General features: G+C 39.4%; 1 protein-coding gene across 2 annotated transcripts; it reads right to left on the bottom strand.

Moving 5' to 3' along the window:
* Positions 1 to 31,784: 31,784 nt before the first annotated feature.
* On the bottom strand, positions 31,785 to 138,326 carry LOC122180449 (bifunctional heparan sulfate N-deacetylase/N-sulfotransferase 4). 2 transcript variants are annotated; one of them, XM_042872111.1, is made up of 15 exons: positions 137,772 to 138,326; positions 119,404 to 120,647; positions 91,686 to 91,773; positions 86,679 to 86,833; positions 78,661 to 78,846; positions 76,572 to 76,700; positions 52,243 to 52,425; positions 49,870 to 49,966; positions 48,048 to 48,171; positions 45,930 to 46,104; positions 44,671 to 44,841; positions 41,401 to 41,510; positions 37,326 to 37,428; positions 36,455 to 36,994; positions 31,785 to 32,207 (listed from the first exon to the last, which is right to left on the bottom strand). In XM_042872111.1, exons 2-14 carry the CDS (start codon positions 120,382 to 120,384, stop codon positions 36,875 to 36,877), a joined length of 2,622 nt encoding a protein of 873 aa, XP_042728045.1. In that variant the 5' UTR covers positions 120,385 to 120,647; positions 137,772 to 138,326; the 3' UTR covers positions 31,785 to 32,207; positions 36,455 to 36,874. The 2 variants fall into 2 exon arrangements, with proteins under 2 accessions (XP_042728045.1, XP_042728046.1); XM_042872112.1 differs by having other exon boundaries at positions 119,404 to 120,577.
* Between the last annotated feature and the right edge of the window lie 5,853 nt (positions 138,327 to 144,179).

Genomic DNA, 144,179 nt, shown 5'->3' with positions numbered 1-144,179 from the left:
GCAAATAATGTTTTGCTCCTGATAAATTAATACCCTAACCTCCTCAGGGTGGTTTTGAAGGTTGTTCAAAGCACTGCTGGCATTGTTGAATTGCTTTTCTGTGACATTAATCTCCAATCCTAAAAGATTCTGAGTTTAAAAAAGAAAAAAGTGAGCAGTACTTTAAAGGCTCAAGAAGAAATCTGTTTAGCTGGACCTTGCTCATGGTAAAGTCTTCAATCATAGAATGGCGTGGGTTGGAGGGGACTTTACAGACTGCCTAGTCCCAACACTCTGCTATGGGTTTGTTGTCCCCCCACCAGCTCAGGCTGCCCAAGACCATCCAGCCTGGTCCTGAATACCCGCAGGGATGGGGCAGCCATATCCCCTCTGGGCAGCTGTGCCAGGACCTCACCACCTTCTGAGTAAAACAAATCTTCATAACACTTAACCTAAATCTCCCCTCTTGTAGTTTAAAGTCATTCACCCTTGTCCTATCTCTGTCACACCATGTGAATGTTGATCCCAGTCCTTGTAAGCTCCCTTCGAGCACTGGAAGGCCACAGTGATATCTCCTCAGAGCCTTCTCTTCTCCAAGCTGAACAAGCCCACCTCCCTCAACCCGAGTACCTGTGAACACTTTATTTCTTAGACACACCTCATCAAGAGCTATTATTTTGCACCAAAACATAGCTGCTCCAGTGTAGGGAATCAGCTGTGGGTGCTGACATGGACACAGCTTGCTCCATCTCTGCAGACTGAGCAACATGGGGTGACTGCTGCTCTGCACATCTGGCAGGGCCAGACTGGGGCTGCCACACCTGGTGGCTCAGTTAGTTTCAGGCAGAAGCCGTGCTCCGTGCCTGGATCACAGCAGCCAGGATTTAGAGAGACCCTGTTTCTGAGGTGAAATGGAGAGAATCTGCCATGAATAATCATTCTTCTGAGATTTCAGATGCATGTAAAGCCACAAAGCAGGGGCACAGTACTGCAGGTTTTATAGCTTAAACAGCACCTCAGGTCTCTTAACAGCAGAAATGAATCAGACGGTCACAGAAGTGAGGGATTTTAGTTCTGTGTTCTTATTTTGATTTAACCCATGTACAAACCATCCCGCCATATCAGTGCGGTTTGTTTTGCGACAATTCCTGTGGCAGATGAGATTCCCCCAGGACACATTTCCTCCTAGTTTTGTTTGCAAATGCATACTTTTGCTCTAGCATCGCTTTTTGTTTCAAACTTCATTAATACTGTGAGGTGCTAACCCATACCAGACTGTACTACTTGACTGTAAAAGGAAAAATTATTGCAGAGAAGATTAAAACACATCCTAGGTACAGCCTGAGGTAGCTGGGGCTAGTTTCTATTCAGAAGAGTAGACAGCATAGAGGAGGAAAAGCTTTGAGAAAATGCAGGCCCTAATTCTCCTGTGCAGCACTGTCCTGATGGCCTTGCTGGAGATATTCCTGCATTATAGCAGAGAAATCTGGGACTTTCTGAAGCAAAGTTGAGCTTCAAAAGTGTTTAGGTGTGGATGCTGTCTGTGCTTAGTAAGTCTCAGCTCCTGAACTTTGTTACCTGCAGTGAAGATGCACAATGCCAGGCAACTGGTGACTAAGTTTTTAAAAACTTTTAATAAATTTTGCATCGTCAGTTGGCATTTTAATAGGCTTTGGGCTGAAAGCTTGGACTGTAAAAGTGTACGTCGAGGGGCTGATGGGTATAAATTGCAGAACAAAAGGCCTGTGAGGCTGGAGGATGCAGGAGAGACATTTCCATCGTCTATTCTGAGGAACTGGACTGTGAAATTAAGCATATGTTTTTGCAGCCCTGTTATTTTGCCTTTCGTTTCTTGGAGCTCCATTGCTGTGGACATATTCAATTTATGAAGACACTCAAATAAATACAAAATCCTCAGTGACAAAGACAAAAAGCCAACAAGCAAACAAAAATGCTATAGGAAGGAGGTTAGAGAGCACAAAAGTCTGGTATCGCTTTAGAAAAGCCCCCTCAAGAAATACAGATGTTATCCAAATGACATATGGAGTACTGCATCCTTTTCATCTTCAGGAAGGATAAATGTATGAAATATCCTCTTCTTAAATACAAGGCAGGAAATGTTCCTCAACACATGTCAAATCTCATAGCTCAGTGTAATCCTACATGTACGGTGTTAGATTGAGTTGTGCCCCATTTTCTCAAGTTGTTCTGAGATACTGGCTTAAAGATTCTCTCCTTGGCTCTCTGTGGAGCTCTTTATCTCCTTTCTTGGCCTCAGACTTTCATTGTTGCATGATGTAGGATCTGACAAAATTTTCCACGTGGGAAAAAGCATTGCTTTCACTGCACTCTGCGAGCAGTGGAAGAGCTGGAAATGCAGCAGTGTGTTACCATTCCAGCCCCACTGCAAGGATGCTTATTGGGCTGCAGCACTGCCTGCCTCCCATCCTTCCCATCTGCAGCCTTCCTGCCCCTCCACCTGCAGGTTGTCCCTAGGGTCCCTTCCAGGGTGATCCACAGGGTTGAGTGAGGAATAATAGGCTTAATTTGCTGCAGGAGAGTCTGGCTAGGATACTGCATATTGACAAGGACATCAAGGCACTGCAGAGTCTTGCAGGGCTCTGGTGTCAGCAATTGCCTTCAGTTATTCAAGACAAATGGGTCAGGCACCTTTCTGTAGTGCCATGGTTGCAGCTGAACTTGGTCTGGGTCAAGAGGATGGACTAGGTGAACTTTTGCACTCCTTTTAAGCTTTCTTTCTTTTTCTCTATTTCCTTGATGATGAGAGGAGGGATTCTATCTTCATGAAGTTCCTGCTAGAAGCTACTGTGCATCCCAATATCAAAGTTACTACATCTTCTGTAATAAGGTACATGTCTGTAGCTTTCCCCTGCACACGTGAGTTTCAAGTCTTTTCATTATTATCTCACTATATTAATGAGGAAACAATCTACTGTGTTTTTCTAATTATTCTATAAGCAAACAAAGCAAAAATAATCTTGTTCTACATTGCTTGTGACCCTTAGTTTTGATAACAGATAATCAAGATCCACAGTTCTAAGTGAAGGAAGGCAAGGGGATAGCATGGGCAGAAGATAAGTGGATAGAGATCAATAAGATACATCGCAGTTTGAAGAAGTCAGTCACGTATATTGAAGTAATGTAATTGTGGTGTTTTGTGGCTGTTGGTGTCCACAGAAAGCTAAACATTATCAGGATGGCCAAATTTCTGCCTTGCCCTGCCAAGGTTATACTGTACCTTCTCAAATACTTCAGATGAGCAAAATTTGCTATCCTCTCTAGGAAAATGTGCCCTGTACAGGCTCTGAACTTTGGTTTAGTATTAACGTTGTGTCAAAGTAAATGAGGTGTATAATAAACAGTGATGCGTGGAGGCTTTTCTGGTCATTACTCTCAGCTAGGAGAACAGTCTGCCTTACGCTACCTGACTGAAACCCTGATGGCTTACATAAACTTCCTGGCTGAAGGATGTGAAAAGAAAAAAAGTCAAATTTCTGATTATAGCAAAGAGGTAAAATAGTCAGCACTTACACATTACAGGAGTAATTTCAATCACTCTTCTTCTACAAAATGAGCAGTCAAAAAGACAGTTGATGTATAATTAAATTAAAAAAATCCACAAAACCTCAGATTTCATGTTTCTTGTGAAACAGAACCTTGTGGCACTCACAGCAGAGGCACATGGGGGGGAATAAAGAAATTTTGACTTTTTTTTAATAATATCCCAATGCACAAGATGTTCTGCCCCATCTTGGAGATGAACCAAGTAGATTATAAAGAAAAGGTTCATTTACTCTGGATGGATGGCACTTTCTAAAATAAAATGTCATCAAATAGATTTTCTCTGACACAGAAGCTGCCTTGTAGACAAGGTCTTCAGGATGGATGAATCTGGAGCTCTAAGCCCGAGCAATTTGGCAGGTCTCCCAAGATGACTGGAATTGCGCACACTGTGGCTGTTTTCTCTGTGTTTTGTGTGTAGTGCAGCTGTGCTGCATGAGCATGTATGCAACATGAGTTTGCTCCTGGGGCCTGGTGGTCTTGGGGTCTGTTTGGGGCAATTTGCTGAAGATGTGGTCTTGTAGAGATAATGCTAAACTTCCAAACTCTGTGGAAGTTTGGGTAGTATTCTTGCAGCTGACCGTGAAGGGGGAATGGGGACTTAGGGGGAAGGGGCTATTCCGTTGGTACTTCCTTAATAATCCCATCCTCAGTTATGCACTGAATGAAAACCCCAAGAAAGTGCAGAAGATATGTTCACTTGTGAATCTGTAAGACATTTAAAGACTAAATGATGAAGGAAGATAAGGTGGAAATAGAGTGGGAATAGAGCACAACTGACGAAGAATGAACTTGACCAAAATCATAGACTCATTTGAGCCGGAAGGGCCCTGTAAAGGTCATCCAGTCCCACTCCCTTGCAACAAACAGGGACCCTTACAGCTCCATCAGGTACTCAGAACCCCTCTAGCCTGACCTCGAGTGTCTCCAGGGATGGGGCATCCACCACCTCTCTGGGCAATTGAAACCATTTCCCCTTGTCCTGTCACAGCAGACCCTGCTAAAGAATCTGTCTCCTTCTTTCTTATTGCCTGCCTTCATATCCTGAAAGGAAAATGTCTTTTCAGGAGCAAAACTTCTAAGCTTGTTTAAGATTTATGTGAGTTCTGAGTTGTTGTTGTTTTAAAAAAGGAATTGCACACTGCTGGGATTTAAACTGACTGTCTGATTGACAATAGGGAGTGACATCTGGTGAGTGAGTTTAGTCAGTGGCTTTATTCATAGAGAAATTAAGCTCTCAGAAACATGAGTCAAAATTCATATGTGTAAATGAGGATGCACGTGCTCAGTGCACCGACCACCTCACAGTTCATTCCCCAGCTTGCCACTGTCTGCTGGAGTGCCATCAGATGCATCCTGCTCTCCTGAATCATTGCCCACAGAATGGAGACACTTCTGATATGGATAATAAACCCATATGGAAGATCTGGGGATTTGCTGTCAGACAAAAATAGGCCGATGCCAATAGTGGGGAGTGAAAGCTGTACTTTTCATCTGATTCTTGATTCCACAGAGACAGCTGACAGAATGGTGATAGAAAGATGACAGTTTTTGTTATTGCAAGGGGCTACTGCTCTGCAGCAAGCCAGAAAAATGAAAAATGCAAAGTGAGCAAGAGATTGTCTGCAGGACGTTTCCTACTGTTTTCACTTTATGGCATGTTTACTTGTCAAGAGCCCCACAGGTGGTATAATGAAACCTTGTCAAATTATTCTTCTGTAGTAGCTGGGGACATGGAAGCAAGAATGCCCTAATTGCAGAAATCACTTCTCATGGCAGAAGCCTGGCTAATACCTGTGAAAGTGCTCCCACAGCTCTAGGAACAGCAAGCACCCACCAGGCCACCCTGGTACAAATCTGACGAGAGCTGACAGATTTGTTATGCTTGTTAACCTGAAGCTGGTCATCTGAACTGCTAAGGACACTTGCAACCAGATCGTGACCCAAATTCTTAACATCCTTCTTGGAGCTAACAGAAGAGGACATTATGGCTCCAAAGAGCAAATAGGTTGTTCAGTCATGCATTATGAAGATAAATGGGGCCGGAGGGGTGAACCTATGAAATCACCAACCAGAGGATGCTGTTTCATATATACTGAGCACATGGGATTGCTCTGGCCAGACCTGGTGCCTGATTCCCAGTAGAAGAGTTGAAGTATCTTCTTTCACTATTCCAGCTCTGAAGAGAGATACAAATTTGATTTTTTTTTTTTTTAACTGTGTCTGCACAGGTAGAAAAATCAACAATTTATTTTTCTGGTGGATCACCAAATCACTATTTGCACAAATAAATATTTACAGAAATTATCTAACAGATAATTACAAAACACATGCTAAATGTAAAATAAAATGTATAAATATTTGCAAAACGAATTCCTGTGGATTGCCAGTGTAGCAGATGCAAAAATTTCTGTTAATATGTTTTTTTTTTCATTTCTCTCTCTCTATATATATAATGAAGATATTGAAATGCTTAACTTAGGTTACTTTTTCTTTCTTTTCTTTGCCTGTGCGTCTTAAGATTTAAATCAGAATCAATCTTTGTATTTGAATGCAATCCCAAAGAAGCATAATACTAAGTAGGCTTGGATCTGCATTATGGAAAACATGTTTAAAGTCACATATTATGAAAAGAATGAATAACCTTGTTTATTCATTGTCTGAAGCATACTATAGCGACAGAGAGATTTATGATAAAGTACACAGGCAGCTATACAGCATTACACTCTCAGTCCAATTTAAATATGAAGCTACGTTAGTTTGCTTTGTTGATCTTTGAACTGCACTGTAGAAAACTAGGCAGGTGGGAAGGAAACATTGCATGATCTGTGATGGCCAGAAGAACTTGTGGCATCTGCAGTGAGTTCATAGCCACTTGACAATGGATGCAAAGAGAAACAAATCCGCTTGTCATCAAGTAGTTTATGGGAATTAGGGAACAAAACCCATTTTTGCAGATTAGTCATGTGGGGAAGAAATAACCTGAAATAAGATTAAGGAGTCAATTGCCAAAAACCCAATTCATCCAGCTGTGGCCGAGAGATGCACTTGCCACCAGAGGACTGTCCTCTGAGTTTGCAGAGAGTTCAGCCTGGCCTAGCAATTGATAGAAGGCATCTAACTTCACAAGGGCAATCTGCAGTGCTATGGTGAAGTAAGGTCCCTCTGCTTCTTCTGCCTTTTTGTACTGGAAGAGGCAAAGTGGGCACCCATGAATGAAACCCTGGCATTTATTATTCTCCAGAGGTTATGGGACTTCTTTGATCTTTACATACCTCTGGGTTCCTCACCCTGAGCTGGTCTGGGTCCCAGGAGCTGTCTCACATATCCATCCTGGGTGCTGTAGAGCCCACAGTGAGTGATGGGGACACATAAGCAGGATGGAGAGCTCAACTCTTTCAAAAACTAAATTCCTCTCCAAAATACAGATGGAAACTGGATGTTGTATGGGGTTTGCATTCCTGTTCTCTGCAGACCGTGTGACACACACTGTACATGTCTATGAGCAGTGGCTGGCTGGGCAACTCACTAATATTATGACTTTGAAGCTATCATTTTGTTTTCCACTGCTGATGTTCTCTTGCTCTGAGGAAGTCCCATGGTGGCAGAATCAGAGCTGATCAGATGCTGTTGAAGCTTTGTTAGGTTTAACCCATGTTCTTCTGTGCTACTGAGATCTCACTGGATTTCTTTTCAAGGTTTAGTTTATCATTCTGTAGAAAATGCACAGATGTCCTTTCTTAAGAGTTTCTGGGTAATGATCTGCTGTATAGATTTAATACTCTTAACAGTTAGATGAAGACTACAAAAAAGGGAAAAAAAAATATGTCTTGCCTAAACCTAGGAAGATTTCCTATGATGCTTTACAGGCAGTGTATTAGTCCATTTCTGATACTAAAGCCTTGCAAAAAACAAAAAAAACAAAACAAAAAAAAGCAACCAGTATTTCTCCTGGGTGGCCGTGAATGGCAGTAAAGGGAACAACCCTCACTCACATCTTGTGATGTGGCTCAGAGACCGCATGTCAGCTGTATTCTCATCCCCACACAGTCCTAAGCATTTCTTCCCTTTCTGGAGCAGGACCTACGTTCCTATGGACACTAGAGAGCCCTACCTTTCAGAAGCAATAGGATTGAAATAGAGTTTGTGCCAATCACCCAATGGAGTACTGTTTTTGCCCTGCTCAGGGGACTCTCCTACTTAGTTCTGGCTGAACCTCATAAACTCTGGAAGATGACTGGAAACTGGCATGGCTGTGGGTTTTGTACCTTCTGTAAATGCAGTGAAGGAACGAAGTGTGTTAAATCCATGGGGCTGTAATTCTGAGCATCTGTTGCTGATCTCCTTGTGATTTCACAGCTCTGTAAAGCCTTCAGTTAGCCTCTAAATAGCCTCACTTTGGTTTAGGCTGATCCTTTACTATGAATCATTCTAAAAAAGATGGAAAACAAAAGCCAGAGGAAAAAAAGAGGCAAAGAACAATGTGATTCTCCTTGAGAAGAACTTAAAAATGTATCTTAAATTAATGGAGGAATTCCAGCAAGGATCGACACCTCATCTGATTACACAACCTGCACTGATGCCATTTATCTGCCTCAGTATGAGAACTCTTTATGTTAGAAGAGTAATTTTGCCAGTGCAGTCACTAAAATCTCTTACATAAAATGACAAATACTTTTATATCTCTCATGCCTGTACCTCTGCTGTAGAAGTCTTCATTTCACCACACAAACTGAAATTAGGAAAAGCCATGGCTTTACCTGATAAGTGAAGCTTTTGAGTTTGTGTCCCTCTCTGCTTTTTATTTCCACATCCTCCTGGAGGGGCTGTTCTATCTATAAAAGGAAATTGCTCAATGTGTTTCAAATAATCTCCAAATTAGAAGCTGAGTGGGAAATGTTCCTGCAAATGTTCCTTGGAATTCGTGAAATCTGGACATCAAAAATTATGAAATTATTTGAGGTTTTTGTCTCTGCAGCTAGAACAACACAAGATAAACCAGAGAAAACAACATAATGTCTTCCAAGTGTTTGGATCCAAAGCTTTTGCGATTCTATTTGCATCTGTATACCAGAGACCATCTCTACTTCCCTTTCATTCATATGCAGATTTTTCTCTCAGTACGCTGAGAAACTAACACATCTGATATTTAGCGGGTAAACATTTACAGAACAAAGAAACATAGTTCCCAAAATAATTCAAAAATTGGCCTGGCTGCAAATTACTTTGAGTGATGATCATCTGCCATCCCGACTGGATGCAATCAATGTACCCCTAAGTCAGTGGTGCAGTGAGCAGCAGGGCTGGGCAAGGAGCTGATCCCTTGCAAGCAGCATCCATTAGAGAGCATTGCCCCTTTTGGAAGCAGAGCCCATTGGGGAGTGGCATCCACTTGGGATGGTGGTGGCTGGCTAGATTTGTCGCTCAGGAAGCAGCTGCTTGATAAGCTGGAAACAACATAGATAAGAGACAAAGCGTTTGTCATTGGAAGAGGTGATATCAGTTCTGTTTGGAGTTATTCAAGAGACAGTGTGCCCTTCCATCTTAATAGCTACCCACCCAGACAGCTATGATGTGAGGATGTGAGAGTCTGCTCCCATTAACTCCAAACAGCAATGGCCAGTTTTTGCCAATCACAAAGCAAGGTAACTTTATTTTTGAGTAATTTAGGCTTTTGTTTCTGAAACACAGTTCAGTTATTTTCAGACTTTCGTAACTTTTCCTTGCTGGAATGTTACTGGAATGAAACGATAAGGTTGGCTATTCAGTGTTCTCTGCTGATGGAGACTTTGGCAAAAATTAGCTTTCAGTAGTTTATATCAGGGTTCTGAAATCCCCCAGATTAAGGAAGCCCAATTAGAAATTAAGAAGCCTCTTTTTAAGGGAGGGTTTTATGAGGTGGCAGGATATTTATGAGTATAGTGGATGCTAAGCTGTTCTCCTAAGCCATGGCAAAGGCAGATGGTGTTTGGATCAGGATGGAAGCCGGGAGCCCTGGGGCTGTGTGGACGGTTCTGTTTTGGCTGTAAATCTCTCAGTGCTTGTCTTCATGCTATCACTCCTATAATTCACACGTACTGCTAGGCTGTCAGTACATTTCTTCTTGTTAATAATAAGTCTAAAAGGGGTTTTATTTTTCATTTCTCAGAGTGGAAGATTGCAGATGATGATAAAAAAACAGGTCGTGACATTTTCCTCACAGGACACCAGACATTGTAATTTTGTATTACAGAGACACATAAGGGGAGAGAGAGAATAAATTACAAGGAAATTAACTGTGAAAACACGTATCTTTTTCAGAAAGTCATATTTATTTTCCATATGAGACCAAGATTCAGGTAGGCATTTAACCATCTGTCCAAAATTTAAGGTCAGGAACATTCCCGTGTCACATATTCTCTCTTGCTGTAAGCTACACATGTCCTTCTATGTGCCTTGTTTTGCAAAAATGGAGCTAAAACTTATATGGCTGACTGTGCACAGACAAAAAGGTCAGGTTGAAGATGTAAGGCCAAAGCCAAGCTACTCTGGCTTAGGACTCACTGATCTCAAGAGAAAATGTACCCCCCTGTAATGGTGAACAGCTGGGCTCTTTCTAGAAAAGCCATCTTCAACAAGAGAAAAGAGTAGTAGTGTGCCCAGGTTTCTTGCAAACTACCATCCCAAACTGAAGGCAAAATCCTGTTTTTTAAATGGACCCTTCATGGGGTTCACTTTCTTTTAAGAGAGCAATGCCCATTCAGCAGTACAAACGCATTCCTGAAAATTGCTTGGACTGGGCTGTATGGCCGCAGCTGCTTGGGACAGAGAAGTCGTGACACCCACCAGCACACTGCTGTGTGCTCTGAGAACTGCTGCCACCTGTGGGAATTGGTACAGGGAACTGCGAGGGGTGTGAAGCTCATAACTCACAGAAGAAAGGAAGGAAAAGAAAAAAAAAAAAAAAGGAGCAGTAGAGTTCTTTGCTCACGGCAATTTTGTTGACCACTTATTAAGTTACATCCATTGTATGATTTGAAAGGATTCCTCCTTTTATCTGGACAGCCATCAGGATCGAAACAGTAATAAAACTCTGCTGACAAGTGACACAAAGGTGACTTTGTTTCCACAGCCTCTCTTAAATTTTGGCTTGAGCAGAGAACAATTAAACCCCATGAGGTTCTCACTGAGCAATTTTAGGAAAAGAAGGAGTGTTCATTTTAGTTTTGGCTGAAACTCTGCTGGAAGACAAAGGTGGTGCTTTAATAGCAGATTATGTGTATATGTTAAGTCTGTGAGAGACAGAAGTTGAGGCGGAGAGGGTGATGTACTGGTGACAACTTCATGCAGATGACTCACAGGCTCAGGCTGTTCAGCTGGTGCTGTTGAACTCTGCTGTTATTTATGCTTCCTTGGGCAAACAACATCAAATTCCTAGTGGGGCATGTGGGTGTGGGAGTGCTGCCTGAAGCCAAGTGAATGCCAAGCAGAGAAGAGGAACAGCCCTGTTCACTCCCTGCCCAGCCCTGATGGCAGAAGGCACTGTGATTGCACTAGGAAATGCAGTCTTCATGGGCGTTTTTGGGTAAGCATAACAGGACTTCAGGAGGCTGTGCATGAGAGTGTACTTCTTCTCCAATCTCTGTGGGGAGGGAAGATGGTCTTATTCCAGAGCCTGAGGCTCAGCCCACTGTGGTGGCTGCAGTGCCACAAAAACACATAGAATCATACAATCCTTAGAATTGGTAGGGTCCCTTAAAAAGACACCTAGTCCAACTTCCCTGCAATGAACGGGGACACCTACTGCACCACCAGGTGCTCAGAGCCCCTCCAGCCCGACCTTGAATGTCTCCAGGGATAGGGCAACCACCACCTCTCTGGGCAATCTGTTCCAGTGCCTCGCCACCCTTATTGTAAAACAACTTCTCCCTGATACCCAGCCTAAATCTTCTCTCTTTTAGTTTGAAACCATTTCCCCTTGTCCTATCACAACAGACACAACAGAGTAAAGAATCTGTCCTGTTCTTTCTTACAGTCCCTCTTTAGATACTGATAAATGCCCTCTCTATGGCTGGATGAAGTCATTGGATAGTTCATCACATTTTTGGACTCAGTACAAAATATTGTATAACCAGACTGGTAGGTGGCTCTACAAGAGCAAACCCTCCCACCTGGCAGCTTGTAATTAATACATAAAAAATAAAGCCAAGTTCTCTCTATGGCAGCTTGTAAGTATTCTAGGCATCACAGTGTTAAATGCTTTATGACAGCTTTGATCTTAAGGAATAAAAAAATCCATGTTCAAGAATTTAATTTGAAGCATTTAGAGATCATAAACATCCAGAGTGGTGTTTTCTGCTTTCTTGTGCAGTGTCTGCGAGAAGCAGATCTCTGTCCCTGCCTGCCCTCAATGCATGGGGATGAATGCCCACCCCCAAATCAGGGCCTGAATTCAGATTAATTAGTGTAAATGTAGAATAAGTACAGACACACCAGGAGAAGAGCAGGACAACCAAGCTCTGCAGCTTTATGCAACACAATGGGAAAGGTCTGTCAGGCACCGGGAGAAGGGTCCTGACTGTGATGATTGCAGCACCAGAAGATTTCCTAGGTCAGTGGCTTCCTGAACTGCCTTTGAAAACTTCCCACTGGAAGGCCCAGTGTGACCTTTTGTGACAGTTTTGCAGGGAGGAAGTTCTATCATCCCACTGTTGGTCACCAGCCAGGGATCCAGGCCTGTGCACGCAGGAGGTTGCTGTGAGTCAGTAGGTGCTAACAACAGAAATTTCACTTGGATTTATGCCTTAACACTGAATGATTGTTTTTTCTCCTTTTTAATGCTGACTCCTACATATTTGGAGCAGAGATTTGGCTGAAGATTTGGAGTGGTCACAGATGGCCCTGTCTCCCCTACTCTTGACACAGATCTGTGTAAAGGGTGTTTTAATGGCTGGGCTTTGGTAGGGCTCTACGTGGCTCTCCAAACCAACCTAACTACTAACCTGTGGTAGCTCCACACCAAGACATAAGGAGATGCTCTACTGTACTGCACTGGCTTGCTGGAAAAGATTGAGAATTTTCAGACACAAAGCTTTAGAAATTGAACACATTGGACTGAAGACGTGTGATTCCCTGTGCAGATCAGAGCTAGCTCTTACCCTTGTAAGCTCTGTGAGTTATATGTTTTTTTGTTAACCACAAACCACCAGTAAAACAAGGCAAAATTTTATTGCTCAATTTGTGGGTAGATAATGAGTACATAGATACATTTGTAGTCCTCAGGACATGTACTAAGAGCTCTTAACTATCCTGAAGTTCACAAATTTAACACCATATTAAATTTATTAAATAAGTTTCAAGATTTTATGACCTTCCGACTTGTGGAATTTTTTTAAAGGGCATAAAAAAGATAGCAATCTTCTCTAGCATTGCCCCAGAGGGCTGACCTTCCTGTAAAGAGAGCAGTCTTTCAGAGGGAAATGTTTGGGCATGTTTCTCCTGCCCTTCAAATTGATTCTGTTCAGCACATCCTTGCAGTCTCAAAGCAAGAACAGATTGTTGCTATTAACCTCATGATGAAACTTGATATTAACACATATATAAGTAGTTTATAAATGATTAACAGATGTTAGAAGTCTGTAGTGCCTACAGAGTCTGGAATATATGCACACTGTGGCATATATTTGGAAATTGATTTGGCTGGCCAGCCTGCTAAAAGGACCAGGCACAGCACTGTGCTGGTATTACGAGTCAGCCATCCTTACTACTGGGAGCTCCCGATCCTGTTACTTATCCTGAAACCATCCCCCTGTGCATTGGTGAGACTTTTTATTTAGCTCAGCATGCATTTCCTGGCCCGGGGGAATTGTATTTATCAAGGCCTTTACTTCATCATGCCATACATGCTAGTTTGTTGTTTTGCACCTGCTCACAATTTGTCAAAGTCCCTTTTAAATGAATTGGAAGGTGTGAAAGGCAGAAGCTGTTTAGCACCTTCTGGATAATCGGAGGTATGTCAGGCACCTAATAATAATGTATGCACCACATTCCTCAGTGTGATTTGCAATGCAAACTGCAAGTGTAAGGGCAATTTTCCAGAGTGATTCAAAAATTTATGAATTCGTTCAGTGCTTTTGTCAGCCTGAGCAGCCAGTACAATGGCTGTACACACATTGAGTGTGAGGAGTAACAGCACTGCTGCCCCCATGCTCCTGTGTTTCCCCAAATCCAGGTTGGTGATGTTTATGTTTTCCTATCCTATTCTTCCACTGGGAGCTTCCTGCGGGATGTGCCACAATAAGCTCTGCCACTGACACAAACAGGACAGGTAGAAAATGGCAGCCCTCTCTACCAGTAAACCAGAAATGCATTGCAGAAGTTACAGAAACTTTAGTTATCAGTGCACTGACCATTTGATTCATATGTGTATTTATTCTACATGGATGCAACATATGTTAAAAAACAGTGGAGATTAACAAGTCCTGCGCTGGAAACCTTATCTGGAATACTGCGTCCAGATGTGGAGTCCTCAGTACAAAAGAGACATGGACCTGTTGGAGCGTGTCCAGAGAAGGGCTACAAAAACAGGGAGAGCCAAGGGATTAAACACCTCTATGAGGATAGGCTGAGAGAGCTGGGGCTCTTCTGCTTGAAGAAGGCTCCGAGGAGACCTGAGAGCAGCCTTTCAGTATCTAAAGGGGGGCTGTAAGAAAGAACGGGACAGATTCTTTAGCAGGGTCTGTTGTGACAGGACAAGAGAAAATGGTTTCAAACTAAAAGAAAGAAGATTTAGGCTGGGTATCAGGGAGAGGTTGTTCTACAATAAGGGTGGCGAGGCACTGGAACAGATTGCCCGGAGAGGTGGTGGATGCCCTATCCCTGGAGACATTCAAGGTCGGGCTGGAGGGGCTCTGAGCACCTGGTGGTGCAGTAGGTGTCCCCGTTCATTGCAGGGAAGTTGGACTAGGTGTCTTTTTAAGGGCCCTTCCAACTCTAAGGATTGTATGATTCTAAGTCAAAAAAGAGAACTGAGGAAGTTTGGGATCAAAAGTTACTGACCAATGTGTGGTGGTTTCCTTACTGATGTGCATGGTGTTCAGTGAAGATTTCACTGTAGGGATTGGATCCTGACATCTCCAGTGCCCTGAAGGAACAGGGCCCCTCACCTGGGTGCCTGTGTCCATTTGCTGGAAACAGAATTATTTCCCTGGAGGCTTCCCTGTGCTGTATGTACTCCGATGTGCAACACTGCACTATGCTAACTTAAGTGCCACAGAAGTATGCGAGTTCTCTCACAAGTAACTTGTGCTTTATATACTAACAACTTCTATTTTACAAAAGCTATTATTATTTCCTACAAATGGGTAAGAAATCAAGTCAGAATGGGCTGATTCATTCTGAATACCAAGCAGGGATTTCGTTTTCTAGAGTATTTTCCTTCATGCATCTCCCTCCATAATTCACAAAGATCTGCAGGTGCTCATGCTGCAGGAAAGGCTCAGAGGTGGGCCACTGGGCTAGGAGAGAAGACAGGGAGAAGACAGCTCAGAGCAAGGTGCTCTAAAGCTGCAATAGGGACATCAACCCTTCCATCTGAACAAAGATGCAAATTGCAATGGTAATTCACAGTTTTTGTGTTAGAATGACTACAGCATTTATTTCAAACATCTCTCCTCCCACTGCAAATGAGTTTTGGATAAAAGCCTGCTGGGGAAAATTTCTATGCTAATGCAAAAGCCTGGTGACCTCCTCTATATGCCACCCCTCTAGCCCTACCTGTAATAAAGAATATAACCAATGCTGTTGCTCTTCTGGATGGATTAGGAAGGATATTCCAACTTGAGATATTCTGTGATTCTATGAGTCTATAATATCATCACAGGAATAATAACTAAGACAATGGACATTTCTGCTTTGATTACAACCCCTTTCTAAAGCTGCTATTCACGTTGTCAGAAATAGCATAAGATTTTACTTCCAAAGCCCTGCATACTTCATGTTGTAGTTTTTAGTAAAAGCTTTTGTAGAAGCTATATATATATTTCTGTTCATTATTTTGATTTGGAATTAGTTGACTCCAGATCTGAAGGTATATTGCTGGGTATCTCAAATTTGCAATTAGAAATGTTGAGTTAAGAAGACATGTTTATTTTTTACTGAAAGTGTTGTAGTTTGGAGTTCAAGTTCAGAATCTGCTTTTAAGATATAAAGAGTGGTGTATGGATGTGATCACACATGTATAGGTGCAAGAAATTTTATTACAGAATTTACCTTTCAGCTTCAGGGGGTTTTTTGGTAATGATAAAGGTTTTATAAGGGTTGAGGGTTCTTTTTCTTCCTGAGGTGTAACAGAGTCAGGCAAACATGGAAAATTTTGCTGATACTTGAAATGAAACTGCAAAGTGACACCAACAGCTTCAGAGAAAGCTGGTGGATAAATACCACATGGAAAGCAAGTTGTTACCCCACAGAGCGACAGTGCTATGTTGATCTCTTTTGTATTAAGGATTGAATACCCAAATTAGGGTGTGAGGTTTTGTTCACCATTCAGATTGCTCTAATGCATAGATGATACTGACAACATTATTTTTCCCCCTTTCTATCTGCTGAAATGCTGCATATGTGATATTTAAAATTAATAAGGCTGGAAATTCTGAATACCAGACAAGACATATGCAAGTGCTATGACCGCTGCTTCTTTCATAGCCATGAAAACAATACCCTGACCTTACAATTGCTGTGTATTTTCTTGTGCCTTGAAATAATGAGCAAAGAGGTCAACAGTGGTGTTGTGCATGATTTCATGTGCCAGATTATATGCTGTGGTGAAGGTTTAACCAAAGTCTGGAGGTCCATGCAAAGGTGATGGCTTTGCTTGTGTGACTGGTGGAGAAATTTGGAAAATAAGCATGCATTCCTGCTATGCATCACTGCAGTGCTTGGTGCAGGCAGAAAAAGCATTTCACTGGAGGCTGACAAAGTTAACTTTGGACACTGTCACCATCCCCTTCTACCCTCCAAAGCCTTATCCAATCCCATGTGATTATTTGAACCCAAAATAGTGGTTTTTTCTTTCTTACCATTTCCCATGATGGGATTGACGTGAAGGGGGATGCTGTCCTGCTGGCAGCCATACTGCCCATCTCCATCACTGATCTGAGGCCAGAGAGCCATTGCATTAAACAAATGGAAAAAAAAAGAAAATCCATGTAATTGCAACTTTAAATTACAAGTCTGAATCAGTAGATCTTGCCCACTCTTCTTAAGCTTGAGGTTACCCTTATTTGAAACCTGGCATAGACTCTACCCTGAGTAGATGACCCTGCTGCTTCATGCCCTACAAAACACATAGCAGACATAGATCTCATCCCCAGAAATTCTAGATAGTGAAAGAGGTGCAAAACACCAAGGGTCTTATTTGGCCAGTGAGGAAGTTGATGACTGGGCTAGTTTTCTTTTTGTCTTTGCAACCCCAGCTTAATTTATATCTGAAGATAAACCCTTTGCCCCTCTGCAGCTTTAATTCTGGCTGCCTGCTGTTCCTGAATCACATCAAGAATGGCTATGGACAGCATGGGATGTCAGTTAAAACTTGAGGTATGCCAGGACCAGTGACAACAAATGTATGAAGGCAATAGCATGGAGAGTGCACTCTTGAAACTTAAAGCTTAAATTGGTTGTCCTGTTGGTTTTCCTCAGTGTGGCTGGGATATCAAGATTAGAAAGATTTAGAAATGATTGAGAGGGAAAAGTTGGAGAAAACGAATTGATTTTGTCAGGCAAGGGGCAAAGAGCTGTGTGAAAGGAGAAAGCTGGAAGGGGTAACACTATGCAAAAAACTACAATAAAATGGGAAAGAAATCAGCTGTTTTCCACAGATGCTAGAGATCACTAAGATGTCATGAGCTCATTTACTGAGAAATGAACTGGTGGTGCAGGGCTAACAGGCCAGGTCAGAGCCATGGAGCACCAAGAGCAATAAGGCAGGGAGAGGGCTGCTGAGCTTCCTTGCAGGAGGCTTAAAAGAGAGGGATTGGACTGACTTCCGCTAGTATAAACCTGTGTGGTCCTGCTGCTGCTTCTCTGATCACATGTGTGAAGGCTCAGTGACATTTTAATAGTTTTTTTTTTGTTCTGCAGTGCATACTGCTCCCCCATTAAGCTATTTGTAATATCTGTATTATTGTTTTCCATGGCCCCGCTCTAAAAGTGAGTGGTGTTGTCTCTCACGTCTCTGTATTGCTGAAAATCCATGCTAGGCAATTCTGGATATGTTAATATGTAAGAGCTGAAATGAAATTGTTACTAGGAGTCCCATATAAAACCGGGGAATTCAATGAATATAATAAATGCTGCACTCAATAAATCCAGTAAGCTCCACTGTGCTGTTTCTGCTCATAAATGCCATACTGAATAGGTATTTGGAGCGCTGCTGAATTATACATCACTGCTTCATCATCCTGCACAGAGCTCTGATGCAGCTCCTCGTGGGCATGGCTTTGTGTTTCTGTGCAAACTGGACCTAAATCCTGCACCACTCTCCTGTGACACCTTGGAAATTTGTCTTTTTCCGTATTCTTTATGAGAATGAATAACACAGCTTGACTTGTAATTACTTCAGTGTCCTGTTTTACTTTGCTGGGTTTCAATGTTAAATTAGTTGCTGTTTCCACTTCCCAGGTTTTCATGCAGCTTATGGCTGCAGGTAGAGACAGTCGGAGCAAAGGAAGCTTTGCAGACTGTGGGGAGGTGGGCTGTGTAACACAAGTCCATGAACCACCACATCTCACACCTAGAAAGGACACGGAGCCTACCCAAAAAGATTTTAGGTCACAAACTGTGCTGCTCTCCCCTGTTCCTTCAATGGATAGAAACACCATACTTTGCAGGTCTTGGAAGATTCTCCTTTGTATTTCTTCCCCCTCTTCTCACAGGTCAACACAGCTGAAAAAAATATGTGTGCCTGTAAAAAAGGACATAATTAGCTGATTGTAGCATGTGAAGAAGAATTTGTAATACTGGGACAGCTCCTAGTTTGTTCCTAATTCGTTCCCTGATTTGGAGATTGTGGTCTGCAGTAGGGCTGGTTGCTACTGGAAAGGAAAGTGTTGTTTTTGTTTTTTATATAATATGGAGAATGAAGTATGCATGAAGAAAATACAGGTGTTATTTGAAAGGCATGGTTGTTTCTGAAGGTTGCTGTAAGTACTCTAGGAAGGGTAGATCCCATTTAGAGTTTAAGAGAGTGGAGCTGTGTATTCAGGGTGCTTCTAGGGGAAAGAAAGACAGATCAGCCAACAGAAGCTGTAGCAAGGGTTGAACAATAGCAATGTTATTAAGAGGATCATTAATAAGAGAGTTAGCGTTGTATGAGTCTACTGCTACAGAGTGCTGCAGGCACCCTCCGAAATGATGAAGACTTAGCTAACTGAAAGCCCATAGATTTAAAAAGGAGCAAAGCTTTTCTATCAGTGTTGTGTTGCTTATATCATGTGTGTAGATACTTACAATTAAGGCATCAAAAGGAAAAGAATGACATCACATTGCCTCCTGCTAGGGTGGTTCTTATATACATGTTGGCTGAAGGCAAAGTGGAATACAGCGCCTACAGAAAGCTTACAAGCTCTTGGAAAACAGCAGCAGGCACTTCCATAAATAATATGGGGATAAGCAGTGTGCTTGGACAGCAGTGCAGGCACACAGTGAAACCTGAGCAAAACACTTGGTACTTCAAGATGCACAGGCCTGTGTGGATTTACGTAAGCTTACACTGGGTGCTTTCATGCTGCACTGTTATTGTGGTGGAGTCTTCTGCAGCAAAGATGAGTGCATTGGTTTCCAAGGGTTCTAATATATGTTTTATCTTACGCAGATTTTGAAGGAAGAAGTCCAGGTAACATCTGCATACTCACGAATGAACCACGTCTTTTAGTATAGAACTGTCAGTGTTATTCTGTGGGGAGAAGAGAGGGTTTTTTATTCCCCACTGTCAGAGACAGAATGAATCTCACCATCCAAACAAAGCTTGAGAGAGCTGACTGAATACCAAACAGTTTTTTTCTAAAATGAGCCATGCTATTTATTCCCAGGCTGTGTTCTCCCTAAATATCAGACCCCTGTAGTTATCAAAGGTTCTTCCAACTAAGGAATCGTGCCTTTGACATAAACAAAGGACAGGCACCAAGAGATCATTCTTCTGAAACAGTTTTATAGCTAGTTAATCAATACATCGCCACAGACATCGCCTTTCATTTTCTGTTTATACACCACCCTAGATCCTTGTATATAGTGTTGATGCTAGCACAAGGATACACAACCTTAGAGATCAATATGCAACCCTTCCTCAGGTATATTGATTGCCAGCTGCTATGAGAAGGATGATGAAGAATTCCTGTGGATTTCCTTTCTGCCCATTAAACCTTCATCCCATAACTGAGCTGTGACAGATGCTTATGCCCACAGTAGCACTACCCAAGGACACAGTAGGTGGTGTGGAACCAGAAGCAGGGGCTTCACATGCCCCCAGGAACTCACCTCTCCTGCTTGCTGAAAGGTTTAGGAACAACTTTGAGACTGGCAGCTTCTTGGTGTGAGAATTTGGGCTCTGAAGGGTGATGCTGCTGGGCAATTCCTAAGCAGGTGTTCTCAGGGAATGTCCCTGGGTAGGTGGGTTCAGCTGGCTTGGGGACATCACCCTGTCCTTCTTAACACCATAAATACCTAAATAATGTAATTACTTTTTCCACACTCCCTGTGCAGGAGGGAGGATGAATCAGCACAAACACCCATACTGGTTAGCTGAGGATGGCTAGCTCTGTGCTGTGTCCTGGACGCTTGGCAATTGTCCCTATCACTGTATTCTGACTCTGCAGGCAAGCATCCAATTAATCACAGTCTGATCACAGTGGGATCAGGACAGGACAAGGATCTCACTGCTCAAATAACAGTGAGGCAATGCTATGCTGGTGGTGTAAATTATGCAGTCCAATCTCGGGAAGGCTGCAGGAAAGACAGTCTATCAAAATGCCATTACGTGGTGTGCACAACTTGCCGCCGGTGTCTGGGCAGGCAGGTAGCAGTGGACTCTGTTTAATGACAAATTTAATGATGGACTCCTGAAGAATTACTGTCGATTACTCTTCTCATATACATTCAGCCTTTCTCCCTGTGGACACACAGTGAATGCATTTCAAATTGCCCTCCCTGGCCCTGTGAACAACTCTGAGTGCCAGCTGGGAGTGGTCAGATGTGGCTCTGAGGAAAAAATCTGTATTTCGAGGGCACAGATCCTCCTGCAGGAGGTAGGGGTGCATATGGGCTGCAAGGTGGGCTAAGAACACCTGGGGGATATAGAGGCGAACGTTGTCACTCTGGGCCCTGGTGCCCTGACTGGGAATACCACCAGGAGACTTCACTATTCTGAGATGGTCACTTCGGATCTCTACCCTGTATGGAGGAGAAGCTGCTGTGCCAAAACCCCACATCTTTGTTCCAAGTACTCTGCTTATCAAGCAGTCCCTCAACTTGTCTTTGCAGAAACACAGCTCTTGGTGGCAGTCTTGGCGTAGGCTCTCATCCAAAGTATGCATGTGAGTGAGACTGCTGGCTTGGAGGGACACCAGGCCATTTGTTTGGTTCTGGATATGTAATAAAGAAGCTCCTATATGCGAGTATGTGAGATAATGGCATCCACAGAATCATGTCCACAAGAGAAAGATGAACTTGTGCCATTATGCTTTAAATGACAATATGGCTAAAAACTAAAGCTCTGTTGAACTCTTCAGAATAGCAAATATTTTTCCATCTCATCGGAGAATCTTCTCCAAAAGCTGAATGAGGGTTCTGTCTGCTTTGTGCTTTATATGGGGACAGCATTTGGTGAGAAATGAACAGCAATAGAACCTTAACCTTAACTTTTTCTCACTCCCTTGCAAAAAAAAAAAGGGATATAAAAATGTGTATTTTGTCAAGATGGTAAGATTAGAAAAGGAGCTGGATCTGCAGTGCAGACCACTTGAAATAACATTATCTTGTATCATGGATGCCTCCTTGAAACTTTATTATCTCTGTTCCCAGTGCAGTATGTTGCTCTTTCATGGCCTCTTCGTATTCCCCAATCTGACCAATTCAGCAACTAAAAATAAATTGTCTGTTTTATCAGGGAATAAAAGCAGCTGAAGTATCCTGGGAGCTGTTTCTGCTCAGAAAAGCATAAAGTTAGAAACTACCTTTTTACAGACATTCATATTTTTGTTACAATGCATTTTGGGCTATGTATTCATTAATCTTTTTCCAGCAGTGGCCATAATTAAACTTTACAGTCAAAGTAGTCTCAGGAAAAAGATCATGACTATGTTTCCTCAAAAAGTAAAAGTAGACAATAAAAGGTGAACACAAGGAAATAATATTCAAATTTAATCCCCGTGGTCTGTGCACTAACCTTTACCTTATCGCTGTACTATGCAGTATTAGCTATTCCTTTTTTATTTTGGTTCCCTGGTTCTATTAGCTGATAACTGTATCACAAGGCTGAAGATATGTGAGTTGAATGTTTGTGACTGACTGTGAGATGGTTTCATGCATGGCTTATTGAAGACAAAGATGTTCTTACAAGGAATCTGGCCCATACTGGTGCCCACTGCAATGATAGTAGCCTCTTGGAAGCAGAGGAGGCAAAACATTTACGCAGGGGTGGGTCAGGAAGACGAGTGAAATTATGGTGGATCCTAATTGGTGTTGCAGATCACGGCAGTACCAAAACATGTGCATGAACCTGTCTCTCCTGTTTAACTGTATTTTAAGACTGACTGCAAGTCCTAAGAGTATCTGTAAGTAGTGGAATGGGGGACGGGGTGGGAGCATTTGAGATGGGGGGCTGTAATCACTTTCTCACAGAAGTCTAACTCTGGATGTGGAAGGGCAGAGCTGGACATGAAAAGGATTCATGGTGGGTTTGACCCAGTGTCAGCAGTTTTATTGACTTAAAGCAGACTTTGAATGAGGTCTGGGAGCTTACATGTCACTGAATCAGGCCAATCAGAATGATTTGTAAATGGAGATGAATGAATTCAAGCAAAGTTGTGCTTCTTTCTTCTGTTCTCTAATGCTGGTACACTGAAATTATTAAAACACACATACAAATATAGATTTAAAAATAGTATCTTCATGAATGCTGTCAGATTTTGCATTTTTTTATGTGTGAGGAACAGGCTTTTGCTCTAATGTTCATTTATAGGTTTTTTAATAGATTTTTTTGCTCACTTTTTATTTTCTTAATGATTTACAAATGGCTTTGTAATCATTTCATTCCTTCTCAAAAAGCTTTTCTTTTTTTGAAGAAGCTCCAGTGTGTCAGATTAAAGTGCAAATACCCACTTGAAGACTCTTAGTGTCACAGAACTTGTTAGAGCCTTTGATTTCTGCATTTAATTATGTCTCATTGGATTATAATAATCTTATTCCTCCTTGTTTCTTGAACTCAGTTTTCCATACTTGTCTTGCACTTAATTAAAAGTGCCTCCTTTACTGCTAGGCTGGTAGTGAGATTAAGGCTGACACTCGAGGGAACTTTGCATCTGGAGGAATCTTATTTTTAACCTCTCCAGCTCAGCACCTGTAAGGCTCCTGGCAGGTGAACTTTATTCTAACATTGTGAAATCAACCTCTCCAGCTCAGCACCTCTGAGGCTCCTGGCAGGTGAACTTTATGCTAACACTGTGAAATGTGCCAAGAGAGTAGTCCCACCTGCATTGCAGGAAGACTGGAAAAAGCTCCTTTGAGACCTGTGTCAGATAGTGCTGCCTTCCAAAATGGTTTACAATTAGTGCTGTACATTTGACCTGGTTTCACTCTTCAGACCTATCACTTGAGGTGCACCTGAGAATTCAACATGGGTAAGTTGACTCCAATGAAGAAGAGCCAGAGGCTGACAGGGCACTTGAGTCGCAGAGCTGGGTATCCTGGTAGTGCCTTCTGAAGAAGCCAGACGTGATGGGGTGCTCTTTGCTGGTTGTGGTTCCCGTTATGGTTTGGGTGGTTAAATGCTTGGAGACTGTAGGATCATATCCTTTATCAGATGGACCCAGGAAGCAAGGGTTTGCAGTGTTATCAATCAAAAAGAAGTCTTATTTCTTCATTTTCTTCCCATAAATTTAATCTATTTCATATTGTTTGTTATGACAATAATAGCCAGCAGTAGTATACAACAATATGGGCACAATCAATCATCTCAAAAGTGTCTTCTTACAGCCCCATTTCGTAAGGTAGAGCTGATTTTTGTTCTTCCTCTTCAGTAGTACATGAACTGCTTAAGAAATGCCCCTCTCAAAATTGCAATAGTTGAAATTCAAAAATTTGCATTTTTCTATTTTTATTTTTTGTGCAACCAGATTTTCAAAAGTTTAGGAAGCCTGCAGCTACTCTCATATAAACATAAGGACTATCTTGTGTTTGGCTCCCTATTTTTGATTTTTGAGAGCAAAAAAATGTATACTAGTTTCCATTCTTTCCTTATGTATAGAACAAATCATCACAAATCTAAAAAAAATGAAAAGTTATTCTGGAAATCTGCTGTCAAACATTTGTGATATATTCAGAGGTTAAAAGAAAACAACTTCAATGTTCTTTCAAAACAACCCCCTAGACCAGGCTGCCCAGAGCCACATCCAGCCTGGCCCTGAATGCCTTCAGGGATGGGGCATCCACAGCCTCCTTGGGCAGCCTGTTCCAGTGTGTCATCACCCTTTGTGTGGAAAAAACTTCCTCTTAATATCTAACCTAAACCTCCCTTGTCTCAGTTTAAAACCATTCTCTCTTGTCCTGTCACGATCCACCCTCGTAAACAGACGTACTCCCTCCTGTTTATATTCTCCTTTCAAACATTGGAAGGCCACAGTGAGGTCTCACTGGAGCCTTCTCTTCTCCAAGCTAAACAAGCCCGGTTCCCTCAACCTTTCTTCATAGGTTTGACAATAATGCTTCGCACAAGGTGAAATCCATGGCATTAGGTGCATCTAAAGATGTTAGTTATCTCATTTGTGTGCCTCTTAAATGCAGAGCTTCCATTGCTTTTTGTCCACCTAATGTTCAGCGTATGTGAATGCATCAGAAAAAGTATACAGATTTTTAGAGAGATTGTGTATTTATTTCACAAACATACTAAAATGTTCACAGTGCTTTCTCGAGAAAAATGGTAGCTAATGCAGTGTAGGAAGGAGTGCAGGTCAAGTATTTTCAAGGAATTTTTGCCAGAGCTGTGCGCTAGATAGCATTCTATTAGGCTAAGTCAATTATACAATTAGAGTCTGGTTTGTTTATTATCCACCTGCAAGAAATGCTGCAAGGGAACAAAGTAAAGAACGTGCTTTTTGGCATTGTATATGTAATTGTGGCTGCTTTGTGAGACACAATACTCACTTTGGGCTATTTGTTTTTAACTTACTATCCAATAACTTTTAGCTCAGGTAGCTGACAAAATTCCTTGCTGTTCCAAGTACATGCAGTTGTTTTTGGTTCTGATTGCCTTATTTTCCACTTATTCCATTCAGCTCTATTCAGCTGAATGGATTTTTCTGCATGGCCTGTGACTTAAGACCCTTGAGTCATGCAGCTTCATGGGATCAGCCAAAGGATTTCAGTGCATTAACACTAAAGTAGTGAATTGATATTTTTGTGAATTAATGCAGCTTTTTCCTTTGATCCTTGTTTTCTCCTTCCTGTGCTAGAGATGCAGAACTGATCATGGTCCTCCTCCACCCCAACTGTACCCACAGGTATCCAGCAGGCCCCTCCAAGGCATTTCCAACTGAGTCTGACTGCTATGCTGCAGGGATCTGGTTGTTATGCTGGCTTTAATCTTTCTTCTGGTGGCTCAGAGAGAGCTTAAACTCTGCCACTGTAATGGGATTATGCTTTTATATCCTGAATGATTCCAGCTTCAGAGAAACGCTTCTGAAATCAGATTTGGATTCCCATGGGCTTTGCTTGTTTTGGGAAGCTGATGAGTGATAGTGCATTGAGCTAATTGAGGAACGGCATAAGTAGCACAGGTTTCACGCTGGTCAGAGTGAAGCTTGCTGGAGAAAATAAGTTTTGACTTTCCCAGTAAATCTGTAATCACTTCTGCAAGCTTCTGTCCCCTCCTTGCCAGGTGTTGCATGCTGCCATCCCTGAGGGCTTTGTGCTGCAAGCAAAATCTCTCTTAAAATTTGGTCTTGGTTTTGCTTCCAGCAGGCTGCATTGGGTCCAGGATTAGTTACCCCTTAAATACTGCCAGAGCATTGAACAATATGGAGTATTTAAAATGGCAGATGCTCTCTGGTCCTGTCACTGTAGAAGTCCTTCTTAAGATACAGCATCAAACTTGACTGCCACTAAGTTCTCTTTAAGGAGTTCTACTTTCTGCTCTCACCTGCTGAAATAATAATTCCTTGCCTCTGCTGAGTTGGACACACTTAACACTCTAATAAAGTTCACAATGGATAGACTTGCAGTGAGGAGAGACTTCGATATGCTTGACTTCTTTTTCTTCGTTTGGGAAACACCACATGTTGCAGGTCTTGTAAGCTGACTTGAACATAGCAATTGTGGGGCTTGGTTTTAATGAAATGTTTTGCTGGAATTCATGAAGTTTTCTTTACCATATATTAAATCTTCTCCTAGAAGGGCTTTCTACTTCGGGATGTTGGTCACTTCTCCTTTGTTATGTTTTTCAAATGCTTCTTGCTGTCATTATGGTCTCTTCATTAACACGTGTTTTACAGTGGTGATTATTATAGTGATGCAGGAAATGGAGCAACTAGCTCAAACTGAATCTTCTAGTTTACTTACTCTCCTGCAGTGTTTAGCCTCTGCAAGTAAAACTGTCTGGTAGCAACTTAGCCACTGTAGGAGAGATTTCCGTAACACAGACACACAAAACAACAGCATTTTCCTCTGCTCATTTATTACAGAGAACAAAGATTAATGTCTGTCCCAGAATTCAACTTGCTTTTTGTTGGAAAAATAAGAAAGCTATGAAGGAATAAATTTTTAAGATAACAAGTGGCAAAAGGAAAAGGCAGCCAAAATGAACTGGAGTTATCTATGGAGAAATGAATAATTTTAATTTGGCTCTAAGTTCTGTAATCAAAAAGTCAAGATTGGAAAAAAAATTGCACTGGAAGAAAACCAGAAAATGGATATATTCAGGGTTAAACATCTATGAAAGTAGTTTTATTGCACATTACGGAATTTTAGTGTCTTCATTGTGTCACTATTAAGTATCCAGAATTCTTATTTTTTAATGAGTAAAATAAAAATGTGCTTAATGTGCCAGTATTAAATAGGGCCATGAAAAAGACAAGTCTGGAAAGGATAATTCTACTTTAATACTCAGCATTTGGTCAATTGTCTTACAGAAAACAAGGAAATACAGAATGAAGAGTGGGCTTTTGGTAGATGCTTCACCTAGCTCTTCTTAGAGATTAATATTTTGGGGGCCAAAAATCAATTTTATGCAGGAAGAGTGTAAAAACTGCAACAAATATGGCGTGGAGAGGTCTATGTCTTAGAGGTCTTTGTAGTGTCTAAAGTACATGAAGACAAATTGTGATTGAAACCACCCAGACTGTTTACAACATCTGTTCCAAATAAGGACTGGAAACCCTGAGAACCTTCAGACGTATTGGCAAATTCTGACTGCAGAGAGAAGGGTGAGAGATCTCGTAGCATGTAGTTTCCTGTCTATTTCTAACAGATCTAGTTTTCAGACAAGTTAGAAGTGTAAAGCTAATAAGATTTTTGCACAAATTTTATTAACACAACTGAAGATTATAAGAAAATATACAATTGTCTCTTAAGTATTTTCCTTTAAAATAAATCTTTTTCTGAATCACTAAATAACTCTGAGCATTTCTCTAATTTACACTTTTGTTCTAGATTCACTTACTGAATCAAGATGTTACCAACAGTGATGTAGTGAGAGACCAGCTGAAGGGAATATAACTTCACACCAGTGCCATATGAGCCAGTCCATGGTGTGAAGGTGGTCGTTTTGGGGTTCAGTGGATGTGTGCTTTCTCACACTGGTTGCAGCAGAAGAGCAAGTTCAGCCACCATCCTTTTCTGTGGGATGGTGGCTGCTTGCTGTGCATGCACTTCCTATGCACTTGGTCTGGATGTGACCATTACCTCTGTGTGACCATAAAGATGAAACGGCCACGTTCCCTATGCCAAAGGCAGCCCAATGATGAAATATCAGCCCACTGAGGAGCTGCGTGCCAAACACTTTGGAAAAGTGGAGATTTTCTATTTGTTACTGGAGAGGTTGGTTCATTTTGGATGCTTTGGACACTTGACTTTATTCCATGATGGGTAGTTCACTTCATTACACAAATATGCAGAAACTTTAGCAAAAGTACACAGAGCAATGCTGGGGAAAAAAAAAAAAAAAAAAAGCTACAGCACCACAGAAGTGGTGATTTAGGATCTGCACTAAAACTTTCAGCTGCTGAGCAGGCTTCTGTAGTCATAAATATCCTCCTTCATTTATAAGTTTTCCATGTCAGAGGAATAAAATGCTGTTGCAAGATGTCATCAATATAAAATGTGTTTGTAAAAAAAAAGAAAAAGAAAAAATTAAAAAAAAAATTAGCTACCCTGTGTGTAAGGGGATTGCTTCTAATAAAGTGGGGTTTAGAAACACCACTACAACATGGTTGTTGTTCTAGCACTTACAGTTTCTCACAATGATCCAGGCAAAACCTGAAATCTCATCTTCAACCGGATGTTGTAACAAGAGGGGAAAGAAGAGGTGGCTTCCTGGCTGTTCATTTAACTCTTGGTAAAATGAGTTTTAGTGTTAAACAAGGGTGCTATCCATTCTGATTGTCTCAGCTGCTTTGGATTGCTTCCCTATATCTCCCTAAGCTGAAAATATTTTTATCTTGAGTTATTGAATCATATCTTTTAAGAAGATTGAAGGGAATTAAGTCTCCAAGCTCAACTCTCTCCTCTTCCAAGCAGCTGAAAAATTTGAGTATGTTCAGTGTTGCAGTTACTGGAAATAGATGAAGTCTGCAGAGGATGAACTAGGATCCATAAAAATGTTCTTCCTGCTTATGATGACAGTTTATAATTTAACTTCAGCTCCCAACTTAATGATGGCAGATTTACACATGGTGCCATCCAACGCTATCTTGCTTTATAGCTGAGTAGCTCCCTGAATCGGAGCTGGGCACTTGAATGAAGTGTAGGAATAAAGCAGAAAACTAGCAATATCTAAGAAAACCTCATCACACTCCTAGTATGTGTTATGTCAGTTAATGAGGTTATTCAAAAGTAATTAAAATGCATATAGTTTATGAAATGGAAGATGGCGCCTACTTGTGAATTATCTTTTTCCCCAGTGAATGCTAGGAACATAAGAAATTGGTACAGGAAAACATGGTTGCTATTGAAATATTACAGGCAGAACAGCAGATATTGATGTTGAGATGCAGCCCCAAGGAAGATGGATAGAGAGAAAGAAACAGTGAAAGCATACTACAGTACAGCAATGAAGCTGTCCTTTAGCAGGAGAAGGAACAAGATATACCTGAGACAGAAAACTTACGATATTCATAAGCCCTGTATATCCATACAATAAACAAATAAGTGAAGACAATACATATTTTTATTTTCCTGTATAAAACACCTTTGCTACAGTTTATGCTGGGTTTTACTGCACGTGGTACAGAAATCTCTTGCAGTAGTAGGTGTGGTACCTTGATAGGATTCCACCATCCTTCTTAGGCCTGCTGAGCTGATTGGAGGTTCCGGTGTCTCTTGGAAGAGAACTCAAGTTCAATTCATGGATTTAAACGCAAGTGACAAGCAACTGCTCTGGTGCCTCTTACATGTGGGTACCATATGGGGGTAACCACTTGGTAACATAGACCAAAACTGCTGAATGCATCTGAAGGGATAAAAGCAGAACCTCTTAAACTGTGGGTTTGTGGTGTGCAGCTGGAGGTGTGCCTTAGGTCACTGGGAGGCATGGGCTTCCTCACTAGCAGTGAATCTCAGCAGTAGTAAGTTTGGCTCTGGTGCTCAAATTGAACTGCCTGGTTATGTAATGCATGGAGAATTTCATGTCAGTAAAATCAGGGTTTTTTTCCAGCCCTTACTCATTATGGGGTAACTGAAAGGCTTTTTATGTAGCCAAGATTGCTTATAAAATCTTAAAAGCTTCATGCTGCAGAACAACTTTTGTTTGCTTACTTTGTGTGATTACACAAAGCTCTGAAGGAAGATGTGCTGTTACCATAATATCGTTAAACAACATTTTCTGTTGGTGAGTCTAATCTCTCCTTTATGAGAATATCAAATCATCATCGATGTTACTGGGAACTGTGTCTTTGGAGGGCATGCAGATTAACACAGAGATGATTCCTTGGCCGGGGCAAACACAGTGAAGCAAAAAATATTAAAGGAAATGTCTATAAATAACTGACTTGCAGGAAGTTCTGTAAGAACTCATCCCTCAGATATCCAGCTCTTTCTCGTAATTTAAATCATAGTATGGAAGGAAGTTAAATTACTCAGAAGGGAATGTGGCTTACAGATAAGTTCTGCGAGACAGCAGAGTTAGAGAAGTAGTAAGTACAAAGTCAATTGAATGGCAAGCAATTATCTCCCAAATTAGAGAGCTTTTTTGAACCCCCCATAGCATTTTTATGGAATTGCAAGTTAGACAGATTAAGGAATCCCCCTCCACCCACCGCTGACCTTCCTCTGGCTGAAAATAACCTCTGAAAAAAAAACACAGGATAATTCTAACTACCGGCTCATAAACCTAGTTGACCTTCTGTGGTGAAAACAGATTTGTGTATTAACATGTTACAGTCCTCTTCCAGAAGAAGGAGGTCTATAAAACCAGCCCATATTTGATTAGACTTAGCTGCATCAGGAAGAAATGGCTTTGTAAACAAAAGGTGGAATGTATGAGTTTATTTAGATATTTTAAATGGTTTTTTTTCCCTTCAACCTAAGAGCTGCAGCAGACTGAAATGCAAATGTCAGTCTGGTTTCTGTTGGAAATTGTTAATTCTTCATGAATTTGATGATAAATTACATCTAGAATTAATTTCTGTAATTTTATAAATCAGTTTCTAACTGGAATGTGGTTATTTACATGCATGAAAAAAATGGCCTTCTACATTTCTCGTGAACTGTGTTTAGAAAGAACCTGAGCTGAGATCTTTTAATGCTTCCAGATTTCTCTTTGTCTGGGATGGAATAACGTGATTCCAAAAGCTGGAAGGGGAAATGTAAGCATTAATGAATGTAATGGAAATAGGGCTTCTATTGGAAGAACCCCTCTATCTTTGTACTAAATAAGCTTTTTCTTTTAGGTAAAAATACAGGTGCTGTTCAGATTTGTTGCTGGGTTTTGGCAGTGATTTCCACAGGGCTTCGTTTCCCCACTGGGAAATAAATAGGAAAAATAAGAGGTGGTTAGGAAAGAACCGAGTGATAGGAAAAAATAGCTACATTTGTTCAGTAATCTCTTCATTTAGATGTATAAAGGCATTTGGGATCCAAAGAAGCAGACAGGCGAATGTCTGTGCAGGCTTTCGAAAGAGCCTGGCTGTCTGATTCAATTGCTAACAAATAATTACAATAGAAAGCCAATCACTCAGTTTCTGAGGGCCTGAAAGTCATTTTTGAAAAGCTGACTTGAAGCCCGAAAATATTTTGAAAACTTTACCTACTACATCTCCCTTGTCTGAAAGCATCAACCAGATCCAGAAAGAAGCCAGACTGGTATTAAGATCTGGTCTGCAGTGTCACTCCTAATTCACTTAACCAAAAAAAGCTCTAGTGAGACATTATCTCTATAAGGTTTGCACTAGGAATTCTTGGCTGTAATGTGATTTAACCTCATTCTGACATAGATCTATAAAACAAATGAATATTGTATAATAAAAAATAGAAGCATCATGATATTTTAGGGGGGAAAAAAGACCCTTGATGACCCCAGACTTGACTTAGTTAATACTGCCTGCCAGGAGGGAGGCAGCTGATGGGGCACCGTGTGTCCCAGTGTGTCCAGGCTGCTGAGGGAGAAGGTGCTGAGTCAGTGTGCAACACCAAATACACCGCTGAGGCCATTGAAGAGCAGATTTTGGCTCAGAAGGTGTGAGAGAGGAAATAAAAGCTCTCAGTACAATATACCACTAGAAGTGTTTATTCTGCAGAGGTGAGAAAACTAATAATAAGGTGTATTCACATCAATTATTTAAAAGAATTCCAGCAAATATTGACTTTGACCTCCCTCACCACCCCCCAACAAAAATATTTTGAGTGATTAAAATGCATTTTGATTTCTTTTTCTTCAACACCAAGTACTTGTTTATCTGGATTTGCTGTCGTCACATGGGGCAAGAAGGAAAAAAACAAAGAAAAGGCTTGGGCAAGACTGTGAAGTTTTTCCTCAACTCTATCAAGAGAATGTCTTTTGTTTTGAAATACTACAGAAATGATATTAAGTCTTAGAAAAGTTATCCAGTCACTAGAACATTGATCACTTCAGAATCTGTGTTGTTTGCAAGTCCTCGTTTGGTTTTAGTAGCTTTTCTAGATAGGATAGTGATGGAGACAAATCCATAGGCAGGTCCACACCTTTGCAGTTGCACTAAGAGGATGAACTGGAAGAAAAAAGAGAAAATAAGGACAATATAGGAATTTTCCTGCAAGAAAGCTTTTCTTAAAATAAAATCTTTCAAGCAACAGTTCCAGAGATATTTGAGCTAATACAGGGATGGATAGACTAACATTTAAAGCTAATTTTCATGTTCTGATACTGATGAGGACAAATCTAGTGAGGTGCCTGTATGAGTTTTTAGCCTTTTCAAGAGAGAGAGTATCTACTGATAAGAGAGAGAGTGACTACTTTAATGTGAGAGCTGAAATGGCGAAGTTAAATAGCATGTGCAAACAAAGCTGCTCACGACAGCAGTAGTGAACTTAAACTTACTTAAATACAGTAAAATTGGACACTTAATCTCTGCTGATTTATATACCTACGTTGCACCTGTTTGAATGGTATATTGCTTACCTATTATAAACATCAATTTTATGCCCATTATAAAAATAATTTGCTACTGTTGGAAACTAAATAATGAGTTGGGAGTTGAGGTCTATCTTTAAGGTGGCCCAGCTCAGCTGAAGCAAGCTCCTTGCACCCCATTCTTCCTTGGCTGATGGATCAGGAGATGGGCAGTATTCCATCTTCTCACAGGCTCTGCCTGTCATGTAATTTTCATGCACTACTCTGGTTCAAAAGTTAACATAAGCATGGAGGAAGGAGAAGGGAAAATATTCAGCTCTTGCCTTCATATTCAGGGCATGTCCTTGCTGCCTTATCGCATCAGAGAGCCTCAACCCATCGGTGCTTTCATTATTCCACATTTTCCTCCCCCAAGAATTTATAATGTCACCATCTTAATTTGTTTTGGGGACACTTGGCAGTCTGATTCCATATCAGAGAGAAAATTTGTTTTATTAGAAAACATCTATAAGCAGTTAATCTGGCAACTTTATTCCAGACCTTGAGAGGTCAATACATAATTTAGAAGTTTTTGGATGCCGCTCTAATTGCTTCTCACTCGAAAAGAACCTCAATTACACAGACTTGGTCTTCTGAGGGCTGAAGTCCTACTTCAGTTATCAAAACTGCTGTAGTAGACCCTGACACCCACATCGGCCTCTGAGGTATTCGATTTGTCATGGTCAGAGATGGAGGAGATGGGAGCAGATAGAGACCTGTGCTGTGGGAGGAGATCAGACAGGGGTGCTGGGGTGGGGGATGGTGCACAGCTGGTGGCAGTGACATGACAAGGCTGGCAGCAAGTCAGGAAGCCCCAGCTATGCCACAGCCATGATCAACTAACTGGATAGGAAGAAATTGCACTCCGTAATAGAAATCAAGCTAATGTTGGCTTTCCAGCAGTGATAGGGTGGAGTGAAACTACAGTCATGCAGACTGTGCTTGACGAAACCAGATCCTGGGGCCAGCCAGGGTCTCCTGGAATTAATGAGAAGACTCCTACTCGAGAAGACTCGTCCCAGTGGGCAGGTCAGGTTTTTAGTGCAGCAATACTACTTCAAACCTATATAGGAATCAGTATTTCTAGGGCAATGGGAGATAACTGCAGCCCTCAAGGCCTTTGGGATGTGAAACTCAGCGTGATTTACAGCTTGCACCTCATGGAAGTATTGCAGAGACAAAACCTGCAGCTTATGAATAGGAACGAAGGCCCAGAATTATCTTTCAGAGCTACAGCCCCCTTGCCATGAATAAATGTTTCATTTTTATTGCATTTGTTTTGCTGGTCTTTAAGAATTCCAACAATTACATGGTCAGAGATATCAAAGGCATAAAAGAAATCGAGATCATTTACAGCTAGTTCACAAAGGCTCCTCTATAATGTGCTGATCTGGAGAAATTCTGTGTTGATGGGTCCTATTACAAGTGGAAGGAATGAAACTTTGAAATGCTGTTATTTCATCTTTATGTGACACATAATGAAGTCACTTCAAATGTCAGTTTTCAATGGAACACGAGATCTCTGGGTAATGCAGAGCCCATTCAAACCAAAAAAATAACGATGAGATATAAAAAAAGTCCAATGCGTTTTAAGGACATGATGCTATTACAGAATTGAGAGTTGAAAAGATTAAATCCTTTTTTCCTTTTTTTTTTTTTTTTTTTTTTTTCCCTAGATGAAAAGCTAAAAACAAAAAAGAATGTTCTGGATTTTATGACATTTGCCTCATTTCCTTGAAAAAATCCTGAAACTTTTTTCATGTTTCTTCAGCTTGTAATTTGAGGACTAATTACGAATTCATCTTTTCAATGATGATGAGTCACTTTTAGATGTTTTATATTTTACTTTACATTTTACATTTCAGCTCACCTCGCTTTATACTTCTTCATCTGGACTCTCCCTCTGAACAAGTTGCCTTTAGCAATCATTGATGAGGAAGAGGCAAGATTAATCTCACTCATTTAAGAAATCTACTTTGAGATTAAGTGAAATGAGTCCTAGAAATGTTATTTCCCTCTATCACCTGTAAAGTGAAGTCTCACTTGTGGGACATGAATATCATTTCAGTATTTGAAAGCAAATATGAGATTAGACAACATTTGCCTTTCAGGCTTTCCTGTATATTCATGCCTTCCTCTATGCATGTAGGCATTGGATTGGTGATGTTGGATAAGTTGTACCCTGTGGCAGCAGGAGATGCCTGACCTTGTGCCGTTCCCTGCTCTGCTGTGAGTTCTTGTGCAGAAAATGCGAGGCTTGAGGTGGAGATGAGGAGCACAAGGGGCTGTACAGAGACTTGGTGCTGGTGGCACCTCATCTGCTTCCCCATGCAACTCCATGGGCTGTGTGTGGAACCAAGGAGGGCAGGGCTGGCTCCTGGCTCCTCATGTGAGATAGGGACCTGGACCAGGGTATCACTGAGACTGATTAAAGAGCTGAAGGGACATGAAAGGAAGCCAGGTGAAGATTGTTGGGCAATGGTGGAGGAAAGCAAAGGACACGTGAGAGGAAAACGTGTCAGCAGGTGGTGCCAGAGGACACTTGTGAGAAGTACCACCACTATCTTGCCTTTGCTGCGGGCAAAATGCAATACAAAGATAGCTGTGGGAACCCCTGGGCTTATCGATGCAAAAAATGGTAGAAAAAATGGTGTGATGCATCACCTGAAAGGGCTTGTGTTTAGAAACTATCTCAAGGAAATCTGAATAAAGAATGTGTAGCAAAACTTTTGTTTCCTTGAGAAAAAGTTGTTACAAGACTAATGCGCCCAAATATTATTTTTTTACCCAGCTCAAGTTTCTCAGTGAATTTTTGCTCAGCCTTGTCAACCCTGCCCACACAGATCTGACAAGAAAATGTAGTACATAATATTATATTTTTAGTAACAAATTCTTTCATTTCCTTATGGGCACAAAAAAACACAAGTATTTGGAACTAAGTGTATACCTCATCTAGATACATGCAATATGTGGAAATGTAGGCATAAAAACATATTCATCATAAATGTGTCTGTGATACACAGTGGATATACTTGTATGTTCAACACTGTTAAGATCTACAGGAATACTCTGTTCTTCAATGGTCTTTGTAGATTTTTTCAAAAACTTAATAAATAGCTTGGGTCATTAGAGGTTTTTTTCTGTAATAGTTTTCAGATTGCGACCTGATAAATGACTAACCCATCCTCTTCTTTTGAAGGCTTCAGAGCAAAAACTTTCCTTTCCAGTTAAAATCAAAATTGACAACATTAGGTTGTTGTCAGTACATTTCTCTAATGGCCCGTTCAGCTTTTAAATGGTTTTGATAATGTTTTAAAGAGTCCCATGGCATTATGAAAGAAATATTTAATATAACTTCAGATCTCAGAGCTCTATCACAGCTGCTATAGGAACTGAGCAGATTTGATGAGTAGGGAGGCAAAGCAGTCCCATCAAGATGAAAGTGAATGGATTGCGTTCAGATCTAAGAGGAGAGCCACCTAGCTGAGCTGTACACCAACAATACTTGTAACTAAGTAAATAAGGATATATCTTCTTGTGAAGCAGGAAAGTGTGCAACAAAAGTAAGAACACAGACTGTTGTGAGTTATGACAGGAAATACAGAATAGGTGCAAGAAAGATCATTTTGTCCAACCATCAGCCCGTTGAAGCAAGAGGTAAGAAGAAAGAGAAAGGACAAAAAGCTAGTCTACCTCATTTAGTGGCAAAAATAACAATAGTATGTTAATCCTGCATATATCATAAACACGAGGGACTCAGGCTGCATAGTGCTCAATTCCCCAGTGAAATATTAGGAAAACGTGGAGTGCGATTGAATGGAAAAAAAACAACAGGAGTCGACCAACCTCACAATCCAGCGAGAGATGTTCCCATCCTTTGACTGTGTCCTGACAGACTGCAATTTGTCATACACACTGAAGTCAATCTGTCCTACACACAGTTTCTGGTACTTTCTGGTGAATAGAGGGACTAGACTATGCACGAATCCTGTTCTGGGTAAAGAGTAATGCCACATAGCTCCATAATATTTCCTGGAAGCTGACAAAAAGGGTTGATGCTAATAACTGTCAGCACGTGCATATAAACACTTGTTGGTTTTTTTATTCTTTTCTATTGTTGTTTTTTTTTTTTCTTTGTTTTTTTGTTTTTTAAAAAAGAAAGAGCATTATTCACGAGGTCCTCTACTGACGATCACAGGTGAGTCGGAGAAGCAGGGGTTTCACGGTGAAGGAAATGATCCTTGGCTGGACCCCTGCTCGTGTGTGCTACCTGACCTTCTGCAGCTCTTGTCTCAGCCAGGAAGGCAGGGGCTGCCCCAGCCTGTGCAGCAGCTTAGACAGCTCCACGTTGTGCTCTCGGTAGTAGCTTGACAGGAAATCTCGGGACTGTGAGGGGGGAAACAACACAAATAGTCAGACAAGGAGGCAGAAAATGGTGGCAGGTTTGTGCTGCCATGCAGTGGGGTGCCTGGGAGCTATGCTTGCTTCCCAGGGAGAGCCTCTTCTAGGGGTTCCTACTATTCAGAGATCATTGAAAAATTTTGGTTTTTAGGAATACAAAGCCAGTGATTTTATTTTATTATTTTATTATTTATTTTATTATATTATTTTATTATATTATTTTATTATTACTATTTTTAAAGTGCTTGCTTTAGGATTCAAACATAGTACCTGTATTAAAAAAAAATGTTAACTTAAATCTCTGTAAAGCCTTTACCTCTTGGTCCATGGGTGGGTATTTTCGACCTTTGCTTTTTCCCAGGCACTTTGTTTTCCCTCCTTCCAGTAACTGGCACCAAAAGCCCTTCTGAGGGTCAAACCTATAAAAGATTATAATTATATGTAGGATTCAATTATGGAAGAATCTCACAGCTACTATAATATCAGAGTTAGCTAACAATTATGGCTGCACACATCTCTAGATGACATAAATAGTGAGAACAGAGTGGGAAGTTGCTTTCCTCTCATGAAAACTTTGGGAATTTAATGTTTTCCCCCAGTTCATTTTGAGAGTGGTTCTAGGCAATAAGTTTTTCACACTGTACGTTACCTGTGCTTATTCTGCTAACCTAGCACATAGAGTACACGTTTCAAATGTAGAGCTATAGGACTCCATTGAAGGACAACCTCAGAGGTCTTCCAGACTCTTACTCACATTTTGTAGTCTGTTTTTGTTCAGAGGTGTTATCCATGTCAAATGAACGGATCAATGCTTACATTTTGATCAGTTGACAAAGAGCGAAGAAACCTTTGTTGGAGAATTACTGACCAACCCTTTTTGCTGGAAGTACGCACACTGTATTCTCAAGAATATTATCATTTTGCTTTAGAAAAGTGCTCCAGATGGCCAGTAGGAGCTGATAATATTGTAGGTCAGTTCTGTGAAAGAGGTTAAAAAGAGCAATCTGATATATTTAGCAGACTTTGACAGACACAGACTCAATCCTTAAGTATATTTCTAAAGTAAAGTGTGTGATTGGACTATGAAATGATAATAAATCCAATATAAAAATGTTTTATGTTGATTTTTTGAGTGAAATAAATAGTGCTTATGTTTTCTGATAGAATGTTGTTTTCTTGTTGTAATTGAGCTCCACCTGAGAAGCTGGTTTGTTCCGTATCGTTAGGCCTAAGCATCACTTCCATTCCAAAGAAGGGATTAAAATATAAACATTGTCTTAACAATATTATATGAAATATGTAATTTGATTTTGATGTCTAAAATTCAAAGATATAGGAATCTTAGATTAAGACATTAAAGCACATGCTCACTAAGGAATGAACAACAGTGCTGAGTTCTGAATTTATTGCAGTGGGACTTGCAGCATGCATAAGGCACTGAAACTGAAAAGTTTCTGCTATTCAGCAGATGTTTGAGAAGGATGAAGTATAATTGTCTGGAACATGGAGTTAATTAATTACAGACTACCTTTCTGCCCTGGATCTGTCCATATAACATGGGCATACCTGTGATTTGCTGCTGTACAGAACTAATTTCTGGAGAAGAGTGAACGTTCTTCACCTTTTTTTTCCTTGCCTAGCCTATTATTGCAAGCCTGACCCTTGTTTCCTAAATTGTTTCAGAAGCTGTATCAATTTAAAATAAATAAATCATTGATTAAATTGATATATTGATGATAGAATCCTTTCTACTTGGCTTTCTCCTTTTGCTCATTGCATACAGGAGCACGTTAGCTGGCTTGCATTAATTTCCCAAGAGGAGAAGTAATATAGTATGTGACATAAAAGGAAAACTGCAAAACTGTGCCCCAAACAATATTTCTGCCTCAGACTTAGCATACTGAATATTATTAAAAGAATGTATAAGTTTAGATAGTAGAAGAGAGGGCTCTTCTGGATAGAGGAAAAAGCATCTCCGACTTAATTCAACCTACTGTGTCCAGGTACTGCAAAAATCTCAGGGCTCCTGTAAACATAATTGAGTAGAATAGAAACAGGCGGGAACTTCATGAAACACCATGGACTTCTTTCCCTCTCCTAGCACTTTGCCTGATGATCGCAGTGTATTCCTACCAATGTTATGTGTTAAGTCCTTGCAATATTTGTTCATTTCCCATTTGGGTTTTACTACTTCAACAGGAAGAGCGTGTCCTGATGTATGGAAGAGATGGTGTTCCAGCTGGCAACCCAGTGTGATATGCACTTCCTTGCTCTGTTCACTCTGCAGCTTGAGAAGGGCTGGTTCTCTGGTCCTTTTATGAATATTACTTTCCCATGGGATGTTTATGTATTCATGATTGATAATGAACTTATTGCTCGCTAGCATTTGCAGGACTGGATCCTTAGGCTGCTGTGTGATTACTTTAAAACTGTGTGGTATGCAGTTATTAGGCAGCAGTGACTGGGAATTATCCTATTACGTTGATTGTTCTAAGATAAAGCCACTACATCATTTAATGTATTTTCATTTTCCATTCTAAATCCTTACAGAGGTGTGGGCTTCCATCACACATTTGCATTCTCAGTGTCTCTAAATGGTGACTGCATAATTTTATAGAACTTTTTGCAATACATTTTTTTCTGTTCAAAAACATAGGAGATGGCATTTTTTCCTCTACATGTTACTTCTCTGACTTTAATTTAGTTACAGAAAGGAAGCCATATGCATGTAGGTGTGTATTACTAGAGCAAAGCAGAAGGCCCAGCAGATGTGTGGCAGCAGTTGTTTGCGCACCAGTAGTTCAGCTGTATTTCCTCTGCTTCAGAAACTTAACGACTTAAAAAATCACATTCTGAAATCCAACACTTCTCCTCTAGAAAAGAATTTTGGCAGTGCAATGTCCCTGAGAGTCAAAGAGCAGCAGACCTTCAGTTCTCACTTCATGCCTGTAGTTTAAATAAGTATAACCCTCCCACCAGAGACAATACTGAAGACAAATTATAGATGGAGAAGAAACTGTGTGGGGCCAGTGTGGCCTTGGTGGCCTCATTTTTCTGGCAGTTTTCCTGTTGTCAGTATGCAGGAAGGGAAGGCAGATGCTCTCCCTTGTGCCAACCCCTCTGTCATGGACTAGGAACAGCCTTGATCAGGGCACAAGGCTTCTCAGCCCACGAATGTGCCAGGATTCCTCCAGTGCAGCTCTGCTTATGATGACAAGATCCTTACACAGAGATGTTCAGTGCAAAAGCTTCTTACAATTTGCTGTCGGACTAGGAAGGTAGAGATAAATTCAGCCCACTCCCACCTCCACAAAGACTCTGCCTTCCTGCAGGGAATTGAAACATGTCAAAGACAAAGTGCCACATAGGCCATTAATCTCCTATTCTGGGGAAAGTCTTATCCTCCGGGTGGCAAGGATGAGGAATATGATCCAGGCTCATCGTAGCTGCAGTCACTAGTTCCAAGGCAGAGGCTGCAGGCAGTCAATCACAAGGCTTCCACTCTGTGTAAGGACCTCGATTTGGGCTCCTGCAGAGCACCTCAAGTTGCAGCGCTGGTACCCCAGGCAACAAAGGGTTTCCAACTTCAGGTGAAAATCTGAGCTTCCCCCGTACCCCAGGTTGAGGTCTGCATGTAGTGATTCATAATTGCACCCAAATGGCAGCATACAGATGAGATCCACCCATGCCATGTGCCTGACTGCTGCCAGGGAAAAAGGCAACAGAACTGGCCCAACCACTTATGGAAAAAGGATTAGGGAATGGTGTATTTGGTCTGCAATAAAAGCAAACTTTGCAAGCAGATGAATCCCACCATACTGAATGCTGTTCTCCTAATCTGCCATTAAACAGCTACATAAATGTGGTAAAAATGTTTAAACTAATCTTTTCAGACTTAACACTAGGGGGTCTTCAGCTTCTGGAGGATATCATAATGTTCAACAGTGTGATTTGCAAATGTGTGCTGGGCTTGTACATGCACAACTTACATCAACTGAATCCACATATTAATCACTGCAGCTAGGAAAGCAGCACTAGAACCAGAGAAAACATCTTGGGCGTCTGTGGTTTAACACTCAAAGGTAGCAGACATTTTTTACATGAACATGGGCCTTCATTCTGTTCCTAATACAAAATACTGAGCAATCATTTGCTCTGTACGTTGTGTGAAATAGAATTTGCACATGGAAATGTATGCAACCTTGCAATTAAATTCTATAATACATGTATGCAAGTTAGGGGAAAAACTGAATGCATCTTAAACACAACTTTAAAAAAAAATGCTTTTTTCTTTGCAAAATTGTTTTTCTTGTGAGTTTTTCTTGTTGTTTGCAATTAATGATATACTAATCTATAATTCCATAGAACAGATGATAAAGAAACAGACTCACGTTAGAGCTTCAGAGTAATTGTAGTGAGGAGAGACTCCAAGAAACTTTTGCACTTCATCCATCACAGTAGCTGGGTCACTTCTTAACTGCTGTCCATCAATAATTAGCAACTGTAGGGATAAATATGCCAGTCTGTTAGAAACAGGCTGAGGTTAAAGAAAGGAATAACATTATTTCCTTCTTGTTCAGAGGAAGAGTTAGATCTCACAAACCTAACCCAAGTACCAAAGAATTCTGAATCAGAGAGATAAGGAAGGAATGCAAAAATATTTCAAGGATTTACAGTGTGTCCATAGGAAGTCTGGCATGGAATAAGAAAAACGATAGAATGCTTGTGTCTTAGAATTAAATCTTCAGAAGCCAAACAATTAAATGTTCAAAAGTGATGTGGTAGTTTATTTCAGGATTACCATCAGTCTTGCAAAATTGTTAACAAAGGTCTCTCTCTCTCTTTTTTTTAAATTTAGAATTGTCATGATGTAAAGGTACATTGACCTGCACAAGCAAATGTTAAGAGTATGCATCAAAAGTCTCCCAGAACCAAGAAGCAATGCTAATAACTATTCTGGACAGACGTGTTTTATATTTATCATGAGGGCTTATTATGAATTATTAAGTTTTTGAGTGCTCAGGCTGAGTGAATGCACATTACTGACTACACATTAGTAAGCACTGTGAGTGCACTCTCTGCGCACCTTATTAAGAATGAGTGCATTTTGTTGTGCGTCTTGTAAAATTAATCACTACAGCTATGCAACATGAGCGGTTACCAGTTTTACAAGAAATATGTCAGTGTGCCCCTGCATGTTTAATAAGAGGTGTGCATTTGCTTTTTGCTGTTGTAGGAGAAGTAGAGAAATCTTCATGAGAGATGGCAGCAGCCCAGTCCAGAAGAAAAGAGAATAAGGAGCACAGGTAATGGGGCATGGGAGACTTGGTACCCTGCACATGCTCCAGGTTTCCCAGGGCAGACATGCTTATTCTTTAAATACCCTTTAATATTTTTTTCTTAATAGGCAGATATAATATGTAAGCAATGGACCATATACACGGGTAAAGAATGCCCCTGTTGTGTAAGACTAAATCATTTTCTTTAGGTTTATTATCACAAAACAATTGTTTGGTAATAGGCATATTTCAGACCAGTTCTTCTCAGAGTATTCAGTCTCATGACTTGATGGGGAGCAGATTAAATCCCCCATGATAACGAGGGAAACAGTTAGAGACCTACTACTCCACCTGGACTGTCACAAGTCCATGGGGCCAGGTGGAATCCACCAAAGGTGGAGGTGATTGCCAAGCTGCTTTCCACCATCTATCAGCAGTCCTGGTCAATTAGAGAGGTCCCAGAGGACTGGAAATTTGCCAACGTGACTTCCATCTTCACGAAGGCCCATAGAGAGTATCTGGGAAACGACAGGCTTGTCAACCTGACCTTGGTGCCAGGGAAGGTTATGGAGCAGATCATCTTGAGTGAGATCACACGGCATGTGTGGGACAGCCCAGAGATCAGGTGTAGCCAGCATGGGTTCACAAAAAGCAAGTCCTGCTTGATCAACCTGATCTCCTTCTGTGATTGAGTGACCCACTCACTGGATGAAGGAAATGCTGTTGACATAGTATACCTCAACTTCAGCTAAGCCTTTGGGTCTGTTTCCCACAGTATTCATTTGGAGAAGCTGTCAGCCTGGGCTGGACAGGCGCACTCTTTGCTGGGAAAAGAACTGGCTGGAGGGCTGGGCGCAGAGAATGCTGGTGAATGGAGTTAAATCCAGCTGGCGACTGGTCATGAGTGGTGTTTCCCAGGGGTCAGCACTGGAGCCTGTCCTATTAAATGCTTTTATTGATGACTTGGATGAGGGAACTAGTACAAACTCAGCATGATTGCAGACAACATCAAGGTGTAGTATCAATCTGCCTCAGGATAGGAGGGCTCTAGAATGCCACAGGAACATGTATAGATTGAACCAGTGAACTGAGGACAATGGGATGAAGTTCAACAAGACCAAGGGTTGAGTCCTGCACTTTGGTCACAACAATCCCATGTAACACTACAGGCTTGGGGTAGAGTAGCTGGAAAGCTGTGTGGAGGAAAAGGATCTGAGAGTGTTGGCTGATGCTCACCTGAACATCAGCCAGCAATGAGCCTAGGTGGTCAAGAAGGCCAATGGTATCCTGGTTTGTATCAGAAATAGTGCAGCCAGCAGAAGCAGGGAAGTTATTGTCCCTCTGTACTCAGCTCTGAACTGTGTTCAGTTTTGGGCCCCTCACTACAAGACACTGAGGCCCTGAAGCATGTCCAGAGAAGGGTAGAAAAGCTGTGAAGGATCTGGAGCACTAGTCTTACGGGGAGTGGCTAAGGAAATTGAGATTGCTAAGTCTGAAGAAGGGGAGGCTCAGGGGAGACTTTACCAATCTCTACAACTGTCAGAAGGGAGGTTGTGGTGAGGTGGATGTCAGCCTCTTCTCCCAGGTAACAGTGAAAGGACAAGAGGAAATGGCCTCAAGTTGTATGGGGAAGCTCAGCTTGGACATTTGGAAGAATTTCTTCTCAGAAAGAGTGGTCGGGCACTGGAACAGGATGCCCAGGGAGATGGTGAAGTCACCATCCCTGGAGATATTCAAGGAAAGGGTAGATGTAGCACTTAGGTACAGAGGTTAGCTGGCAATATTGGCGGTAGGTGGACAGTTGGTTTAGATAGTTCAGATGATTCTATGATTGTATGATATTGGTTAGGCCTATATGTTTATGTTAAATGTTCATGGAAAGGTTTGTAAAAGACAATTCAATAAAACATCTGAAGGAAGTTGGAGCCAAAGATAGAATTTCTGCTCCATTACTGAGGAAGGCTAATTCCCTATCAGCCTCAAATAAATGTGAAATGAAATAAAGTGAGTGGGAGGGGGAATTGAATTTGTGTTTGATAAAGCCTTGTCATTTTCTGGATGAATTTGGCAAAACTTCCTACAGTGTCTCATGCTACAAATGCTTGTTTCTTGAGACCCAGAAGCCTTGGCAATCCTGGAAGGAAGGTCCTAAGTCACTCATTGACTCTCTGTGGCTACAGGCCAAGGAGTTTTCCTGTTGCATCTTAACCAACAAAGAAAGAAAAATCAAAATATTTCTGGTAAATGCTCTGATATTGACAAATCTGCACTTCATAATGGCTAAGAATTCCAGTGGGAAGCATCCCGTTACCTCTATCAATGAGGCCAGTACTCATTGCAGGACCTTCTGCAACCTTGGTGAACTAACAGATTGGAAGTTACCTGTGAAGCTGGGTAGTGAGTTAGCCATCGTTCAATGTGGACAGCATACCATCCAGGCATCAGACACCTCTTCTGGAGAGTCCTTGTCTCTGAGGGTGCCCAGGGGCTTGACGTAATGACTTCATAAAAATTGAATTTCAGAGCAGTGGGGTCCTCATGAGAGCGCTGATGCTAATGGGAGATATTTAGTCACACATCACTATGACTCTGAAGATTAAGCCATGATCAAAGAGAAAAAGAGGAACAAATTGCTCTGGTACTTCTAACTCCCACAAAGAGCAAAATCACGACTCCTTACAGCCTCCTTCCCAGTACATCCTATAACTCCCCACTCAGAAGGCACAGTTCAGGTTTTGCAATGTGTGAGAGAAAGAGGTTGTGCCTGCCCTTCTCTGCACCTCTGTCTACTCCGTGCTGGAGCCAGGGGTGAGAGAAGAGCTGAGGAGGTGCTCGGCCAAAGGAGATCCAGTGTTTTACTGCTCCACATCTCACATCAGCATTTGTACAGATGCAAATTAGAAAGGGTGCAAATTTCAGGTGTAAGGCACAGTATCAGAAATATTGTACTTTATGCTTATTGCAACAATATCTGTATCCATTTTAACCTTGTTTTTAGTATTTTCTTCATTTCTGTAATCACCATATTTTGCATACTAAAATATCTCTTTAAAAAAACAGTGTACAGACTTTCTTATGGAAAGGTATGGACATGATAAAAGACATGAAAGAGCATCCTAGAGTTTCCTTAGAAAATTAATATGCTTTGTTTTATTTCCACAAAAAGAAAAAAACCCTCTACACTACTCTTCAGACACATCTCTTTTCAGTTAGGAGGAAACTTTAGAAGACATCACATATATTTGCACACTACTCCATGTTACTCAGCTTGCAAGACAGAGGACTAGATGAGGAACCAGATTCTCAGCATAAAAAGCTCTGATTTCTAGCTAGGCCATGCTCGTTTTCCCCCGTGCATCTCCCTGGGCGAGGAACATTGCTTTTCCTCTATGTAGTGTCAAATGTAATTGAGATTAATATGCTTGTTTACAGCTAGTGGCAGCTCTGTGCTGAGAAGTTTCATCATTTATGACACTGGTGTAACAGGTGCCAACTTGCAAAAGCTGGCATTCAGCATCCTTCCACTTTTACACAGTGCAAATAAATCCTGTTCTTGCTCAAGGGCACAAATTCCCCCAGATAATGGTCATCATCCCCCGCTGTTGATTTCACTGTCTGTTTCTTGAAGGCAATGTCCATACCTGATACCAAGAATAGGCACGGTCAGATGGGTCGATGAGGATGGTGATGATCTTGGCCTTGGGGATGAGAGAAGCTGCTCGTTTAGGAGCTTCCTCAGAATGAAAATAGTTGGCACTTTTCTCAAAGAGAAGGTCGGTGGTGGTATTGGAAGGAGTGGGGAAGAAATCCATGTACCTGGGAGGTAAAGAAATTAATTAGAATTAAAAGGGTCATATGCATCTGCATCTCATTTCACGGTAGGTCAAAAAGTAGATTTTCAGACATAATTCATAACAAGCAAAATTAAATTTTTCAGCTCCAGAAATGGAATAGGGGGAGCAGATTCTGGCTCTTGGATGGTACTGGTAATAGCTAAATCCTCCATAAAGTCAGGTAATTAGGTTTTCCCTTTGATGGATGGGATTTTTCTAATAAGTTCAGTGTCACAAGGAAATTTTTTGCCAATTCAGTTTTAGCCGGAGAAAAAAAATGAGAGAAGCTTCAAAATGCAAACCATTTAGTTTTAACATTGTTGAAATATTTCATCTTTGAACTCACAAATCTTTTTGCCATTTTCAGAAAGCAAGATTTCAAATTTTGGCTTTGATGATCTTTTCCATTGACATTTGATTTGAAGTAAAAATGAATAGCATAGGAAGTTTAATCCAAAGACTGGAGAATTCAGATGGAGGCATTTTTTGGTCTTATTCATTTGGCTGAGTACTCCAGAAACTTCTGTTTTGATGTGGCAGGCTGTTTTTAAGAACTTTCTACTGAAACAAAGTGTGTAGGACCTTACTCTGTGTGCAAAACTCTACTGACACTTAAGCCTAGCAGCCAATCCCAGTGAAATGTGCCAGAAGAGGTCTCAGCAAGGCCAGCTTCTTTGTGTGCACAGTGCTGCAGAGGAGAGATTCACAATCTCACATGGTTCTTAGGGAATAAAGGCTGCTTCATGGGTATCCACAGCACTTCAGCCCTGCCATGCTGGGAGCCAAGCCCTGATCCACCAGCCTTGCTCATCCCACTCTTTCTCCTTCTTGTGCAGTATACCATTTACTCTGTGATATCTATGTGTGAGCTCTTCGCTTACACACTATGAAAAATGAATGAGAAGTATTTCTTTCTCCTCCTTTTTCATGACAACTCGGAAAAGATTGATCTGTTTCTGTATAATGTGAAGTTTGTCTTGTATTTTGGTTTTTGTATAAAGATGAGGAGTGTAATTCCCCATGGAAACAAAAGCCTTACAAAATTTTTTTCTTCAGCAAAAACAATAAAAGCAATGTTTAAAATTTATGAGAGGAGAATCAGCTGAAAATCTTTATGGCGAGATTTTTTTCTTCTCATGAGAAGCCAATTTTTACTTAATTAAAAACACTGAAGAAAAAAAGTATAATTCATCCCTTTCAAAATACGTAGTTATGAGATCACAGAGATGTTATTCAGAAAACAACCATCCTATCTGTGCTTGCTGTTGTGAATAGAATAAAAAAATTGTTACTGCAATACTCCTATGAAGAAAGGTTGAGGGAACTGGGCTTGTTTAGCTTGGAGAAGAGAAGGCTTTGGGGAGACCTCATTGTGGCCTTCAATATTTGAAAGGAGTGTAGAAACAGGAGGGGGTACATCTGTTTATGAGGGTGGATAGTGATAGGACAAGAGAAAATGGTTTTAAACTGAGACAGGGAAGCTTAGGTTAGATATTAGGAGTAGATTTTTCACACAGAGGGTGGTGATGCACTGGAACAGGTTGCCCAAGAAGGTTGTGGATGCCCCATCCCTGGAGGCATTCAAGGCCAGGCTGGATGTGGCTCTGGGCAGCCTGGTCTGCTGGTTGGCGACCCTGCACATAGCAGGGGGTTGAAACGAGATGATCTTTGTGGTCCTTTTTAACCCAGGCCATTCTATGATTCTATGATTCTGTGATTCTATGATTCTATGATTCTATGATTCTATGATTCTATGACGTGATTAAATGTCCTATCATTAGAAGTGAGATTCTCATTCTCTCTGATAATGCCAAGCATAACAAATTAGTCAGTATTTATGTAGATGTCATACATGCTACTGTTATTGTGTCATTGTGATTCATCATGTTTTGATAATGAATACTGCATTTTTGTAATTTTTCTTACCAGTCAATTCCTTTGTGATAGTTGTTCCCATTGAAGAACTGAACTTCTTCAAAAGTTTTTGGGCTAGGGAGATTACTGATAATAGAAGGATGCATCAGAAGAAATAAATAAAGTGCTGTTGTTCCTACAAAAACGGAAAGAGATATCATTAGGATACATAAAAAAAAACACCATTGAGTTAATTGATACAAGAAAGTACTTCTGCCTCAGTTCATGCTGAGATATACTGGAAAATTAGGAAGGTTTCCTTTGCCTATTTGTGAAAGAGGTATGTAGGCGCAAGCTACTTTCAGATGAAGTGGGGAATACATGCAGATTTTTTCTGTGCTTCGTAAACTGTTCTCATTTCTGGATTCTGAATTCTGCTTTCAGAGGCAGTAATGATACTCTTGTTGGTGACATTGCTTTCTTGGCTTTGTTAACCCAGTGACAAAATTTGGCCTGAACATGTTTGTTTTTAAATTGTTTACTTGCACAAAAGTTTTCCAAAGTAGTAATTGTGTGATTGTGCTTCTCTTGCTCCCAGAACAGCACCTTTTTCCTCTGTGCATTTCTCCTGGGGGGAGTGTCTGCTATTGAGGAATAAAAAGTCTATTAAGGAGACATGGTGTATTTTATCTGCACTGTCTACCTGCCAACAAACCTACAAATAATAAGTGTTTGTTGTTATTTATTAGTTTTTAAAAAAAAACAACAACAAAGAAACAGAAATGTAATTCAATACATACTGAAATTTCTGGAGAATGTGTCTTCCAAATTATTCTTCAAAGATTTTATGCTATGCAAGCTATCATTGGACTATGAATCAAGACCTTCTGTCTCTTTGTCACTGTCACAGTATCTACATAATGTTGGATTATTCATTCATTTCCCTGCCTCAATATTCACTTCTGTAGTATGTCAACAACAGTAACAGCTAGCTTGGGGGTGGGAATATGTGGCTCAATTTAAATAATGCTGAGACCCCCAGAGGAGGCCTGCAAAGAGGTAAATATGTTGATTGGCAATTAGGGTCTCAAACAGCGAGGAAACAATTTGTCAGAGAACTTAGTAACAAACTTAACTTACAGCATCCTGACAACATATTTCTTTATGGTGAATGTTTACACTGCCTCCTCCTGCACTGTCTTATTACCAGTGGGTGGAAGTCAGCAGTGAAATTAGATGTGCACAGCCATCAAGTACCAGCTTTGAAAGTGCCACAACACTCTACTTCAACATCAGTGCACAAGGCAGGTGCACACATAGCTGCCTGTGGCTCAGAAGGGGCTGCCATCAGCATCTGTGTTTTCATGGGGATGCTGGGATTTCCACCCTTCGGCTGCCAGCAAGAGCCAGCTCTGGAGAGCATCTGAGCACTGAGCCAGTGCTGCCCAGTCCCTCCTGCAAATGGGGATGAGCTCATGCTTCTTCCCAAAAGCAAATCAACTAGAAGTATTGCCAAAATAATCTATCTTCACATCTTACAGCGTCTTCAGTTTTTGGGAAGAAAACCATAATTGAAGGCAACAAGTAAATTGTAGTCTGAGCCTTTCCTGTTTAAATAAATACAGTATTGGGAGAGATTAATAATACCCATTAGAATAGAGACTGCTGGGAAATTTTGGTGCTAATCCCATAGCAGACTTCTGGTAGCAGTGGCTAGTAGTGGAAGGAGAATGCAATATTACGATCCACCCCATTCCCCCTCTTTGTTAGTGGTGGAGGAGTTACTATCTGAATCCTATATGGATGAGGAATGCATTTTCTACAGCAGGTCATAGTTTACACACATAGATACAAATCTGGGATTTGGTTTAGATTACAAATTCATGTTTCTTACCTGTTTTCTGGGGTCCTATCACAAGAAATTTGGGTAGATGGTCACAAGTTTTGTCTCTGGGCCAAATATCTCTGTGTCGTTTGTCATCACATGGATTCTGAAGAAGAACAGAATTGTGGCACATCATGCCAGAGACGTCCTAAACATTTTGCACACATATGAGACTTTGCAGAATCTAAATCTTACACACTAATACCAGAGCCTTACTTACAAAATAGTAAGAACCCAAGGTATTGCACTTGGATTGAAGCAGTCTCAGATATGTGTAAAGACTGAAAGAAGAACTCATTGAGAGCAGTCCTGCTGAAAAGGACGTGAAAAGCTCTACAAGAACCAGCAATGCATGCTTGCAACCCAGAAGGCAAACTGTATTCTGGGCTGAAACAACAGAGGGGCACTCAGAAGAGAAAGGGAGGTGATTGTCCCCCTCTATTCTGCTTTTGTGAGGCTACATCTGGAGTCTTGTGTCCAGGAATGTGGCTACCAGTACAGAAAGGATATGGAGCTGTTGGAGTCGGTGCAGAGGAGGGCCACAGAGATGGTCAATGGACTAGAGCACCTATCCTATGAAGAAAGGTTGAGGGAACTGGGCTAGTTCAGTCCAGAGAAAGAGAAGGCTCTGGGGAGACCTCATTGTAGCCTTCCAGTACTTAAAGGGAGCTCTCCAATACTAAAAGGGAAGATTTAGGTTAGATGTTAGGAGGAAATTCCTTATGCAGAAGGTGCTCAAGGCCAGGTTGTAATGGGGCACCAGCCAGCCTGATCTAGTGGGTGGCAACCCTGCCCATGGCAGAGGGAGTTGGAACTAGATGGTCTCTGAGGTCCTTTCCAACATGATTCATTCTATGATTCTGTGATATTTCCCCATAAGAGTTTATTCTTCATAGATATTGAGGCAATTGGTAGGAATCCCTGGAAATCTGTTCATTGTACTGGGCACCAGAGTTTCCAGGTATACAGAGACTAAGTTCCTTGATACCATTCAGGACTGGTCCTTACAGGGGCCCCAGTGAAATCAGGAAAGCTGAGAAACTCTGCGAAAACTGGAAAGATTGGTTTCAAAATCCACACCTTACAAGACTGCTGTGTTTCCCTCTCTCCATTAGCCTGGTGCTTTTCATCAGCTCAGAGCCTATGGGCATTTAGGCAAGCATGTGTGTTGTCCCTTTGACAAAAACTAAATGTGTGTATAATGGTCTTACATGACTGAGGATTAAGTTCAGTCATTAGAGAAAAAAAAAAAAAAGAAGAAGAAAAGAAATATTAAACCATTGATTTAATCAAGTTTTCATTTCAAGTTAAAATGGAAACCTCTGTTTGAATAGCTTTGAGGCATTACTTTCAAAGGTGATGAAATGGTTTCAGATGCATAGTACTCTTAGTACCAATTTTAAATTTACATAAGAACCCAAAAGGAAGGCAGAATAGAAATGTGGGATATTACTCATCATCTTCTTATCTTTTTACTGCCCATGAATGCAAAATAAAAATGTGTGACAAAAGACCCCACAAGAAAGGTTAGGATTTATCATATGGATCCTGCTTTTGCATAGTATTGGCTGGTAATAGAATATACAGTTTGCTAGAGAAAAAAAAGTTAGCAAAATATAAAGGAGAAAATCATTAAATGATGTGAATCATTGCAGTTCCGCTAAACTCAATGGGAATATTGTTGATTTATACTTCTTTTGCATCTGGGCCAAAAATAATAGCAAGATTTTCTGCTCCTTTGTATGAGCATAAGCTTGATAAAACTGCTTGGATCTCAACAGTGTCACTCTGGATTTAAGCCTACATAGCTAAAAGCACAGTGTAGCACATCATATTCTGAATAAGAGAAGAGCCAGACAAGTACAACGATTGGGAAATTACAGCATAGGGATTATAAGCAGCACTGTTGTACATTTGCAACAGAGATAGAAAACAGCCATTTGTGGACTGTGCAGAAACCCTTTTCCTTTCCTAAAACATCAGCCCATTCTACAGCACTGACCCCTCTGTCCCTCCCTTCTTGTTTCTTTGGTGAAGGAGGTTCAAGTGGCATGAAAACCCTGTAGCTGCTTCCATTGATGGGCACAATGGACACGTGCTGTTTGCCTTGGGATAGCTCTTGCTATGGGCTGTCTGCACTCATCTTGCTGGTACTGTAACTAGTTAACACATTGTGATGCATCAGCAAACCTGCAGCTAACACGGGAAGGAGTTTCGCTCATGTTGTTGCTTTTAATATGCCTGATTTGAGGTGAGCTGAAAAATAACTTTTTAAAGTGAAGCAGGCGCTTTACCTTTTTTAATTATTATTATTTTTACAGGAACAGATTCTTTTTTTTGACAAGCAATGTAATCAGAGGCAGGGAGAGGTCAGGACATTACCTGCCAAAGGGGGTCTGTCTGCTCAGGGAAGAGCTCGAAGTATTTGTGTGCCAGCTGGATGGGTGGCAGTGTCTGTAGTTGCAGGTTGGTTGAACTCTTCACAAAGTTGGCCAGGTTTGAGAAGGTGTACAGCCCCAGGCGGTCATTCCCATAATTGGACAAATGGGTCATGAAGATGCTGATCTGGGAGAGCAGAGAAACCTTTCAGTCAGAGCAAGGGCAGGTATATGGCTTTGCCAAACTCTCTCACAGCCACTTAAAAACAACAGAAGAGGAAAATGTTAAGTCAATCCTAATTCCCCACCTCTCTGCCAGCTTCAAGTCTAGACATAGTTGCATATGTGCCATGTCTTCAAAATCCGCCCTCTCACCTCAAAGACTACCTGTCTCTGTTCAGGAGATGCGTTCAGGGGTTCTTTATTCCATTTTGATTTCTTTTGTCAAACTGCATCAAAGTTGTTTCTTGCACAACCCCTGCTTGCTTCCTCATCCCCACATGAGGGCCTATGAGTTCAAGTCACACACATGGCTGGGCCCACCACCAGCTTCCTGGAGCACCAGCTGTTGCTTCTCAGAAAAGCATTAATTTCAGAGCTGCAGGACTAACACTAAAATCTGACTAATTTTCTGCCTCATTCAAACTGAATCTAACACTAACACTAAAATCTGACCAATAGACTGTCTCCTCCAACTGGGTTGGCCAGTTTGTTTTAAATGGTGTGGCTGTAGAACAATAAAAAAATTCTGAAATGTAAAACTTTCAAGCATTTATAGATTATAATATCTCAACTAAATATCAGTGCCATTGATTTCTTCTTAAAGGCAGTAAAACTTCTGTCTGTTTATCAGTCTTTTTATAGTTCTCCTTCACATGGAGAAATTTGCTTTGTAGATCTCATCATTTATTTCCCAAGGATAAAGAGAAGAATTTGTAAGAATAATGTGCTGAATATTTCCCAGTATTTTCTTTATACGAGGTGATTAATCTCTGTTTCCATGCTGCAAAGTCCCAGTTTATCTGTAGATTGTGATTATTTAACTTTCTGAAGATGTTGTCAAATAGGGTATTGTTACTCAAATGTTTTGCTCGGTACATTGGCCTCAGATATGGTGCACAGTGACAACAGAATTTAATTACACCATCATGGAGAAAGAGCATCATATTGATAACTAGTGTATATGTGTATATATTTGCATATATATATATATATGTAAAAGCCTTATATATATATATAACCGCATCATACTTTAAGGAGGCCTTAATGTGAAGTAAAAGTTAGAGTTATAATGACAGTTTACAACAAACCTCAAAATATATGGTGGTGGGGAAAAATGGCATTTTGCCATCCTAACTCAATGCAAGAATTTTGGGAAAGGTAAAATAGAGCACTGGCTTTGTGTGCTCAGTGGTCAGCTGGTAATGCATCCAGAGTCCATAAGAGTGTTTCACTTTTCCTCAAGTCTTGTGTATCTATCACAACTGCAACAGATGAAGAATTCATGCAAGGGCAATGTTTCCTTACGTATGAAGCTCTCCTTTATGTGAAGTTTAGAATATCTCCATATGAGATGTATTTATGGATGACCTTTAATGGGAGTACTTCTTTATGCTACACTGAACTCCTGAAGCCGAAAAGCAAAACGTGGCCTGAGCCAGACCCCTAATGAAGAGAAAGAACAATGCTGGGCAGCAAATGTTAGCTTGTGAAAGGATCGGGTTCCTATCACACTGACCATGTGTTCTGTTCTTGCTTTATACAGCCAGCTCACATGCACTCTACAGCTCACAAAGCATTTGCTTTCAGGTTGGTCTGGACTTAGAAGAGGGGCATAGGCTCAGCACTCCATTTCCTAGCTTTTTTATTCCTCATGTTATGTTATGGAGCTGGGTTGTAAAGTCTTGGGGGTGTTTGGTTGAAGACTGATAAGAGAAATGACCAGTGTGCTAAATCTTTTAGGCTACCTGTGTTAGGCTAAGATGCAACTCTGTGTATGCATCTTGGGGGACCTTTTAGGTTTTGGATCACCAGAATTGGAAGAGAGTAGTCACCAACAGTAGGGACTCCTGGTTCACAAGCTGTTTGCTTTACTACTGGATACCTAAGGCCAGGTGAGTCTCTTTTTGTATGATTAGGAATGGGAACTGATAGCAAAGCTGAAGGCTCATGGCATTGGGTGTGAGCTTACAAAGTCCCATGTGGGCTATGAGAAGGAAGGGAATAGGTATATTTTCCTCTTCTCAGAGCTGTAGTAGGAGATCTGGTATGCCCGGGTCAGTGAGATTTTTGTCTCTGTCTTGAAGGTGGGAATTGTTTGTGTAATATTTTTATGACCTGGGCATGGAAGAGAAGGATTGGGCTGCTATTGTTTGAGGTCAGCTTGAGCTTTGGCTCCATAGTGCTGTTCTGCCTTCCAAGATAACCACAGGACAACAAGCCACATACTTCCCACTTCTACCACTGTACTTTGGTACCCTGGTGCTTTTTAAGTGGCAGACCACAATGTTTAAAAACCTACCCATTAATGTGTTCTATTATTTATGAGGATTTTAGTACTTCTCTAAGGTGAAGATTAGTGGAGCTTAAGAGAAGGTATCCCTCGTGGCCTATTTGCAGCGTGTTTGCGCAGTGCTTGCTCTACTCCATGCAAGGCAACTTATTCTTTGCTCATATTCTGTTCTGAGCCATCTTTGAGAAAAAATTGGATTATTGCCTTTCCTTCCACCTGATTTGGTGGAGTTCAGTGCCTATGTATCATGTGACTGAAAATGTTTAACAAAGCCAAACAACAAAACTGCCCCAGACTTCATGCTTTCCCATATGCTGTACCCAAGAAACTTATAAACAAGATGGTCTATCTTTTCCTTTGAATTCCCAGTCTGCTGACCCTTTTCCCCCTGCTTCCCTATCCCCTATACAGACAAAAACAACAACAAAACAACATACAAGTGTGTCTTTTCTGGTTTACACTTGTGTTCCTATAAATGTGATAAGTGCTTCATATGAACAATTTAGTAGTGATGAAAAGGCAAACCCTTATAGGAAATCTTGATAGAGAAGATCATCTTGTCTTTAAGTGGTTTGTTTTTTTTTTAAGTGTCAAAGTGTCTGTAAATGGCGTTTAATATTATTACAGCAATTTAATGTTATTGCAGCAAATAATGTAGGCACATAAATCTATAATTGTTATTTTGTTTATTTATACTTGAATGTGTGTGTGTAGCAGTATCCTTAGAAGATGGATTTCAGCTTTTTTTGTTATTTAGTCTCATTAGGCTTCTGTCCAGTCTAGAAGATTCTAGTATCACTCTTTATGGTGGCAAGATACCTTAGATACCTCTTGATTTCTTTTGCTCCACTGATATTACTTGAAGTGGATGTGAATGTGATGTATTGTGCACTGATGAAACCATATCTGATTCTTTGCTATCTGTTTCCAAATATTTTGAGACAAATGTGGACGGTTATTAACTGTTCATATTTAGAGCATGGATGGACACAAAGCTGTGTTTTCCTGCTGATGCATCAATACAGATAAATGTGCTGAGCAAGCACAGTGCTGCTGTATGCTTTGGGGTGGTACTGTGCTGCACAACACAGTTGCACTGCTTTGCTGGCTTTGCTGCGCTGTTTTGATTGACACAGGAGGGATAAGGAATCAGCCTTGTGGGCAGCAGTGAGGAAACCAGTGAAAACTGCTTAATATCTCTTCTCATAGTGCTCAGAGCAAAACTGGCGAATAAAAGAGAAAAGATCATGTTTCTGCACTCTCCATGACAAAAAGCAAGATACAACACAGGCTGACAACAATCAGCAGCTAGTACTTCATCATGATGGGGTAATGCTTTTCAGAGGGAGGTATGATACTGCTTGTGCAGCAGTGCAGTATAAAGGCAATAAATTACTTCAGATTCCTGGGGGCTTTAGGAAAGGACCTGGCTGCATGGCATTACTCTTAGGGTTAAACTAGCATAAGCAATGTGTATCAGACAAATGTGCAGAGAAGAGCTGAGTACAAGCTCTTGCTATTGACATACAGTCTATTGACACCAAGATATGTGAGACAGGATTGGTTGTAAATTACTTTGCTGGTTGTTTTCCTCTGTGCTGTGCTAGAGCACAGACACGTGGAGAGCAATGCTCAAATGATTCTGTAGTTTGTACCAATGCAATATCTCTTTAGCTTTGGCAGTTCACCTCTCTCTTTGCTCCTGTAACTGGCATCACTAACAATTTGAGATCTGAAAGGGAGAGAATGCTGAAAGTTTAAGTCGAAAAAGTTTTCTTCCTCTTTCTGCCATCCACTCTCTGACTAGGTCTTGCTTGCTGCCTACCTCTCGTGCTCCACAATACATTTTTCTAAAAATCACTTTGCCTCCTCTTTAGTCAGGGCCCTTTTTTTAATTGAAACATTGCCTTTATTTTTTAATCTCCTATTTTATTGTATGCAGATAAGAAATTTCTACAGCTTGTTAGCTGAAAGCTATGGCTTTCAAAATCTTTCATCGCAAAAGGGTATGCTGAGATTTATATTTTGCTGGTGGAAAAAAAATAAGATACAGAGGAGGTGGTATGATTTGCAAAGAATTAATTGGGAGACTAATGAAAGACTTGGAATGAGAAACCTGATAACCTTTGATCCACCTCCATATCTGCTGGACAGAAAGATGGACACTGTCTCTTTCGAAGAAGAGGATTGCTATCAGGTTCATTTTGAAAGGCTGGATTTCTCTGCATATATCTAAGTAACATATACCTGGGGTCAGCATTTCAAAGTCAATGAGAATGCTTTTAAACCTGTCCTCCATTTAGGGAGAAATGAGTTAACATGCAGTCCTCTTTCCCAGGAGCTGCTTTAAGGGCGGTTCATGACAATAACTTTAGCTTCTATGCATATATATAAAATATGCAATCTTTAGTCCTGCTTTTTGTTGTTTAATACTGTAGCTGTTCAAATAGATGTAGGACCAGTTGGCCCCATCTGAGATGCTGGAGCTACCACCCAACAGTGAGGCAAGAGCAGCTGCTGGGAATGCTACAACTTACTGGTCCCTCTGAGTAAGGCGACCCACACATATCTTCCAAGAGCATCCCATTTATACTGTATTAAATGGGAATGAATGGAGAGATGTAGGCTACAGTCTGGATGGAAGTTATGATTGGGATTGCTTCTTCTGGAGAAGAGGAGGCTCACTGGAGATCATACATCTCCCTGTAAGGAGGTTGTGGTGAGTTGGATGTCAGTATCTTCTCCCAGGTAATACTGGTAGAATGAGAGGGAACAGCATCAAGTTGTGCCAGGGGAAGTTCAGGTTGGATATTTGGAAAAGGCTTGCCTGAAAGAGTGGTTGGGAATTGGAATAGGCTGCCTGAGGAGGTGGTGGAATCATTGTCCCTGGGAGCATTCAAGAACTGTGTAGATGTAGTGCTAGGTGGTTTACTGAGCAATATTGGTGGTAATTGGGTGGTTGGTGAGATGATGGTCTTTTCCAACCTTGGTGATTCCATGATTCTATTTTACATTTGTTGGAATTCTTTTTCCTCTTATTTTCTGTTACCTACTCTGTTAACAATTCAAGTAGATTATAACTGTTCTGTAAGAAAGATGTTTGAGGATAACAGTGGTCCTAATTTTTTCAGACTGTGTAGTTAATGTGCAATTCTAGTGGGTAAATCATGGTTTTATTCTGCTAGACTGGGTGGGGAGATGGAAAAAGAATGCTCATAGACTCATCAAGGTTGGAAAGACCAATAAGAGCATCTTGTCCAACTGTCAACCCATGCCTATGTCTGCTCTAGTCCATGTTGCTCAGTGCAACATCTATTTTCTTGAGCACCTCCAGGTATGGTGACTCTACCACCTCCTTGGGCAGCCTATTCCAGAGCCTGACCACCCTTTCTCAGAAGAAAGTCTTCCTAATATCCAACCTGAGCCTCCTCAGCACAACTTACGGCCGCTCCGTCCTGTCCTGTTGCTGTTCACTGGAAGAAGAGACTCCTTTCAGTGAGTTGTTGAGGGCAATAAGGTCTCCCTTGACTTCCTCTTCTCCAAACTAAACAATTCCAGTTAAGATTGCTGCTAACAATAAATGAAGATTCTTTTGAGTACTTCTTTGGGGAGCAGATGGGGTCCAAGGGAAAGCAGAAGCAGAGCTGGTGGATCATTCTTCTGTGCCTTTGGTGGATTCTCTACTTTTGGCAGTGCTTTTAATTCAATTGATGCAGGTTTTACTTCATTTGGTTCACTGGGGCGCAGATGCTTTACTTTGTTCTCCTCTGTTGTTTGGGAGCATGGAATGGGTAATTTAAAATCAGTATCAACTTCAACTAGAATAGTTAATGGCAGAAAAATTACCACACAGAACTGTTGAGAATGTTTTACATCTCCATCTGACATGATCCAACAGTATCTACATCTGGTTATTTACCAGCTTCTCTGTTTCTAAGTCATAATATTTGGTTAGTCTGTTATTAACAAACCTGAACTGTTGTGACCTGCGACAGCTGAGCATGTGAGCTGCTTCTCCAGAGCAGAGAAGCTGTCAGCAGCTCTCAAGCTGGCTCTCAAGCTGGCTTCTCCAGCAGGGAACAGGCGGCTCCTGCTGTATTTCCAAGCGCAGTCAGGTGACAACACACTTTCTTCCCTTGGAGAGCTGGCCAGGCTAATTAAAAAGGCACAATCTCACAAGCAATGGGTAATCAGTGTGAGTGTAGACCTCTAGGGGAGCACTTTGGGAAAGGAGTGTAAAGTGATATCTGGATTAGCTAGTAGGGTGAGAAGATCGTTTCAAAATTATTAAATAGAAACTCATGCTTTGAGTGCACAGAAACTGCATTCTGTACTTCAAGTTAATGCCCTTTGTCCGTACGTACAGCCCATGTGCCTATTTATGTATAATCTGGACGTTTATTTACTTTTATAAGGGCAAAACTTAGTAGAGTCTTAACAAAAAGCACTCACAGCTATGTTACAATGTACCTGAGTAACACACGTTGATAATGAATTATTAGCAATATGCAAACTCATGGTAATACTGAGTTATGTATTTGATTGCTGGATAAATCTTCCAGTTTATACTGCAAGGGTATAAAGATGATTAGATTTAGAAGCTTTACCCTTTTAACTCAACATCAGCAGGAGCTTATGCTAAGCACCATGGTAAAGCATCACAGGAAAGTCTGTCCACAGTAGCATACCTGGATATGGAAATTGAGGTGTGTTTTTTGCTACAGATACAAACAGCATCAGGTGTACTGAAAAAATACACAGCCTCAGCTATAAGAACTCAGTCCTGTCACCTTGTGTTCAGGCTTGTGTCCAGGCTCCTTATTGTGACTCTGTACTGCTGTAATGCCAGAAAAATTGCAGTATCTTGTTAGGAAATGGTTGCAGCAGAGTTCATGTGTTTGGCCTGCTTTCTTGGCTGCAGGTTTTTGAGCGACGGCTGCTTACCTGTCTCTAGAGGGCACTAGCATGCTGGTCTGTTCTAAGCCAGCAATTTATATTTGCCTTTTTGGGAGGATCAACCCAGAGAACTGTGAACTGCTGTCGGTTTTGCAGTGTAGATGCAACTTAAAGGAGAAGTTTGCAAAAGATGCAGAACTCTAGTGGGACTTTTATCCTGGCTGAGCAATCCACATCATGCTCGTAACATCCAGGTAGTTATGAAAATCCCATTAGCTTTATTTTCAGGGACTTAAATTCCTCAGTATATAAGACATCAGGAATGTGAATTTCCTGAATGTCAAAGAGCAAAGCGACTTCCTCAAGCAGAGCCCAGTTGCTTTCTGAGTGCTGTCCTTAGTGTGCGTTTGTTTACTACAGGATTTTGTTCACCCTAAACATGCAGCTTTGAGTTCAGGAATGTTTGATGTTTCCCTTTAAATCTGCACCTTTAGGGGGTGAGGATGAGTCCTGCCCTCAGCTGGTTTAAATCCCTCACCCTGACTGAAGACTGCAGCTGTGCTGTTTGTACAGGAGCTGATATTAAACAAGGCTTCTTTCTGCGTGTTTCCTAGAAGCTTTGTGTTCCACAGCCACTCAGGTCCTTGCTATCTTTATTTCATAGTAATATCTATCATAAAGTTTGCTTTCTGCTTGAGAATAATATGCCCACATCTAGAACAAATTCCTGGAAAATGGGCTGTTAGTGCTCCAGCATCCAGCTAAAGTGTCCCCAGCCAACCTCCCTGGTAATTGCAGCACATTGGGAATTAAGTATCCATAGGATCATTAAGGTTGGAAAAGACCACAAAGAAAAGATCTAGTCCAAACAATCGATTGCCATCATGCCCAGTGAACTATGTCCCAAAATGCCACACTGTCTGTCTTTATGCAAATACTTGAAACAGTGCCTATCCATAAAGCCATGCATCTTGTGGTGAAAATAATTTACAAAACTTCTGTACAAATTATGTGCTCTGTCTCATCTTAAAAGACAGTCAGTAATAAGTAGAAGCAATTTTTCCTCTTAGGTTACTTCCTCCTGCTTTTGCTGGTGCATTACCCCTCTGCTGGGAAGCCCAGGGGTCAAGATAGGTCTTGCACAGGTATCCTCTATGAAAAACTTGTTTTGCACCATCTTAAGTAGCTTTCCCTCTTACTTACATGCCTCTTAAATGAAATTTAGCAAGATGGAGTGAATTTGTGTAAAATAAACTAGGTTCAACACTGTGCATTGGGAAATGAGTGGTGCAAGCATCCTTTCCTGTAGAAAGTTGGTAATGTTTACTGCCCTTCTCTGTTCCTCTTGCATGAATGTTTCCCAGAAAAATGAATTTTGCTTTCTGTCTTTTCCTATTGTGCTTGGAAAATACTATGCAGTTGCTCCAAGAGCAAGCTCTCATAATTGGATCTAGATGGTAGCATGTTGTATTTCTGAATGTATAAATGGTATGTCATGGCTGAGAAATGCAAAACTGTCAAGTGTCCATTTACTAATACGAAGTAGCTCTATGCTAGACTGACCACAGAAATACCTCTTTCAATTTCAAGTGTTCAATGTATTTCACATCCTGACAGCCTCCTGTTATGAATTGTAGACTTTTCTTGTACCTTATGAGCCAGAGCTCCATTCACTGATAATGAATCCCAGAATGCTGGGCCCTTAATGCAGCTGTTTGTGCAGTAACACAAAAAGGAAGCTGGAACTGAGACTTTTGTGTTGACAAAGCACTAATTTTAATAATGACAAATTGTTTCTCTAGAATTCAGCACTATTCATATTCATGGCCCTTCTGCTACTAAGCAAAGTCATCCACATGCTTGAAAATCACATTTAAATAATTTTTTTTTTTTTTAAACAATTTCTACTCTATTTCCCCTTCTCACATCTCTTTCTTTTAGCATTCCTCACAGGATAATCAAATATTTTCCAAACGTGATAGCTCTAAAGGGAGCAACAAAAACAGTGTTTGGGAAGTAGCATTTTTCCCCTTGAAAGGAAAACAAAAATGTTGAATGGCACTTTATTTCCCATGCCCCTATTTATTACCGTGGCGTGTATATGTGTATATATATATATGTATGTATATATAATATAGGGCATATATATATGTAATATATATATATATATTAGGGTGGTTATATTCCACCCTTAGTGTTTCCAGTGATAGGTCAGCAGGCTGTAGTTGGTCAGTGGTAGTACGTGGCTTTGGTAGAACTGTACGAATGCTGTAGTGTTTCTATGTTGTTCTAAAATTCCCTATTCAAAAAGTAAAATTATTTTTTACCCAGGAAAGCTTTCTGCTTTTCCATTATTTAGTTGATATGGTTGCATAAATTATTAACAGAAAATTCATGTCCTTTCCTATTCTATTCCCTATGCAAGCAAAGTTGCTATGCTTGTTTCTTATTTTAATCTTCTAATATCTACTGAGTGTCGTTTCTTACTTAAAGATTAATCATGATCATATTTCAATACAACAGCCATCTCCTGTGTTATATATATTTTTGATACTCCCAGTGCCTGTAGTCCTAGATGAAGAAATCTAGTTAGGTGGTTCCACTCCATTATTTTGTAACTCCTATCATTATTTTTCACTACTTTTTCAGGTTCTGAACGTATGCCCTTAAAAAAAAAAGCCCCACCAAAAATGGGGGGAGGGAAATAGCCCTAATGCTTTCGACTTTATGCAATCAGTGCAGAGCTGTATTAGAGTGGAAAAAGTAAATGGATTTCTTTTTTTGTTCATTTGTCACACTTGTATAAGTGATCAGCAGTACATCTAATTGTGGCTGAAGTCCAATGAAATCTGTGCACGTGTGATGCTACAAGTTACATCTGTGGGCTCTGTGAAGCCTTAGCAGAAGTCTAGAGCAATAAATCCTTCTGTTGTAAGAAAATATTTACATTTTTAGGTGAACTTCACGATATGGGGATTTTCTTTGTTGCCATCTATGTTTTCTTATTGAAAATGTTTCCTTAAGCTATAAACTTCCTCTCTGAAAGAAAAATCTATTCAGTTTAGGCTCAAGAATAAACCCGACTGCAAATTTAAAAAATGAACCAGATGAAAAAGGATGTGGGCTACTGTCTCAAGTCAGATTTGTACACCAAGACTTTCCGAAGTAATAATGAAAGTGTCATTGTAGAAACAGCTCCAAAATCTCTGACAGTTTTAGTCTTCAGATTTCAGAGACGATCAAAGAGTTTGTATAAGGAGATAGATATCAATTTCTCATTTCCTTGCCTGTGTACTTTGTGTGTTCTTTAACTCCTATCAAGCAACAACATAATGCTAGTTGAGGCTGTCATCTCCTTAGTTATAATTCTCTGCAGATGAAAATCAGTATAGCTTCAATTATTTTGTGCCAATTAATTTGAATATTCCTTGGCATCAAGGATGCCTAACTATATCCCATGCTGACTGGCTTTATTTACAGCAAAATGTGAAGTTCTTCCTATTACTGCACTGAGGTAAGGATAGCCCTTCCTTACTGTTAGTAATGCTCCAGCTCTCTCCTGATGCATTGTCATGGCAGAAGGGTTGATCTGAGCCAGCAGGTGAATGGCCATCCTGGGTCAGCATTAGCCTGAGTCCTTTTCAGTGCCTTGGAGTGGAGGGCTGTAGGCAGCATTACATAGTGCTCTTACATGCTCTGCATTCACCACAGCATGTCTGAAAATTTTAAATAATTGTAAATAATTCCCTTATTTTGTATTATAAAGGAAAAAGAGAAGAAGTATTGGGTCAGCCTTGTTCTTCACGAAGCAGAATGGGCTGAAAAGGGCTGCAGATAGAGGAAAGCCTTATGTTAGCCAGCTTGTTGGGCCTTGATTAGTCCTCTGTTTGGGCAGGTGGGGGGGACAGCTCTGCCCAACTCTGTGGAGATGGTGAAGTGGCATCATCTAACCCTGGGCTACTGTCTACTTCTTTGTCTGAAGTCTATGCATTTGTTTCTCAACCGGTGTTAGCTGGTGAAAGGGACTGTGCACAGAGACTTATGACCTGCATTCTGCAGTCATTGGTTTCAACGTGGAGCAGGGCTGCAGAGGACAACACATATCCAGGCAAGTGTTGTTGGTGGTGTTAAAGACTCACTGGTTTAATTAATTGGTGGATTTGATATTGATGAATACATTTAGATCAGCTTTGCGTGCCCATGTATGGGAAGATGCATACATCCAGATGAACCTCAGTGCTTAATCTGGAGCCATGAGTGTCAGCCAGCCTGGGTGCCAGCTGTTAAGCTTTTTTACTCTACCCTTACTAAGTTTTCCCACTGCTTAGCCTCATTTCTACAAAGGGATCAGCTTTGCCCTTTGTTTGTGTATGGTTGTTCTTAAATGCCTGATAGCTAATTAAATAATGACATATTTTAGTAGCATGTAGATATTGCAGACAATCCAGGAGGGATCACTTTTTAGCGTGGATTTAATATCTTTGCAATGAAACTAATTATTTCTGAAATTTGGAGAATATCTTATGGGGCTTCTTAACTTGTGAGTTGAAAAGAGTCAGAACATTTATTCCTGTTTGGTTTTTTATTTTAATGGAAATAAACTGCTCTTCCATTACCTTGAAGAAATTTAAATGCAATGCTTACATTTTAAGCAATGTAAAACCTCACTTATGTAGACCCCAAAGGATATGATATGTAATTAAGAGACTGTTTGCTCTACCCATGTAATACTTGCATGGTTATGATTCTTGGATAAGAAGAGCAGACTGCCACTCAGGAGTCTGTGTAAATAACTGGATGGCATTCAATGAAAGGAGCCAGCAGTGGCCAGGCTGCCAAATAACTAATAACAGAGGTAATAAATATTTATGAGCACTGTGTTTGAGCCTAGTGTTTTGCACAGGCCAATCTACGCGTTTGACTCTGATCTTTCCACTTGCTGTATGTCATCTGGGGATGCTCCATCAAATATTCTCTGCAATGGCCTGGGGTTAAATCTTGTCATCCTATGCCCTGGAGGTGTTCCCAAACATCTCAGTTTCTAGGGAAGAGTATTTCTAGGCAGAATGAAACTGTTACCTGAGTAACTGTGGATATTTTTAAGGTTCACAGGCAGGCCTCTTTAAGAAGAGAAGCACTCACATGAGCACTGAAAGTGCACTGTGTATAACCCATAAGTTCAGCATATGGTGTCTTTAATACCTGAGGAGAAAGGTCAGTATTTCCCAGATCACAATTCAATACAGTGGGCAAAGATGCGAACAACCCTATCAGCTATGGCTGGGTTCAGTAAATTCAGAGCCTGATCTAGTAACAGAGTTTTGTTTTGTTTTGTTTTTGACTGTATCTACAGCCATCTTTCCCTGTTTATCTTTTTGATCAGTGCGTTAAAACATAATCTTCCAAGACAGCTTAACTTCAGGAGGAATATTGCTCATCTATCTGCTGATAGTAAATAATGGTCACAGTGATCAATGGTTTGGATAACTGCCCATAAATGACTGTTTCTCTGAAATTTCTCTTTGTAAATGTTTAAATAGATATTTTCCTAATTGTATTTTGAATGATGGAATTAATCTGTAATCATTAATGTGACACATCATACTCTCCAAGGAAAGGGAGGTAAAAATCTCTGAGCAAGAGTGAATTTCCCTATGAAAATATCTGTCCAGGACCCTGTCTAGCACGGGAACAACTGTAAATCATCCTGTTTAAACTGAGTCCTCTTATAAAAACTGAGTCAGTATTTTTACTGGAATATTTTCTTTCAAACTACAGAGGGATAAATGTCATGTCAGTTGATATAGAATGGCGATGCAAGAAATTTATCATTTGTTTTTATAACTGTTCTACTGTCATGTTGCTATTCTTGCAGTTTTATGAAGAGCTGACTGCTGTGTGTTATAGAGTATTCATAAATGATGATTAATTAATCTATTTTGGTGGCCTACTACAAGCAAACAAACCTCAGAGTTAATTTAATTCTCTACTCTTGGTTTCAGAGGGAAAAAAAATACAACATTTTCAGTTCACTAGAGGATATAATATTCTCAAATCAGCCACTTTTCAATTAATTTTAAATGACGAATAGAGCAAGCAAATTTTGTTCTTGTCCATTTACTTCTATTAAGGATTCATTTTCAATAATCAGAGAATTCTGAGTCAGCTCATTCTTACCTTAAAGGTTTGCTCCTGATACTAACAAATTATTGTATGGTGTGTGCTTGAAGGCAACAGATTCTTTTTCTTTTTTTTTTTTTTCCCCCAATAACCCTCTTGTTGACACACAGCCATTTATTACTATTTCTGCCATCACCTAGCTTGCTGAGAAGTAATTCTGATAAAGTACCCAAACGTATGGTGTGGAGTATCAACTGTCATAAAGAAGGAAAATGTCATAAAAGAAAAAGAGAAAGAAAGATCATGTGTTATCCTAGAAACATTTTCTTTATGCTCTCAATTTCCAGCTAATTAGTTTCTAAATATGCTGCTGAAGGCCTGAGTTTCCATAGGATAATATTTTCCTACACCAGCTCTTTCCAGCTGGTATGACAGTGTAGGATGAAGGAAGAATTATTTTTAACGGAGAAAAAGGATTCAAAAGTCTGAGCAAGGTTGAAATGGATGTAATCATACACCTGAAGTTGAATGATAAAAGTGGTTTCAACTTCGATGTTTGTATTATAGTATTTCTATCATATTATCAGTGCTTACAGGGCTTCTAGCTACAAAAGAAATGTCTGTTGGGGAAGGGGTGACTGTGGTAGATAGAGGCACTTTTGTAGCATGTTGTTCTTCAGTATTAATGCATGTTGGTTAAACTGAGCCTCGCTATGGACTGTGGCAGGAGGACAGAAGGTGTTTGCAATTCTGAATGTGCATGGGATACAAGTGCCTTTCTGAATAAAGAAGAGATACGGCTCATATCTTCAGGGAAATGTTACTGCTTCATGCATTGACACTGCCCATATAGGTGGCTTTGGCTGGTATGCTATTGGGGTGGAGTCTCATGGTCCTCTGAATTGGAACAAGCATCTGCTCATTCCTGTGCTTCACTGCAGTGTCCACTCACAGTAAAACAGGTCTTTACGTTGTCCATGCTGGTCAGAGGGCTGCAGTACAAAGAATAAGAACTGACTATATTTGTGTATATTAACTTGGTTTGATGTGTTTGTAACCATTAAAACAAATTCTGACATAGCTGGTTAATAATAAAGCTCCCTTTTATGTTGGTAGACAGAACATAATGTAATTAAAATAATAGGCACAGGCATGTCCCTCTCCCATATGCAGTAGGCTGCTAATGATGGCTCAACGAGTATTGACCTTTTTGTAGTGGGGAGGATTTTGTTTCTCCTGTTCCTGAAATATGCTGAGATTATTTATTCACATGGCCCTTATTAGAGCAGTTATAAATTACTTATGGATCACACTGTATTTTCTACAAAGCCCAAGGTTATTTTTTATTCTTCCTGCAGTTATGCTTAATGAAACAAAACAAATAAAAATATTATTAATGCTCAAGACGTTCCATAATAATACTCCCAGATCTCTTGTGGAAGGTAGGAATTAACCCCTCTTTGCATTTGCTTCTAATATTCTGAAGCAATAGTGTGATTCTCATCTGCTCTTGTGAGGAGTTAAGGCAGGAAACAAGAACAAAGCATTCTGAGTATAGCACGTGGGAAATGTAGAATCTAGATTTAACAAACTAGAAATGAGCAGTAGCCTCTTTACACTTCCAAATACTCTCTGTAAATGCATTTAAGTGGCCATCAAAATTAAAAGCATCCCATGACACTTATGAAGAATTTGCCTTTCTGTGGTGTGCAGGCATGTTTCGTTTGCAGTTAGAATAATGATGTGGCTTATTTAGGGTTAGTCTGCAGCTTCTCATGAGTTGAGTTCAAAGTTTCCTTTCAGTCACAGGTCTGATTTCACTCTCAACAACCTACAAAAAAAGCTAATTTTCCTGAATTCATACATTACTTTTCATCTCAGGTTAAACTTTCTTGGAGTTGTTTGATTGATAAGAAGAGCTTAAAATAAATGTTCAGTTTATTAGGTGTTTAACTTTCCCTTTTTTTCTACTTTTCTCAACATTAAAAATTGGGTTGGTCTGTCAGTTGCCAGTATTTTGTTTTAATTTTGAGCACAAAACATACTTTTGCAAAGTATGCTTGTGACTCTGGGCACTTTGTGGTGATGCAGATATAAATCTATAATTATATTTATAGTGGAACTATGAAAAAGGAAGCATCAGAGGACTGAATACCTTGCAATAATAAGAAAAAAGTTAGCCCGGTGTACTTCATCTCCATACCAGGGAGAAATATTGAGAAAGAATAGGAAGAGAGGAGCATCTTCTGAATTAAGGCACCAGACATATGGAATAATCTTCTTGATACAGCCCTTCAATTTAACGATCTCTCTAAGGGATATTCTAGTTTAGGCTGCATAAAATCTTCAGTCATTGCAGTCAACATTGACTGGACAAAGATGGGAAAGCTTTAAGATTGTAGGTTCCCATTTTGTTTCATTTTCTGAAATCTTTTCTGCTTTTTGAAGGTAGCCTTGTGTACATATGTTGTGAAAATCATTGTCCTTGCTTGCAGCATGGTCTATAGCTATTTCTTCTGTTCAACTTAACTTGATAGTATCTCTGAGGTGGGGTTGGTGGCTTTGGACATGAGGCAGGTTTATAAGTGAACAGAAATTAGGAAGGATGCTGTGGTAAAAGAGATGATGGTGTTAAGGTTTATCCATCATCTTTTTAAGGTCAACAAGTAATGAGAGCAATATGCACCAGACTGGCATGTAAATCCAATTAACTGACTTTCTATTTGAGCTAGTTGGTCTTGCTGAGGCTTTTCAAAGCCCGGTATACTTATTCTTGCTTTAGTGTTGGACTGAGGTGCCTCTTGTGCCATTACTTGCTGACTTAATAAAAAGCTGTCTGTTTAAAGAGAATTTTTAGAAGAAATGACTCTCGCTCTTGTTTGTAATGGTGATAATATTTAGGGCTGTATTTATTAGCTTATCTTGGCTGTTCAACATTTATGACTGTACTTTATCGTCTGTGAAGCAGGGGAGTAAAGGAGATGAACTAGAAAAAAGATACTGAAGACCTTGCCGATACTGCCGATGTGATATACAGGTTGCTGTAGGTGTGATATACAGAACAATTTGTAAGAGTGGGCTTTAAATATGCCTCAGCATTTCTCAGGAGACTGAAGAAGGGTAGTGGTCAGAGAACATGGACTGAACTACTTAGTTCTGAGGCTGACACGCAGATCTGGAAAAACCTCCAGAAATTTAAATTCCAGTGGAGTTCCGTAAGCTCTCTAGTGAGAAACCCGCTTTTCTGGTGCTGAAAGTATTTCATTTTGGGAACAGTATACTATGAAGATTATTTTTTTAATTATAAATCTGCATGGACTGCATTTTGAAGCAAAGTAGGTTTGCTCTGTTCTTCCAGCTTCCTCACTGCATTCATGCTCTGTGCTTGTTCATGTTAGCTCTGATAGAAGCAGATGTGAGCATGCCTTAAAAATGTTACTCCAACTTTAAAGCTCTTTGAGGAGGAACTGCCTCAGTGCAGGATGAATTTAACACCAGTATACTTGTCTTCTCTTTGGACCAAGCACTTTGAGTACAGAAGTGCATAAATAGTTGGTTGACATCTGAAGGGAAGCAATTAAAAAAACTAAAAAAGCCATGTGGAGCAGAGCCGGGGACAAACAACGACAGAGGGGGATCTAAAAAGGTATCCTATAAAGAAAGTTTCTTTTCCTAAGGAGAAATTAAGCTGGATAAATAATGAGAATTAGAATAACATATTAAAAAAAAAAAAAAAAAAAGCTGTCGGAAAATGACTGGAATGTTGAACTCTTTGAAATAAAATCTCCCTTGCATTTTTTATAATTACAGGAAACAATAAAGTCAACACTGAGAAAATAATACTTTGAAAGTACCTCAAAGAACTGCAAAATGTTTCTAAGGAACTGGCAAGGCTTAGGAAAGGAGAAAAGGAAATTTGTGTTTGCTTAAAAAAGGAAGAACACAAAAAATAATCCTAACAACAACAAATTAAAAAAAAAAAACAAACTTACCCACCATGCAATCAAAACTTTAAGCTGACTTTGTTTTTGTGTTGAAGCTGTGGAATGCTCTACACAGGCAGAAATGTTTTTGGTTTTTTTTGCAAAGGATCAGGTTTCTATGAGGCTGAGACCAGATAATTTTCTATCATGTTAAGTACATGGGTAGTGTTAGATTCAGATGTTAAGGCTGCGGTATTTCTCTCGCCTAGTGCTCTAAAGAAAAATCAGAACAAGTAGGCTGAAACAAACATTTCCTAATGGTTCTGGTGCTCTTTGACTTGGGATGCTGTGTTTGCATGTTGCCGGCTAATGCTGCTGTGTGTTCTCTGTGGGATGCACACTCTCCAAAGGACTTGGGTGTTCTCATATGGAAACTTTGCATGAGATCAGAAATGACCAGAAATAAGCTTTCATTGCTGGGAAGGAAGCTGCCAGGCAATGCAGGAATGCACACTGGTGGGTAATTCTTCAGTTACTGACTTGAAAGTGTCTTGAGTAGCAATGTATGTCTGTTTTGTGTTCTAGATGCAAATAATACAAGCATGTGTGCTATCACGGTGCAGAGATAAGAATTGTAATTCCTAGGAGGAAAGTTTTAATTTTGCTATCAAAATGAGATTAGGTACAAAGGAAGTTTTTACAAAACATTTTTGTATTTTTGACCAATTGATGTTTCTTCTTTTTTTTTCTTCCCTTCCTTATTTCTATTTGATTATGGTGGTTTTACTGTTTTCTCAGTGCTGGCATGAAAATGCTGACACTGCCTGTGTCCTAATTAGAATTTTGTGATTAACTGATTTTTTATGTCACTGTCAAATCACAGTAGCATTGTCAAACAAACAGCATTAATGATAATAACACAGCACTGATTGAACTGCTAGCTTTGGTCCAGAAAAAGAAATAAAAAATCCTTTTTTTTAATTTTTACTTTCTTTTTTTTCTCTTATTTTTTTTTTTTTGTATGAAACAGTAACAGAAAACTCTTAATAGCCACAGTAAAGTCCCATTTTCAATCCTAAATTGTATGTGTGTTTCTAATTTTTAAATACATCTGAAGCTCCTTGTTATTGTTTTAAGCCTTCAAATGAATGAAACTGTTCAGAGGGGAGCTAGATGGAAAACCTTTTGAAAGAATTGCCCTACGTAGATTTATTTCAAACCCAGTCTGCTCGCTGAGACTTTTCCTGCTACCTTTAATGAGCTTTGCTTTGAAGTGTTTATGCAAAGAATAAGTACCCCAAACTCTAGACTCAAGCAGCCTTCTGCATTAGCTGGGTCCTGGAAAGGTCTGGCTGGTATTCCTATAGCCCTCATTAAAACTCAAAGGAAAGTTGGTTTGATTTCTGTCTGTTGGTGGAATTTATCCCTCCTGTGCATACCACTAAATCATCTCTGCCAGACGTGACTCATCCCTAGGATTCATAAATTAGAGAGTGAAAATATATATCTGAGCCACAGAGTATTCAGTAGAAACCATTTAAAAAAATCCATCAGAAGATCCTGTTGACAGTTTCTCAAGAAACTACCCTAATGCAGTATCACTTGGGCATTTTCTAATTTAACTACTTTTTGAGGCATTTCTTTACAAAAGTGCAAACATTTTTGGTATATGAGCTTAATATGTATTTGTAATACATTTGCTGAAATTGTTTCATTTGGGTTTCCGTATTCCCACATGCTTCTCAAGATTCAGGAGAGAAAAACAGAATTTTCCAGTAGCCTTCATTGGAGGTGCTTGAATATCAGGAAAGGAGAGCAGATACCCAGTTCCTTCCCTTTCCAAAATGTAAATGTATTTTCTTTACCTCAAACAAGAACTTAATTATCTTCCACCCTCTCTCTTCTATAAAAGTTTCCTATCTGTTACATTATTCCTATTTTGTAAATTTGCTACCTCACATTTAATTAAATTTGAAATGTGCTTCAGTAATCAAACTAATTGAAAAAGTGTTTAATCAGCACTTGATTATTTAAGTAGTGTTTGTACTTGCACTTGTTCAGGGCGGGAGGAAGGGGAAACGAGGTGGAAACCTGCTTCCTTAGACTACTAGTGGATGTTATGATGGCCATATGGGTATCACTGCAGAGAGGATGTATGGACAGTGATTCGGGGCTTGAAAACTGGGCACTCCTGCTGGAGGCCAACGCTGATTGCTTCCATTGAGCCTGGGCTGCTATTCATGCTAAACATCCCTCGTTCCCTCATCATGCATGTGTCTGCTCAGAATGGCTTATGCCACCTCTTGCTCACACATGTTCAGGTTTGTTTCTTTCACCTTGACTTGGTAAGCTTGGAAGCTGGGAGAACAGAAATAGCTGACTTCTAGTTTGATTTTAGACAAAGAAATAGCTGTATTCCACGGCAAAAGGTGGTGATATGCTGATTTTAATCAAGGGATTGCAATTATTCCTGAAATTCAGAACAGACTGAAAAAGACAATCTTAAGTTGTGTGAAGCAAACCTGTAATAATTCTGTTTACTGGAGAATAAAGTATGGATTTTCACTACTGGAAGCCTTGTCTCAGGGTAACAGTGGACATGAAGTGATTTCAGCTGTACTCTTGCCCTCTCCATCAGATGAATAAATGTGGCACTGCTTGGTGCCAAGGGGCAACTTGAGTTAGTGGGGTGATGAGTTAATGCTGTGAAGGGAAAGGGGCTTTGCTGCACAGCGCCTCTTTGCTTGTTTTGCTGGTGCTATTAGTCTATTTCTAAGCAACAATTTCAACTATAACCCTTTCCAACAAGGCAGACAAAAAGAGGTTTCACATCAATAGAGCCCCAGCAGCCCTGGTTGCTTCCAGGCCCCATCAGAAACTGGCGCCAGCAGTGCTGTGTATAGGTGTGGGTATGAAATGGGGAGAGTGCCACTATTCTGTGCCCACTTGAGGGGGAAGCTCATGCCTGCATATGCATGAGCATAAGTTCATGCCAGATGACACTTCTGCACACGTGGCTCAATTGCAATAGTTGCTTGCATGTCTGCTTTTTAAGCTCAGGGTACTTGAAGGAGTGACTTAAAGCTGTATCATTGCTTTAAGGCCCTGGTTTTATGGATAGCCCAGGTAACGAATTGCATATTCAAGGACATAAAGACATGAGGAAGATGTGAGAATTCAGTTTCCTGTGGGTGGTGTTGGAGGTCTGCAAGAGCCAACACACTCTTGTCCAGATTGGCTTCCAGGGACAGTCCTGGGACAAACCATGCTCCAAACTGGACCTGATTTGCTTTGGAAGAAACTGCATAGTTCTCTCTGATAGTGAAGCCAGGAGCAAATAGGCACTTACGTACCTTGTGGGATACCAGTCACCAGGTCCCAAATGTGAAATTGGAAACTATGCTAGCCAAAACTGATGCAATTATTAGTTTCTGTATATGTATTCTCCTCACTGGTAGAAGTCTGAGCTGTTGCTTTTAGATTAAAAGAAAAATGAAAGCAATGTCAACAGTTCAAAAATAAACAATGGTACAGACAGTTACTTTTGCTACAAAACTTAGTGGGGTAACTATAGCGATAGGTAAAGCAGCTTACATGGCAGGGGATGCTGTGTTATGGTTAGGATTTTATTTTATGGAAATTATTTCTATCCGTGAACTACATTAGGCATTTCGTTAAATAAGATGTAAAAAAATATGATTTTTTAAAGAGTCTTTGCATTCCAGACAGTTGTTCATTTCCATAATCCATTCAGGCAGCACACGCTGGTTTATACCACACTGCACTTGGTAAAGCCCCCAGATGCATAGGTTAATATCCAAATGTTTTTAAAAAGCATACTTGTTAATGAACATAGGTGTGTGAAAGTCTTCTAGGCTATATGCTGGGAAATCTCTCATTGCTATTCTTATGGAAGTTTGGAGAATAAATCACATTTCAGCATATTTTTTTTTCAGTGGAGTTTGGAATAGACATTCTTTTGATCCTGTTCAGAAGATACGATGGATTTTAGGATACTAATCTCTATTGTATTTCTAATTAACCACCAAAACTCTACACCTTTTCTTACTTGGAATAAAATCAGACCTCCCCATTTGTTTATTTGTGCACTGTCCAAACTTGGTATTTAAAAAAAATGGATGCATTTTGCTGATTTCATTTTATTCTTTCTTCCTACTCACATCAGTAGCCTTCTGAGATAAGGCTGGATTTTTTTTTTATTCTCATCACCACATATTTCATAGGGTAGTGTTCCAACCTGACTTGAATGATGGTGGAGTTTTGTGGTGTATCTTCAGCTCACACATGATTAAATTATATTTCTTCCTGTCTGAATAAGCACTATATTGGAGTAGATTCATACTTAACTCAGAGTTAGGGAAGTGCATGTCAGTATTTCACTTGTGTGGCTCAGCTCAATAAAATATCAGTTTTGATGAGGTAGAGATAGAAAATCATAAAAGTAGAGGGGGGAAAAATCAAACATTAACAGTATAGATATAAAGCTGTTCTTTTGAAATGCCACCCAATAATATATATTGCGATCTCAAGTTATTGGAACATAGTTTGGTCAAAACAAGCTCAAGTACTGAGAAAAAAAAAATCAAATAACACCTTACTCCTCCCCCTTTTTATTTTTTATTTTTTGGAAGAAGTCTGTTTAACTCTGTTTGTGAACATCACTGTTGCACAGTTAAATCTGGAATGCTTCACACACCATTACATACCACCTCCCTAGGAAAAGTCGCATCTTTGCTGCTGCATCACCTCTGAAACCTCCTACCATTAATAAGCAAAGGGTAGAGCTGTTTTTCTTGAGTTTTCTGTTGTGTGCAGTGTAACAAGTGGGACATTTAGTATGCTTGCTTGGCTGTGAACTCCTTTAGGGAGAGATTTGGTTGTTCCTGGAAAAAGACCAGTTGGGGGAAGCCTCCTGCTAGAAGGAAGGAGATGCTTTAGCACGTGTGAGGTTGGTCCTGCTCAGAAGCAGCTCAGAAATTCCAGAAGAACACAGTGAGGAGACTATCATAAGTGTTGGGATAAGCCTATCTGGTTTCATCCTGTTCAAGATGTAATGTTCAAGAAGTGATACTTCTTGAAGTCTATTGAAAAATTGGAGGGTGCAAGAAGTATTTTGTAATTTAAGGAAAAGATGAAAATGTTGAAGAAATCAGGGTGGCCTGAGCATACTCAAAAACTTGGATGTAGAATAGGCAATTGATGGAAGAAATGAGGATGTTCTGAGCATCCCTCTTCTTGGGAGGAGGGCATACACTGCTGCTGAGTGCTCACCTGTTTAAATCTGGGGAACACTTCAGTTAAGTCAAAGATAGCACAGTATCCAAGTATGTGAAAACTCACAATAAATTTCAGCAGCATCCCAAGCCAGGTTAAACTAAATAAGCTATGGGGAGAAAAGCATGTCAGAGAGGTAAGCAGGATAAAAAACAGCCTTTTTATTTTCAAATTAGTATTCTAAAGTAGCTGTCATGTATGATATAGAAAAGCTCCTAATAGACATGTTCATTTTCTTTATGATCACTGAATTGCTTTGACTCAGGCACCAACTTAGTTCCCCAGCCAAAATTTTCACACACAATCATCTAATTATAGAATACCAAATTCTATACTTAGGTCTCTATAAAAGTGACCTGGATTTGAGAACTAGCTTCAACTGAAGTTTCTGTACCTCTACAAAAAAGTCAATGCGTACCACAATTGAAAACCACTGAAAATTAGGCCACCTACCAAGACACAAGTCATTTGTCTTGTGAGTAGAATACCTTGTTTGAGTGGAACAGGTGGAAAGGAGGACAACAGCAAAAAATAATTTGTATGTTTTTCTGTCCGTCTTCCTCTAACCTCTAAGCTACTGTCTCAAATGGCACCAGGCTGTTGTTTACTTCAAAAAGCAGCACTTGCAGTCATATAGCTTTCCTCCTTGATAAGCACGATCGTATCTGTGTACCTGCATACATTGTGTTGTCTCAACTGTGGGAGCACATGCATTTTATCATGAAACAGTTCAGACTGTTTTATTGAGAGACAAAATTGGTCAATAGCTATGCAAATCATCCTAAAGAATATGATGCTCGTGATCAAACCATATGTATGTAGATTGTTTGTGCACATATACATATACATACATATGCATTGGGTTATGGTTTGTGTAAACTTTGACAAAGAAAAGGTGCAGAACTGAACACAACATATTCTTGGATAATACTGTTCCTGGTGCTATTCTGCAAGGATTTTGTGAAATTATTACTTTCTTACCTGTATGCGCTTGCCTCATTAGTAATGTTCAGCCAATTTCATCTTTTTTCTATAACTGCTAGGTGATGTGTAGGCATTAGAAGGCTATATAGTGCCTGAGGGTATTTTTTTAGCTATGCAGGACCTATTTTTAAGAAGTGGTGGTAAGGGAATGATATCAGCCCTGAGCCCAGGAGTTTCCAACAAGTTCTCTTAGGAGTGTACAGAACCATGATTAGGGAAACAGAAAGGAAAGCAGAATAAGGTCACTCAGCTCTCTCTACCCTTGCTGTTTTCTTTCAATATTGGTTAGATATGGCAATGTCCTTTTCTCTTACAAGGACTCAGCTTCAGGGTGAGAAAAAGCTTGAAAATGACAGGAATGCATTTGCTGCATACCATCAGATTTTTTTTTTTTTTTTTTTTTTTTTTTTTTTTTTCTAATTTCTGTTGCTTTTTGCTTCGTTCATCTTAAAATGTATATTCCCTCTGATCAAGTAATCTTCTTTTAAATTTCCCAATGTAGATCAAAGGAAAGTAATACCTTTCCCTTCTTCCCATTACCGCCCCCCTTGCCATTACTCAGTGTGTCCAAAAGTAGCAAAGTAGCAAAAGAAGGGTACCTACAGGATTCAGGAGAATGGTGAGGAAAAGTTCACCTCCTCGGATACTTTTGTCCAGCTCCTGAGGACCCCCTGGATATTCCTTGTAAAAAATAGTATGAGTGAAAAGGCCACAGGTCTGTCGAGGGAGCACCTGAGAACAAAATGACAGCACCATTGTAATATTAACTTATTTCTGCAAACTCACTCTAACATATTCACTGTAATACTTGCAGCAGCTTGAACAAAGCTGCAGACCTTTCAGACTCTGTAACCCAGTGTGTTTATAGACTGTAGTGTACCTTCTGCACTCTCACTGTAAGCAAATTCCTGCAGATATGATTTCCAGATGCAAAGCTGCATCACACATGCAGACTGCTTTAGCCAGCTTATCCAGTAATTATTAAGGGCTTGTTTCCTGGTGTTTGGAAGAGAAAAAAAACCCAAAAAGCTAAATATTTCTTCCTTTGGCAAGGTTAGTTTATTAAAGGATAAATAATGCTTCCTGGCCGTCTTCACTATTGCAGGTAATTAATGTTATAGGGACACTGAAATGAGTTGTTATTCAAGGCTGTGGACCTCAAATGAGTTTCAGATTTTCCTCAGTTTAACATAACGTATCGTATATTACATAGTGTCCGAAAATCACAGTGGACCCTTCTCCTCTCTGTCAAACCTTTCCAGGACTGGTGGAGCATGCACGTAAGAGTGATCTGAGGTCAGGCCTCCATTCCATCATTAATCAGGAGGCTGCATGTCAGAAACTTGCAAGCTAGCAGGTGTGGGAAGTAAACTGATCTTGGAAAGTCAGATGTTTTAGTTACATTGCTACCTAGTTGAAATCAAAAGGCTCTGGTGCACCGAGTAAAGACAACAAATGTCAGAGTTTATAGATACTGCCTAACATATGCAGAGACATGATTCACCTGGGGAAGGCCTTTTGTTTCCCTGCAGTCAGTGCTTTCATTTTTCTACTCAGTTAAAAGACAAATAAACCTTGAGATCAGTGAAGCATTTTAATGTGTAAACGCCTTGCTGAATTCAAGTCTATGCCAAACATAATTGGACTTTGTGCAGTAACTTGTTGGTTTTGATTGAGACATATTGAAGGAATGGCATCAAGCTGTGCCTGGGAGTTTCAGTTTGGATGTTAGGAAAAACTACTCCATAAGGGTGGTTGGGAACAGGCTGCATAGAGAAGCAGTGGAGTCACCATCCCTGAAGGTGTTAAAGAACTGTGGAGATGTGGTACTTAAGGACATGGTTTAGTGGGCAGTATTGGTGGTAGGCGGACGATTGGGCTGGATAATCTTAGAGGTCTTTTCCAACCTTAATGATTCTATGATGATACCATGTTTCCTTTGTCAGAATGTTGATCTCCTAAATAAGATTTTACATGTGTAGGCAATATTTGCATCTGTTAGGGCTTTTCTATGGTTAAGGACCCAGCTTTGAAAAATGTATTTCTAACTTAGGTTATACAGATATAAGTTTTGCAGTTGCCTGTTTCAGTCTTACAGTCTTATCCATTCAAACTTTTTTCCTCCAAGCTGCTTGCTGGGAGGATGGGTCAAATAATTTTACACAATTGCCTGCCTTTCAAACAGGTGAAATACGCATGTGAAGAGCCCTCTCCCTTCTCACCCAAATGTGGGGTGTAGAAGAAGCAAGCATGTGTCCAGTCCAGAAGATTCAGGAGCACAGCTCAGAAAGAAACTTTGGCCTTAGAGAAGTGCCAGAGAAGATTACTTCTACATGTTCGTTTTCTCTAGTGTTGAGTTTCTAATCCTTTCATACACTGACACGAAGCAGACCTTGAAACATAGATCTTAAGCAGTTTAATGAATTTCAAAATACGCATTTATATTTTGATTGATGGTTGGTAGTAGATTGGGTTACAAATGCACTTAGTTTCTGAAGATTACATTAACAGTTGCCTGAGTTTGTGTGACTTTTTAAAATTGCATAACAAATGCACTCTTTTGGCATCTTTACAAATCCTCGATCACAGAGAATTTTAATGATTGCTGTAAAACTTGAAACATTTGGTAAAAATAGCAGACTTTTGAATCACTTAAAGTAATATTGCTATGAAGCATGGAAATGCAGTGTACCATGATGCCATTGTGGATGAAGCCCCGTCTGTACCGTGCAGGCTTCAGGTGTGGGTATTCTTCTGTGCTGGTCACTCGGATATGCCAGACCTTCTTCCAGGCCTCATACAGCTGGATGTGGACTGGGTAGACTCCAGAGTGGTGTGGAGCCACTGCGTACCCCATGTCAGTTGGTATGCCATGCTCCTGCGACACAGCAGAGAGAAGGATATATTTAGGAGCAGAAAAAGAACACGTAATTCTTCAAAGATTTTCTCCTGTGGATAACAGCTTTGGAGAAGCTGTTGTCCTTGCACAGCCTTGTATCTATTTGTATGTAGCACATGCTAAAAACAGGGGAGAGGTGGAGGGAGCTGGAATTAGTTTGATGTCTGTAGAGTGATAAATAATCCTCTTGGATTACACTGTGTTACTGTTTTGTAGAGAACAGGTTTATCTGCCTGTTCATTAGGTGTTGCATGCTTTATAATATATGTTCTGTTTGGTTCCATTTAAAGAATCTTGTAAATTATCAAATAGCAGAAAAACTTGTTGCTGTGACATTTGTGGCTTGTTCTTTCCTATTACTTGAGTAATAAATAGCAAGATGTCTTGCTGATACAAAACAAACAAAAAAATAAGCATATGTCCTCTATAGCTTCTGAATATACTTATGTTTCCCAAAGTATTAGGGTAGTAGCAAAAAATCTGGACTGAAAGACATATTTTCTGTTTCATAAATATTTATTCTGTTTTTCTAAGGAATTACATGCATTTTCATGAATATAATCTGTAGGCTATATTGAAAATATCTCCTGAAGGAACAATGAGGTGTTTATATGCAGGTAGACGGAATTAAGGAGCTAGAGTGTTAAGTGTACTAACGTGTGGAGCATGTTCCTTTACTCCTGAAGATTTCTTGCCTTTGTTCTGCTAGTAATTGCATCCATGACCTCATGTGGTCTATCCAAAAAACTCATCTGATGGGATTATCTGATGGGGCCCCTGAACCTTTTCTGTAGACTGGAGTGTTTTTAAGAATGCATGTGATTTGACTGAGTGATTAGCTTTGTTGGGCTGAGTGATGTAAAGAAATGTACCCAGCATTTTGTCACCAACTACTGCCAGGAAGAAAGGCTATGTTCTGCCTCTACTTCCTTATCCTCACACTCATTTTCAACCCCTTCAATTTCTAAGTCCTTTTCAACTCCCATGGAAGATCTCCAGGGGATCTTTTTCTATGCTCTGAGTGTTTACTGCATCTCTTTTGCTCCCAGTGCCATGTGATGTGGGACAGTGCCCATTGCCCCAGTTTCTCACCTTCTCTCCTCTTCTTCCCTAGGTGTCAATAAAAGCACTTGCTTCTCCTGCTGAGAGAGCTGCCACATCAGCTATTTTCTGTTCATATATAATTGATACAGATGAAAACGGTTAAAATCTGAGCTGGTGTGCTTGCCCTTCATCTTGCCCATATTATCTAATAACTGTTGATTACTTCTGGGAGTGGCAGGTTCTGTAGGGCATCTTTAAGTACTTTGCAACGAAAGGCTTTTGGTTCAATGAAAAAAAAAATAAGCCAACTGGGAACTTGAGAAACACCATTTAATGCATCCACTTAAAATTATCTGTTTCTTACTAACAAATATTTTAGTTACCTGCTGATCTTGGGGGAGGTGGGGAGAATGTATAAAAAGAACACCAAACACACTCTTTTGCAATTTACTGACGGAAAAGTGTGACTTTCAGTTATTAATGTTATATACCTGAAAAGCATGAGTCAGTTTAATGATGAATAGAAGTACAGTTAGAAGTGTCACTCTTCTCTTTTCTTTGAACATGAATAAAGGAATAGGTTATGTCTAAGGGTTTTTGAAAAATCTCACTATTTATTAACAGAATGTCTGAACAGTCTATGATGCTCACAGTCAGATGTACTGAATTACAATGTGCAATAACAAAACTTCACCAAAACCTGCTAGGAGGTTCACAGACACAAATGTAAAGCAAAAGTGTCTTGATCTACCTAATGACTGCTACTGTGAATGTGTCTGAAAGGAGGTATCTGGATGAATACAGGCAAAACCCTGTTTATCTACTTACTATTTGCAGCTGGTATTGCTATAGTAACAGAACCTCAAAACGGTAATCTACCATTCACAAATAAAATAAGGCACCACTTTGCAAGTTCTCAGTATAAGAAGATAATTAACCTCTGAATAGACCTGCATACTATGCAGTTCATCATTTAAGTACATGTCACTCAGACACCTAATATGATTTTAAAAAGATATAAGCAAGACGTAATCATATGTGACTAGTTCCATGTTCAATTTACTTGGGTAAATTAAACATTAGATGTCCTATTTTAGTGATTTCTTTTATTTTGTTTTTCGTATTTTTGTTATTAAATTTAGTTTAGTTTGAGAATTAATGTGCTAAAGGAGAAGCAAATACTGAATCCAAGAAGGACTTGCTCCAAGTTGTCAGGCAAGATGGGAGGTGCCATTAGTGAGTACACTCTTTGCTCTAAGGAACAGTTTCCTTATTTCTACATTCAAGACTTTGTAGATGTGCATAGTTTGGAAAATTTCTTGACCTTTTTGGCACTACGAAGAACAGTATTACATTCTTGAGCATGCTTGAGCTGGGACAGGAATCCAAAATAGGAACTGGAAATGCTCAGTCCTGCCAGTGCAGCCTGGCTCATCTACACAGCCTTACGAGAGCCATGTGCAGGACAGGTGCTTCTATGAGTGGTTTGAAAAGCTGAAGTAATCTGCTGTGGCTCCTTTCCTCTCATAATTATCAGTTTCTTTCAAGCACGTGAAGACTTTTGACCTTGCTATTTGTACAGAAATGAGCTGTATTCATGTCAGCATGTACTATGTATATTCATTCATTCTACGTTTGCTAAACAGAAGACAGGTAATGGAGACTTAGTGCATCATTCCAGGGCTAGGTGTATTCTCAAAACATAAGTTTGAGTTCTGTTTTCTTCTGTGAGCAGATCCTGGAGATTTTAGTTTAAAAACAAAACAACAAAACAACAAAACAAACAGTGACAGGAAAATTGGCTACTTATATTAGCAGAATGTTGTTTGAGAGAGACTCAGTTCCTGATTGCAACAAATACTGCATTTACTTGTTAAAGCACAATAAGGATTAAAACTATGCTATATGACAATAGTAAATCTGGTTTTTAAAAATGACTATTGATTTATTTTACAGAAATATATAATACTGGCCATTACTGGGGAGGGAATAAGAAAACCCAGATCTTTAATTCAACAAATCTTATGTCTACTGTGGATTTCCTCATACAATCAATTGAACTGCAAGAGTACCTTTATATAACTTTCCATAACTAATTCTTAGATGAAGAAGTTAATATAACCTCAGGCACATTTTCAAAAATGTTTTGACTTTGTCCAACAGTAGGTGATAGAGAAAATATGGTACTTTATGAGATGTTACCTTCCAAAGTTGAGATTTACATAAGCTTTACATACTTTTAGTACTGGGATATATTTTTAATATTGCTGCAGGTAGATGAGATTCCCTATGAGATTATATGTTACTTTGCAAGTTTAAAATACTTATTAAAGTTTTTTTTGTGTGTGTGTTTTTTTTTTTTAATTTTATTTTAATTTGATAAATGAATTTACCACTTATTTGTCAGCAATCATAAAAATATGATTCTAGACTTCCTGGACACAAAATCTTGTTTATATTTCTGGATAATTTTACTGAATATATGCTTCATCCTTTTAGTTCAATTCTGAACTTTTAAAATAATGTTTAAAAATTTTCTAGCTAGAAAAAATGATTCAACAAATAAGAAATTATTGTTAAGAGACAGGAGAAGTGCTAATGTGAATCTAGCTTATAATCAGGAAATTGAATCCAAGGAGCAATATAAGAGAGGATCTGAATTGATTTGTTTTGTTTTGTAAAAGTGCATCTCACTTCATATCAGATCATAGTGATCTTTTTACAGCCTATGATAATTTTTGCCCTCTTTCTACCATACATGGGTGTATGTGTTCACAAATGAGAGCAGAAAATAATTAGAGAGCAAATAAATCAAGGCAAAAAAAAAAAAAAAAAAAAAAAAAAAGCTACAGTCTTTGGATTAAATATATCCTAGTTTTTGTAAGATAAGGATATATAAGAGGGAGAGGAAGAATATTTTATGATTAAAGGTTGGCAGTGAAAATCAGCAGAACTTGGTTTGTTTTATTTTTGGAATATGGGCTAGCAGAGACATCTGCTTACATGATTTGTTTACCTCTGTATCAGTTGTCTGGCCTATAAAGACATAAGAATAATAATATCTGAGATCTTATCAGTTTGCAAAGCTTAATCCATTAATGTCTGTAAAGGATTTGGGGATCCTCTGGTAGGAGAAGAAAATAAAACAACCCACAAAATATGATTGACAAAACAAATTAATAACCAAATAAATATCATTTTCCTTTAGCTGAGCTTTGAAATATACTATCCATATATACATAAATAATAAGACGTTAGAATAGCGAAGTTATGGTTAGTCTGCAACCTGCTTTACTGAAGTTAAAATCACTTGTTCTGGTGTCTACTTGTTTAAGCTTTCTGGTATAAATCTTCCCCAAACGATAACAGACAGAGATAAAGACCAAAATCTAAAAAAAAGGACTTTGCTCTTTGTCTGTGAAAAGTGAGGGAGGAATGAAACACGAGCATACTGGGTGCATCAACAGTGGGAGTGTGCGGGGCTTGGGCTTCCTCTCGTCCCCATGCAAGGGAAATGTCCTTTGAAACAGCAGAAACATGGGAGGCTGCATGGAATCCTACCAGGTGTTTGTTTCCTATAGCTGTTATGCCCTGCTCTTAGAGCGTGAAGCTGAGGATGCCGTGAGTGCTTGGGAAGAGGTGTGGCAGGGATGGGCACAATGGGCACTGGCAGCACAGGCGCGTGTGGGCAGGGATTTTGTTAAGCAGGACTTCCTTCACTTCATGATAGATCCTGGGCTACAGGGCAACAGTGTGTGTGAAGGATATCAGAAAACAACTTCCTCTCGCTGTCTAGATGTGCAACTGCAGAAATGAGGAAAGATGTGCTCATATTAAAGGTGCTCTCATTTAATTCACAAGTGGTTTACAGGCAAAGGGAATTCTTTAAAGACTGTTGATTTTATAAAGCCCCAGAGGTTTACTTATTCACAGAGGTTTACTTATCTACAGTGAAATCAAGGTAATTGCGCACCTAATTAGCAATTAGTTGTATTTATACAAATTTATTTAGCTATCTGATTTCTACGAGTATTTTGTGATGTACCTGTTTGAAGCAGGCTGCAATTGTAACCTCTCTATTTATAGAGCCTCACTCTGAGGTGCAGACATACCAGTGTAGAACAGAGCAAGGTGTTTTATCCAGCTGCCGCTGTAACACCTGCATTTCTTGCCTGTATCCAGCAGACTGTATTTATGCTCAAGCTTCTGCAAACCAAAGATTATACACTGTGTAAATGCAAGAGCCAATAAAAATTGTGCTTGTGTACATTTATAGCTCCATGTGATAATATCCATGAAATACTGTGTTTCAGATAAACTGGCTTATGTTTGTTAAGCTTGACTTTAATCCACAGCACTCAGAGAACATTCCTTTTATGAAACGTTTTCTCCCAGTGAACATCACCACTCCTGAGCCTCACGCTTCCTTGCGTGAAGAAACTGCTGACTGTGAAGGGATTTAGATCTAGCCTTTAAGGTCCAGGTTTCCAGTCTGTGTGATGTTTCTTCCAAAATGAAAATGCCCTGAGGAACTGACAGGCCTTAATGAAGAGATTTTTTTGTTGTGGTGGTGTTTTTTGGGATGTTAAAGCAGTCTTGATTGCTCTTTTCTGATATAATTATTTGCTCTCCCATCTTGAAGAATTCATTTTGTTCTCACCGTCTTTAAAAAATGAACAAAGAAATACATCAGGTGAAGAATGAATGTGATCGTACTTCTGAATAATTACTGCAACTTCCCTTGCGCAAACTGGCAAAGTGTTTACTTACAGTTAAAACAGGAGGTGGGCAGATACGGTCAATAAATAGGAAATGTGTGAGAAAATGGCATAAACGTCAAGCTGCATTCCCCTGAGTATGGTTCTAAATAAAGATAATAGAGCACAAATAAGATTTATAGCACTAAGCAGATTTACTGTTTACTGTTCTGGACCTATAATATAAATTTGGAAACACGCTGTGAAGTAAGAGAATAATAAAAAGGACTCGCTTTCATTTTGGAAGACTTAAAGAAGTGCGATTGTAGAAAAGGGAATTCCTTTCCCAAATAAGACATGAGTCTGAGAATGAGAAAGAAGAACACAAGGCTATTCTGGAGTCATAGCTGGAAGCTCTGTTAAATATCACGAAAGCTGTCATATCAGGAAGACAAATTTCTACCCCAGAGTGGACTTCAAAGGAAGCCTTTTGAAAAGAAATGTTCTCATAAGTAAATTGCAGAGCTCGTATCGATTCAAGGTTGAGAGGTTGGTACAACCCCTGTCCAAATGCTAGCAGGAAATAAAGCTGTAATAACTGCAGCCTTTCCCTGACATCAGCCTCTTATTTATAGGCACCCAAAGGAGTCTCTACCCTTCAATGATGATAGGAAGATGGGCTTTCTGTAGCTGATGATCTTTCTGTAGCTGAAGTTGCAAACATTCTATTACAAGCTCTGTTTTCAAGCTGCATTATAGATTTTATTTCTGAAGGTGATTTGATCTAAAAGACATCATGTTACCTGAAAATACTAGGAAAATTTTCCTGCAGGTTTTGAAGATGAATGCATACTTGAGATAGGAATTACTTAAATTGTTCTTGCATTTAAAATCTCAACTATATGTAGATTCCTTAGGCTGTTAGGCCAGGTCAAACAAAAGGCATGAACAGGCCATGCCGGGAGTGACACTGTAACACTGTGTTGTAGAAGAGAAAAGTCATCCAAAACGCCTCTGCACTGATTTCCTACAAAGAAGCAGATGAAGGAGGTTATCTAGAGAGAAGAGTGAGCGGTTAAGCCATTTTTAATGAATTTGCTTTAGAGGTTGTTAGGAAAATATTTTCACAAACAAGGGAATAAATTGCTTCCAACTGTTTGTTAAGACATCTGCCTTGGCTTGGCTTCTTGATGCCTCTTGGCTCATGTGAGGGACGGGGAGCAGGGTTTGCTGCTGGCTGCCCTTTCTGAGCTGTGAGGGGCTGAACTTTGTGTTCCCTAAGCAGCAGAGAAAGCTTCGCTGCATACTCTGTTCTTCTGAGTGGCACAGGTTATTTGGCATTTCTGTGCCTTGTCAAAGTCCACACAAGTGTCTTTTCTAAAGAGAGCATTTTCAGACTTCAGCTGTTTTTTGTGATGCTGCTTAGTAGAATTACCCTGAATGGACTCTAAGTGGTTTCCACGTGACCTCTGTGTGTAAGTGCTCTGAGCTCTGGGCAGTGCTAGTAGGATGGCTCTTGTAAGTTAACAACAGAAAAAAGCAAAAAGGAAATGTTATCTGTAAACATTACTAAAAGCTTAGCTATGTGAAAAAGCATATTTTCAGGTCATCTAAAAAAGCACTCTGAAGTCCCACAGCTTCACTTATTTACCTCATTAGCTTCAAGGTTTCTCACAAACCATGCACAACATTTCACAAAGTTGATTGAAGCTTTCACCCTCACTTCTGAAGCTGTTTGCACCAGACATCAAGGAGCTGATAACCTGTGTATTATTCCCTTCCTAAAGCTCAAAAGGACAAATGACATCTGCCAAGAATTCCCTGCTTCTGATCCCTGTGGTCTTGCAAGACAAGGTCGATGGGCTGCTTCCTATCCAGTAAGCCTGTGCCAGAGAAAAAGGGAAAATTCAGCCCAAGTTTGAGTCAGTGTGGTTTTTTTAGGGCTGAGTTACCAATCTTGAAACCTTATTTTTATAACTATTTAAACATATGTACAATACAACTGATATAGCTACGCTTTCCTTGCTGTATTTATATGCAAAGGTGATCCATCTGGTAACTCTTACTTACCAGTGCAAATTCTTTGTTGAGGATCATCTGCTCCACCAGTGACGACTCATTGTGGAAGAGATGAGGCTGCATGTGACTCCACATATGGGGAAACCACCAAAATTCATCCACAGACCTCAACAGCAGGTCATCACCTTCATCTTCCTCCTCAGTGCCTGCAAAAGATTGAAGAAGAAAAAGAAAGAATAGAAAAGTAAAGCAGAAAATGTCTATAATTACTTTGGTGAGAGTTTTCTTGTTTGTTTTCAAGATAGAGGCTGCTATAAAACCTCGTGTCTGGCTCTGATTTCTCACTGTGCTACGGACAGTCTCTAAAATATCACAGAAGGAATCAGATGAGATACGATGGTTGATAGCTCTCTCTTTCTGTTCCTGACACCATGTTAATTTACTGTAGTTCTAACACAGTGTAAGTTTTAAGAGTGAATTGCTGTTCTATGTAATACACTAGAGGTTTTTAGAAGTTCAGGCTCCCTGTGAAGATGATGATTGGATGGACTGCCCATGGTGGTGGTTGAGTCACTATTCCTCAAAGTGTTCAAGAAATGTGGAGATGTGGTACTAAGGAACATGGTTTAGTGGGCAATATTGATGGTAGGTGGACAGTTGGAATGGATGGTAACAGGGGTCTTTTCCAACCTTAATGATTCTATGACTTGTATCCACCTGCTTTGGTCCTGGTTGACACTGCACAGCTGAGGCTGGTGTGGTGGCACTGCAGAGTGCTGTGTACCAGTATCTTGCTAAAACTTACTCTTTACTGCTACCTCTTGAACCTCAGCAAAGTGAAATCTGATACTTTCTGGTAAAAAATGAAAAAAAGTTTCAAAGATGTGATAAACACAAAACTAATGACAAGAGTTCTACGTGTTGTTTACTGTGGTTCAGTATTCTATTCTTGCCATGTTCAGTCTCTAAGTAAAAAGAATAAAAAATCCTATGTTAGTGAAGAATATCTGCGTCAGGCAGAAGCATGTATGCTTATAACAAATCAAACCCCCCTATCTAAGAAATGATACAGTGCTACTTCCACAGTATGCAGACATATGTCTCCAGTGCTTTTTTAATCTAGGAAGGAAAAGTTATGTTTCCACCAACTTTACCCTCAAATTACTGAACAACATTCAGTTTATTGCACTTTCCTGTCTTGTTCCCTTATCATCTGAATTTAAATGCCTTTATTTAGCTTTGGTCAAAGAAATAATTGTCCAAATCAGTCTACTGATGCAAACATGGATTGCTTTCTCTCTATGGGCCTTTCAATTTCTGCAAAAATCATTGAAACAAAATGTTCCATGGATGTCTCTGTTTACCTTTGTGGTATGAAGCAGGGACACCCAGAGATAGCTGCTAAGTGCATGCACTGCATCTCTTTACTTTTCACTTTTACAGGTCTGTTTTGAAGAATGCTACTACACGAAGGGAGCATTTATTTGAAACTTTTGCCTACTATGATCACTGAATCAATTTATTTTCCTTTGTAGCACTCTGCAAGTTCTAAGAAAGCATGAAGTTGCTCCCGCCGATGGGAGCACTTCTGGAAAAGAGGAAAACAACCTTGTTTTTAGGTGACTTCTTCCTCAGACAAAGGGACTGATAGCTGCCCTGTCTGCTCCATTATCCAAAACTTCTCGATGGTGCATTTTTTAATGACTACTCTCTTGTTTCTTGGAATATATTGTTCATTTGCACCCTCCCAGGGAAATGCAATCAGAAGGGAGATAATTAACATAGACATTTCTGCGTGAAAGCAGGAAAAAGAGAAAAGGGTAAATATAATAAGGAACTGTGATTATTTGACATACAAATAATTTAGTCCAAATGATAGTTTATTGCCTTATTAAAGTATGGTTGTTTAGATAGACTATTTTATATCACATTTTATAGTGATTTGTTTATAAATTTAGATACAATTCATCAAAATTTGCACATATTTATTTTACCATAGCAAAGATCAAACAAGATAAAGCATAAAACTTCCTAGCTTATACAGACAAAGTGTCAGAGTTGGAACAGAAAGGCTTGAAGTTTAACACTTGGTGAAGTTTTCACTTTTTGGAGGACTATTTTCTTTGCAGGCTACGAAAAGAATGTTTGATTTTTATGAAATATCTAATAGAGGTATTTTTAAAAAGTGAAAAGTTTAATGCAGTATTTGCAAAGTGCTTATATATTTTGAATATTTTTTGCCCAACATCTTGTTTAAAGTATTGAAAGCAAAACAAGAAATCGGGAAGTTTTCCATTCTTGTGTAATCAGTGTTCTCTGTGTGAGTTTCTATCTTCATTTTAGTCTGAAATCTGAAAACTGCAGTAGGCCTACAATCAAGAAGATGAACATATATCTACTTTGAAAGACAGTATGCACTTTGCACAGGTGGATAATAATTTGGTGTTTGATTGCATGTAATAAATAAACCTTCATTTTAAACCTACAGCAACTTAGAGGTCTCAAGCTCAAGACTGAAGCAATGTTTGAAGTTGCGATCAATAATCTTAAAAATTTCAAATGCAAATTCTGAGAGTATTTTCATTTCTGTTGCCATAGTGTAAACAAGCAGAAGATATTTGCTAGAACTGCATAACCAGTAGTCTTTACTCTTTTTTTTTTCTTTTTTTCCTATCAGTTTCACATCTACAGTGTGGTATATACCTGTGCTACAGGAGGGAATAATGATGGCGTTAAGATATGTCAGTTGTTGTACTGGTATGCAGGCAAGCCAGATAGGATCAGTATTTGTCATACAGAAGTCAGCAGCATCTTTCAATGAAAATGCTTAACTGTTTAATATGCCAACACATTCCCAAGATCATCTCCCTCCTGTAGATTTAAACTGATCCTAGTTCTGGAAAGGCAAGCAAAATCACAAATTAAAGAAGTCAATAAGGTACAACAATCTTGGTGCACTAATAAAACATGTTGAATATCTGATACTAAAAGCTTCTGGGGGTAAACAAGCCACATTTACAGTAATTAAAGAATACTTTTCCATGTTTTATTTATTATGAGTCAATAAAGTGTATATTGCATAGAGAATACTTCAGAATCTTTCCTCTAAACTGATATGACAAATGCCACCACTGACCTGTAAATGAAGCGCTCACTTAAAAACTTGAATACTTCACTGAGTATAGACAGCAGCACATCCCTTAATGGAGGCAATGGCATGCTTCAGCTCATTAAGTAGTTTAGTGCTATTTTTGTATGCCTTGGGATCCCTAGGAGGACAAGCAAACATGCACATACTCCTGTATTCTCTCACTGTGGCAGCAGCAGTGAATCAGAAATTGGTCTGTGTTATACCAGCTGGGCAATGAAACCTGTCGGTTAGTAGGAACTGGCTTCACTAAGAAATAGTAACAGCATATGGAGACAATTGGGATTGTCAGAAAAAGCGCTTTGGCAGGTTAAGTGTGATTTTGTAGGAAAGCTTCATGTTTTCTGCCAGTCACTGCCTTCATCTTATAATATTTCTAACAAGTAATCTTCTTTTCTACCTCTTCTCCTCCTTGAATTTTCTTTCTGTGTGGTGGATACCGAAATGCCTGATACCAGCTTCACTGCAATGGAGCAGCATCCTGCTTCAGAGCTGCTCAGAGCCTTGGGCTACTTTGTTTATTTTGCTGTATTAAGTGTACGTCCAATTAATCTCCAGAAGAGCTAACTATACAGGCAGGTCAAGCTGAAGTGAGCAGAATACTGAAGGTTTGTCTCCAAAGTTCTTCCCTAATCACAGATCTGCCAGTGGCTTGTTATATGACTCCGGGCAAGTAATTCCATCTCTCTCTACATCTCATTTTTCTCAGACTCTGCTGCTTATTTCTTTAGTCTGTAAGGTTTCCTGGGCAGCAGTTGCCTAGCATTATGTGTCCGCACAAGGGGAAAACAGCTTGGACTTTCAGTGGTGCCTGAGAACAGCAGTAACATGAATAATTTTGGTTTCCTTCTCTCTACTTATCTTTCAAATGATTTTTCATCCCCTTATCTCCCAGGGTCCTTTTTACTCTTCTAATTGATGACGAAATAGAGACATAAGAGGTAGATGAGCTTGCTAGCATCATGTTCACATGCTGGCAATGAAAGGGAGAGTACTGCTGCACTTGCACTGTGACAGAGAATCTTCATCTTCCTGCTGTACTACGCAGCTACCTCGTGACCTGTTGCAGCTAGGACTGTGTCATTCCTTGCTTCTAAAGTTCTCTCATCATTTTGCTGCTGCAGTGCCTTCACATCTCCTCTAAGTGATTCCCAGCCTACATAGTGCCAGTCAGGCAAGAAGCGTTAGATGTGGCTGAATGTATTGGCATTCTGGAGTCTTGAAAGATGAGAAAGGTGCAGTACAAGAAGGACAGTATATGTCTCTGTTGCAGTGAGTCTCTAAATATGTCTTTTTATGTTAGGGAGAAGAAGATGAAGGGGAAGGGAGGGAGAAAAAGGTGGGAAGGGAACATTGTGCAGCAGAGAAGTGGACCAAAAGAGAGAGAGGAGTCATAATAAGAAGGAAATGTAAAAGCACCTAATCTTCCATGGAAGTTTTCAGACACTTAAAATAAATAACTTCTAGTCATAACAAAATCTTATGCGTCCCATTTAAATACATGTGCCTCTTTAGAGGTTATGAGACATTTTTTTTATTTGGTCTTGTATGTTTCTTCATATCTGTCATACTGGTAAATCTTTAGTATTTCTTCTCTGCTCTCTTGCATTGTGCAGAATTACAGAGATCTTGGCAGCTCCTTTTCTCCTTTTACAACACTAATGTTTACTATCATACATCTTTCAGAAAAGCACCAATGACATCTATGTATTCCTAATAACTTTATCCATAGGCAATTCTTGCCCCAGTGGACAGCGAATGAGACCCTGGATCTAAAATGGTGGAGCATATATTTCCCACTCCTCTACCGAGTAAGCGCTTTAATTTAAAAAAAGCATGTCTAAAGCTGGGCTTAAAATCCTGTCACCTATTTATCTGTAGCTACCTGAGAACATGAAGTTCTTTCTTACCTGTGTGGTAAAATTTTCCTGAAAATCCAAGGTTGAAGGTAAAATTTGCAACCTGAGTGCGCAGTACATTTTGAGTCTCCAGTAAAGCCTGAAATAAATAAGAAATTAACATGCATTTAGAAAAGTGAGTATTAATTTTTGAATTCCTCATTTAAAAAAATCATGTCCAGCTGAGGAGATATAATAAAGAAGATCCTGTTTAATATTTCACATTTTATTTTGAGGTTATTCTTTTTTTTCCCCCCTTTTTTTTCTTTTTAAAACTATTACAGTTAGCCTAATTTGCTCCGTCAGTTTGATGATCTAGCAATGCTAGTAGTAGATTTTAAGTGCTGAAGTACATGAGAGACCAAAATACTATATATTATTTGCAGTGATCTTGCAGGACTTGAATCCAGTCATTGAGTCAGTGTACACTACATCACTAAGCAACTCACATTTGGCGTTATTAATGAGGCTTGATAAAATGTGCTTAAACTTCAAAGTTAGAAATACTGCTTACCATCCAGATGTGGAGGCACTAGGGTTTACTTACCTGCAGATACACGTTTGATTGTGTTTCATTACCTAATTCAGGATTATTTATGAAAGTCAAATTTTGATCTATGGTGGAAGTAACGTCCATTTTTCTCGACCAAAATCAAATTCATTTTTATTTTATCTCTTCTCCATGAAAAGGATAAGACTAATCTAAATGAAAGAGAGGACAAGTATATTGCTTACAGAATAGGTGTAGTCCTGGTTGTCTATCTAATGTGCATGTTTTTTTCATGTGCACGTTCCCAGCAAACACAGAAAAAGATAATGGTTCTGTCTGCATGAGCTGTCCACCTCTATTGTTGGGTCATCAACTCTGCGCTGCTTCTAAAGATAGTCCTTGCTGCGCAGATTTCTGCTTTGAATCAGCAGCTCACAGAATCTGGATGTGCTACGTATGTGAGATGAATAGTGCATTTATCTCCCTATTGGTCTTGCCATTGTTGAATGGGCTATAAACTCTATTTTCATCAATTTTCCATGTCTCCATTATGTGGCTCTCTAGAACTTTTCACATCATCTACTAATAACATTTCTATTGATCAAATGTTCATGTTCTAGTAAAGTTCAAAGACAAAGTGAACACAATGGTTTACACGCAGCCCAAAGTCCAGCTAATGTTTCCTTTAATTTCAAAAGATCACATTTCGTATGTTCATTAGGAAGTTCACTTTACATTATAGGAAGACAGGATCACTATTTTGTTCAACTCGCTGGTATAAATTAGAAAAAAGGAAAGAACTATTTGTGCCCAAAATGTAATTAGTCCATTATAAGTGGTGAATCATGGATTTAAGAAACTGAAATGCAGATTAGTGGCCTGTGCAATCCTAATCCAGATGGGAGCCAAGCAAAACAGATTTGTGGTGGCACAATTTCTGATATCTCCTTTGTGTTGCCATGGGTTAGGAGATGTCAACTGCTGTCAGCTATTTTGGTAGAACATTAATTTTCTAAAGGTATGGATCTCATGTTAACTACAATATATATTTAGAGGCTATGGACACTGGAACTCTAGTCTTTTCTAAAGCTTCATTTGCTAACAGTCATTAACAATAATGGCATTGTTTAGGTGCCAGGCCACTTCAGAGTGTAATATAAAAAGTTGTCAGAAAGTACATCTTCATTTTACTTTTGTTCCAACAGAAACATTGATTGAATGTTAAAGAAGACTTAAAACAAACAGTGGTTATCAGCCATTGCAGTCACCTAGTGGATAGGTTGCTAAAGGAAATAAGTATGGTAATCATTGCAGTAAATCATGTGATTGAGCATTGTGCATTGAGATACATGTAGGTCTCCAGCTTATACTGGCAGACATTTAATAAATTGATCATTTAAGTTCTATGACAATTTCACATATTTTGGGGCTCTATCTACATACTATGTAAATATTCACCAACACGTTTAACCTTAGCTAATAGTGCTATTAATCTCTAGGAAATTGAGGAATATCCCCAGTTGATAAAAAAGTCACTAAACTGACTCTGTTGAAGTCATAAGCAGAGAATCTGAGTTGTTATATGTTAGAATATAACTTCCCAAGCTATGTAGAGTATTTTATATATGTTGAAAAAGACTGATGGGCTGAGAAAAATCAATTCAATTTTCCTTTGAGGGAAGAGCACCTTGAGAAATTATCTCTTAGCATATAGTACAAGAAGGTATGCAAAAGAACTGTCATTATATCACTTAATTTTTTTTCTCTCTAATTTCCCTCACACTCACGTTTCAATAAGATCACAGAACTGGAAGATAGGCAGAAGCTTTACATCCCAGTAAGGTCTCATTAAAATTTCAGAGTGAGGATTAAGATGTAAATCCTGTAACCTGCAGTGTGTCAAGCATTTTTCTCTGTCTAAAGGGCAAATCTGTCACTCAAACTAGATTTGTCTTGGTCCCAAATACTTGGTTTTATTGCCATTTCCATATATGCATATTAACTGAAATGATATGTGCTAAATTTCATTTTCATGACCTCACTCTGTTTTAATACTAAGGGGATACTGTTAACCTAATGCATTTTGTCACTGCTTACTTTCTGTAGAGGATGAGAAATATCTTCTGATTCCAAAACATCTCCCTGGGTGATTAGGGTCTACCTTCTCTACTTTCACAGAATATGTATTTGAACAAAATTTCTAATGACCTACACTGCCCTCACCAGTAATTTTGCAGAGTAAATAGTAAGACCTTTATATTGTACAGGGTACAGACTGTAGCACAGTACCATGACAAGAAAGGAGCTGATGATTTGCAATCTTGTGAGTGATTAAACCCCTGCTTTTAGTGCTGAAACAAGGAAGGCTGTTGTCAAGCGGGGTTGCTGTCCACGGGCCTCTGAGTGTTGCAGCCTGGAGGAGTTCCATGTCCCTGCCATCTGGTGCTAGAAGTTTCTCTGGGACTCACAGCCTTCAAAAGAGGTGGAAGGCATTTATTTTATTCTAATTATACTCATGGAAGGATTTCACAGGATGAGGAAGGACTATTGAATTTTAACAGCTGGAAATCATACCTGCCACCAGGTGTGAATACAGCTATTCACACTCTGCTCAGGTCCTGCTGTGCTCTCCCTGCCTCTCCTTGGCAGACCTCACTCCCCGGAGCCTCATCTGTCCTCATCCCTGTTGCCACTCCCATTGACTTTGTATCATAACCTCAGGACTTGATGCTATCACTGAAAGAGAAACTTGGAAGCTTGACTGGTAGGCACTGCCCACAACCCACAACCTTTTTTTTTTTTTTTTTAAATATATTTCCACTGCCCATAGTATTTAAATGCTATCTGCCAATGTACATCTTTCCTTCAGCTTCAGTAGGATTATTCATTTTCCTTCAATTACTGAGTCTTAAAAGACTTGTAAGTAGAAGGCTGTTTGCAAGCTGTTTGCTCACCATTCCTTTTTTGTTGAACAGTTAAGTAAACTGCGCTAGATAATTATTGTTTTTCAAGTAAAGAACCATGGAGCACATCTGCACATGGACAAGCTGGCATGTCTCAGTGTCAGCCTATGCAAATAGCTTTTTTTTTTTTTTAGTGATTCCAGGTTGTTCTTTCAAGTACAAAAACCAATTGCCAGGAATATCTCAAAACTTGTAAGTTTCATTTTGTTAATTGATTCTTTATTTTGTCAATGAAGCTTCTCTCCATGACATCCACAAGATGTTGGATGGTTTCTTCTTTACACTACATTTATATTCAGCAGTATTCCACATTAATCCATATAATAAATTTTTGTAGATTTGAAGTTGCTGTGGTTTTTTCCTTCATAACTGGTGCATCTATTGCGCAGAAGTGATATTTTTCTGCTATGTCCTTGTTAATTATAACTCTAGCCTTCATTTACATAATAAACTTTTTGGGGCAATTTCTTCAGTAACATTTCATGGCTAATAGGAAGCAATTTGCTTTCCTTTATTAAGTACATTAAAACTTCATGCCCCAGACATCACTGACTGTAAACATTTGATTCTGCTCAAATTTAATGCACCAAGGCATTTTGCTCTGCCATATTAGGTTTATTTATGTGCTATGTTCTGGATTGTTAGCTGCTAATGAGACTTCAGCTCTTATTGCTCCGAGGCCTGAACACTAACCTCATTTTAATGAGTTCATTATTTGCTGCCTTCTGAATGGAAGACAACAAATTTTCCTTTTAATTAAAGGTCAAAATACCTCTGGCTAAGAAAAGTGAAGAGGTTATCAAATCCTTAGAGAAAGTAAAATAATGACTTTTTCTGATTTTGATGCCAAGCATGGGTAGGCCAAATTGAGGTAAAAGATATTTCTCAGGGGACTGAAACTCCAAATCTAACTAAGCTAAATGACAACAACACTAAAACATGGTGGCTAGCATTTCCAAGATGTGGTAACCAACACCCACCATCCAGAAAAAGGAAAGAAAAGAATAAAAAGCAAAAGCAACAACTAAAAACGAAGCACAAAAAAACCCCCACTTAAAGTTGGCCAAATAATTAAAGAGGCTTTCTTTCTAACTCAGAGGTCCTTGTGGATCAATACTACTACTAGAGTATGAGTCCTTGTTAGCATGTGTGGTGATTTATAGGATGCAGAGGGCAGATGCTGGATGAAGCGAGTCAACAAAATTAATCTTATGTTTCTTCTCGTGGAAAGGGAGGCAAATGTGATCAGTGCTGGGGGCTGTTTGTAGTGAGAGAGGTATATGCAACTCGGTGTGTGTGTGTGTGCATATGCAAGTAAAGGGGATAAGTGAACCCCTTCTTTGAAAATACATTGCGGAAATTTTAGTTAAATGAAAAAACAAAAAAAGATTAATTAAAGGAATTAACATGTAGCCTGTATTCTTTGTTGTGCATTTGATACCTGGTTACCATCCTAACAGCAGCCTAACCTAGAATTAGATTGATTCATGTACCTCTTGTGTGAGAAGCTGCTCATGTCATAGGTAGTGGTGTCAGAGATGTGAAGAGCATTTGTGAAAGGACCGGTGTCTGTGTGAACAACTGGTGAAAACTGGTTAAAATTTGTTTTTGGAAGAAAATCCTAATGTTTTGTGAAACAGACATTGTTTAGGACAAAACCTAAAATTTTCAAAAATGCCTTATAACAGCTCTAAACATTGATTCTGCAAAGACAAACCAAAATTCCTTACTTTTGCAGATGCTTCCCTGAAGCAATGTGAGTTTTTTAAACTAACAAAAGCTCAAGAACTTAGTAACTAGAGATTCCCCTCTCTATGGCAGGGATCTCTGTGGTCGAGTTGTCCAGAGTCCCCAGTGTGTGGGGCACTTTACTCACTAGATCTGCCCAAACTGAAACCTGGTCCCAGATTACTACAAAGCCTGTCCACATGGTTGCATTATGTGGAGAAGGAATGAAAAAGGACACGGTTTTTCGTACAGTGTGGAAGGAAATCAGGGGAAGGAGGGGAATGTAGATATTTTTTGCTTTTCAATGTGTCTATAACTTACTGTCATCTTGAGTTATATTATTTCCGCTGAATCATACTGGGAAGCATTTCTGATGTGGAGGATGTGCCACTGCAGGCATCCTATGGCCAAGGTTATGTAGCCCCATCACCATCTCTGGGATATGACTAAGAATCTTGTCAAAAATGGGCTAACTTCCCATTACTCAAAGTCATAATTCATTTGGAATAGAGCCTAAAGTTCCAGTGCTGCAGTTTTTTCTCTCTTTAATGTGTTTGTGGGCATAAAAAAGTATATATGCTACCTATATATGTATTATTATTTATTTGTATGTACTGAAGATAAAAAATATAAGCAAATATGTAAGTGTAGATATTCTTTTGGAGAATATCTTCCTTTATATGATGTTTATATACACTGCTTAGCAAAGAGGACTTTTATTTGGGTCAGGTTGGCCAGAAAGGCTAAGGAATCTGTCCTTTGAGATGCAAAAAGTAAGGCATGGGCAAGACCCTGTGCAAAGTGATCTAACTTTGACATTCTCTCTGCTTTGAGCAGAGGCTGACACTCGATTGCCTCCAGAAATCTCTTCCAGCCTGAATTATTTTAAGGTTTAGTGAAACTTTGCCCTGTATTTTTCACTTCAAGGTAGTTTCTTAAAGCTCCTGTTATACATACTTGCTATTAATACCAAGAAGTGTTTTTATTTTGTTCTGAACATCTGTCTTTAATGCTTTTGCAGCTACATAGCCTGAGGTTCATTTACCAGCTGTTCTGTGCAGAAATTTGCTGGTGGTCTGTGGAAAGATGGAGGATAACAAAATAGTAGTTCTGCTCCTGATTTCCAGCTGTAAATGTGTACGAAAAAATAGCAGAGCAGCGTTTCTTTCCACTGCAAGCAGATGTCATCAGGATGTTATGTTTGATTGCCTCTTCCTGTTCTCGTTTCCTCTCCAAAATCTGTGCTAAGAAAAAATCTGATACCACCTCTTTTAGTCTTGGCAATTTTCAAAGCCAAAGCAATCTTCATAGCACTGGAAGATAGCTAATCTCTGTAAGCATTATAGGGCTAGAATGAAGTAGCTAGTTTCTCAGAGGAAAACTGAATTTGAAAGAAATCGTGAGCAGCCTAACATTGCCAACAGATTTACTTGCAAGGCCAAGATTCTAGGTTCCTCAGATTCACCTTTTGTTTAGAACAGCAAAATTCTACTGTGAGGAGTAGAATCTCATCTGCTGCACCTATCCTTCTACAAGGACAACAGAGTGGTGAATTTGTAACCCCTGTGAAGTTGTCACTGATTTCTGTGTGGTGAAGATTTCAGCCCACTTCCCATTTTTATAACAGAACTTTCATAGAAAATTAATTAATACTACAGAGGAGAGATTATACAGAGTTAACATTGTTGACTTGCTAGATCTTAAAAGCAGTTTAGGTGATAAAGTCAGTCAAATCTTTAATGAGATTTTAAAATCACTTGTACTATTTACCTTATGCCAAAACTGATTTGAACAGAAGTTAACCAGACGCCTGATCAATGTGCAGCACTTGACCTCACTGATTTTCTTTCTCTGTTATGGCATTTTTCACATAATGCAATATACAAATAATATGATTCCAAGTACTGACTGCAGACCACTCACCACACCCAAGGAGATGAGCAACACTTCAGCCACAAATACAGTTTTGTGAGATAGGACTTTACTTCTTTCCTTTTTTCAGATTTATTTCTATGGAGTACTATGCTAAACTGTAGCTCTATATAAATAATTAATAGGAAGGTCTCTGAACACAGCCAGCTCTGTCTGCAAATCTATTTTTTTTATTATAGAGCTATTACTTGAGTCTGTTCAGCATTTCCCATGAGTAGCTGTCTTAGTGTGAGGTCTGGGAGGATATGCGGGTTTTTTTAAGCAATAAAAAAGCCATGTTTTGCACTCATATGTAATATGTTTATTGTAAACAAAAGAATTTATTTTTTTCTTTGTGAGTGGAATGCTCAACTTGTCAGATCTGTTTCTGCTATTCTTTCACAACCCCATCCTAAAGTCAGAAGACTGTCAGAAGTCTAATTGCACTTAATTCAGCACAGAGGAATGCATCCATTCCAGTAAAGGTTTAGCTGCTTTCAGCTGAATAAGATGAATGGGGTGATATTGCAGCAAATTTACCAGCTACTCACAACTGTCTAATAGCATTGTTTGAGAATTCAGAAAGCAGCTTTTGGTGTGGCGTTCCTGGAGCGATGATGCCATGGCAGTGACACAGAAACACTGAGAGAGCCTTGGCCAAATGCATACCTGTGTACACAGGCAAATAGCCAAGGTATCTTCAGTTCCTTGCCCTAGGAAAGGGAATTCACAGCCAATAGTCTGGTTATTTAGAAGGTCTAGCAACAAAAAGCTCAAAGGGGGATCAAGGGAACAGTCTAATGGGGGTGAAGTGTGAATTTCAAAACAAAAAGCATTAATGAAAAGCAGGGGAATGCAATCCTTTCCAATTCTCCAGCAGGACTTGACTGGGGAAGACCAAAGGCATTGGGTACAGGAGTAACCTGCAGATGTATGGTTGAAATAGCTACCTATTTCAACTGATTGCTGTTTTGTGTCAATGTTGTCTGCAGAAAAGACGTATGGACGTTTGGGAAATCACTGAGGGTCTTCAATATTGATCACTACTGATGCTGAAGGATTTTTTAGAAATATTAAACTGATCCACTGACAAATCATGGAAAGAGAAGAGCCAGCCTGTGCCAAGCTGTGGGCATTGCCTGTGCCCATAGGGGCAAGGTGGACTCCTGGCACTGGTCCAGCTGCAGAGCAAGTCCCTCCTATTGGGTTGCATGCAGCCTGTAGCAATTAAAATATTCACATTCAGCAATCTGTACTGCAGCAGACTGTACCATGTCACTCATTGAGCTGCATGTGGCTAATAGTAAAACACAGAGATTTACAGTTTTCCTTCAAGAAGGGCTAATGCCATGCAAATAAATAAATAAATAAATAAATAAAATAAAATCAGTCTCCCCATCTTTCAAACAATGCAAATATACAGTGGAGGCTGAGTAACACTAATAACTACACTTTCTTTCAGTTGAATATTTTTTCACTTTTTTCTTGATTATTGAGAATTGCTTCTTTGCGCAAAAATACAGCAACAAAAAACTATTTGGTGTGTACTCAGTAGTTTTAAATTATTTAAGAGCTAGACTAATGGAGGCCACCTTATTGGTCTTCTTTAGTTTATGGATTTGGATTTACTGAGGTTTGATCTGATTGGGCTTTTGCTCCTTTACTGCCATCGGAAATCTTTTACTCTGGTAACCTCGAATTCTTTCAAATTCTCATTGCAGACCTTTATCTCAAAATTCTGAACTTCTACCTACCCTGAATAAAATTTGTACTTCGAATTTACTGCTTAAAACCTAGCCGATGTAGTTGTTTTGTAGTGGAATTAAGGTTTGGTTTTGTCTTGTTTTTTAAGCACACATTCAGTCATACTTAAGCTTGGAACAGAGGTGGTGTTTTCAAATTTGGTCTGTCCTTCAGTTTTTAGAATGGGCGTTTGTGTGATGGTGGATATAAGCAGTGGCTTCTAAGAGGGTGCCTCCATTTGTATAAATCACAGTCTTCTAAAACTTGAGTCTCTTTGGTGCTTTTTGTCTGTGACAAGATAGTTATAAAATCACACTCTCCGCATGCAAAGCTTTTCAATATCATTGTATTTCTTATTGTTAGTTGCTGTTTTCCCCTACAACCTCTACTGAAGTAAGTGAGTGAAATCTAAAATCATTCACTCCCTTCTACTGTCCTTACACATTACTACTAGCACCTATACCAGCTGTGTCTGTGGGTTCTTATACTTTTCCATTTGCAAGTTGGTCCATTGCCATTCTCTCTGAAAATCAGAAACCAGTCTAAAGCAATGGAACACTGAGGAGCATCAACTTCAGCAGAGAGCTGCTGCCAGGCAGGCACAGCATTTCTGCTAATTACAGATCCCTGAATCCCTGTGGACTGCATAATCACAGAGGTAGTCCCAGAAGCATTGGAGATAGGTGGGAGCAATAAGACAGGCATCAGACATTGTCCTTTTCAGTCCAGCCCTGCTCATCTATTTCACTGTGTTGTTCTTGGGGGAGAAAAAGATGGATCCTGAATGGGTAGAAAAAGTCATACTTTCTTGCACTCTAAGTTAGAACATCACTTTCAGCAAAGTTGTAACTTTTCTCTGGAATATTTCTTAGACAAAGTAAGTAATACCTTAAAATTGGGGAAGGTGTGTCTTTAAATATTTCTTAAGTTTCTTGACAGTATCACAAGTGAAATATGTGTATCTCACAGTCTTTGCATTTATTTCCAATGATCTTTTATTTTATGGAAAACCCATTGTGTAGTTAATCAACACGTTAGTTTCATAGATCCTCTTTTATCTTCAGTTGTTTGCAGTTTACACATCTGGCTGCAGTACGTAGAAAATGTAACTGTGCTAGAACTAGAGTCCCTACAATGAAGTAGTAGATTTACATGAATCTGCCAACACAATGATTTTCTTCACTCTTTAACAAAAGTCAGTCTCACTTGGAGACTCCCCTCAACAAGCTTTCCCTAGAAGGGCTGCGGAGACTTCTGTGCCTTTATTGGTTACTCTGAAAAATGCAGTTTGCGAAATCTTCATGGGCACAGAGTACTTTGAAAATCACTCGAATTAAGTGTTACTTCATAATACTTCTGGGCTGTTTGCTACTTCTCTAGCAGAGCTTAACTTTTTTCACCCTCTGGCTTCTTCATGATGCTGTCTTGCTTTATCTAGGGAGATCACTTCAATGTTTGATTCTGTTTGTTGGCTGGAATTGGAAGTTTCTGTAAAATGGAAAGGGAATTGAAAAGGCAATGTTTTTGCTTTTTGTCACACTAATTTCCTTGACCAAAGTTCATGAAGGACATGCTATCTCCGCCATGTCCTACAGGTTTCAAACACAGAGTAGAGCAAAATAAAGCCGATTTTGTTTTTGCAAATGACTTCAAAACCCCTCCAGGCCTGAAAATCCTCCTGCTTAAAATTGCTTTATTATCCTTCCCAGTACTTACAGGCAGCATAGGAGATTGTCCAATGACAAAATCTGGAAGATTCAAAGCAAAATGGCATTGCCAATAGCAAGTTTGCTAATCCTTTTCCTTTCACACTCTGATAATGTTATTATTCTATTCAGTTCTCTCAAATGGTAATATCAAAGGCCAATACATTCTCCAATAAACTCAAGCCAGATCATCTAATGTAGCTGACAAGTTTGAAATGAACCATTTTGGATGTTCCAGTAGGTTAATTCATCATAAAAGCAAGTAATTTTAGGTAAAATGGAGAACAAATCTCTACAAACTAATAGCCAGAGGAAATGTGTCAGGTTATAGATGTACAGTTAGAAAGTATTATCACGCTCTTTCAAAAAGAAAAAAAATATTGTACCTAGAGCTAGAGTACCTAGAACTGAAGTACTGCAGGTTTTTTTAATTTTTATTTTATTTTATTTTATTTTGTTGTTGTTGTTTTTCTTCCAGATTTGACTTGATTGGAGATACAGGGGGACAAAAGAACGCACAACAGCAAGAAAACCTCATTTTATTGAGGTATTAAAGCAGTACACATATTGTCCCAGAGCATGAAGGATTATTTTAGCACTTCTAGTGACTACTGAGGAAGGAAACTTCTGATAATTGAGTCCTTCAGTCTGGCAGCAAAACCAACGACAAATCCATTGGCAGCAGGTAGGTATAGGCTTCTAATGGTTGTGACAGATGAAGGTGGATACCTAAACTGATGGATGAGATCTTGTTCCCTATGTTATTTAGAATGTCAGGACAGTCCCCTTTGGCCTTCCCAGTTCACCCTTTCATAGGTGCCCGTGTCAAACTGGCACATTCTCAGCCACTGAACTAGGGAGAGGACCAGCCTGGCTTGCATGGCTCTGGAGGTGACCCTAAGCAAACGAAGCTGCTGTTGGTGGGAGGTCTGGCATGAAATTTTAGCCAGCAGAGAGTAAAAGAGGATTTGGATGAATTTCCTAGTGTTTGATGGAGCTCATCCCTTTCTAGGTATTGCTAAATCATTCTTGACAGGGATGACTTATCCCCAGGGCTCCTAAAACTGCTTCTGACAAGCAACCTTTTTTGCTGTTGGAGTGTGTTGAATTTCCCCAAGCATTGTGCATCTTTGAAATATTTCCTGTTAGAGAGGCATGCTTGTTCTCTGTTTGAGCTCTTCAATCCCTGCTTTTCTAAATTACACAGGAAGAATAGTGTGCTATGCCATTAGTACACAACATGAATTATTTGTAAGGAGAAGTAAACATTTCCAGAAAGCATGTTTTAATCAGAGGTTGTTTACTGATATCTTTTACTACTCGTTGGATGATGTCTGTATTTGAATGGTAAAATAATTTTGAAATTTCTTACTGTTTTCACCAACTGTTCATTTGTATGAGAACTTATTCTCATAGTATATAAGTCTTCTATAGTTCATAATTTTGGCTGGAAGATTGAAACCACACCTTAGAAGAAGAGTCTGTCTTCCAAGCACAAAGTGTGATGACAGTGATAATATACTGAAAATCTGTGTTGCTGAAGTTTCTGAATCCTTTCATAAACCTTACAGTATACATACATATACTTCTGTTTTCACATCAGTGAGGACATCAGCTGTTAATCTTCATGGTGAATAACTTACTCTCAGGAACAGTCAAGAAGGCTCACCAGAATATTAAATACCGTCATAGAATTACTTTAGAAAATGAAAGATGCACAGAAAAGACAGCGAGATTGTTTCTTTCTTTCTTTCTTTGTGATTTTTGTTTTCTTTAAAAATATTCTTATTTTAAAGCTCTCATGCACATAGCTGGTAGGCTGAAAGTAGCATTACTGAGCCAGATAACTTTTAAATCTTACCACTTTAAATCTTAGTCATTACAGGTAGCGTTTTTCTCTCTAAATATTCCCATTGAAAACAGTGTAGGCACTTGCAGTGTAAAATATGATTTCATGTAACTTAGGTTCATTAAACTGTGAAAAATATATTCAGCAAAGTATATGCCTTTTAATTATAGGCGTTACACTAAATTTCCAGTCATTTCTGGAGAGGTACTATTAGTCTCACAGCTGTGGGGGAGTGCCATAATTATATTTTATATGGGAGTAGCTGCTTAAACATCATAAATACTGGATTGTTCTGATAGGTTTCATTTGGCTAATGCTCTGCTACCCAAATGGGATTGTTTGACAAGATATACATGCAAATTCTGAAAAGAATTTGCAACTATAAGATGAGAACAAAAATAGGTGTTATTTTCCATTGTGGAAAATCTTCCTTTTGCTTAAGCTCTTCCTTAGACTCTACATTCCCCCTCCTTTGCAGCTCCTCTCCTCTTTCAGTGTGTTTCATGCTCAGGCCTTTTTGGTTTGAGGTTTTAGGATCAGCAAACAGCCACGGAATGAGTGAAAAGAGAGTATTTCTGTGTAAGGGGATTCAACTGTTTTATAATCAGTTTGCTGGTAGAAAAGATTAGAAAACTGATTTCAGTTGTTCTATGCCAATCCTTTTCCAGCCTTCTTGTGTAGTGTAGATGTACACATGCACATTTGTGTCTGTATGTATTGCAGTGAATTGTAGTCTTTTCACATTCACAAGCTTGACACGGGTGTAACACAATATTGTCCAGTACAACAGTTGAAAAAGCAAGTTATGAAAAAAGCAGTTATGAAGGTACATGATTTAGCCAAGAATTTTCCCACAGCACATTTAGCCAGTTAAATGGTTTCAAGTGACTCTACTCCAACCTGGTGAGTAGTAAAAGGATAGTTGATCAGCACCATCAACTTGTACCGTCATGTGAACACGTTGAGTTTTTGCTTTTGCTTGAGTTTGAGTTTGGAGAATGCCCTGTGGAGTATACAGGGGCTGGCTGGGTGCACTCATGCTCTAACAATGCAAACCATAACAGTAATGGCAAAACAGTAACAAACTCTCTTTACTAAAGACACTTTCTTTTTTCCTTAGGGCTTATCGCACTTTAATATCAACAATCAATACACAAAAGACAAGAAAGGAATTTTCCCTTACCCTCAGGAAATCTTGGGCAGAGAGAAAAAAAGTAGCTTGAATGTAAAGTAATGTTACATCCTTGTCTCAGCCAAGGTCTTTGAAAATTTCTAAGCTTCCCTCCAGCATCTTATTACATTTGTGAAGTCAATGTGTGTATCATCAGCTCAAAATGATTCCTTATATTAGGTAAACAAATCACACCATGTCATTAGTCCAAGGCTTTGCCTCTTGTTGCTCAGCTTTGGAATGGACCTGCTGCCTGAAGGCAGAGGGTGAAGCCTTTCCAGTCTATATCAGACTGGCCCTCTAGCACCCACTTCACAGTGTTTACACCAGTGATGGGTAAGAGTGTATTTCCTGATAATGTGTCCAGCACATTCCCAGTTAGAAGAGAAATAGCAGTGAAAGCATATGGGAAGCCTTATTCCCTTTCCTAATAACAAATACAATGGAATTACACTTTATAACAACACAGACATATTTGTTTATGATGCGCATAAATCTTGAGCTATGCTGTAAGGAAGACACATGCAGAGCTTCTATATTAAAGAATTCACATTCTGCAACTGAATCTTTTTTTTTTTTTAATTTGCTTTTATTGTTAACCATGTACAATATAGTTTCAGCAGTTTACGTGTCTGGACCTTCATTAATCATATTCTAAATTAATTATGTTATAGACTATCTAATCTGTATCAATTACAAATAAGTATAAATTAATGTTTATTTATTCCTGTATAGTTCATTAACTTCCAAACATCTGTGATAATTTGATGACAAATCTACTGTAAAGATTTTACAAAGGAGGTTTTCCATCCCTGTAGCCCTTAGGGACACAGTATTACAGGAAAATGGTGAGAACACAACCCTCCTCCAGGGTCTGCTTTGACTTTCTTCCCTTGAGCCATTCTCCCACATTCTGTACTTTACTAGGCTGCTTTCCCCTTGGGATCCCATAGCCTCCTTCTCATCTATGATTCCTGCCTTATTATTCTCCTTGTGCACTTGCAGCATTAAGCAAGGCAGATGTCATAGGTCTGGCTTGACTTCTGGACTGGAGTTTTTCGTGCCTGCTTATAGCAGGAGGAGAGGGGCTCAAGAACTCTGAGGTGGCCAGGTAGGACCATCTGAGGATCACAACTGGAGCTGCTTCTGCAGAGAATATTTTTGAGGCCAGCCTCTTGATATTTAAATCAATATCAAAACTTCTACCACCTAAAATGATCCTGAGCTTGGCTTTATGTCTGTGCTATTAATGAGCAGACTAATGTACAGGCCTATAGACTTGTGAGGAGCTTAAAAACCCAGGGAATGGAAAATTATACTGAGACAAACCCTGTTGAAACAATTGGACCTCAACCAAAAAAGCACTTGTGCTTTCAAGAATCGCTAACAGTTTTAAGAGCCAATATTTCATGAGTTTCAGGGAAGGGAAGCAAATACTGTATGCTGTCAACAATGTGAATTCAAATATTCTTTATATAGCCTTTACTCAAAGCTCTGATGTTTTGAGGTCGAAAACATAAGTCCTTGAAGCCTATGACTTTGATTCAATCTGATTCAGTCAATGCAATTCAACTATAATATCAAGCGAACTTTTAAAGATTGCTTAAATGTTGACATTTTTGATTTAATATGCGATGTAAAAGTTAAAGTAATAATTCTGGCTTTTACGTGAAATGAAGAGGCAGTACAAAACTGAAATACCCATTTTTTCTGGGGTATTCTCATATTAAAAATGTCTCTCAACACACTGTGAATTATTTTCATTTTTAATTTCTGGAAGAACAGCAATTCCAAAGCTGCATTTAATTATGATTTTTTGAAATTATTTTTTTTTAATATTCTTCAAATCGTCCAGTTTCTCTTCAGTCTGCCAGAGCAGATGAGTTAACAGAATGCCATTTTGTTTAAATCTCATTCCTGTGGAACATTCTGCATTTAATAAATCAATATTCTGCCATGGGAAACTGTTTCATTGGAGAAGTCCAAATTGATCAAATAAGAAGAATAAAAACTTCATTTTCCCCTGCCTTGCCTCTTTGCAGTTACAGAAGGTGTTTTCATCCCTTTAGTACAAGGATAAATAAAAGGGTAAACAGGTTGGAAAGAAGGAAAGCTATAATCCTAATCTTTAAATCTAAAAGGAGCCAGAAGTGGGATAATGCCTTTTTCATTCAACATTGCTGGCCAGAAATGGACAAACTATCCCAACCTCAGGTGGGAAGGACACCACGCTGCCTGGGCAGTCTTTCTTTGCCAACCTTAACCAGAATTACTTGCTGTACCCCATACTATTCAATAATTAGTGCTGGAGTATCAAATCAGGAAACCTTAATTCATGCGCTATTTTGCAATAAATCAAATCCTTAAAAAAAAACACTTTAGGAATTTCTGGAGTGTTTTTACTCATATTGGTTTTGTAGAAATTTTGAATTACTTTTTCCAGTTTTTTGTTTATTTTGAAAGTAAAATTCAATTAAGGTTAAAAAAAAGGTGGTTTTTTTTTTTTCATCCTGTCATTACTTGAGATAAATTCTTAACTTTATGAAATATTTTGTATAAAATATTGCAACTTTCTAAGTTATCATTTTTGTAGTTAATTTCTCTATTACAGGCACAGAATTTTCGTCTACAAGTAATGACACATTATAATATCATGACATGAGATTATTTAGTGTTTTAAATCAGCCATGAGAGAAAGAAAATAATCCTTATTTAATTTTAGCAATGAAAAATCATTTTCGTCTGAATGTCGTAGAATTAGTAAGATTTTTTTACAATGTCACTTTCAATGAGAGAAGAAAAAAACAAGAACTTTTAAAATGCATACAATTTTAATATTTGAAAAGGCGTTTAGCATAGGCAGGTCCTGTGCTGATTAATTTCATAAATACTTACAACACTTGAATCTAGGAGCACTGCATATTCTGCCACCGTTAAGAAGATCAAATGTATAGATGTGTATTAGCTTATTAGGACAGTGTTTCCAGAACAAAAGACTGCCACCTTTCTCTGGGTTATGATGCTCTATGGATAACAGTTCTCAAATAACTTGTACTTCTTTTATCTAAGTAAATCTCTGGAAAAGCATTGCCTTGTGCACTTGGACCAGGGGAATAGCTTTATTCTTCTCACCTTCCGCGTTTATGCAGTAATTGTGTTTGCTGTCTGCTGAAAATGATTACAGTTCGATACAGAGCTACGCTACATGCATGTGCATCTCTTCAGAAGGGTACCGCTGTGCTTTTGGAACTGGCACTGTAAGAGAGATGTAGATAGCAATGCTAAGAAATGTACAGATAGATAAGACATAAAGGCCACAAAACGAAAATGAAGGATAAGCTGAAACTGATATTGGCATCCTGCTATTGAACTGAGAATGGGCTGGCAGTAAAAAAGCAGGCAGATTTAATGGAGAACCTTGTTGCTTCTAGCATGTGTGCAGCAGTAAATAAAAACAGACCTGGTGAGTGAGTAATCTGTACTGGCAGCAAAAACACATGAAAGAATTGAGAGTCTCTGAAGGGGCTCAAAGTAACTGTGCAGCAGTGATTGCTGCAAAGAGAGTCAGGGTGCCCTGTTCAGCAAAGCAGGGGGCTGCATCTGACACATGTTAATATCCAGACCCGAGCAGGTCCTGCCATGCATGCACACATTACACAGCAAAGAAAGAAAATGAAGTGGTCTTACAAAACTCCTAAGCAAGGGGGCTCTGGGATCTGTGGAAGGGGAAGATTTTTCAGGAACCTCCCAGCACTGCAGTGCATTTTCACTAGTTTATGACTTCTTGTGAGTACTGCAATTTGCTAGCCCCACATAACAGCTCTGTACTTTTCCTCAATAGGAATATTTCCATTCAAATGGAAACAATAGAGGCAGATGAAAAAGAACTTTATACTTGGGGCTGAAAACACCAATTGGCCCACGCTGAGACACGAGCAGTGACACAAGCCTATGGGATTGAGCCCGATGATGGAGAATGTAGTGATTTTTCAGTTATTTCAAGTTCATTCTGCTATACATGAGGGCTGCTCTGAAAGTAATGTCTCCTATTCTGCTGGCCCACATTGATAGTATGGCAGTAGAGACTGAGCCTTTCCACCTCTCTTTTATTCTATTTTCTCTTCTATTTTGTCTCCATGTGGCAGATGGCAAGAGGGGCAGCCTAGCAGAATGATGTCTTACATGGAAGTGCATACAAAGCAAAGGAGAGTCATTGAATTCCTCCATGCAAAAAAAAAATGACAGCCATTGACATTCAATGGCACTTACTGAATGTTGATGGAGTCCAAACAATGAATGTGAGCACACTGAGGTGATGGAGGTGTGTTTCAGCAGTGATGACAGTGGATCACATCCACTGGTGCAGATATTTATGAGTGCTGCATGCAGGCTCTTGTTTGTCACTAGTGAAAATGCATAGCTAATGGTGGTGACTGTGTTAAGAAGTACTAGTTTGTAGCTGAAAGCTTGCTCTGTCAAATAGTGCTGTTCTGCTCTCTGTATGTGCTGTAGTTTCCACGGAAACAAATAGGAGGCATGATTTTCAGAGTGACCTTGCTATCTTGGCAATGATATGAGAAATCTGGATTCAATTGAAACCATAATGTGCAACTGAACTTGCACATAGAGATGAATGGATCAGCATTCGATACTGACAGTATGGTGCATACTAGTCTTATTCAGGAGCTACAAGCCTGGAAAGTAAACCATTGGCTATGGATGCCAAGATTCTTAACATCATCCTTTGAAACTGCATTGCCCCAGGCTCTGACATAAAGAAAGAGTCTGAGAGACAAAAACTGATGTCTAAGTCCTCTAAATGTCTATCTTCCCAAGAGATCTCACAGATGGTGAAGAGTTAATCTATGTCTTGCCCTGGTGTTCTTGATTTTAAACTCAACATTCTTGCAGGTGATTTCCGCCTCAACAAAGCGTTTCGCGCTGTTGTTATGCCAGTGCTCATAGATAAAAAAGTGACACTGAGGTCTAGCTAGACTGCATCTGATGGAAAACCACAATGCATCAGGCAGGTTTATTATACTTTGTGCTCTCTTGGCAAATTCTGGATGCTTTGCTATGCATTCTCTTCTTTAGCTTGGCCAGTCGACATGGACACAGAATATTATTTGGTGTCATAAACGTAAAATACATAATGATTTTTTCATCGTTTGACTCTGTGTGTGTGTCCTTACAATCACTGCAGAAAAAAAAAGTCAATAAACTGTCCAATGCATGGAAATCCCCTTTGGCAGTAAAACAATTATATCAAATTGTCACTATTTAAAATGTTCAATGAAATCACTCTTCTTTGTTGTTTGTCTATTTCTTAGACTAGCTGCATATAAAATTTCCTAACTAAAATAGTTTCTTGAAAAGTGAACTTCTCCAGATGAATCAAAGTATTTGTATGCAAAGCTCTATTCTCCAACAGACTGCTGAAAGCAATATATGATTCACTCTAACGATTCCAAGCTATGCATGACTCATGTTGAAGAATGGAGTCAGAAGGTCATTTGTTCTCAGGTCTCTGTGAAATTATTGGGACTCTGTATGTGTCCAGAGGAAAAGGAAACCATTATGAAAAGTATCCAGCCTTTTGGAGAAAGCCTGTGTCCCAGCAGAGAAAGTCTTTCTTTGGAGAAAGTCTATCTCCTGACAGACGAACATGCAGCTCAATGAAAGCAATACTCGTATACCAGTTTTTGACCACTGTCATTTATTTTTCTGAAAGGAAACAGGAGCTTTGGTTTGAAGGTTATCCTATTATCTGCTACCACTATCTGTAATGACTCACCAGTTTTGAAGTTCTGCATGCTGATATTCAGTATCTTCAGGAATTATAACTAAGAGTCCACTTACTAGAATTTGATTTTGGACTTCAGAGTGATTCTGAGCCCAGAATCTGACATGCCGCTCACACTAGTCTCTTCTGCTGCCCTCAGGGATTTGGTATATTTTACTTAAAAGCTCTTACACTCTTCTGCCACTGTGATAAGAAGACAAGTAGAGACTTGCAACATTAGAAATAAAAGTATTAATTGTAGGCATCTATGACCACATTAATAGAAGAGACAAAAAAAAAAAAAAATCACAAATTTGTGTGGACGTATGCATATATGTGTAGATATGTATCTATCTAAGAATTCAAAACCAGACACAAATGAACATTTGTTTTCATACTGTATTGTGTCTTAAAGGTGTACAAAAAATTGCCAGTTAATTATTGCTGAATATTTTTATTATCAACATACTCCTTCTTATCTTTGAGTTTTTCTGTTCTCTCAGTATTTTGTCCATCCTTCTATCCAGTCACTTTTTCTGAACATTTGTGTTTTCAAATTGTTTAAATAATACTAATGATATTAATAATACTAGATTGAGATGGAAAGACAATGGCACAATTGAAGTTGCTGAAGTAACCCTGCTGGTAAAGCAACTGCAATGCATATAGGACATTCATAGTAATGTGCTTTTTGCTGCATCAGGTGCTTTTAAGGCAATAATTATGACTGCTTTTTACATCTGCATTGGCTAGCCTTTTTTGAAAGGTATTCCATCACTTAGAGTACTGTTTGATCATACAGGGAACAATTGTTAGTGCACCTTTTAAAATAACATGCATTGTTTTAAAACACACGTTACTGTAGGCCTCTGGAGAGGTTGATATAAAGCAGCCACACTTTTTGGCTCTTACTGATTCCCTAAATGCCATGAAAACAAATTAAATGAAATTAAATGAAGCTAAATAAAACAGAGAGAACAACATACATCTTCAAAATACATTCCAGTATGACACATCCTGTGACTGCAGAAGGCATTCAGGAAATAGGTGTGAACTTAGGAAACTCACAGAATGGTTGACATAAGACTGTGTCACGTAATAACAATGCTAGGCACAGGCTATGAGCGCTCGCTGTTGCACACTTAATGAACTAGACTAAAGAGCCCATGCCCTTTCTACATGTTGAAATGTATTGTTCTGTGTTTGTTTGTTTGTTTGTTTAAGTCAGAATTCACTATGTTTTGAACATTATCTACTTCTTACAGCTGCTCAAAAAGCTAGAAAAATTAAGAATTTTAATCTTTCTTCTTTTTTTTTTTTTAATTTGTTTTCTTGTTTTGTGAAAGCTTTTTCTTGAAAAAAAAGTCTGTTTTCTGAAATCCTCCCACAAGCAATATCAAAGTGCACTGCACAAAAGTCAGTGTGATCTCTGGGAAAAGAGAGGTATTCTTAATATGTGAGATATGTGGAAGCAATGTAATTATCTAAATGAACAGGGTGAAGGTACTGGACAACTGGAGTTTCTTGACCTCGTTTTACAGTAAAAATACAGTCTTATGCTGAAGACCTATCATATCTTTAATGGGAAATCTATAACACGAGAGAACCCCAAATCTATTATAATTCAGATAAGGTGCCTGGGCAGACAGTCAATCCTCCAGGCTGCCAAAGAGAAAAATAAATGTTTTGCTGACAGCAAAGAAATTGTGTTTTTTCACTATGTCAGTGCTGAAATTGTGAATGAAAGAGCAGTCTTTACTGAAACCAAAATTAGAAAAGAGCTGAAGTATAAAATGCTTTGTGTGATGTTTCTAGACAAGGCACTTGAGCACTATTCAACACTGGACAGAAGGAACAGGGAGACTCAAGAGATATCAACAAAGAAAATATTGAAAGATCAGTCATCTCTGCTGAAGTAGAATGGCATAGAAACTCCCATTTAAAAATAAAAAAAAAGGTTGCTTGATTATTAATTTTTTCTTATAATGCATTCTCAACTGCTCTTAAAATTCATTTTTTAAGTCTTTAAGATCATCCAAATGGAAACTTCTGAATTTCTGTTCATTGTGTTCTTCACTGCCATTGTCAAGTGCTTTAAAGGGTGTTGTGGTGGTAATACTTAGGCTGTAATGACTAATGCTCAGCTGTCTGCTCTGACTTCCAATGCTTGTACATCTTCTGCTTTCAGTTTCTCCCTGTTATTGTCCATTGATGTGGTTACTTTATTGGCAGGAGTTTATTACTATAGAAGGACGACAGGAATGGCTAGTATATCTCACATTATCAGAAAGGAAATGATTGCTTCAACTTTTGCTGAAGGTAGAAGACACCGATGAATTAACAATCAAAAATAAGATTTGTTTCCAATTCCTATCTACAGCATCAGGAATTTTAGATTTTGGGGATTGATTTGGGGAACTGATAATGAGTACATTTGGAACTAAGTGGAGGGAGATGGAAGTATTTGGCAACTGCAACTTCTATCATCATCTCTCCACAGTTGTGCTTGAATTCCAGGAAAGGAGGGCATCCAGAGAAAATCTGTAGAAACCTGGGTCAGAAATTCAGTTATCCATTATTGTCCTCCCAGACTCCTTTGTCTGCTCTTGACTACTGCTGCAAAACTTCTATGGAAACTTGGGCATATGTTGCAAGACTAGATGCAAAGGGATGCAGAAATACACTATTGTCTGTTCTCAAACAGAGCTTCCTTATCCACATGCCTGGATTGGATCCTTGCTATCAATCCTAAACAGCATGAGAGGGAAGGGATTCCAGCAGAACTGAAGCAGAAATAGAGCATTGGTCCACAGCAGCTTATTAAATTCCTTCCTTCAGAAGTTGAGAGTTTGCATGAACATGTAGCACACAGTATTACCCATCCTGCGTCCACCTGCAGCTTTTTACTGAATACTGCTCTGTTATACCTGATAATGTGGCCCAGAAATTTCTAACCATTCTATCTGAAAGCAATTTGCCTTGCAGAAAAATCAGAAAAAGCATATGCTACAGAGATTCTGTTATTGAGTGTAGACTCCTGCTGAGCCAGTACTCTTTAATTTGGAATTATCAGAAAAGATGTGACTCCAGCATGAGTTCTTGTCTTTAAAATACTAAAATGAGCAAGAAATCACACCTTTTAAGTGTTCTAGGCATTTTAATGATGGTTAAAGTCAAAGGCAAAGTGCAGACTTGTGGAAGCGAGGAGGTGTCAGAGATTAATGCTTTTTTTTTTTTTTCTACTGAAGTGAGTGAACTGAAGGTTAGAGCAGGAGAATGGGGGAGAATACAGACAGGTTATTTGATGCTGCTAGGAAAAGCAGAGCCCACACCCAGGTAAGAACACATAGGACAATAACATTGCTCCATCATTTTATTACATCTCAGCACAAGGATGATCCTTGTGCAGCAATTAGAGGCAACAGAGAAAAGGGAAACATAACTTTTAGAGAAAGGGGCTTTGTGTCCTGTTGGTATTATGTTGAAAAATTTCTCTTTACTTATTGGCTCCAGCTGGGAAAGCAAGGGAAGCAGGTGGCTTGCTCTTGAGAGGGTCCACCTGGAAGAAGCTTATAGAAGGGAAGCTGTTCTGCATTTTGTTTATTTATTTACTTTAGGTGGAAGAATGTTTGCTTTTAATGTGATCTTGGAGGGTTTTTTTTATTTTATTTTTGTTTTTATTTTATTTTATTTTATTTTTTTTAATTTGTGCTATTTTAAATGATTGTTTCCAGATCAGAAAGTGTGGTTTGGGAGGGTGCTGAAAGTTTCTTTGTGGTTGCTCTGGGCTTTTCCTAGGTGAGTATAAATTATATATTTTGCAACTTTGTACAATAACAGTAGCAAAGGAAAATCCTTCATGAGATCTCACTACCTGTTTGAGTAATGCTACTGTTTGTGCTCACTTATAAAGAAATTTAAAGATAAACATTCTGTATTCTTTCTTTGCAGCAACCCCAGAGACTGCAAAAGCAGATATTTCTAGTTGTTTTTGCTAAACCACTGATGCCTATCATAGACTCATTGTACGGTCAGGAGCTGAAATAATTTGTAAGTACACGAATTCAGTAATTCTGCAAAGTAACTGAAGAGTTCTTGAGTCTTTTGCTTTCTAAAATCAAGCAGAGAGATAATATATTGGCAGAAGGGAAATAGAGGAATTCATTTGTAGGGGCTCACTGAGCTCAAGATAGATCTCTGCAAAGCTTGGGAAAATAGCTTTCTGTGGCTCTGCTGAGTTCCTGTTTAATTACTTAGCCAGATATGACCTTGCACAACTTCTGTAATACAAGGGACTAGGAGATCTTTTGTGGTAAATAGAGCCCATAATAACTCTGTTTTCTAATCTCTGTTTCTCTAGCTGATGCCACCCTTTATAAAACTATATATATATCCTTGAAGCACCTAATTGAGGAAAGGCTTTGTGAGAGAATAAAAACATTCAAGTTGCAGGAAGTAATTACGCAGGAACAGTGTTACTAGTCTTTTTATTGCTACATATGAATACTGTTATCAAAAAACTCATTTCTAGTCATGTGTCCTTTGGATTGGCAATTATACACTTGGTCACTGGGAGGAAATTCCTAAGAGCTTGAATAGACGGATGTTATTTGACTGTATTTTCAACACGGTTTTGGAAGAGTGCATCTGTTTCCAGTTTTCTTGCATACATCTGGGAATATGGTGTGTATAGAAGCATTCCCAAGCAACACTAGTGTCTATAGCACCTTAAGAGTCTAACAGAATCCCGAATAACTTTGCAGAGTAAATCTGTGCCAGCTCTAATGACAAGTGCTATGAACTGGAGGAATTGAAGAAGTAGCAATGTGGCATAATTCAGTGAATTGTACTATGCTGAGAAACTTCATTACAAACAGCACTTCATGTTTGTTTTGTGTGTGTTTTTAAAGTACTGTATAAATAAGTCCATGTTGGAGATGCTGATGCTGTAAACATCTGTTACAGGAGATAGGATGAAATGAATGTTGATATACACAAAACTGTTCATACAGACTATGATTTTTGTGCTAAATATACCTGAAATATGCAGCTCGGAAAAGAAAGGAAATGGTCTAAATTTTTTGTTTGTTTCCTATTCAATGTTTGTTCTCATTGAACAACGTAAAGAGCCTGTACAATTCTCACAGGATCATAAAGGTTGGGAAAGACCTCTAAGATCATGTAGTCCAACCATCCATCTACCACTGGTACTGTCCACTAGACCATGTCCCTCAATACAACGTTCAACCTTTTCTTGAACACCTCCAGGGATAGCAACTCCAGTGCCTCCCTGGGCAGCCTGTTCCTGTGAGTCACCACTGTTTCTGAGAAGAAATTCTTTCTCGTACCCAACCAACCTCTCCTGGCACAAGTTAAGGCCGTTCCTTCTCATCCTATTGCTGTTACCAGGGAGAAGAGGCCAACCCTCACCTCACCACAATCTTTTTTCAGGCAGTTGTGGAGAGCCATAAGGTCTCCCCCAAGCCTCTTTTTCTTCAGAATAAACAATCTCACCCTCTCAGCCATTCCCCATTGGACCTGTGCTCCAGACCCCTCACCGGTTTCATTGCCCTTCTCTGAACGTGCTCCAGGGCCTCAACATCTCTCTTGACACAAGGGGCCCAAAACTGAACATAATACTTGAGGTACAGCCTCACCACAGATGAAAATGGAGGAATCGCCTCCCTGCTCCTACTTTCACTCTTGCAATACACATACAAGGCAAGCACAACTGTTGCCTCTGTGTGTCACCTCCATGTATTTCGTGCCAGTCTCCCACTGTGCTGTGGAAACACAGCCCCCTTTGAGCAGGCTTGTCACAGTGCTTAAAAATATTGACATTGCTTAAGTATTAGCCTCCTAAATGTTGTTTTCCTTTGCTATTTTGTGTTTTGACCAAGGAGGCTGCTTTGTTGTGAGAAGTGAAGCCAGGCTCGCTGGCTCTTAATTGCTTTCTTTCCCAAGTGACTTCTGAGATTTTCCTCTAACTCACTGTAATTATCTTTCACTGTAAACTAACTAAAGTACACCCTGATTTTTTTTTTTTTTTTTTTTTTTGTCATATTCATTAGCAAGCATTCTGTTTTGAATGCTACTATATTCTGAGAATGTCTAGTCTGATTTGAAATGAAAGCTTGAGTTTGACATGCAGGATAGTAACGGATGGTCAAGGTGCAGAATCTCTTTATATGGAGCATCATCTAAAAGAGAAAGAAATTATCCCTTCCGAAAGTATGCCTGATGGGGAAGTCAATTCTGAGCATGTGCCTGCAAAAGATGTCTCACCATGGTTTGTGTTTGTTGTGTGATTTCTTCTCTGAGACCAAGAGAGAATTTATCCTGTGAATGATACTATTTGTAGTATTGCAATGGAGATGGGCTCCTTGTTTAACACTTGAGAAAGGTAGGAACAATGAAAGCTTCCCTTCAAAACTTGACTTGAATATAATCCATAAAGAGAAGTCTCAACATGCTTATTGTTATTATTATTAAAGTCTGAAGCCTAGCAGATCCTTTCTCTTGTTGTTAAGGTATTCAGTGTTATGGACTATTCAGTTTTCAGATGGCTGAATGTGTGCAGCATACAGAAGTGATGCTGAATGCTTTTAGCAGCTAGGATTCTGACATTCAGCTCCTCACATAAGCCCTCAGATCTCCAGTTTTGTCCTGTATCTCCCATAAAGAATGATGATGGGACATGGCTGCTCTGCCAAGCATAAGTGAAATGTTTGTCTACTAGTGTTGTTGATTTCTGGATGAAAAGGAAAATGATATGGGGCTTTTCTTGGGGCTTGGAGATTATTTCAGATGACAGTATGGTTTGAATTTACAAGTGTCTTGATGTGGATGTTCTGTTCAAGTAATAGGGACTTCTTAATCAATGTAGATAAGGCTCTAAAAGCTGTGTGTGCAAAAAGCTCCACTTGGAAAAACTTGTTCCACAATTGCATTTTCAGCTAATTTCCTCTTTTAGATGGGCCCTTTGTCAGTGGGTTTTATCATACATTTCTTCAGAGGAAACACTTGATCACTTAGCTTGTGCATAGTGCTTGGATCACAAGACACCAGGAATATCTAATGCAGGCTCTTTAAGTGTCTGGATGCTGCTCTGATGATCTATCATACTCCTGGTTTGATTAATAGTTTTCCAATGTTTTATTTGTATGAAACTACTCTTTTTGGAGGCTATTATATCACTTTCTTAGTGATCTAGATGAGTTGGCAGGCAAATGTAAAGCTCATAGAACTGGAAATAAGTATTAAGAAACAAAATAGATACCTAGGTGTTTAAAAAAAAAAGAAAAAAGAAAAAACAGTGACCAATTTATTGGTCACAAAAGCAGTAGAGTATTTACATGAAAATTCTATAATAAAGGCTAGAGAATGTAATGTTGCATGCTTAGGAGCTTCAGTTAATATCTGAACATGATTCTCATGCATGTGGAAAATCGCAATAAAGTAATTTTCATGCAGTAGACTTCTGTCTATTTGTGCAGTATAGACTTCTGTCTATTTACCTCTTTAAGTCTGCATGTCTTCCTATAGTGCATGCACTTTTAAGAATTAATCTAAACAGATATAATTGAGTCTCTGAGTATTAAAGACTATGAAAATAAGTTTGAAAAATCCTCCAAAAAATAGTCTGTGAGCAGTTCATCTTATCAGATACTTAGGTCATTTGCTTAAGTGTAGGCTGTGCTTTCAACCTATCACTAGTAACTTTGGATACTTATCTGTTAATGAAAATTGTCCTGCTAAGCACTGAAAGTCAAACTGTGACCAATTTTTCCATTCCTTTTTTATTCTATTTTGATATAGTGATAGTTACGGGAGATTGTAAAAAATGAACAATCTTTCATTAATAATGACAGAAATAACAGCAAACGCATATAAATGGAATTTATATATATATCATAAGCAGACATACACATGTATGTATATTCAAAGGGGGGAAAATTAATGCAGTGTAAAATGCATTCTTATCTGAGTTCAGAGTTCTCATCAGTAAATTTGCTCCAGAAATGGAGATGCCTTTGCCTTAGTTTGGAGAGAAAAAAATGGTTATGTGAGGTATTCAAATGTTTTTGTTCTTTTTTATCCACTTTCTCAAATGAGCAGGACTTACAGGACTGAGAGGTGGTCAATATCTTTTCTATATGTTTGAGGCCATCTCCATGCATTCAAGATACTTGAATGCATCTCTGTATGCATGTGAGTACAGAGACTTTTAAAACAGCCTGGGGTTGTTGTTTCTGTGTTTGCTGGGTACAATTATGTACTTTGAGCCTTTAAACGGAAGTGGGACTCTCAGTTTTTTCACCCTTTGTCTCCTTGTTACCAATGAACATGTTTGCATCCAGGATGGTATTCCCCAGTTCTTGCCTTACCTTCACATCGTTGACATTCATCCTTGTTCCCTCTTTCCCAACAAAGATGTCATCAATGTCAACCAGAATGTATCTATCCAAGGACAGTGTGAGCTTCTTCCCTGACAGAAAAGAGATGGCATCAATAAAGATCAGCTTGTGCAACCAGAAGGTCAGGTTGTTTCCAAAAAGAACTCTCTGAATCCCATCATGAAGCCCCATGTCCTGGATGACAGTTGCATACAGAGCAGCCTTTGGCAATGCCATGGGGGTTGGCCTGGAAGTCTGCAGTTCAGTTAAAAGCACAGGTTGGTAGGTGGAATGGTTGAAGTAGAAAACTGTCCAGTCTTCACCAGGCAGTGGGCCTTTCTCAGTCCTTGGTGCTTTGGTAATGCGCAGAAGGGGAGACTGAGGGTTTACAACACAATCTTTGAGGGCAATGTTATTGTAAAGATGTAATGGCAAGCCTTTCAGTTTTGTACTTGGGGAGCTGTTCTCATTGGCTTTATGAAAACCAATTATGCTAACACTGTATTCCACGCAGTATTTTTCCAGAAGCTCTCTGTTCCATGAGTCCATGGATACATACTTTAAAATATTCTCATATATAATAATCGTATATTTTCCTCTTCCATTGTCTGTGAGAGGGGGAATATCTCCCTTGGCAGGTGCAATGACCATGTGGTATTGAAATCTGCTGGATTCAAGGATGGCTATGATATCTTGTCCCAGCTGGGAGTACTGACTTTCCACAAAGAGAAGGATGGTGGGATCAGTTTTAGATGGATCAATTGGCTTAGCTGTTTTCAGCTCCATGGACCTGTATGGTAAAAGCTTGAGATCTTCACACTCTGCTTCTCCAGTGGTTTCTGCAAGAGTCATCTCCTGCTTGTAGCCAGTGTACAGGTAATAGGCAGAAATGACAATACTTGCTAGGCAGAAGGCAGCCAGGAGAATGACCAGGGTTCTGAAACTTCTTCGGAGCCTCACTATTAGATTCATCTTTTGTAAGACTTCCAACTTGACCTGGACTTGTTTCTTTTTGGTTTTCTCTTTCTAAAGTGCCATAATAACAGTGAGACGTGGAGGTGTTGATTCCTCTCCTGAGACGTTCATGTGACCATTGCAGTGCATTTATGAAGTTGTTGGAGAGATTATAAAGCTGTTGGAGCAGGAAATCAAAGGATCTGGAAAGCTAAATTGAAAGAGGCTTTCTCAGAATGCAGCAGTTGCCAATAATCAATGAAGAAAACTCTTAACATTATCTGCAACAACAAGTAAAATAAAAGTAAATAAAATCCATAAAGCAATTAAAAATGCATGTTAATAAAGACAATGATATCAGCGATGTAAGTTGAGAGGGAGGCTCAAGCACTATTTGAACAGTTCAAATGTTGCTTGCTTTCTTTAACATACCAGAGCTGCTTCTATTTTATTATGTTGGCTCACAACATCAGTGGTGGATGTTGATGATACGGCAGTGGAGGTTGAACTTACCTGCCAATATTCTGTTACATTTTGTTGCAGTACGAGAGATGGCAGCAGAGGGGTTAGTCTGACATAATGGTGTCTGACATGGAAGTGCGTATGAAGCAAAGGTGTGCCACTAAACTCTTCCATGTGGAAGAAAAATGGCACCTGTTGACATGCATCAATGCTTGCTGAATGTTTCTGGAGACCAGAGGATGTGAGCACAATGAGGTGGTGCTGGCTAGCGTGTTTCAGCAGTGATGACAGCAACATGAAAGTCAAGCCACGTTCCAGCAACCGTGCACAGCTATTACACCACAAAATGCAGAGCATCTTGATCAGCTCATCTGATAAGATGATCTGATAATCTGCCAAGGATTATGACCAAGGAACTGTGTATGGAGCTGAATATCAGCTTCAATATGTTGGAAATGTTGGTGGCAGTGTTGTAATATTGCAGCGTTTGTATCAAGTGAATTCCATGAATGCTTACACAGGAACAGAAAGAACAACATATACAAATTTGGCAGGACCTATTGAAGCAACATAAAGCTGGAGGTGACATTTTCCTAGAACACGTCATTACTGGTGGCAAGACGTGGTGTCACCACTACCAGCTGGAGTCAAAACAGCTTTCCATGAAGTGATGACATGCAGATCCTTCATCAAAGAAAAAGCTCAAGACACAGCCCTCAGCAGGTAAAGCGATGTGCACTTTTGAGATAGGAAAGGGGTGATCCTTCTGGATTTTCTGGAACCTGAACAAACCATGAATTTGACTACTACATAATGATACTGACTAAGCTGAAAGTTCAATCTTTCAGAGTCAGGTGAGAGAAGAAGACAATCTTTCTCTTGCAACATGATAATGCCAGGCCCCATGCCTCTTTGAAGACTGTGGAGCACGTTAGCCAATCTAGGCTGGACTATCTTACCATACTGACTGTATAGATCAGATTTGGCGCCTTCTGGCTTCCATCTGTTCAGGCTGATGAAAGATGGACTGCATGGGCGACGTTATTCTAGTGACGATGCTGTCATAGCAGCTGTGGAACAGTGGGTCATTTCCGTTGATGTGGCTTTTTATAAGGCTTTTGTTCATTGCTGGCAAAAATGCGTAGCCAATGGTGGTGACAATGTTGAAAAGCAATGCTTTGTAGCTGAGAATTTGCTCTATCAAATAGTATGGTCTTCTATCTGTTATAGTTTCCAAGGAAATAAATAGGAGGAATTACTTTCAGGGCAACCTATGCATTTTATCTTAATACAGCAGAATTCTCCCATGTTCTTAGGGTAAATAAAAAAAAGTCTAAACATAGTTTCTTGAGCACAATGGTATTTTTATTTATGGCCATTTATTGGCTACACTGGTTTATTACTATTATAACTAGGAATAACTAAAGATTGTGTAATAAAATGAGGAGAAAGAAAATGTCGATTAACCATAGGGTCTAGTTCCACATCAAATTCATAATTTTGCACTTCAGTATTCTGCAAAGGGTTTACAGATTCTCTTTAAGACTGTGAAACTAATAAAAGTAAAGAAAAAGATAGGAGTGCTGTGGAGAACTTGTCTCTCCAGTTTCTCTTCTGTACTTGGAGTGATAAGTACTTTACAGTCCCTTTAAGGACTGTTAATGATTAAAATTTCACATGAATTTTCCAAATGATTGAGTAGGTTGTGGAAACTGCAGCTACAGCAGTGCAAGCTCAATTTTCTGTTCTCCCAGGGATAAATGGGGAGATTGTATGGGACGTGTAGTGTTGGAGTTGCTGAGCCATGAACTCACAGTTAGTCCTGTGAGTGCTGGGTGGGAACATAAGTGTGTGCCCTGGATCAAAGGATTTCTTACAAAATGTTGGGGGCTTTAGACTGTTTCTACTGTCTTGTATAGTTGAAATATGAGGTGCTCAAACCTGACTGTTTGGCCAGCTCTGACACACTCGTGCACTTCTTGATAGTTCTTCCTAAATTCATGAGGAACCATTGCTAACAATGAATCGTATGACTCAGAAGCAATTAAAGTTAACTTAAACAAATAGCCTACATTACTCTATGGATTTAAATAAGAATTAACGTCTGCCTGAGTAATTTATATTATTTACCTATTGGAAAAATGTGGGACTGTAAGCAGTGGATGATTTTTGAACTGCAAGGAGGAAACAACTCTTTCAGAGAAGATGCTTGTCAACTGACAAGTGTCTGTTGGATTATAATTGTGATTTATTTATTTATTACTATTCTGAAAGCTACTCATCTTAATTTCTATGTGAAAAAAAAATTGAAAAGAGCTTTCACAAAAGGTACTGAGGAAACTTGTTTGCCAGTTATATTTTATGACTTTGGTTTTGAGTTAGAATCATGGAGTGGTTTGAATTGTAAGGGACCTGTAAAGGCCATCTAGTCCAACTCCCCTGCAATGAAGAGGGACACCTACAGCTCCATCAGCTGCGCAGAGCCCCTTCAGTCAGACCTTGAATGTCTCCAGGGGTGGTGCATCCACCATTTTTTTGGGCAACCTGTGCCACTGCCTCATCATCCTTATTGTAAAAAGCCTCCTTCCTTATGTCCAGTCTCCTCTCTTTCAGTTTGAAACCATTTTCCTTTGTCCTATCACCACAGGCCCTGCTAAGTCTGTCTCCTTCTATCTTATAACCCCCCCTTTTAGACACCAAAAGACTGCTTTCAGCCATGAGTAATTGCTGAAGCAATTGTGAATTAAAAGGTCTATTTATTCAAGAGAAGCTTGCTCCTGCTCTGGCAGTTTAGGTAGAGGGAGTTGCTGCTGAGGCTGGCTGTGAGTTTACTAGAGTTTTACTTAGCGTTAGTGACCCTGTTGTGTGTCATGTGGCAGTTAACAAAAACAGTGAGCAAGGAGGGTAACTTCTGCATTGAGTTTAATGAGCAGTCAAAAAAGTGTCCTGTGTTTAGTAATGTCTACTGTGTGAAGGGAGAAATAGAAAAGAAATGCAGCTATTGCTAAGAAATTAAAATCATGGAGTTTAATTGGAAGACTATCTTTCCTTCCTCCCCTCCCCCTCCCTGAATCCCATTGGTACTTCCTTCATTCTGCAGTTTGCTGTGTGCTTGTTGGGATCTCACTTCTTATTAAAGCTCTAATTAAGATTTTATAAAAAGATAAAACCAGATCAAGTGAAGCATTGTCTATGAGGCCGTGCTTCAAATGCAGTGACATTGATGAGTCACTCAGCCCGACTCTGAGGGTTTATTGGATTAGGAGAACTGCTCTCTCTGTGGGAAGGACAGCCTTGGGGGGGGGGGGGGGGGGGGGGGAGGGGGTAATCTCCTCACAAAACAGCTAATTGCAGCAAGTCTTAGTTTTGTTAGCATGTGAGATATCTTGAAACAATGATTAACACCCTCCCACACACACCTTGGACTTTGCATCTTCTGCTTTCTTTGTGCACTAGAGGGCAATATTTTCTTGCTTTTTGCCAGACAGCACCTGTTCTCACCTCAGCTCACAGAGCAAACAGCCCTGTCCTCATGCTCTTTCTGGAAGGGTTTCACATATCATCCAGGCATGTAAAGCACCTTAACTGAGACACTTATGTTTAAGAAATATATAAAATAAACAGGGTTTCTGTTCTAAAAAATCTGCTGCTAAATTGCAATGAATACTAACTGAATGTCTCAATAAATATCTTAAGCACAAGGGGGAATTGCACGCAAGGAGACCTAAAACTGCACATTTCTCCTCGCTGTTCTGTCTTGCTGGATCTCTCTCTGGCATTGCAAGCTGTCCAAATAATACATCTTGAGCTAGTTCTTCTCTGTTATTATCACTTACATTGCTGGAAAAAAAAAAAAAAAAAAAGATGCCTGCAAATTCATAAAAGACAAAACAAAAATATTTTTTAATCCCAAATTAGTTAATATAAATACCACTACTAAAAATATCTCCTAGTTATCTAGAATAGTATGTAGTTTCTAGTTATGTAGAAGAGTATGCTTGTTATATACAGATATCATAGCAAGCACAAGTATTCAGTTATCTGTCTTGAAGCTGTGAATGTCCTGTCCCTGGAGGTGCCCAAGACCAGGTTGGCTGGGGCCCTGGGCAGCCTGATCTGGTGGTGGCAGCAAGACAGACAGCCTGAGGCAGAGGGCTGGATCTGGGTGGTCTGTAAGGTCCCCTCCAACCTGAGCAATTCTGTGATCTAGACATGTAATATGAAGATTAATTAAAAATCTAAACTTCCAGGAGGAAGTCTGGATTTGGAGCAGGTCCTTTTTCCCTGTGTATTGCATTTGAGCTGATCTGTTGAACTGATTATATTGTTCAGTTAAAAAAAAAAAAAAAAAAAAAAAGTGTGAAGTAATTAAAGTTTATGAAAATAAATCAGTTCTATTAGCCTCCAGTGGGACATTTTCCAAAGCATAATTGGAAGTTAAGTGCTGTTTGTGCCTTTGAAACTCTCCCCCTCAAAGTTCAACAGCTTTATATTCACTCAAAAATTCAAAATTCTTTAGAGTGTTTCTGTACTATATTAATTTGAAAACAAGAAATGCCGGTAAACCTGTGATCACTGGTCAAAGCGCACTGACTCTAGGGACAAAGTCTAGACCTGGGTACGCTTATCGAGGAATTCTGCTTATGTTTTCCCAGACTTGATCCTCTAGTATGTGTTTCAGTCTTGTGTTTAGCTGTCTCTCTAGACACAGTGTCTCTGGCCAGAAATTGTACAACTGTATGTTGAGGTGCCACACCTATCTGCAAGAATTGTCAATTTTCTTTAACTTAGGCATCCTGGAAGTTTGAAAAATTCATTTCTTTGCTAAATACCTGCTGCTTCCTCATACAGATGCACCTGATTGCTTAAAGCATACTGATATTGAAGATGATTGATTGGGAGATCAAGACTCAAGGCTAAAAAATGATAGCACAGCAGTGAGAAGAAACAACATGTTATCAATGCCTTGTGCTAGCACGGGACCAGGAATAAAAGCTGAGTCTCTCACTGTCCAGTTTCTGAGTATGGATCTTCTAGCAGGGTGTAGTGATTTTAGCATGTTTCAACCAGAATATGTGCAACTAATGGATAGGGAAACACAGATGATGCAGAATGCAGCTCCATATTGCAAAATCAGCTTGCTATTTATGTTGAAGGATCACTGCATTAATAAAGTTATTGCCTGGGTAAATAAAGAGTTCTATTAAGAGTGAGTGTTGCTGCCTTGTGTCATCAGAAGAAATATATGATATGTTAGTGATCTGGCCTGGGTACGAGGATAGCAGCAGGTATCTGGTGCTTGGGCTGCAAGCCTGAGTGAAGGGTAGGGAGAACACTGCCTGGCAGGGCTATCAGCTCTTCTGTCATTGTAGCCAGGCTGAGGTTCTGATGTGGCTTATGAAAAGCAGAAATCTTGGTTAACACCAAGTAAACTTGTTTTTATCTATGTTGCTGATTGATTGAATAGGCTTCACATCTGTAACAGGTTAACAATATGTTGCTGACTACAAGGCTACATAGAGGAGCAGTGCACTTTCTGTAATACAGTAATTTCTGGCTGCCTGTCTCAGCCAATGCAATGCTGCGTGCAATGCTGTATGTGCACCTCCTGTATTGCACCTCATCTGGAAAAAGGCCAGGGCTTCCTCACATCCTATTCCAATATAAATCAGAAGTCAGCATGTCTTTTTTTCTATATATAAAACTTCCCTTTAGGCTAAAATCTTTCCTCTTTTCCTTCCTTTCTATGCTTATGTGACTTCTGTCATTTATTAGCAGTCTAATGATCCATGACACCAGCTTACTACTCCTTACATAACAACTGCTCATTCAACACAGAAACAAGAAAACCAATGCAAGTGAAAAATAATTCCTGTTGACCACAGACAAATGTTCAGGGTTTCTGCTTGCTGCAGAGAGAGAATAGCCCTTATGCTGTTTTAAATCTTTCTGGATTTTAGGAAGGCTTTTGATACTGTCCCTCACAACATCCTTTTGGACAAGTCGTTCAACTTTGAGATAAGCATACAGATGCTTTTCTTGATGATGAGCTAGCTCAGCAGTAGAGCTCAGTGCCATAGTGAATGGAGCTACATCAGCCCAGTGTCCAGTCACTAGTGGCACTCCCCAGCGCTCAATTTTAGGGCCAGTTTTTGTTCAGCATTTTTTCAGTGATCTGGATGCAGGAGCGGAGTGCATCCAAAACAAGTTTGCTGATTACACTAAACTGTGAAATACAGTTGGCTCTCAAGGGACAAGAGGCCTTGCAGAGAGATCTACATAGATTGGCATGTTGGATAATCATCAATGGCATGAAATTCAACAAGGATAAATGCCAGGCTCTGCACCAGGGAGAGAGTAATGCCAGACACAATTACAGGCTGGGAAATGAGTGGCTGCAGAAAGCCCTGTAGAGAGACTTGGTTGACAGTAGGCTCTGAGTCAGAAGGTGTGCCCTAGGAGCCAAGAGGGCAGACTACATTGTGGGGTGAATTAAACACAGCACAAGCAGTCAAAAGATTTGATTCTCCTGCTGTATTTAGTACTGGTGTGGCCTCACCTTGACTACTGTGTGTATTTCTGGGCTCCATAATATAAGAAGAATTTACGGTACTTGAATGTGTACAAAGGAAGACAAAAAAGTCTGGGCTGTGAGGTATCTCCTTTGAGGAAAGGTGACCTCATTGCTCTCTTCCTGAGGATGGGAAGTGGACAGTGAGTTACCAGGCTGTGCTCTCCAGCAACCAATGATAAAATGTGTGGGAATGGCACAAAGCTGCACCAAGGGAGGTTGAGACTGGACATTAAGAAAAAATTGATTTACCATGAGGGTGATCGAACACTGGAACAGGCTTTGTTAATAAAATACTTTAACTTCTGCTTAGCCCTGAATTGATCAAGCAACTGGACTTGATGGTCTTCATAGGTCACTTTCAACTGAACTATTTGAATTATAGCACACCTGTAATATTAGAAAGACTACGATCTTATGCATGAAAGAACTCTTGGAAACTAGCTATTTGAATTCCATATTTCTTAGCTTTTTAAATTTACCATATGATTTCAGAACTTGAAGAAAATAATGCTTCCCTGGTGGAAGGGCAGCTGAAGGCATATCTGAAAATGAGTTTTACACATGCACATTCTCATGTGTACACATGTGCAAATACACCTCTTAACAAATACATCAGATCTCCCATCTATCTTCTGTAAGGATTTACTTAGTGAGTCTTCAGACTCTTTAGTCTTGATAAAGAAGATAACATCTGACTGATACAGACTAATTAATGTGAAGCTAACTTTTGATCTCACTCCAGGATCACCAAAGTTGGTTTATTTTTATTTTTATATTTTTATTATGCTTAGTATTGTTAAGTGCGATTTGAAGCACATCAGTGGTTTTATTTCAGTGCTCAGCATGTCTTTTAACAGAGTAGGAGACATAAGGCCCATTTTCTTGAACATATATGATAGCTGTATACTTTCATGACAGCGTGTAAACAGATGTATTTTGTTCTCATTAAATCATGCGTATCTGAAGCTGCTGACTTGCCAACTGTTTTTCCTCACTGATAATTTTTTTTTGACCAGTAACTGTAATCTGCACTAATGAGAACCCCACAAAAACATTCTATCAGTGGAATACTTACAAACGTGAACTGGTGAGCCTGTAAGGATGGTGTTTTCCTTCAGCAAATCTTCCCTTGTGGAAATGTTGCCTCCTTTGATTCGCCAGATCATATGTAACATTTCATGGTACTTAATTCCCACTAGAAATTTTCAACCCTAGGCTCACCCAGACCTCACTTCTGGTGAATGTTGCTTGATAATCAGCTTTAACTCTTCTTTACTTTGGCCCATTAACTTCCAATAGTCCCACAGTCATCTGGGCCGTCCAGGAACGTGCATAAATATCCGTGCATAGTGATCCACTGACCTTTTCTCCAGTTGTCATTAGTTATCAGTCTGAAACACTTCAGTGTTTTAGAACATATGGGGTTGTAATATTTCCTTAAACTTTTTTCTTAAGTGTCCACAAATATAACTACGATCTTTGGAGGACCACAGATGGAAGAGAAACCTAGATTTTTTTCCTGTTTCTTGATTGGGTGGTTCTTTTCATTATTGCACTGAGGAAGCATTAACAACTCTGTACATATTTTATTCAGTTGCAAAAATATCATGATATATCACTGTATCATAATGTATTGAAATATAGATAGCATTTTGATGTCATCTGGCTGAAAACCTTAACTATGTTGTAAGACGTTTTTTTTTTATAGTAGTCTCACCATATGCAGGGGAACTGTTAGGTCATTACTTAAACTGGTGATTGAGCACCTGATAAAGAGGTGAGGTTGGCCTTGGGAGCAATAGCAAATTGCTTGCACATGTGATCCCCAGGTGACCAGAGGGGGTGGACCCACCCTGCACTCATTCATATGGGCCAGCCATGGAAGGGATTAAGCTGCTTTCTGAGAAGGAGCATCCTATGGCCAGAGATTCACTTCACCAGTACTCTGAGTTCAACTCTTTGTTCTGTATACTTCTGTTAGTCAAGCTGTGAATATTTTGCCTAGTACTGCTGAAAATGTGTCAGAAGCAATTGTATTTATTCATAAGCAGAACACCATGCCTTTTCCAACATGTATTTGTCTTGTTTGAGTAATGATAACGTATACCCTTTCTTGCTGATAATTTACCAAAATTCTAAAAAAAGAATAATCATTATTCCTGAATGCAGTCGTGCCTAAGGTAGTTTGGCTGAGCTGGAAGCAATAGCCATTTTGCTCTTGGATAATGACCTCCTTCAAGTGACAGTTGTCTTCATAACCTTTGTGAGATCCGTATAAAAATACTACCAAGAATGAGAAGATTGAGCTATGATCTGAATGTCAGAAGCTTACTGCGTAAGTCGTAATGACAGAGCCAAAATGTCACAGCAGAAAGTTGTGGTTGAAAAGAGTGCAGGTATTCCTATGCTACAAAGTAGGGTGTGACCTACAGGATCATGTCCTTGTTCATTCTTTGCTTTCCCAATTGGATTAAGACAGAATGCAGGTATAGTGAGCATCTTATAATTTCACTAATTATATTAGTGAATTAAGTTGCTGAATTAAGGTGGTGAATAGAAGCAGGCTTCAAGTTTTCCCCAAGACAGCCTGCAAAACATTCCCCCTGTCAACAAATCTGATCTTGCTTGGTTAACGGCTCTTCATCACTTTTCAATTCATAGTCTGATGCTTCGATGAAAGCCAATTTGAATTTGTTTAAGTTTTCATAGGGAACTTCTGTGAGATGGTGTATCAGATGTTTTATTACAGTTCACGTATTCTGTTATCTTTGTCTACTCCTATAAGGCTGTCAATTAGCAATGCAGTCTCGATAGAATGATTTGTGCTTTGAATTTAGTCAAGATACAATATCTGTGTAATTTAATGCCAGCCTACCAGTGGTCTTTAAATTCAATCAATACAGTAGTTAAACTCTGCACATTGTTTGATCATATGTGAAAGCTGACAAAAAAAAGAACAGAATAAGTAACATTTATGATTTTGTTAGCATCTAAACAATGGCAGAATTTCTGTACCTTGTAAATCTGCCAGCAATTACAGATTTGCTGGTTAGCTATTGGTATTTTACTTTTTGAAGGCTTCTTAAATAGATTTAAAAGCTTTCTTCCTTACAAAGAAATAGTTACTTTGCTTACAAAATAGACTCTGAACTAGCTTATTTTGTGCTAAATTCTTTGGTCTTGATACTCTTTCCCAGTGCTTAATGGTTTCCCACATTTCATATACCAGTAACAATTTATTTCACTCAATAACGTGTTTTCTGATACCTGTATCCTGTCACTGGCAGTAGTTGTGAGAAAGTCCGATGTGGTTACATCTGTGCTAGGAGTTAGGAGACCACTAACTTAAGAAAAACTACTGCTGTCACACAGTAATGATCTATCACTTGCTACAAAGGAAGTCTATTTAAACATAGATAACAACAACTTTGTACCTAAATCCTCAGAGCAGCGTGTTTACCACATAACATTTAAACAGGTTTATTCTGAGTTTGCTCAAGCCAGGCTCAAGGCAGGCAGGGATGGTTTTCAAGCTCCAGCTACAACAGTAACAGCTTGTCTGTATTTATTCTTCAGATAAGTTCCACTGAAATTCCCCCTCCCTGTCTTCATTATTGCTGACTGAGGGGTTTCACTATCACCAAGAGGATTTGATAGAAAAACAGGCAGTGTAAGCAGTGAGCTAGGCAAAAGCAAGTCTTTTCTGGGAGGTACTTGAAGTGGTAGTGCAATGATATGTATAGCCAGAGACCATCCTTTTACCTCTCAGGTTGCTCAAGAACTGTGTCTGGTCCCAGCAGCTTATGATAAGAGCAAAGCCATGAGTGGAAGCACCATCTTAGCTTTTGGCACTTGCCTGGAATGTGCAGGCCCATGCAATGAGCTAGCATTGCTTACCTGCAACTGATGGTAAGGGTTTTTAAGCAAAGTAGAGTAAATAAGAGTTAGAAGATTCTGGTTCTTATTACCAACTCTTTAAAACTGGAAAGATCAGCTTCTTGGGCGCCAATTGTGGCAGTGCGTATTTCTACTGTCAGTAAAACTAATCTAGACAGAAACTTCATCATCTGCTAAAAATATTACAATGCAATCCAACAGACTATATATCACTTTAATACATTTAAGTATTTCCAACACTGCAAGAAGACAGGATAGTTCAAGGAAGTCTTATGGATGATGTTAATACAGATTCAACTTTTTTTGTTTTATATTTTTGTTAATCTTGAAATGAGCGTACGACTTGTGTTTGCATATAAAGAGGGAAAAATGCCTAGTGGTGAGAGAACAGGGCAAGGAGCCAAAATGCTGATTTCTGTTTTTTGCCACCATCATTTACCCTCTGGAAGTCACTGCTTTTTCAGTGCTTCAGTTTTCCCTCCTATTATTCTGAGATTCATACTTGTTCAAATGTACGTAGTGTGATTTCTGCACAGTTCATTTAAAACCCGGAGCAGAACTAGTATTTTCATGTACACAGACCAATGATTACAGTGATTGTTTTATCTTATTATTTTGCATACCCTCACCAATTTATTTTTTTTTAATATTTATCTGAGGTGGGCCACTTTCCGTCAAGTGGAAGGTCACTTTCAAGGTTTCTGATGTGTCATCTGTGACTTATACATCCTGCTTTTCTTTTAGTTCAAAATACAAACAAGTATTTCCCTTCAAGTGATCCATTCTTTGTTTCATCTAGATAAAACTGAATTTAGAAATGCCACTAGTTGGATAATGGACCTACTTGGGAATTCAAGGGATTTTTTGTCGAGTCACACTAAGCTCACAGACTGGAACTTGAACTAATACCATTAGAGTTATATGATAGAATGCAAAGGCTTTGACTAACCTGTTTTGTGATATTTCTCTGCTTATTGATTTGCTGAGACATTAACTTGTTTTTTGGGGGGAGAAAATGATCTAACAAAAAAGAAAATCCAACCAGTAATCTAAATCTTTTTAGCTGAATGTGCTGCCAGTGCCCTTTATATTCAGTTTTCTATTGTCTTGTATGGATTGTGTTTACCAATATGTATTTCCAAGATGTTTCTCGAAACTTAGCTTGGCTTTTTGGTTTATGAAAGGGAGTTACGAGCCTACAGAATGATGTCTCATTACTTACTGCAACAAAACACTAGAATCTATAGTTGTTTCAAGCAAAGCATATATCTTTATGTATAGATGTATACTGTTCCAACCGAAAGAAAATATTTTCCATGCAGGACAAAGTACTTTCTGAGCTACAATAGTTAAGAATGCAAAATGACTGCTGTTGATTCATGCTGACATGTAAATCTCTCTCTTTCTAGACCCAAAAAGGAGTTAGTCTTATCAATGTCTGAGTGGGCTGCTCTGGGGCCTGGACAGAGTGTTCCTTGTTGTGTGGGCAATGCACAGCATGCAGGTATTCTGATCTTTGATTGTGATTTTTCTGGCATGAATTATAGCCACATGGACCCCTACAGGTAAGTTAGAAACAATGAGGTGTGGGGAAATAAGACTCAGCTCATATGTTATGCTGTTCCAGAATCACTGCTTTTCAGTTACCAGCAATATAGCATCCTCTCCTCCATCTTAAGCGCTATTTCAACTCAAAGCATGGCCCCTTAGTTGCTGATGGTATTTACTGGCTTTTACAGCGCCTTGTGACTGAATGGACTGCAAACGCTTTGTGTACAGGATGTCCCACCTTTTACAGTACAACTGTTTTGAAGTAGAACAGTGAATCCAATTAAATGGCACAAATGAAGCCTAAAAACTAGAAGTGAATCAAAGTGAATGAAAAAGACTGGCGATGAATAAACTGCCCATTATATCAGTGATTTAAGGAGGCAAAATGTCAGTATTTTTGCAAAACTATCAAGGTAGATGGTCCTACTTTATTAAAAAACGAAACAAAACAAAACAAGCCCGGAGAGCTTTAAAATCAAAAGTGACCAGTTGCTTTCCTGTAGTATCTAAAAATTTCTCTGTGAAACCATGACCACCTGCTTCTTTCCCCTCTGGTGGTTTAGGGGGTGATAAATCATCCCTGTGGGAATGAATTTATTTAAAGAATACCCTTAGGCTCTGGAGCTCGAGCTTTGTCTTTCTTGCAAAATGCTGGTTCCTTGTACAGGGAAAGGATGGTGGATAAAGCATCCTCTGAAATTAGAACATAGGTGGGTGCATATTTCATGACAGACTGTTTTAACTTTCTGAACAGTCTCCTCTTTTATGGCCTGCAGCTGCTATTAATTATTTAGCACAACACTTATTTATACACTGAGAGCTAAATGCAATCCTTTCAGTGGAAGCCTGGCAGAGTGCAGGTTGAAATAAGTAGCTGTGGTAGTCCTTCAGGAGGATACATCTCAAGCCCAGTTTTGCTCAGGGAAGAACCCACTCATGTTATACTGTCTGCTGCATCTCTAATAATGATATATGAGGGCATGAGGTTAAGACCCAGCCGTAAATAAAACTCTATAGTCATAGATGAATCAACCCTGAACATTAGCAAGGTGTGTGTTTCTCAGTGCTCTGGTTGGCTGTGGCAGAATTGAAAGTACTCCTCTCATCTTGTGGCTGCTTAGGGATGAATCCTGAAGTTTCACAATTGTTCTGGCTGAAATTCTCCAACAGCAACCTCGTTAGTGGCTGGCTGTGTGAAAAAGCATGCACTCACTAAATGTAGTTGTACTGTGGTCTGGGAGAAATGCATTAGCAGCTGTATATAAATGACTAAGTTGCTGACTGCATTATACAGTCTCATACTGGGACTGCACTACTGAATATCCTGCCTTAGCAGGTTTTAAGGGAGGGAAGAAACTTGTGTGGTAAACTCCATGTGACATGAAGCAAATAGAATGAAGGTCATGAAAAGCAATTCAGAAATTCAGCAAGCTTTCTCTTGCTCAAGTGAGCCAAGTACAAAGAAAAAACCTTTTTTCTTCCTGCTGGGTTTATTTATTTATTTATTTATTTAAACTCCATAGAAGAAGCCTACCCTGCTCTCACTTCTGTATTTGCTCTAGTTCTCCAAAAGACTCTGCAGCCTTGGAGGAAGGATTCATTTCCTCTATTTGTCTGCTCTTGAGGAAAGAAGCTGTGACCCTTCCTGTAGCCAGAGACATGGAAATGGGTTTTAATACTTCTCTGTTCCTTCCAGATATAGTTTAGAACATCACGTCACAATACAGTATTCTGGTGCCAGTGTAATTTCTTCATCAAATACTGACATGGTTTCTACACTGTTGTGCTGTTGCCATGTGATTCTGGTAGCATTACTGTTTAGATAAAATATTATTCATTTTCTATAGCAACTGTTAATTTCAGAAGTATCTGTGATTTCATTGTAACTATTATTACTGACAATAGTTGTAATAAATGTTTTGGATTGACGTGCATGGCTTTTATTTTCTTCCAGCAGACAGTATTTTTTTTTTTTTTTTTTTTAATAGTTCAAACAATTTTTCAAATTTAGATGTTGATGTGGAAAGAAAATTCTTTGGTTTTGTGTTTGTTTTTTTTTTTTTGTTTGTTTGTTTATTTGTTTTTTGCATACTTCTGCATGGCTTCTGCTCCATGAAATGTTAACATCTCAATAGGAAAGACTTATTGCTGTGATATGACTATTCTTCAGCCTTTCTCAAAATGTGAGACAGAACACTAACTTAATGCTTCAAGTAAATTCCAGCATGGATACCACTCTTCTCCTGCACTTCAATCCCTCAATGCTGGCTCCTTGCTCAGGTCTCCAGCTGTTCAGTTGCCACCCTATATTTTACTCCTCAATCACTGCAGACTGTTTCACAATCAGGCTCCCCTCACCATGGAAGTGTGGAGAACCCCTCTCTTGTCTTTAGCTCACTGTCCCATTTCTGACTTTACAGGCTGGGGAATCAGAGTTTTCTGCACAATTCTGAGTTACTCTTTCCTTTGGACACCAAGACTCCAGCTGGAAATTCTTTGCTCATAACCTAGTGGATTGGTTTGGTTTTTTTTTTTATTTTTGGACCTGTCCATTTTGCAGGCACAGATTGTAGATCTCTGGATGCATCTAAGAAGCTGAAGCATTATTAAAGCTTTGCAAAGCCAATGCTTGATGGAAGCAAACATCAGTATACACATGCAGCTGAAGGTCAGCCAGCCTGATGGACATAAAGACTGACAAATCAAAATTTTGTAAAAAGTCTCAATCAGACTTGGAACAGAAATGACATATAGATAGAGATTTGGTTAAGAGAGCATGATATTCTTCTTTTAATGCTCATAGAAAAATAAAATGAGACTTTTTTTTGGTGATATAAAAGTTTAAATGCCATTTTTTTGCTTAACTGAAAGCTCAGTCATGACTTGCTAGTAACTCACCAGTTTTTCTTTGAACAATATTGCCCTGATTTTGCAATATGTAATCATGTTTTCCTTAAAGTATCTTATTATACCTCTAAGAATTCTTATACTGTATGGCTTCACAAACATAATCTTTACTATTAGCATATTTCCTCTCCGCACGCACTCGTACTGAATGATATTTGAACTCCGGAGGAGCTCACAATTCCCTTTGTGCTGCCAAATCAGCGGAGATCAGTGCTACTACCAAGAGCAATATAACTGCTATCACTACCTCTGGACCTCCATAAAGTTTTAATGACTTCCCTAACTTTATAGTGAGAGTAAACAGGGTGTTCAGACAGAAATATATATATGTATAAATACACAGATATATGCGCAGGTAGTCAGTGATTTGAGCATGCTGATCTGTGGTTAATACTTCTTTGATTTGATCTACTCCAATAAAAGGAAATATATAGCATCATTCCTCCATCCTCATAGAAAATGGATGTTAACAAGAAATCAGGAAACTCCTGCTTTCATTTCTGACACTTTCAGACATGAAGTGTTTATTATGAATCAGAAAAATAGCCATGCTCTGAGGAAACTGTAGAAAAACCTAATACACAATCTTAAACTTCTGCAGGGAAGAGTGCCAATAGGAAAATCTAATCTAATTGAGCCCATCATATTATCTGGATTGATAAGGTTCAGAAGAAAACTGAGAGCCAAGAATTTCCTTTGTTAAATGTGACTTGGCATTTCCCACTGCTCTCTTCTTTCGAGCAGCATTTCAGAAAGCAAATCAGACAGCGCATCTTGGCTGGTGAAATGTGCACGATGAAAGTATGCAGACATGATAGGGCAAGACAGGGAAGCACCTGGCAGCATTGCCAACTATGTAAACTTTATGAGCAGGGAGATTCTGATATTATCCCACAAGTTTAACGTCTTGTAGCAGAAGGAGCATAATTTTAAAACTACTGAAGTAACTGAGAGAAAATTACTTGTTGTTTCTATTTTATATTTGCTCTGATAACATCCCGAGTATTGAGGTTGAAAAGGCAGAACAACCGCCTACACAGGATAGGCCAAATTCAGAAACATTTATGAAAAGCGAGGGAAGGTTTAATCAACAGAATTAGGAGCTGCAAAAGTTGGTTAAGAAAAATATCAGGGCAAATTCCCTAGGGAAGACAGAATTAATGATCATGGCTTCTGTATGCATGTGTGGTTACTGTAGTGTAGTGCTTGTAGGGAGAGACTTATTCACCTCCACACAATTCTCCTTTGAACGCTTATTCCCAGCAGCAGTGACTTAAAGCCTATGTGCCAGCTGCAACCTAAAAATGCTGGGCTGCCTCTGTGCTCAGACTGTAGTAATCTGAAGAATAAATGCTGATTTCTTTGGTTTACTTCTTTCTGCCTGACATGCTCCCTGCTTCCACACCGTGAATGATCATACTATTTTAAAATAATGTTGCTGATGGATGGTGATTAGAAACAAAACTACTGGAAAAGATCAGATCTCGGCTTCCTTGCAGAACGCTTACTTTTAACAGTACATTGTTACTAAATACCCATGCAAGCTTGCACATTGTCATTTTAGTGCTCAACTTTGCTTTGTTCAACATGGACTGCTAGATGGAGGCAAACAAAAGCCAAGTATCTAGAGCAGACTAAAGAATTGCAACCTTATCTTCTTTTTTCCCTCTTGTCATCTAACTTCCAGTGCTATAACTTCTGTGCTCTTTTCGCATATTTACCCCAACAACTATTTCCCTCCTGTTTACATCTGAGACACTTGCATATAAAGAAGGCAAGGATATCAAACTTTCTGATAAACCTTTGAATGCCAGGCTGTCAGCAGCTTTCAGAAGCACTTATTATATATGAATAGGTGATAGGCATGCTATAACTGCATGCTCTGTGTATATCATACCTTTTCAAGAACAGTTTTCTCTGAGTACATACACTGTCTAATCAGTAGCCTTTAACATGTACCCAGAAGTATAGACTAGTGTATAGCAACACATGCAGAAGCTGAAGAACAGCTTACCTAGAGAAGAATTTCCTTTCCTAGTGTGCAGGAAAAAGACGTCTTCTATTCACATCTCCTCACGCTGCTCCAGGTAAGCTAGAGAGAGTTTTCAATTGATAGCAGCTGTCAGAGGAGCATCCCGGGAAGGCTCCTCTCACTCCAGTCCCAGGGACTGAACTCTGCCGGCACAGTCACATCTCATTTATACACAGGCTGTCCTTTTCCAAACAAGCAGCCAGCTGGAACGATTCAAACCTCTGCTCAGCGCACCGTTAAAATGCAGCTTCCTTCTCGGACACGGGGATTACACCAGGGAGCAGCCGGAGCGCGGCGAAAAGGCTGCGAGAACTATTTAATCACCCGAATACCAGCTGCTCCTGTTACTAGTACCACTGCCGCCGTGCCTCCCGTTCGCCGGAGCCAGCCTCCCTCTGCCTCATATCTCCACGAGTATTGGGGCGGTGATTGGCAGGAGCAGCCCGTTCCTCTGCTAATCAACCCCGAGACTTTCAAGGACTCGAGCTGCTCTGATGTCACGCCGGCGGGGGGATGCTTCACGCGAGGCCGCCGCCACGCAGCCTAGTTCGGAGATGAGCCGCGTCCCTCTCGCGCCACCGTGATTGATGAGATGCTCCGAGAGGATCTGCATAATCTGTCACTGTGCAGTTGGTCCACCTCCCGCCCAAAATGCGGGAGGAAAACACTGCTCACAGCTTCTGATTTTACACCTGGAGCTTGCAGCTGAAAGCCTGGATACTGGAAGGAAAAAAGAAAAAAAAAAAAAAAAAAAAAAAAAAAAAAAGTTGAAAGAGTCATTTTTTCTGGAAGGAAAATGCTTCAGGCAAGTATGCAAGGGGAGCCCCCAGCAGCACACCCCATCCTCAAATGCTAGCAGAGGCTCCAGAAAATCACAGTACTGCAAGATTTTGTGGTTCATACTCTTGCTGGGTCACTGGTAAGATCACCTGGCATAATAAGAGGTTGTTTTTTTGTGCAACAGTGTGGCGTGACCAAAATCAAGCAAAGGTCACCCAGCAAGCTGGCTAAAAAGTGCTCTTGATGCTACTACCTCTGGGTGGATTCCAGCAAACGTGCAGCGCTTGAAGGTGCAAAGCATTTTCTTCTACTGTATGCAACACAAATTCCACATATTTGTTGCATAATTTCTTATTAAAATCCTTTAGCTCATCCAGCTAGGGTTGAAACCTATACCCATTGCCAAGATACATGATTGTTATGCAACTTTCTAGGGTTAAATTATATTACAGAAGAAAATCTAAATGCTTCCTATATTAGAAAAATTAGATTTTATACCAATCTAATTTTCAATTTTTGCCAGCTTGACACCTTTCACTCCAGAACTGTTCTTTGTACCGTGCACCTCAGAATTGAAATTCAGCCAATTCTGTGCGGCAAATGTGAGGAGAAAATAGTTTTGTTCAAGGAGACTGGAACAAACCCATTCTGAGATGATGAATGATGCTGTAAACTCAGATTTGAATCATGGAAGGGTCAGCTCAACCTTTCATGTTTCCAAAATAGTGTAAATAAATGGTATTCCATGCATTTTCCCGTTTACATCCTTCAGCTGGGACCTTTGCATTGACGAGCTGTTTACTCTCTGTGATTATCCAGGTTTCAAAGATGGTAGATATTCCTGACTAGGGACTAATTTATTCCTTCTGGCTAAATTAGAAACTGAGGGAAAATTAAAATTCAAAGTATATCTGAGTCATTTCCTGTAATTTCTAATTACAAAGCAAGCACTGGGGTCTTTTAAAATCTCTCGCACCTATGGCTGATTCTGGATTTGGGTTTTTTTTTTTCCAAATACTGTTGGGAAGGTTGAGAGGCGAGTTCCCACAGGACCTGAGTAATGAGCAGGTGTCTCCTTCTGCCCCGTGTAAACGGGCAGGTTTTGGTCAGGCAGTAAACCAGGATCTCTGAGTCAAGTTAGAGAATCTTTTCCCAGCATAAAAAAGAATTTGGGTGCACTTGGTTCAAAACTACAAAAATGTGAGGGCTTCCCATTACTAATTCCATTGCCACAGCTGTGTGAGAAGAAAGTCCAATGATCGTTCCTCTTGCTGCCTGTCTACTTTTGGTTCTTGGCTGTACTCAGAGTATCAGAAACATCACTGTGAGCTGCCAGGCTTTGCTGCAAGATGTGAGTGTGTGACAGGACATCTCAGATACTGTCAGATGTGGCAGAGCAGCGGTTCCCCCTTTGAAGCTGCCACACTGGTGGAGCTGCTGCAGCAGATGTTCCCACGGCAGGCCAGCAACCAAGTGGTTACGCGTACTGTCAGAGTGTATTTTAATTCAGATGCTAAAGTCGCTCTTCGAACTTATCTGTTCACTTTTTTAGTGATTTGTTTTAAGTGGAGTATCAAGTGAGAACTTGTCTTGCTGAGATACAAATTTTCTTTGGTGTCATTCCCTAGGATCGTAGAATCATAGAATGGCTTGGCTTGAAGCAGACCTTCAAGATGATTTAATTCCAATCCCTGTAATGGCAAGGTTGCCCTTCACCAGGTCAGGCTACCCACAGCCTCATTCAGCCTTGCCTTGAATCCCTCCAGACTGGGGCATCCACAGCATCTTTGGGCAGCTTGTGCCAATACCTCACCAACCTCTGAGTGAAGAATTTTTTCCAAACATCTAACCTAAATCTTTCCTCTTTTAATTTAAAGCTATTCCCCCTCATCCTATCAAGACTTTTCTTCCAATCATGATATTATTTTCATGCTCTGCTTTAGGGGAAAATATCCAAAGACCGAAATAGAGCGGGAAGAAACAGAAATTAAGTATGGATGGAGAGAGGCAGTAAAATGAGGGGAACTCTAATAATGAAATACCATATTAATGAGATACCATATTTATGTTGAAATCCTTGCCATAGGGTGTACATTTCTCTGTACTTACCTGCAGCATGGATTTTGCATTAGCTGATGGAAATAGCATGTTAGTTAATTATTACGTGATTTATTTCCCCTACGTATAGGGAAACCTATAGCTAACCGTCATTGCTTAGCCCCTCTATCTCAGTAACTACAGTTGTAGGTAAAACTATATGTGCCTATATTTTGCCCCCAAACTGGTATTACCTTTCAGAAGCATGCCTTTTTGACTTATAACTGTGGTATGGTGGTAGTGTTGCTGTTGTTTTTCTTGGTGTGTTTTGTTTGTTTGTTTGCTTTTGATTTGTTTATATTTCAGACTTCAGTTGCTTTGTTGTGTCCAAATTTTTTTTTGGAGCTTACACAAATGTAAACAAATATTTTGCTTTTCTAAGCCTGGTGCTTTCACATAGACTCTGCTTAGTTCTGCGTATGTTAAAAAGACTTTGAATCAGATTTTTTTTTTTTTAAAGGGGCACCTGCATTTACACTAAGGGCAACTGCTGAAAATTCAGCGTCCTTCACCTATTTAGGTAGCTAAATCCAGACTCTGGTGTTCACAGTTCTTCTCAGTACTGTACTATTACTGCAGTGTCTGTGCACCTACCTGCTTTTAAGAAATTTGTCTTCATGACATATTATAATGAATAAAAATACATTTCCTTCAATTTTGTGCTTAGAGATATGATGCAGAGCATGCAAATACTTTTTAGATTAGTATATAGTCTATGATCTCTCTCTTGCTCACATTTCTGCGCTGCTTGAAAATGTTCATGGAAATATTTGGATGGAAATTTTGTTGTTATGCAGAGCTTTTGTTTTCTCTAATTGCCTTCTGATTTCTCACCTGTTACTACAGTGCTCTGGTGGCACTTTAATGGGCATTCCTGACTTATGCTCTCAAAATTTGCCTTGCAGCACGAAGGCCACAATGCAAAATGAAGTTGGCTACAATACATATGAGCATTTCTTTCAGCTAGAGGCATCTGATCTGTACAGTCTTTATTGAAAGAAAGATGGCTTTTGACTCTTGAGTTCATAATGAGTTTAAAGAAACAAAAATTGACTATTGCTCAAAGGGTTGGCTTTTTGTTGAGCTGTGCAGACTTTTAAACTTCCCTATAATTGAACAACGTGTCTTTTATTAAGAACACAGAGCAATTCCTCAGCTGGTGGAAACTATCAAAATATCCATTGATTTCAGAGGAACTATGACAACTTATAAGAATTATAGATTAGTCTCTAATTCTCTGGCAGCTTCTCAAGATATGCAGAACTTAATTACAATCACATCAAAAGCGCAAGAAACAGAAAGGCATGGCTGAGTGTGGGTTTTTTCAGGGTATTCAAACATACATTTGTTAAGAAAAGTCTGTTGATTTGGTTGGTTCTGGTTCTGTTGTTATTTATTTATTTATGTTTAATTACTAAGTTGCTTTTGACCCAGAACATGTTAGAGGTTTTATATGCTCAAAAATGTGGAAATGAAATATGAAGATACTTGGAGTAGAGTTTTGGGCATCACAACTCAGCTAAGACATTCTGTCTTGTACTGGAAGTGCCTGACTTGTGGATTATTCTTATTTCCCAGATAGCAGTGGAGAACATGCTGCAAGTAGGCTGCTTAAGCATGAAGAACTGATTTGAAACAACAGCAAAAAATACTGCAAAGTCCTATGTGCAAAATAAAATAGATATGCAAAAATATGAACTAGATTACTTGACTGCTGGCTTTCCCCAGCTAAACAGCTTCTATTAACCTCCCCTGTTGATGTCTGGACACATTTCTTCTGCAAATGACTAAGGCAGGTCAGCACATACAGTTTTGTAATGACCTTTATCTTAACCTTTCATATCTTTGTGAAATAATGTCAGTGTCCTAGTGTGTCTTAGTTCTTGTAAGCCTTCGGTTGTATTTGTCTTAGAGAGAGTGTTGATATAAACTAATATTGAAGTATTTGTTAAACTAACATACATTCATTAACATGTAGCATTAGAGCTGTTCTGCAAATCTCTAATTGCATTACTGTTTTATGTCCTAAGTGCTTACTCAACTATGAACATATAAACTCTAGTCTGTAAGGACTGTCATCAAGATGCTATCAAAGCAAAAAATGTTATTTGTTCCACTCAGACCAAAGTCTGATCTACATCACTGCTTTCTGAGCTCACTGTGACACTGAGAGAAGAGCTGGCATTATGCAAGTGGAAAAGCACATCTTTGCATGCCTTTGGGGCTCTTTCCCACTATTTGCCGTACTGAGACTTTCCTAGGTTTGGATTAGGCCTGAAGTAAGCAGAAATGTCCTGTGAGGTAAATAGGTGTAGGCCTAGAAAGAAAAAGGCTTTTTCATGGGGCAATAGGAATGTATTGCTAAGTAAGGTTCTGTTCTGCTTAGCTCCACCATAATTTGTGTTAGCGCCTGTACCACCATGCCAGTGGGCCCTTTCCTATCTGGAGTGTTTTCCTGAAGATTGTGCTTGTGGCCTCCCCACTAATCAGCAAGTCAATCTATTTTTAAAAATCGCCAAAAAGAGTAGATTAAAAGCAGCACCAAGTCCCCCAGTGAGTGCCTCTCTCAGAACAGCTCACTACTTTTGCTGCTACCTCTAGCACATAGCTAACTGCAGCACGTGTGGAAATTTGTTGTTCTAGAAATGCCAGTAGAGCATCTGTTTTTCCTTTCTGTGAGCTATGAAAGATCATTTACTCTATTGCTTTCTCCTGTGCCAATGCTACGGGCTTTCTCAACTTCATAGAAATGACCTTAGAGTTTCTTTCTTCCCCAGTCTTGTAGCCAGGCAAGCACAGACTGTAGAAATGCTATCATCCTGGTATGTGTCAACTATTTCCAGTTCTCCAGTGCCCACTCACAATACAAGTTCAGGGTGATAAAGTGACTTAATTTAACAAGTAACATATTTTGTTTGGCATGACCTTGCAGCAGCTCAAGGAACTGCTCACAAGATGGCTGTGTAGCATTCTCTTCTGCAAAAAGGGCTTCAGCAGTCCCACTCACTGCCTTCTGATGGTCTCAAAGAGGGGAGAACCCTCAAGGGAGTGAGGCAAATCTGAGAGCAATAGTCCCTGCACAAAAGGGTGCCTCACTGTCATGGGAAAAAACAAAACAAAACAAATCAAACAACAATGAAAAAACCCACAAAGATTTGCACTGATTCAGGATTTCTGTAAAATAGAAAGAATCCACTATTGGTCTGGTCCCAGCTAAGTCACTCTTTTGCTGTGGTTCCTTAGGCCTTTCTGCTTTCTCCCATTCCAAACTTAGTGGAGCTATTTTTTAAAACAGTGAAAGTAAGCGAGAGAACCATAGTGTGCTCAAAGAAAAGGTCTGAAGCTCAGCCATTGGGAATCATGTGTATCCTTCTTTCCACTCCCTTTTCACTTTAAGGAGCAATTATATAACAAATTACAGCATTATACTGGGAAATAAAGAAGTAATTCATTCTTGCTGCTCTATCACAACACTTGGGACAATGAGAAGATTTATTTCTGTGTAATATCATC

The sequence above is a fragment of the Lagopus leucura genome, unplaced genomic scaffold, assembly GCF_019238085.1.
Source record: "Lagopus leucura isolate 7727_CA_CO unplaced genomic scaffold, USGS_WTPT01 Super-Scaffold_100004, whole genome shotgun sequence".
Taxonomy (NCBI): domain Eukaryota; kingdom Metazoa; phylum Chordata; class Aves; order Galliformes; family Phasianidae; genus Lagopus; species Lagopus leucura.
Note: the sequence above shows the minus strand (reverse complement) of the source record. Positions and strands in the feature narration are given on the sequence as shown.

Coding starts and splice junctions, on each gene's coding strand:
- LOC122180449 (XM_042872111.1), bottom strand. CDS start 120,384: ATGAATCTAATAGTGAGGCTCCGAAGAAGTTTCAGAACCCTGGTCATT. Junction 48,172..49,869: donor GATAGGACCCCAGAAAACAG/GTAAGAAACATG, acceptor CCGTTTTTGTAG/GAACAACAGCACTTTATTTA. Junction 44,842..45,929: donor GTGCCTATTCTTGGTATCAG/GTATGGACATTG, acceptor ATCTCCCATTAG/CATCAGCGCTCTCATGAGGA.